Here is a 144,179-nt window from a genome sequence, read left to right on the forward strand (position 1 = left end):
TGGACCAAGAGCTGGAAACTCAAACCCAAGGTCTGCTCCCTCCTGAGAAGCAAGACGCTGAAACAGCTTGCGGACTCTGCAACCAAACCTTCTCCAGTTCCAACAATCTTCCTCTCCAAGCCTTATTCAAGGACCCTCAAGGTACATGCCAGAAACAATCCTAAAGACAAGTTCCTAAGTGCTCCGCTAACTAAACTGTCCTCCACAGACTCCGGTGTACCAGTCTCCCAGGGCCAGAACCAGAACTCGTTTCATTGTGCTTGATATAAATAAACTCTGTTAAACCTTTCAACCTGTTTCCGTCTAGTGGTGTTCTGCATCATTGGGTCACTATAGAGAACCAATCATGACAGAACACTGCGGCCAAACACAAGGCCCAGCAGATCACATCTGCCGTCGTTTGGAGGAGCAAGAAGCCCAAATCCAAGGACAAACCCAGACACTCCGTGAGTTGTTTTGTCTTGTTGACACTCACAATCAAATGCTTCAGAGCTATGCTAATGCCACGCCAGCAGCGCAACCATTTCCGGGTCCGGTTCCCCCTCCGAGGTCACCAGCCGTGACGTCACCTGAGTTCCGCCCATGCCTTCCTGAGAGATTCTCCGGTAATATGAAGGATTCCAAGGGATTTTTATTTCAGTGCCGGTTACTTTTTCAAAATTCTCCCAACAGTTTTTCCACGGACTATAAAAGAGTAACCTTTATTCTTTCTCAACTTACAGGAAGAGCCTTGGAGTGGGCTCAGGCCAGATTCCCCAATGATGAAAGTCTCAACTGCCGATATTCTGACTTTATTTCTGAATTTTCCCAGGTTTTTAACCAGGAGACGGATCAAACAATTGACTCTCGTGCCCTTTTCAGTATAAAACAGGGAAATTCTTCTGTGGCTGATTTCTCAATCAACTTCCGGGTTAAGGCAGCAGCTTCCGGATGGAACCAAAGCGCTCTGAAGGGGGCTTATTTTATGGCCTTAAATGAAAATATTAAGGACGAACTTGCTACTCTCGACGAACCAGCCTCCCTCGAAGAATTAATCAAACTGACAATAAGATTGGACAACCGAATCCGAGCTAGAAGCAGTTCCAAGCCAGGAAATCTAGGATCTCATTCATCTGCTCCTGATTCAAATAATGTGTCTGTTATTTCTCCTCCCACAGAACAATGGCCTAAGTTGAGACCTAAGGTTCAGTCTCTCCCTCTGCCTGTTCAGGCTTCTCATTCTGGTGACATGGAAGAGGAACCTATGCAGGTTGGACACACTAGGCTCACTCCTGAAGAAAGACAAAGACGTTTTCTGAGTAAACTGCATTTATTGTGGTGAGAGTGGACACTTCATCGCTTCCTGCCCGGCTAAGTCAAAAGCCTTGGCCCGCCAGAGGATCTGAGGAGTCTGGCGGGCCGAACTAATTCTAAGAAATCTCCTCGATTGTTTCTTCCAGCCACCCTGTTTTTTGACAATCAGAACCTCTCCTTCTCTGCATTTATTGATTCAGGCTGTGAACGGAACCTCATTGATTCCAACCTCGTCCAACAGTTAAAGATTGAAACTATTCCACTTTCCAACCTCTTCGTGTCTCAGCTATTGATGGGAAGAAACTCCACCAAGTTACCCATCAAACTCAACCCCTCGAGCTACTACTCTCAGGTAACCATCGTGAAATCATCACATTTTTTGTTTTTCCCTCTGCATGTTCGCCTCTGGTGCTCGGCTTCGAATGGTTGGAGAAGCACAATCCACGTATTAACTGGTCCGACCGTCACGTGGAATCCTGGTCTACGTTATGTCATGAAACATGCCTTCGTGCGGCAGCCCCTATGGTGGGGCCTCCTAGAGGTGGGGGGGAGATGGACTCTCCTGACCTTTCTACAGTTCCCTCTGAGTACCATGACTTGGCTCCGGTCTTCAGTAAGGTCAGTGCTACGTCCCTTCCTCCACACAGACCATATGACTGTGCTATTGAATTACTACCTGGAGCACCATTACCCAGCAGCCGTCTATACAACATCTCCAAGCCCCAACGAGAAACCATGGAGAAGTATATTAACGAGTCTTTAGCTGCTGGAATTATTCGCCCATCTTCTTCTCCTCTGGGTGCAGGGTTCTTTTTTGTTGGCAAGAAGGATGGTTCTCTAAGACCTTGCATTGATTACAGAGGTTTGAACCAAATAACAGTTAAGAACAAGTACCCTCTGCCTCTCCTAGCCTCTGCCTTTGAGCCTGTCCAGGGGGCTACAGTCTTTACCAAGTTGGATTTAAGAAATGCATATCATCTCCTCAGAATCAGAGAGGGAGACGAATGGAAGACTGCCTTCAAAACCCCCTTAGGTCAGTTCGAATATTTGGTGATGCCCTTTGGATTAACTAATGCCCCCGCCTGCTTCCAAGCTCTAGTGAATGACGTCCTCAGAGACTTTCTAAATGTGTTTGTGTTCGTTTATATAGACGACATACTCATTTATTCAAGGAACCTATCTGAGCATAAAAGACATGTCCGCCTGGTGTTACAGAGGTTATTGGAGAACAAGTTGTTCGTCAAGGCTGAAAAATGTGAGTTCCATCAATCTTCAGTGACCTTTTTGGGGTTTGTGCTCGAGGGCGGGCAGGTTAAGCCTTCTGAAGACAAAATAAAGGCGGTTTTGGAGTGGCCGGTTCCTGAAAATCGCAAACAGCTACAGAGATTTTTGGGGTTCGCCAATTTTTACCGCCGGTTCATCAGGAACTATAGCCAAACAGCTCTACCCTTAACCTCATTAACGTCTGTTAAAAGAACTTTCCAATGGTCTCCCGAAGCTCAAACTGCTTTTGAAAAGCTGAAATCTTTGTTTTCCAGAGCACCCGTGTTAATTCAGCCTGACCCTTCTAAGCAGTTCATCCTGGAGGTTGACGCTTCTGATTCTGGCGTTGGAGCCGTTCTGTCCCAGAGACTCGACACAGACCAAAAGATCCATCCATGTGCCTTTTTTTCTTGTAGGCTCTCTCCAGCAGAACAGAACTACGGCGTCGGAGATCGTGAGTTACTGGCCATTAAGTTGGCATTGGAAGAATGGAGACACTGGCTAGAGGGGGCTGAGCACCTGGTTCTAGTTTGGACAGATCACAAGAACCTTGCTAGCATCCAGTCAGCCAAACAGGCCAACCCTCGTCAATCCAGGTGGTCCATTTTCTTCTCAAGATTTAATCTCATTATCTCCTACAGACCCGGATCTAAGAATGTGAAACCAGACTCCCTCTCGCGTCTTTACTCCGTCGATCAACCTGAGACACCTGAGCCAGTCCTTCCGGCATCATGCACTGTTGGAGTTGTGAACTGGGAGATCACTGATCTCATTAACTCCGCCCTGGCCTCGGAACCCGACCCAGGTAACGGTCCGGCTAACAGAACCTATGTTCCATCTTCCGTCAGGTCCCGATTGATACAATGGATGCATGCTGCCAAATTTTCCGCCCATCCGGGAGTCAGTAGAACCATCGCTCTCATTACAAATTGCAAAACTCAATCTCGCCTAGGGCAACCAAAGGGCTAGAACCGGCCCTGGCTACAAGGCTTGGTTAACTGCATGCAACAATGCTAACACTTTATTCTTCTTTCCCTACTTCCTTTTTCAAATGTCAGAATCTGACCCAGCATGAATAAAGACAGATAGGAGTGATTTAAAGCACTTTTTAGAAAAGGCAAAGGAGATTAACAATCTGGAATTTACATGGAAAATAATACAATACTGTGTACTTTTTCTAGATGTTTGTTAATTTTGATAGTTGCTCGCAATAACACATTCTCAGGAAATAAATAATTTTTATATATAAAAAAATATAAAGCTGTCTCATAGCTTCTCCATTATCAAACTGGTACATTATTCTTCTAGGTTTGTAACACAACATTGGACCATGCAAACACACAGATTTACCTTCACAAAGCCTCAGAAGGGCAACATTTATGTACAAAAAATAAACCTGTACATGAAATTATGTTTTGTTTTTATAAAGTGTTTTATAATGTTTTTTGATGTCTGCATTTATATATTAATATACTGGTGTGATAACTTAGTATACGGTACATTTTATTGCTTTTTGGTATACGCCTATTTTGAATTTATAGCCCCCCCCTGGAGGTAGGGTTACCTTTATTCAATTCAAACACATTTATGTATTTGAAATAAATACACTCATTAGTAGTAATTTTCAGTAAGTATACTTTATTAATACTAATAAAATGAATTCTAAATTAGTTTTCTACTGATTTAAATTATTTTAAGAGCTCTTTAAATCCTTTATTGGGATTATGAGGTGTTTAAATATTTGATATGAAGGACTCAGACAACTTCCCTAATTGTTTTATTCACCTCTGTCTGATGTTAATACAGGGCAAACCTTCAAATATGCTGATGGATATGAGTAATCCACAAGTAAGCTGGATTCAGAGATCAAGTGAAAATTCAGTAAATAGTAGAAAAAATGTTGCCTCAAGTTCTTTGTCCTTTCCCAACATCTGCATTGCCATCTTTTAGGATTGGTTTTACAAGCTGATGTTAAATAATTGTTTTAAAAAGTGTTTTACCTGCACAAATTTGCTATTTTGTTATGTCATTTATTTATGTTTTAATTTGTTTATGTTATACTTCAAAATGACAGAATTTGCAAAAAAATTTAAACATTAAATCAGATGTTAATAGCAAACAATTACTCAGTACTTGAGTTGCCAATTTGCCAAGTACTTTCTTGCTCTTCCTTGAGAAAGTTCTTGCCTGATTACTTTCTACTTTTACTTGAGTAAAAAAAATATTGTGCTACTCTTACTGTAGTAATTAATTTGGGTACTTTAGCCACCTCTGGATATATCTAAATACTTAGTAAAAACAATACGCTTCTCACATTTCTTTAACGACAGTAAATAGGTTTATGATTGAGAGTTATAACAAACTGACTGAGAAGATGAAGAAAAATCAGAAACGTCTTTTAGGATGGGAACAAAGCAAAACAGACCCACTGCACTGCACACGCACTGCAAAAGTTCCACATTTTCATCACTGCAGGAATCAAAATGACACACTTTTACTGAACTACCACATAAAGGTTCTTGACCCATTTTCTGGCACTTAAGTGAAGTCATCAACACCAGCCCAAGTGGTATTCCACTAACTTCACAGAATCATTCTTTATGGTAGCTCTCCAAGGAGTTATCTTAACACTCACATCAGCTCCAGGTCACCAAGAGGCCGGCCAATCAAAGGGCTTGTATTCTAGTGCTCGCCAGAACCCCCTGGCAGCACTGCGCAGCATAACAGTGTATCATCTTAATCAGACATCTGCACACTGAATCTGCAGCTCCTGCACTTATCCATCAGACCTCTGGGGTTTTATGACTACTAGTAGTATCTGTTACAGAAGCCCTAATCACAGATACAGCACATTTTTTTAACTGAAATATCAAACAATCAAGAAAGCCTCCCTTAAAGATGATTGGAAGAAACAAGTAGCACTGCACCCTGGAGTCAGACGTCTGGATGTGTCTTCTCAGCCATGTCTGTGCGTATGAATGAATGCATAATGCTGTTGGAAGCAGTGCAGCAGCCACCTGCTGGGGCACTTTTTACGGGCCTGACCTCACAAACACACTCTCGCTGTGCCCCAGGTTTAAAGCATTCATTGGGTGGTAGTGAAATATCCCATGTTGCCTCAAACAGTGCATTTTAGGTTATTTGTGCAAACAGTTTTTCTTATTCACTCTTAGAGATTGTGGGGGGTTTGGGGCTTTCATCTATTTTCATTACATCAGTTCTGACTCAGTATAATAAATGAGAAGGGAGCTTGATTTTAATAAGTTTTGTTTTAGTTTGCTCTCCTTTATTAGTATATATATGTGTTTAAAATAATCTTCTAAAAACAAAACACAGTAGCACAAAAAAAAACACAATGCCATATATCAATACATTCAAAATTATCTAGTTGAAAATGTACCCATGTCATCAGATATTAGTTCAGATCGTTTTTTTTGTTTGTGTGTTTTGATTTGTGGTCAATAGGAGAAGTTATGAACACTCATTGTCTTACGTTCCATAAATAGTTAGCTGTACAAACCCAATTTATGGAAGCCAAGTTGGTCAGAGAGGATTTATTTTTACAGCAGAATACAAATGTAATGTGAAAAAAAAACAAATATAGAAATAGAGGTGTTTTTAAAACATCTGTATTAAATCATTGTTTGCAATGAAATGCACTGTTATTAACTTTGAAGACAGATGTCATGTGCATTATGATGACTGTTTATGGTTGATCTAAAAATTTTTTACTATTTCTCTAAGCGTAATGAATAACCTAGCAAAATACAGAAGATATTTGAAAGAAAAATGACATGGAAAAACTAAGACATTACAACTGTTGTAAGACTGTTTGAGTGTAAACGAAACACACATATAGGACACATATATGAAGGGAATTTTGTTCCATTATTGTTGCTGGCAAATCACATGTTTTGTAAACAGAAACAGAAAAAAACAGAATCGTGTTTTTAAAATTAAATTAAAAAAAACATGGGTAAATGGATATTTGAAAAAAAAAAAAAATATATATATATATATATATATATATACCGTATATATATATATATATATATATATATATATATATATATATATATATATATATATATATATATATATATATATATATATATATATATATATATATATATTGTTGAGCTCTGTATCCAGCCAGGGGCCAATCCATCTGGTCCATTAAGAGTCACTCTCATCTCATCATTCCAAAAAAATCAGTCCACAGATGTTTCTTGACATTTTGACTTCTGTCTCTGTTTACTGGTGGTCAGTTTCAGCCTTCCTTACTTTGGCGATATCTCTGAGCACCTCGTAATTCTGGGCTCTCCAGGCAGGTTGCTGCGGAAGATGACAGCTCTGGAGGATAATGGGATCCTTTGATTCTTCTCAAATCTGGGAGTTAACTTGTGTTTTTTTTTTTTTTTTTTTTTATCTCAGTGTGTGTCTTGCAACCCTGTTGACAATTTGCAGCAAAACGTTTAATGGTTCTGTGACAATGCCCCAATATCTGGGCAATTTAAGAGTGCTGGATCCCTCTGGAATTGTTTTAAACATTTTGGACTTTTCAGAGTAATTTACATCTCTTTTACGGCACATTTTTGTTCTGCCCTCCACCATTAGACAAATACATATCAGCTGATTTGCTTATCCAAACAGCATTCAAGCAGGTATATACAACTTGGTTTGAAAATGTGCAGAAAAGATGATTACATGTTCAAATAATTTTTTTTGCAAAACAATCATAAGTTGTCATTGCAAAAATGTTTTGTCCGTTGTGTTTTATTGTGAGTATCTCCAATATGTTCTTAAGGGGGGTTTAGATAGTGAAGCCACTTTTTCTACTCCGTCCACATATATCTAGGGTTTTTATATTCTTAAAGGGAATCCCCTCAAGTGATCGTTGCCGTGAGGTTCATCGTTTTCCACTTGTCTGGGACTGGGTCATGGTGGCAGCCCTCTCTGCAGAGTGTCTCAGACTTCCCCCTCCCCAGACATCTCCTCCAGCTGTGCTGGGGGAACCCCGAGGCGCTCCCAGGCCAGCCAAGGGACATAGTCCCTCCAGCGTTTCCTTTATCGTCCCCTGGGCCTCCTTCCAGTGAGACATGGCTGAAACACCTCCAGAGGGAGGCATTCAGAGGGCATTTGAAAAAAAATGTCCAAGCCACCAACCTCAATAGTTTGTCTGAGCAAAACAGAACTACTTAACTAAAGTAACTTTGTATAACTGTACAATTTCATTTCATCATGGAAAGATGGACTAAAACGGCAAAATTATTTGACTTTTCTGTCCATTACGACAGTATCTGTGGTAGAAATTTTTTTTTTGAAGGGATTCTAGATGAAATATTTACTATGGAGTGGTAAGCTATGTAGAATTAAAATATGGAGTAAACTTATTCAGATTCAACTGCTGCTAATACTCAAAACTACACGTATCCATCAGATTAGCTCATAAACCCCTGTGTAGAGAGCTTCCTGGAACGATGAAGCCTTACATCATCAGGTAAAGGAATGAAGCCGTGAAAGATGAACTGCTGTTAAAGTGAAGAGCTGCAAAGACATGTTCTCTAGAGTGACGAACCATATCTCTCTCTATCTGTCAGACCATTGGACATGTCTGTCTAGGTTTGGCAGCGGCCTGCAGAACAGCAGAGAGCTAACTGCATTTATTTGCTCCAATGTTTAGTGGAGATATGAATATGTTGTGGACCTTTCTTGCTTTAGTTGGACATGGTCTCTTAGTTTGAGATAGAGGGGAAGTCTTAATGCTTCAATGGCATTTTGGTTAAATTAAGTTAACTTTGAGGGAACACTTTTGGGATGTTCACTTTTAGATTCCACAAAACTTTGCAGCATACCATAGACATACTACTAAGCTTGTTTAGTGCTGAACTTGCTAGCCATGACTGTAACACCATATAACACCTTTTGAACTAATTAGAGAGGAGACTGTGAATTAGGCTTTCTTTCTCTGTAACAATTTCTTACGTTATGAATGCATTTTTGGAAGAATGAGTTAAAAAAAACTCCTTATCTTGGTGAAAATTATTTGCAGAAGAGTTTAATCTGTTACAGCTGCAAAGGGTGGATTTAAAAGATATTAAACAATGCGCATTAAGAATGGAATGTCATGTTTGTGAGAATGTTAAATTTGAAAATGTTTGATGAAAGGATAGCTTTGTAAAGCTTTCTCCAAATTCTTTTAATATAAAAACAAATGATAAAAGTTATACTTGTAACTTTTAGAATGAGATCAGACCAATTTCTTGTTAGTGAAAATTACATTAGAACATCTTCTTGTCTTATCTGTGTTTGAGAGTTATAGTGCCTTTGATCACGTTTGTGTTTTCTAGTGTGGAAAAAATGTTAATAAGAACATTTATCACAAGCGTATGCCCTGAAGCAATCACTTGGGACCAATTACTGCAATTAAAAATTCCATTAGGGGGATGAAAAAAATCAGTTTGTGCAAATTTAATGAGATTTTAATTAATTGCACATTTTCATTAAAGGAAGTCAGAAAGGCCACCAGATAAACTTTAAAATGAGGTTCAGTTTAAGAAAATGGCATCATCGCTCAATGCTTCGTGAAAAATGATTGAAGTTAAAGCCGCTGCAAACAAAAAAAATTAGTCTGAGGTTAATTTTTGGTTTACCAACAGTTTTTTTCTTTTGCATTTATGGTTTTAGCACATACATTTTTTTTTATTTGATATATATAGCTATTCTATATAACTATACACATGAAAAGCATGAAATACACAAAGATTTAGACACATTTCAGCAATGGGATAAAAACTGTTATTCACCCTTTAACTGAATCACTTCCTCACGAGAGGCAGACTTAAATGCGAACAATTTCCTGGTTGGAAAGTATCTACGCTTATTCTCTTTGCTGAGTTGACTTGAAGAGATCTTCCAGTGAAGGCAGAGGGCTTCTTTTTTCTGCAGTTCTGGTTAACCTTTGCATTTAATTTTCTTTCCTTTTCTGTTATTTTGTATGATTTCCTTTTTTGCTTTTTTATCCTTTACTTATTTTCTGTCTTATTTGTTTTCCTTTCCTTTCGTTTTGTTTTCTTTCCTTTCCTCTTCACTCCATCCTACTAATCCCCCATTTCTTTTCTTTTCCTTTCTTTCTTTTAATTGTTTTATTATTTTCATTGTTTATCTTATCTTAATAAATCTTATCCTTTATTTTTTCTTTTTTTCCCTCCTTAGGTTTTCCCATTCTTCACTGCCTTCCCGTCTCTAACTAAACTCTTTCAGCCTTTACTGCTCGCTTCCTCTATTTGAAAGCCTGAATGGAAACAAAGCACAGAATGGAAGATGGAGGGAGAAAGATAAAACAGCAAAAAGCCAAGTGAAGTCATACTTTCTGCCTTTGCTGTTTCATGCTCCTCCTCCCCTTTTCCTTAATGTTCAAAAAGGCTTTTATTCCATAAATTCTCTTTGCTCTCATGAATGAAACATGAGCATCTATGGCAAAAGTCTTCTCTTCACCCTATTCTGTCTCCTCTTATTGCTAAAACACAACGACACACACACGCACGCTTCCAATCACAGATGGCCTGGGCCGGGTCATTTCCTCTGTGGATGGAGGGTAACTGGATTTACCAGATCGTCTCGTACTGTTTTTCGGTCAGATCTGTTTATGGAGAGAAACAGAAAAAACATGATCAGACCATAAACTCCAAGTCAGAGCATGTCTCTGCAGGTGTATATGTTTAGAAACCCAGGAGGAATGTTACATCTGCAGTAACAGAGCTCCTATGGATGATCACTATGCCCCTGCAGCTCAGTAATAGTACCAGTTGTTAATAGTACATCAACCACATTGTGACAGTGTAATGTTTAGTTAATGTGTTTAGCAGATTATTCCATTATGGCGCTCTGTGTTCTGCTGAGAAAGCATAATGGTGTTGTTTCTCATTTCTGTCACAGCGTGCAGTTACTACTTCTGGCTGCACACAGACGTCTGTGAACATTACATTACTCTGCTACTGAAATAGCTACTTTACCCATCAAGCTTGATAGAGTTAGCAGAGATGTTGGGGTTATGGTTTAAATCTTAGATAAATTACTGAGAAAATGTGCCTCAAAATCTGATTGAAGAAAGAAAACAGTTTATTCTGCTGGAGGACACTAATCTGGCTGCTATAGATGTAATGTTTTTTGCAGACAGCCAATTTCCTACTGGCTTTGTTTTGATGGTGGCATTTCTAAAAAGCGCTGTACAGGTGCATCTCTTTAAGGCAGCACATTGTCCAAAATGTTATTTAATTTGAGCAATTCAGTTCAAAATTTAAAATATCATGTTTTACAATAAAAGCTATGTAAGCTATGTATTTTACTGTGCTTCTGCTGAGGTGTTTTCAGGGTGGCTGGCTTCTTGCCTCTCCCTGCTCTGCTAATTACTGCGAACAGATGCACCTGCTGTTCTCCCAATCACCCGCATTCCTCCCAGCTGTTACTCTGCCTATTTATACCTGCCTCTCAGTTATTCCTTGCCAGTTTGTCTCCTACTTGCCCATATAATAATCTTTTTAGTGTCTATGTGCGCTGCCTGCCTTCCTGTGTTCCTGTGCTCACCCTGCCATCACTGGATTCTCATCAGCTACTGAGTTGTTTAAATTGACTTATCTGTATTGCTTGTGCCTGTCATCAGTTTGTTAAACCTGCATCATCTGCTTAAAACCAAACCTGCTTTCAACCTGTCAGCCATCATCCAGTCTGATCAGCCAGCAGAGCCTCTCTCCAATCTGTTCAGTCATCATCTGCCTTCTTAGGTCTGAAATCAACCAGTTCATCCCATCACTAACTGTTACACTTGTCACCTATCAGCTCAAGCTTGCAACCATTCTGCCTGCCTGCATTTATAAATTTGTATTTTTCAATAAACCTTTGGAATGCACTCACTGTATGGCTGAATCCTGGGTTCTCAGTGGTTTACACCATCTGCTTTAAGATGCATCAATGCAGCCAGGGTTCAGCTTATCTGCATATATGTCTGTGCAGTCTCTGATATTCCTATTGATATTTCTCCAAGGTTTCTCTGTTGGTTTAAGTAATGCCAGTTGCATGTCAATCCAACATGGTGATAAGATGGTCATTAAAGTAGGTAGTGGCACCTTTGGCAGGTCTCAGTTTTGCTGTAAAACAAAATTAGCATCTCCACAATTTTTTTTCAATAGATGGGATAATAAAAGGCTATAAAATATATGGAGAGATGCCTACCCAGACTTTGGACTCAGTCAGACCAATATAAACAAAGAAGATGAATCCCCAAAACTACACTCTGTAAATTTAACACTGGATTTCGAACAGCTTGGACCATGTAGTTCTCAAGTCTACTTTAAGACTATGGGACATTGATTTCCAAATGAAATACAAAAATTCCCTTTCATCTCAAAAGTCGACATTGGAGGTTTAGAGAGCAGTGGCTTAACATAAGGAATGAGACAGTTGTAGCCTATGTCCTGGATGATCAAAGACATGGGCTCCATTATCATGGGCTCACATGTTTTTAAGTAGCATATGCAGTTTTCATTTTGCCATCATTCTTATGTTTCTGCTAATTCTCAGTGATCGTTTACATTTACCATATTTTTCCAATGTATTGATTTTCTGTCCCCCTTAGTTACATTGGTTCATGTCACCTCTGCAGTACTTTAGTTTAATTAATTTTATAGTACCTGTGTGGCGCCCCACCAATCACCTCCTTTCAGTTTTAAACTTCTTTAATTCTTCTCTCATATATTAGTCTGTTTCTCATGAAAGACCTGTTATGTCCCATGTTTTCCTCACTGGTGTTTTTTTAAGATTCTTCCTTCTCTCCTCCCATGCAACACGTTTTCCTTAAATCATCCAATAATAAGACCACTCACCTCTCTCTCTGAATCCTTCAGTAAATCAACATACAGGCTTGTTAGTCCTGTGTCCTGTGCATTGGACACAAAAGACTAAGAAGGCTTATATCTATACTCCTGTTGTTTGTGTTATTTTTTGTACCACACCTTTCTTCACCCACTGAAGTTTCTATTAATTTGCTTGACAAAACCCAACATTTTCAGCAATGTCATTTTAGGAGTCCCTAACTCATGTAACTTGTGTAGCTCACAGGCCAAAATGTCTGTAATAAATATTTTTGTATTTGTCCTAAATAGAATTTCTAATTTTCAAAAGAATGAAATTTTTGGTTTAACTTGCATAAATCATAATCCTTCAAACTATATCTGTAAATAAAATAACTTGGAAAGATTATCCTCCAAAATTACAATTTAATGAGGCACATCTGTGTTAGCAAGAGCTATTGGACTGAAAAAGTCTCCTCCTGAACTCCCCTTAAAGTTCTCATTATTTAGTTTATTGCCAACTTCTATATTATATTCTATATTATTATCTAGCAGATATTGACTCAATTCATATGTTTTGTGCTCAAATAAGCAAGGTAATGATTTAAAGGTATTGTGGAGGATTTTCTCAAATTTCTTAAAAGACCCAACCTCTCCACTACCAAGCAAAATCCTTGTGCTGTTTAAAAGTTGCTGTTCTCATTGCTCATACAAGCTTATTGTGTTTGAACATTGAACATCTGCCCTAACCACTAAATCTTCCAATTGCTATATACAGCAGGGACTTTATAGTGAACTCAATCAACTTACCGTTCAGACAGATGATCACTTCCCTGTTGGTCCACTGCACGGTGCCTGCGCCATCTCTGTTATTAGTCGCCGCTGTTGGGTAGCGGCAGCCTATGGCGACACCGGGTCGCTGTGACAGTAAATTCCATAATGCTTTACAAGGAAAGCGCAAAAGCATTCTGCCTCTTCTTAGGCCTTTCTTTTCTTCTCCTACACTTAATAGACATTTTTTCTAAGCTATTTTCAAAGAACCGCAGTGAGAAAGGTGAAGGTGCGCATGTGCAGAAAAACAGGACAAGCGCGTAAGATGGCCTTACGTAAACATATCACCAGAATGAATTAGAATGAATAAGGAGGACCACATATTCAGATGGGAAAAAAAATCCTTTATACCTTTAACTGTGTTTGAGTAAATCATCCCCAAAACTCTGTTTCAATTGTAATACAAAACACACACAGACCGATGCAGACATTTCCATGCCTCCAAAGCAAACAAATCATTAAAGTCAACAATCCTTTCCAGTGTGTCATCCAGAGTCACTGAAACTTAATGTATTTTATGTTTCTTTTTTTTTACTTAAGTTGTCAGTCACCTGTCAGCTTTTCCTGAAGGATTTATTATTCCACCCTTAGATCACAGATCAGCCAACGAGCACACTGGCCTGCGCTGCAACGGATTCACCTTCTCTGTTGTTCAGGCAGAGTTGACAAATGAAGACATCATAATGACATTGCTTAATCTCATTTAAGTGTGTAATTACAAGGATGGATGCACTGCTAACACATATCCCTTTTTTTGTGTGAATTTGTTAAAAACAAACCACTGTTCTATTTCCGATAGTCAATATGCTGCGTGGCAGGTGGAGAGAGGATGGGTCAAAATCGGACTGATTATTTCTTGTGCTTTGAACAGCTGCCTCTGAGCTTAACATGAAGGGGTGGGTGAATTCCCAATCCTGTGTTTGATCTACATTAGAAATGCATACATGGTGTTCACAGGTTTACGTAGCTCCTTTCATATGGAGATGCATCTAACGACTCAAGGCTTTGGCTTGCGATTGCCTATCTCTTAAAACGTTAAAACCACAGCTGCCCCTCACGCCTGTAATACGTTTCTATCATTCCTCTCCTCCTCCTCATGCAGGCTGTTCTTTCTTCTCAGTCTGTAATATGTATTTCACTAACCATCAATAATATTCATCTCGCTTAGATTTAGGTCTGACCTTTGGCTGAGCCATTCTAGATGTGCTTTGATCTAAAATATGTATTTCTATAGTTTAAGGTAAACTCTTAATTATATTTTATTTTGCTCTATTTGGCATATATATGTTGGCAATCTGCATGTCTTTCTCCTGTAAAGACCTGTTTTTTTATTTTTATGAAACAACTAACAGATGTTTAGATTCTCCTGATGTCTGGATCTCCTTCCTCTTGTCTGTTGACTAGCCTGTCAGTTTAGGTGGACAGCAATGTTTTGCTTGTTATACATTACTGTCACATTCCCTCCATTTTTTCAGCTGATGGATTGAAAAGTTCTCCATGAAGATTTAAAAGGTTGCAACATTGTTTTATAACCAGACCTCGACCTTGGCTTCTCCGCAATGTTTTCCCTGACCTGTCTGCTGGTCTTTGATCCTAATGTTTCTCTTTGTTCATTGTTCTCTTCACAAAAGCCTTCACAAAACAGCTGTATTCACTGAATATTGAGATTAAACTTTAGAAAATTGTTTGCAGTGGATTCTATTTAGGGACCTTGGAGTGAAGGTCGCTGTATGCATGACACACATCCCCTCCTCCTCTTCATCCTCCCCCTCTTAGTGTGGTTGCTCCATCCTCTTTATATATTTCAGGTTTTTCAATTTCCACTGATTATATGCATAACAAACTAAAGTAACAACTAAAAACATAGAAACTATTCCATTTCCTTTGTCTTTGATGTCTGGGAAAGTATAGAATCTCTAGGCATAAAAAAAGGTAAAGATATAAAAACATCAAGAATGATGAAGAACAACCTGTGCTTCCGCTTGCTGCTAAATTTGACTGAGACGAACGTCGTAAAGGTTTAGTTGTCTTGCCACTATGTGAGACTTCTTGCTGTGCATGTTGGTCTGTGTGTTTTTGTGTGTCTGCGTGCCAATTATATGCCTGCTCCAATCTCCGCTCCAATTGTCAGTCTGGCAAGTGCTCACCTTTGTCTGTTGTAGGAGGAAAAAGGAGGAGCACAGAAGGAGAGCAGCAGGAGCACGAAAAGAATGAGGATTTAGAGGAAGTTGAACAAAGAGCAGGAGGCTCTTATTCAGCCTTTGTTGGGAGATTTGTGAGCTTGTGTGTTCGAGGGAGAATGAGGGACAGAGGGAGGGAGATGCAACAAGAAATATCCGATGCAGAGCAGGTGCAGGTTGACTTGCCATAATCTTTTCTCTTTTCTGCAGCTCTTTGTTTTATATTTATTTATTCTTATTGCCAAGCAAATAAAATAATGTTTGTTTCCTCTTATGTCAAGCTAAACAAAGAAACAGGATGAAACGCTGGCTCAAAAAAGTTGCCTTTGAAGATGATGTCCCTCTGTTTTTAAATTTCCATCTTCAGTTTTGAGGGTTTTCTTCAGGACATAGCCTTTAGTCCTATAGCCTATAGGAGTATGGATAATACCCTAAAGCATCTTAAAAGTACAAATATATTTCCTACTGTAACTTTCACTTTGTTCTTGTGAGTGAAACCCACACAAACTGGCCTAAAGATCAGTCATTGATCTTCCCTTTCTCCCCTACCTTGGCCATTATCTACCTAATTATTCACAATCCATCTTTAGCTCAGCGTAGGCGATCAAGAAGGAGGGGGTTGCCCAATCGGTGAAAGTGTTTGTGTGTGGATATGTCACTGAAAGAGACAGAAATTGTGATCCTAATTGCTGTAAAAAAGACAGGTAGTCATCTCTGGAGCATATTTGCTTGCACCCTGCAAACAGGGGCCTGCTGAGTAAATCAGGTGCCGCTGTTCAGGTGCTGCTGCTCAACACTCACACAACACCAGCACCAGACAATTGCATGACAGCATGTCAACCCTGTCAAATTTAGAGGGCCATTAAACAAAAGTTAGCAACATGGCACTTATTAACGATGTCACTGTGGACAGTGTGTGGTATTCATGATGTCACAATGAGAAGCTGGACACGGCAGCAGGCATTCATCAACCTGTAGGGGGGGGGAGTGGACGGGAGTCAGGTAGAGCGGCGCTACAATGGAAATACGGTCCGACCTTGATGTCTGAGGATGAACAGTGGGGGAAGGGTAAGAGAGTTGCTGGAGGTGTAGGGGGACATCTCTTCTTTGTCATCACTCCTCAATGGTGTTTTTTCAAAAGGCCCTAGCACTGAAAGGGCTTACACCAACACAGCCTCACTTTTTTATGTGATTACATCCCAGCTGCTTTCCTTTGCTCTTTAAAGCAGTGTTCATACTCAGAGACCAGAACAATATTGAAGCATTCCTCTGGTCTGGATGGGATTTTAACATGCAGGGCCAGAGCATAATAAAGTAGAGGACATAGAAAATAGTTTAGAAGAGATTTTTATCAAGAAGGATTTATTTAGTTTCTAAATTTTGCCTATAAAGTAAGAACATTTGTGGTTGATTGATTCTTTTATTTCATAATGGCTTTTATGGGAATAAGCCCTCTATGAAAATGAGCATATACTGTATTTCTTTTAAATCATCTTGCATTATGAAGTGAAACGCAGTGTGGGTTGAGCAGCAGACTTAGACCCATGGATAAAGGGAACCTTGCCAAATTCTCGCTGGCAATGCCAAAATGCTTCCTTTGGGGAAGGTAATGTTATGTACTTCAGGCAGATCCTTCCCTACTGGAAAAACAACAATTCTCATCAATGGAGCCAGACTCAATTCAAGAAATGCCAACAAGTGGCAACCCACACCTCCTTTCTTATGGACTGATCTCTATCCTACTGCCAATAGGATTTTTACCCCTACAAAGTAAGGTTTATCTTAAATTAACTCCAGTGGAGTGGGGAGAATCCATTGAGCTGCCCACAGTCCCTATAGAAACACCAATAAACATATTTATGATTTTAACAGATTGGGTGGGCTGTTTGTGCCAGAGCAGCAAATACATCCACAATCACACCAAGCAAGAGACCAGCATCATAGGGAGATGCCAGACTTCTGTGGATTTATGAGGTCCTCCCAAGAAGTACTGAGGACCCTGAATGTTTAATTATTACAATAGTCAATTAGCAATATGTGGTGCATCTTGTTTGTCAATGGACCCTGTAGCCCCTGTACCAAAGCCTTACTTCTGCCCACATCTAATATTTGAAAAATGCAACTATAGGAGGCAGTGTTCGACAGACCAGGGAATGTTTATTGGGTAAGGACTGGGCTTGTTTTGGACTGGGTAAATAAATGCAATTAAGCTAACCAAATGCTAAAGGATTATATCACTATACTCAAAATTAATAACAAAGGACCCCAAAGGTCACCATTCCAATTCCAACTTGCTAGGGAGGCACGTTGAGCTGCTTTCCCATTAAAAATACCGGGTAACGTGTGTTTTTCAAACATGGGTCAACCCACTAAAAGTTGGCATTTAGTTCCTTTCCCACTGTCAAAAAAACCTGGGTCTTACCCCTGCTGGCAAGCTGCACTGCCTCTCTCCCCCCGCAGCTCCATGTCTGGTGACATCACCCATCACGCTGGGTTAGCATTGATGATGTCACCAGTGCGATAGAAATCAGGAGAGTAAATAATCTGAATCCCTCTTACGAGTACTGCCCCATGGTTATCGAATGTTCAGAGCTGTTTCGGCTTGTTACATCAGACGCGACTGCCGCTGTGTGATGACATCCGGACTTTGCACTCAATGGTATCATGTAATTTAATGTGTGTTCCCACAGCATGCCGATCAGAGCCGAGGCGATTTTAAAGCGGGTCGCTTGCCGAGTCGTTTGAGCTGGGTAGAGACGCATCAGTGAGCAGTTCCCACAGCCACTAAATAGACTGGTTATTTGATCAGTGGAAAAGGGGTATAAGAGACAGAGCTGCTTTGATCCCCCATTGTGGAACAGCTACTCATGGCTATCTAGGTGACGTTGAACACTGAATCAAAATTCTCAAGTACATTTGTTAAAGAGAGCTTCAGAAACAAAAGCAGGATTTGAACAAATGTGCAAAGAGACAAATATATCACGTTATAGGACTTACGTTTATGCAGTTTGTTTGCAAAAGAACCTGTTCTTTAAACTTCAATTAACAAAATCAAGAGCCAAACAGCATAAAAAATGAAAGTTAATCAGCGATCTCAGTTACAAGAGCTATGTGATTGGAACACAGCCAGTATTCCCTCAGCACATGGATCAATGAGCACGAGGAGCACATCAGCCTGTTTTTGTCATAACCTCAGAAACCAGGACCCAATAATTAGACAGACGGACCAGGACGATTTTCAACAGGTATTATTATTTAACAACAGGATTACAGCAAGCGGCTGGGCGTCAGCAGGACTCTGCAGAGATAGAAAAAACAGGTCGGTGACAGGGATGTTGGGTTGATCATGACTTGGAGCAAAAGTCATTGACTTGATTCAAAGTTTAGTCTATTGTTTGCTGCCGTGGCCGAGTTAAGCTAAGCTGACGCAAGCCGACCCGGAGGGAGCAACAGTGTTGAATCCAAGCCGAGGTTGGTGACACAGTCCAGGATTGGTAACCTGGAAAAGCAGTAAAAAGCCAAAAACATACAGAGCAAACAAGGGAAAGGCAAAAACTTGAATATACAAAGCAGAAAACAGGTCAGAATCAGAATCACAGAAAAACTCACTTGATCACTAGAGTTACTCTCACAACAGCTTGAATAATCTGCCGCTGATGGCAGGAAATAGCTGTGGGGACCAATGGCGTAATGACACAACAATAGGCACATAAGGGTGGGCCCCATACAAAGTAACACCCCCCCCCCCCACCCTCTTCTGTTCTTTGAAATAACGTGTTTAATTTGGGAAGTTTTTTTCCATTCTTCCAGCAGCACTTAAGTACCTCATTTTGGTATCCATCGTTGCAGACACATTGCAAGTAACCGTTATGGTTTTAATCTACGCTCTGGATTACCCATAATTCCAAGTCATATTGTAAAAACGAAAATACTCAAATACATCGTTCTTTTCAGATCTTTATTGCGGTTTGAAAATTATTATGTGAGTGTTTTTTTACCGACTGTCTAATGAACTATACACAGTTATTAACATATTAACTAAAAGTACCACTGTCTGCTTTGCTATTCGTGTCATGTTTAAAAGGCTCACCATCATATTGAAATCTGGCATGCTGCACATTCTTTTGGTGAATTGAAGGCTTTTCTTTGGGTAATCTTGTTCGCTCCAACCTTCTAAACCATGAATGTTGAGTTAACTGACCACTTTAAAAGGCACATGCATATATGTGTTTGGTTGTATGTACTGTGTTTGTTTGTGTTAACCTGTCCAGGATACAGGCCACCTTTTACGATCAGTTGATCAGTAGAGATAGATCCCAGCCTGCACCTTCTTCTGAGGGTTTAAAATAATTTGATGATAGAAAGAGGGATGAATGTTAAAAACAACATAAAGGATTCACATTTTCGTTTGTCCATGTTTCGGTTAGTGACTTTGTTCACTGAAAAGTGCTGACTTCATAGTTTCTGGCCACAACAAGGCTAAATTAATTTGAACAAACACAATTTACAGTGATTTATGCCTTGGTCCATAGGGAGAAGGTCACAGACTCCGTCCTACATTGTGGATTTGTATCAGATGTCTATTTAATTTTTTTTACTCCCTTTGTTCTTCTGTGGCTGGTCACCTTGAATATTTTCTTAAAGCTTTGTTAATCAAATAAATAAATTTTTAGGTAAAGGTATTCCAGTGGGTTTATATTTGTTAGGAAGAACTGATTCATTTCTCTCTGTGTTGTTTTTAGTCTCACAATCACCCTTTAATGTCCAAACGTAAGCTCTTACCAAAAGGTTACGTTATTTAACTACCCTCATAGACTGAGGATGTATTTGAGTTGTTCCTTTTGAAAAAGGAAAATTAAATGCTCATATGTGTGTTACAGTTTTCCAGCTCTAAACACCATTGGATTCTCCTTTAAAAAACGATTACCAAAACTCCCTCAATTATCGTTTAAAAGACTAATTGACCTGCCGGGATATCCTTGATTCTTTGGATGATATTATTCATTTGGCCATCAAAAATGAGATTAGAATCCAAGAAGAATCTCCCAGTAAAGAGACATTTTTGCATGTTGCCCCTATCCAGAGATTACCAGGTCCCTGAGAGGCAACCCCGTCTACTGTTTGCCCAAACCCAAGCTAATGCAGATTGGCCGTGCCTGATTAACCTCTGAAAAAAGACATCGGCTAGATATCAGGTGTTGTCTATATTGTGGCTCACCCCTTCATTATATAACTTATTACCCAATCTATACCCAAAAGCACAGGCTTGTCAGTGAACTTAGTGATACTGATGGATAAGACATCTTTTTCATCATCTTCTAGGGTTACCCTTCTGTCCAACTACTCTCACTCTGTTATACGTCTTTGATTCAGGATCAGAATGCAAATCCATCCATTAAGAACTGGTTAAAGAACTTGTGATCCCATTTCAGTCCCTTCCTAATTCCATCCAAGTTTTAACCTGGATGGTAACCCCATGACAACCATAACCCATCAAACTTCCCCTCCATCTAACCCTTTCAGGAAATTACCATGAGCCCATTCAAATTGCTCGTGTTACCCATCAAAGACGCCCTTCTCGTGTTCAAGCTTGAAATGTTTCTAGAAGACATCCCAGAGGCTTCCTCAGTTCTAACTGATGGTGCTGGGCACGGAGATTAATTTACAGCAGGTGTAAGAGAGATTTAGGGGAAAAGCAAGATAGATAGATAGATAGATAGATAGATAGATAGATAGATAGATAGATAGATAGATAGATAGATAGATAGATAGATAGATAGATAGATAGATAGATAGATAGATAGATAGATAGATAGATAGATAGAGAAATCTAAGTAGTCCCCAACATCAGCTAGAACTGAGGAAAACCTTGGATGAGAGGCGAAATGTCTTCTAGAAAACTACTCAAAATGTGCAGGGTCATTTTTGAGCACACAGTTTCACCAATAAACCACCAACATCAAACTCAAGCCCAAGTAGATGCCAGCCTCACCAGCTTCCTCCCAAACCCATCTGAAAAAGTAAGATGCAAAACCTTTACTCGCATCATTTAGCTTATATCAAGACCATCTTCTTTTCCGTTCTCTTTCTTAAAAAAAACAACTTTTTGGAAATCTTCTCTGGTTTCTCCAAAATTGTCCCTTACTTCAGACTCAAACACTAGATCATGTCAAAACTATTTTAATTCTGTTGATCTGCCATAGTTACTAATGGATATTGCAGCCTGAATATGGAGCAATGGGCTCATCTGCCAGGGTTCATGGTCTAACTCCATAGTGCTAAAAATGTAGGTTAAAGCATGGGTGGACAGTTTTAAACATGTTATGTACAGCAGCCTTAATATGGATTTCCATTTTTATTTATTTGATAATAATTAATATTTTTTATTTGTATTTATATAGTTAAATTTAAGGTATTTCATCAAAGCGCTGTAAATGTGGGTAGAACAAACAATAATTGGAAACAATTCAATACAATTTATTTGCTAAAACTAAAGGGCTTAATAATATATAAAATAATAGTATATTATTGTGTACTAACAAAAAGCACTTTATTAATGCTGAATGTTATGGTGAAGATCATAGAATATTATTTTTATTTATTTTAGAGAAATATAACACACATAACTATATATATAAATATATAGTTAGTATAGTTATATGTAATGTGCTGAGTGATCCATTTTTATCAAAGGAGCCCAATTCATAAAATCAAGCAGCATATACATCAACTCAAACACTTGAAAAGGTTTTCTTTGTTTTATGTATAAACTTTTTAAACTATAGGGCAGAAAAGCATGGAGATAACTAATAATCTTATCGCTCTAAAGAGTTTCGCCCTGGCAAATACACAACCACACTTTGTAAATATTATTCCAGGATTGCCCCTTTACACATTTGACAAAAGAACAAAAAAAAAAAAAATAAAAAAATCTTATTTGCAGCCAAGCCAAACTGATGTGATTTTTCTATTTTTACATATCAAAAAAGATCCCCCAACTTGACAGACAGAACTTCAAGACGTCATACTTACTTCACACACACAAATCCCTGTTGTGAAATGTAAACAGGTGCTAATTAAATGCAAAGACCAATTATCATTAAACAATATATGATGCTCTGTCTGCACATATCTAATAATTTTCACATGCTGACTGCTAAAAATGGCTCTAACTGATGGAAGCAATATATTCTTAGGATTTTTAACAGTTTTTTGACAATTTAATGTAATTTATAGAGAAAAAATTTTTTTCGCTTGATACATGGATATGGAAAGGTTAACTATCATGTTGTGACGCAGGTGGAAGGATAATGTGAATTTCACACTCTTCTTCCCAAATGGTTTAAAGTAGTAGATTTGTGTGATTACACATGTAGCATGAAAGATATGAAGGTGTTTAATCATAAATTACTCAAACATTTGTAATCTTTTGCTGCTTTTCCATTCCAAATTGCAGGTCTGCATGGTTCCGCTTTTCCAGGTCTCTCTCTATTACCCACAGAACTTGTGCTTTCAAGGACCCACTCTAAGTGTCATGATCCAGTTAAGTTTCCCTTGTGTTTTTGCTGCTTGACTTCTTCCTTCTCCGTTCCAGTCTCTGCTATGCTAATTAAACTAAGGAGATGCACATGCTACTCTCCCAATTAACCTCAACCTACAGCGTTTATCATGTTATCATGCTCATTTATGCCATCCCTCTTCTGGTAGAATATTTGCTCCTAACTTGCATATGACTCATTCAAGTGTAAATCTTCACCGACAGCCTTCCTGTGTTCCTGTGCTCGGTTTACCCTCATTGAATTCTCACCAGCTTCACACTCTGGTCATGTTCTGGGTTGTTTCTGCCTGTCACTGATTTATTCTGCCTCTGTCCAGTTTGCTCAAGACCTGCTTCCATTCTGTCAGTCATCATCCAGTTTGTTGAAAGTCTACCTCCACGCTGTTCAATCATCCTCTGCCTTCTCAGGTCTGTGGTCAATTCACCCTGCCTCTTCAAGCCTGCTACCAGTGTTCCTGCCTGCATTCATTAACGGTCATGACAAACTACTTTCGATGCTTTTGTTTCTTAACACAAGTCTTGTGTGGCTGAATACAAGCTTCACAGAGGTCCTCCTGTAAACAGTAAGGTGGGAAAGTGGCTCTAAGCCTCTTGCCTGACCAGCTGGACTGACTTACACAGTAAAACTTGAACATCAGTCTGGAAAGGAGCGTAGAGCCTGATTTCAAAGCTGGGACTAAAAGAGTTGTAACTTCTGTCAAAACTGGTTAGAACCTCTGAGATGACTACAGATATGATACAGTAATTATTATTATCATTTTATTTTATTTTTGTATAAAACCTCTTACAGCAGCCAGTTGTTGAAATTTGAAAGCTATATCCAAATCCTTTTTTGGGAATAGTAAAGGGAATCGTTAAAACATTGCACTGTTGTAGCTCCAGTCTTAGCTGTTATGATTACAGAAAAGGGCTTTTGCATTATCAGTCAGGCTCTTGCACTGTGACTGTTTTGGTCTGTTTTGGACCAGAGAGTCTGAGCCTTACCAGACAGTCTGGTATGGCTCAGACTCTCCGAACTTAAACCAGGATATTGAGCTTTATCTACAGTACAACAGTCAGTGGTGTGCACAACGTTGAACCTCATTATGTGACACTAACACATTAAAGAAATCTTTGTAAATTAGACAAAAGCATTCAAAGTAACATAAGTAAATAGTTAAAAACAACAGTTGAAGTTTTCATTATCATATGTGTAGGAATATTGACCTGTCTTAACATTTTTTTTTGTGTAAATGATCCCCACTAAGAAAGTACATTTGTCCACCCTGATGACTAAATGAATGTTTTTAGCACAGAAAATATTCTGTTATGGATATTTGGGAATAATTGAAAAAATATGCGATTAATCATGAGTTAAACATGGATCTTCATGTAGATAATTGCAATAAAATTTTAGAAATGGTGGACAGGTTTACAAATTACAAGAGTTTATCAAATATGCAAACATTTGTGAAAAGTGCAGAAATGTGAAGGGTGGGTTGGTGGAATCACAAAGCCTCTACGCACGGGGCAACCAAAAGGCTGGCACCGCCTCTGTTAGCATTACTTATGTTTGCAGAGGCTTTTGTAATGGCAGCGTTTCTCTTTTGAAGCATTTTCTTTTGCATCTTTTGTGTGTTAGTCTAATTTTAGTGTTTGCAATACTTGTTGTATTGGCTTGGTGATTATGTATTTGCATTGAGAAAGAGTTACAGAATCTACAGAGCAGAATAATTACCCCCAGAGACCGATTTAAAAGATTTAGGTTGATAAATGCAGTGCACTCCCTGTGTGCAATTCAGATAGATATGTCCTTTTTATATTCTCATTTTTCCTTCAGATATGGTTTACGGTTAGTAAATTAAAGTGTTTATTTAGTCACTCTGCAGTCATTTCTTTTTTCTCCAAGTCCCATGGCCAATCTGTTTAAGCCACATTTCAGCCTTGCTCAGCTCTTCTCATACCACCTCCTGAGCAGGTTAGAAAGAACCCAATCTGGTAAGAAGAAAAACATTGTGGAAATGTTTGCGAAGTGGGCTCTGGAGTGGAGCAGCCACCTCAAGTAGAGCCTGTTGAAAAGGAGCATAATTGAGCAGAAATAATGGCATCTTTGATAAAGATAGTAAAAAGTTCATAGTTGAGCTTAGGTTTTTAACATTGGGAAATTCCTGGTAAGAGGATTTCTCTAGACCTGCTGCTCTTCTTTTTTTCTGTTTATGTTACAATCCTCACCCTTTTATATTCATAAAAGGTCACTCAATTCCTAGTTTTGGAGACCTGGGGTTCATTCCTAGGTTTAGCATTGTAGTCGGACAAAAATTTGTTAGACACCGCTCCTTATGAGTACGCACACAATACATACTTGTTCATGGACGGCTCTTTTAGTGAGTGTATTATGCAGGTTTTGCATTTGGCAGCTGCTTCCCTGTTGAGAACACTTCATTAAAAATGCTCTGAAATTACTTTCAGCCTCTGAAGCAGAATGTTAAAAAGCTCCAAACCCTTCACACCTCTCTTCAGCTTTAGCATAAGTGTTTTTTTCTCTCCCTGATTGGACATTGTGTATTTGTGTGTCAATGGATAAAATTAATCGGAGACCTACTCTCCATAAGAGATCATTTGCAAGTGCAGACATATTTTGAGGCAATTTTGTCTATTGCTCTATGTCACACACAAACCTCAATGAAAATGAATGGTGGAATAAGTGCTTTGATTTATGTGGCATTGTGCTTACAAACCTAAGATAAGCAATACTCGTTTTTGAACTCCCCCAGCTTATTCATACTTTCATGTTGAAACAGCCAAAAACACAAGATACACTTATAATTATTTACTTTCCTACATAAGTATTCAAGGTTTAGGTTTTCAAAAAAGGGAGTTAATTGTTTCTGAATTCCTTTGCTTGTGTACAGATGAAAACAAGCCTTTTGTTTTTTGCCAACAACAGCTTACATTGAGAAGTAGACGACACTTAAATGGAATCAGGAAATTTACTTGCTCTGGTTTTTCCAGTTTGCAATCCTAATACTGAAACAACTGATTCAGACACAGTTTTAAGTAAGCATCTATCTTTTTTACTCTCACACAGTCTACTCCCTGTCAAATAAGACCATATGGATCAATTTAGGGCACAACAAGACAAAGACAACATAAAAAAAATACCACCTGCTAAAAGCTGGCTGCTGGTTTGATGTTTGTTTTACAAAACAGGGCAGAAATATCAAGAAAAGTAGAATTCATTGTTTTCGTTGCTGAAGAGACAATTGTGATCTGATGCAAACATAAAGGCAAATTGCTCCCATCTGCTGGACTTATTGGGTGTTTGTATCTGTATGCATTTAATGCAATCTGTTTTCAAAGCACATGCCAACAGTTGCTAACAATGCTGCAGTTTGTGCTTATGTGTGCAATTGCTGCTGATTCTGAGGGATAGTAGATGTTCAGGTTGAAGCGTAAGATGGAAGCACTTTCAAGTATATACCTCATAAAAAATAATTACCAAGACAGGAAGCAGACTTGTCATTGGTCTTGAGTCAATAACACTGGGCGTGTTTGTAATTTTATTTGTCTCTATTTTATTGGCTCCATTAGCTCCATTAAAGCTGACAGCTCATGCTTAGAATTTTGTGAGTCCCTCCATCCGTTTGCGTGTTTGTTTTGTCTAAAAAGTAAAGGCAAGCCAGGGGGCTTGCAACTTATTAACAACAGTTGTAGTACTGTTAGGGATGAAAGGTGAATAACTATTGATGGCCTGTTTAAAAACCTGCTACATACACTGAGTGAGTAAGGGAAGATGACCCTTATAACCTTTGACAAGAATGACAACAACAGAGAGGAAAAAGAACTCATCTGAATAAACTCACAGTGAGGCACATAAAACACAATTTAAATTAAGTAAACCCATAAAATAGCTGTCTATAAATTCTGCAATTAATTATGGCTTCTAAGATCAAATTTAATGCACCAACAAACGTGCTCCGTAATTCACTAATTGTTCCTTAATGGACTGGATTTAAGCATATCCATCTGCAAGACTGGCCCAACCAAAATTCACACCTTAGTCCAAATAATAACCTGTGGCAAAAATCTTATATTTAGCAGACATAATGTTAATTTTGCATTGAAGAATGTGGATAAATTACAGTATGTAGAAGGTAAAGCCCTATTTTAAAAGCTCTACTGTTGGAAAAAGGTTGTACATTGAAATGTTATTGTGCAAAGTGCTAACTTAAATAACTGCAACTCAAAAAATGAATATTGAACTTACTAGCTTTTTTTTTTTAGCATTTTGCACAGTTTTTTATGAAAAATCCATATAAAACACATTTGGTTATGTGGTTAAAAGAAAAGTTTGAGATGCAACAAAAACATTTTAAGGCATTGCAGATATGTGAATGAGAATACAAATGAGAGAAAGAAAAACAGTAATACTACCAGGAAATTTTGTTTACATTCAGGCAGTGCTTCTTAACACAGGGGTAATTTGGTTGCACTTATGTTTTACTTGCAAAATAAAACAAATTAATATAATTCCCAAAATCTATCTTCTCAACAGTCTATGATTTCACTGCTGGTACTCCAGGTACTGGCTCGGGGAGCTTTATTTAGCTGATTGTAGATCTACTGATTTCAATCAATAGGCCTACCATGAACCTAAAACATAGTTGAAAAAAAATCATGACTTATATGCAAAGGTTGAAAACCACAATGCACTCGGGTCTGAGAATCAATGGGAAAAAAATTGTAGGTCAAACAACTCTTCAAAGTCTTTTTGAACTGCACATCTAAAAGGTCCTGAGCTTTACTGTGAACATCACTCACATCATTAAAATGGACATGCAACATTTTTTTCCCTCAAAATGCTCAGGAGGAACAAACTCCCTCCACCTGAAAAACTTTTATTGCTGCACAACAGTGTGTCATGGATCCACAGTGTGGCATGCTGACTGCACTGCATCCATAAGAGCTGCAGCTGGTCATCAAGACTGCTCAGTGGATCATTGGCTCTCCCCTCCACGCCCGGAGGAGACCTAGCGGAGCTGTCTCCTCCGATGAGCCACAGGACACTCTCATTTTGAGCAGATCCAGAATCATGCAAGTCTGCACCAACAAATTAAAACATAGCTTTATCTCCAAGGCTCTAAAGGGACTACTTCTGTAGGAACACACCTACGCACATTATTAATGTTTAGTTCAATAAATAATCCACTGCACAACCATCTTTATACAGTTGTTAAAAGGATTATTAAAAGTTAGATTTCAATAACATGTTAAAGGTATAACGGAGCATGTTCTTTTTCTGGGTGGATCATCAAAAAAAGTGGTCCTCCTAATCGTCAATCATTCTGGTGACATGTTTACATAAGGCCGTCTTACAGTATGTGCTCACCATTTTCACTTACAGGTAATGATACTGACATAGTGGAAAAATTGCAAATCTTTTTTTGGAAAGTAAGCTTGAATGAGCTATGCAAACAGCACCTTTTAAACAGAGCGTGCACAAGGAGAAATGGGCTTGTGCAAACTCTCACACGTGTTTAATAGGCGTTCCCTCTCGGGAGCGGGTACAGGACTGTGCATATGCATACTTTTTAAAGTGGAGAGGGCCGGTCTTTTCCAAAAGTGGCAAACATCCCCCACTATACCTTTAACTGACATTTTAGCTGCTAAGAGATTATGTTAGAAAAAGACTGATATGTATTATTAATACATATTAATAATAATATTATTAATAATGATAATAATAAACTATTATTATATAACTTTTTTAGCAGAGTCATCAGGTCAATGTTTCAACTTGTTCTTTGTGTTCTTTGTAGTAACTCAAATTTAGCCTTAAAGAGGCATTATGGAGTTTTCTAATGATAGTGCCACCTGTGGCCAAAACACGGAACTGCAGGCCTCTTCTGCTCGTTCTCGTAGCTCACGCTTGTACATGACAAGCTTTTTTATAATTTTTTCACCTTGCATGGAATTGCAAATGGTGTTTGACTTGAGCTGGAGGCCAGTAACTTCTGAGTTTCCACAAAATCCATCTTGAGTATAACGCTTCGATTGTTTGCTAGGTTGGACTCATTTAAAATGGACGTGCTTGAAGTTACATTCAACGTAAATCATCCAAAGTAAATTCAGGTAAAGATGCACTGGCCCTGAACTACTGAGGAATGAATTTGCTCATTAAATCATGTTAAAGTCGCAAAGGGTCATATATAATAAGGCTATTATATAGATATTTTGCTAAAAACTTAGATAATGTCTCTTTAAATGTGATAGATTTGCCCTTTACCTTTTATAAACAGAGCATGCCTAACCATTAGAAAGGCTGAAGTGGAGAGCATTGAGGAAAGTGTTCATGAGAATCCCACCTGGTCGCATATTATCCAAGGAAGCTCAGCAACATCTCTTCTTTCTTCCAAGTCCTTATCAACAACTACAGCTGGACTAATAACAAGATCCAGACCAACTCCATCATTGTGTGATATATTTTCAGGACCCATAAAGACCAGTAGCATCTGGCTTGAGAGTCGCAATTTGTTTGATCACCAGGGAACACTTTCAAACCCGGTAAAAATCCCATGCAGGATTTGATTCTTAATAAACCAGATTGGAAACAGTTATCAGCTTAGTTTAGATTGGCTAAATTCACATCTCACTGGCCGTTATAGAACTAAGGGATATTACTTGCAAAATTAAATGTAAATATTTAGGTGTGTCTTATGTTCTCTTAGCATGCTAGCATAGAAGCTCCAACTCAGGCTGATTGCCATAACTAATCAGGGCTTGCAAAAACAAGCAGCAAGCATAAAGGAATGAACACCAGAGCTGTCAGCTGCTCAGTCAGCTCAATCCTGCTGTTGCCTCCAAAAAAGTTGTTCTGTATTTCTGTCTATAATTCTCCTCCTTACTATCTTTAAAGCCTCTAATCCTGTCATTTTTACAGCGGTACTGCACCTAGCTGCTTTGCACTCCATTGATAACCTCCGGCAAATGCTCTTTTATTTTTGCATCCTTGTCTGATTTTTGTTTATTTATTTTTATGGTTTTTCTAAACAAGTGCAACAACTATATAGCCACAAATCTTATACTTTTACCAGAAACATGACATCTAAAAGAGGTACGTATTTGTTAGATAAGGTCTTTAAGGATCAGAGTGCAACTCGCCATCTGGGACTGAAGATAACGGCAAACTAGTGTTTGTAGCAGTGTGCGAATGTTTGTGTGCTTTATCTTCAGTTCCTCCTTTTTTTTTTTCTTTTATCAGAGGACAAAATGTGTTGCTGAGCGCCGGACTCCAGCATCTGTTCAGAAATGTGTGAGTAAGAGAGACTGCGTGCATTCAGGGATGGCTATGGGAAAGGATTAGGGCAGCTTTAAAAAGGCTTTGTTTAATATGCAACGCAGCCACTGCTCCGGATGGGAAACTACCTTCCTACAAAAACACACATACGAAAACCTATCAAAACAACATGAGCCATAGAGGTGATACAAATAGGCTAAAACAGCTTTGACCTTTGGTGTTATTATGGTAAGGAAAGAGGACACACGTTTTGCACATTCTATTCATGTGTTTGTTTGCGTGCACATCTGTGCCAGAGTGTGTTGGAGTAGTATTCCGGGGATCGGGGTCCTTGGCTGTGGTAATTGGGACCGATGGAGCTGAAAGCACAGGATAAACCAGGGGATAAAGAATGGATAAAGAAAGGATGGTACTGTGCACATTGCCCAAGGAGCCCAGCGATTGGTCTAGGGTTATTGCACGTGTACGTAATTGTGTGTGCATGCGTGTGTATTGTATCTCAGCAGATGTGAAATACTTAGCCATTTCCTCAGCAGACCAATTAGATGAAGGGAGTTTTGTCCCCAGGTGTGAAAGCCTCCTTCTGCTAATGGGAGCCTGATTAGGGGGTGTATTAACCATGTTTTACCCTATATATGTGTGGGTGTGTGTTTGCAAGCAACATTTTCTTCACATAAGAAGATTAAATTTGCCTTTCAGTTATTTGTGCTTGTGTGAGTATTTGCATGCGGCTGAGTCCAGTCGGTGAAGTGGTGCTAATTAAGCTTACGTTGCTTCAAAGAGGAAGAGCTAAAACCCAACCTTCTACTTAATCTATGCAGCTGGACATCTCTGTTTTTCAACCAGCTCAACAGAACAAGACACGTAGAGATAAGAAGTTATACCACAATATGGAGCATTTAAGAAAAAAAAAACATGGCGAACATAAACATTATGCTGGCATCAACAACTAAAGCAATAAGGAGGATGATGAGAGTGTGAAAGAGGTGAATGGGAGATGTGAAAGAAACTGTAAGAGCTGGAAGATAGAGGTGAGGCCTCCTTCTGAGCTCTACTCCTGGGAGCCTAAATGCTTCTTCATCTGTAAGCAGTGAATAATTCATATTGTTACCATAGAGAGGACACTCAGACCCATTTGCATGCACGCACAGACACTTACACACATGCAGGAAAAATCATATTCATGTCACAGACAAGCCATTCTTACAACAGATAGACAGCCCAGCCCAATGTGCAGCTTTTATTATTCACTAGCTTATGAACTCCACAGGACCCCTCACTTTTTGACTGTCTGCATGTGTGGATGTGGTGTGTACACTTTTCACTTGTGTCTGTGGCATGTAAGGTCTTCATTTTTCAACATCTTTGAGGGTGAAATAGAGGACAAAGGAGAGAGACACGCAACATTCCTAGTCTGTTACCCCAAGGCACAGATAGATATTAACCCTAACTTTATGAATACTTACTTCTTTAAAGTTACTACAAATTCTAAGAGTAGTTTCATTTTGTTTGTAACCATGTGGTGCTCTTATACTTTCTGTCTTGACCTTAATGCCAGTGTTTGCCCATCAGTTATACAATTTTAAAGAAGTCCTTTCATATCTTTAAAAGGTGTGCCGCTTTTGTTTATTAAAAGCTTTGCGTACTGGAGATCAGTTCAATATAATTCACAGTGTTTTGTGGCCTGATATGGCCAGGTGAAATACTTATATTATATTATTCAGTCTTTCTTGTTAAAACATCCACACATCATGAAGGAAGTGTATTTCAAAATGAACAATTGGTTACTTATACTTGGGTTTTATAAATCAGACAGTAAGAGGTGCCTTGGGTTTCATTTTGCAGCTTGGGGAATACAGCCATCCCTAGTGAGTAAAACCTCCTGTAACAAAAAGGATTTAGCAATAAAAATGTTGCATGAATACTCTGATGTTGGAGTCACAGTTATCTAGTTCTATTTATAGTTTATTACCAGTTGTGCACATTTGTGGCTTACAATGTGCATGATACAGTAGCTGCTTTGTCTTCACTGGTAAAAATTCACTGACATAGCCTTACTTGAAGTGGCTCAAACAGTAGAATTATACATTATATAGACTATCTATAGTGCTCTCAACCTTAACTCTGAAATGAACTGGTGATCATTTATTGCATTTCACTGTTGACCTGGTAATTATCTCTGGATTAATAGATGCTAATGAGTTTATTTCCCCTTTCTTGCTGTTTTGTTTTTAGAGATGTTTTGGTCCACTTATTACTTTGGTTCTTTAAAACAAACCTATTGATTTCACAGATCAGGTAGAAACTAGCTTAAAAATTACATTTACCGGTATATACAATTTATACAAGCTACATATATACAATTATATATGTAGCGTTAAAAATAGAACGAACCAAGTCTGAAAAGGCAGCCAAATCTATAAAGTAAAGAAACATGGCAGTTTTATATTTTATAAAACCCCAGAAATGTTTTTTTCCCTTAATTAATTAAACATTTAAGAAGAGTTTCTGTTTTGTATTATTTCACTCGCATCTATACTCTAGTTGGTTCGCAGTGATTTAGGACACTGTATCTGTTTGCTGCTCCAACTGTAAAGACAGAATATGCCTTTGGAGAATGCTGATTAAAAATCAGAAACTCAGTCATCTGCGCGCTGAAGCAGCAGTATTGGTTGAAGATAATGTCTTTTCTATGAAGTATATTTGCTTTTCTCCTTTCCTTTCTCTTAGTGTCTGTTTTACTCGACCACCCGTAGAGTAAACAGAAAGATGTTGTTCGAACCACAGTTACTGTCCCCTTTGAAATATGACGATATCTAAAACGAAGCCAATCGTGATAAACCCAGCCTTAGAGTCTGAATAAACAATATATATACGGTTTTGGTGTGAAATATCCTTTTCTTATTGTATTTTACAACTTTCATGAAAAATTTAAGATCTAGTTAATCTAATCCAAATATAAAAGCACAAGCACTCTTTGAGCATTTGCATGATTCTCCTTAAACACCAAAGCGACGGTGTCATAAAAGTGACTATTTGGAAACTCAGGGACTTGATTTTGCCTGTAATTCACAATTTGTCGTATATAATATCTCTATGTGTTCCTACAATCCTTCTGTGAGCTCTTCAATGAAAGAACAATATTTGATTTCCTCTTCATAACTTTAGTCACTGAGTTATTACTATGGTAATGTTGTCGGAAGGTACATTGAGAGAGCTGTCTGTCTTCTTTATGATTTGAGCAGAAAACATAGTGAGAGACAATAAGCTTCAGAATAATGAGAGATAAACTGTTTATTAAAGTAACCGCCTTTTGTTCCCATTGTTTGATCTCTATGGTGTTTTGCTTTTAAAAGGAAAGCAAATATTGAGCCCAGAGCTATTACATTGTAATGAGGTACCGCAGGTGGAAATTGTTTTTTCTGGGTAATTTCAGCTTCACCTTGTGTGTGTATGTGTGTCCTGTGTAGGATAGGTTGTGCCTGAAAATAACCTCTGTCCCTCGGTACTGTGGACAACTGTCTTCCCACTCAGGATCCTCCGGGACTCTGGTGTTCAATGCAGGCCTGATTTACTTGACCCCAAGGGTTTGCCCTCTCTTTCTTTTCCTTTTTGCTTTATCCTCTCATTCCTCCTCTCTGTCACTTCCTGACACGGACTCCTCCACACGTCTCCTCTTGAAGGGCTGCAGTAAGAAAGAGAGAGAAATGGCTCCTGTCATTTTTTTTGGCTCTTTAAAGTGGGACTCTGCAGCTTTTTCTGTCACAGAGCCCCTGAGGGGAGGACATCCAACAAAGGAAGAATCTTCCACACCTTATTGTATTTTGCAACGGAGAGCTCATATCTCTATATTCATGCTCTCAATCTGTCTTCCTACTTCTTTTTACACTTCCCTCATATCCTCACGATTTATCTTCTCCTCCTCCCACGTTGCCGTCCTTACTTCTATTCCTGGTTCCCATATTTTATGAAGTTTGAAGGCTTGGCAGTGCCCTTTGAGCATGCTAGCTCGTCAAAAACACAGCAAGGCCAAAGGGAAGAAAGAGAATGTGCAAAGCAACAGAGAGAGGAGATGGATGGCTGTCTGAAACCCAAGCAGGAATCTGTCAGATCAGACAGATTCTTGAGAAGCTCAGGTGGAGCAGGAAGCTGCACCTGGATGCGGAGAGTGATAAAACCTCACATATGGACAACATTCTTGAACAAACTTGAACTTTTTTCAGGTGTTTCTTTTTTCAATTATGTTCTCCTTACTTATGTCCAAGTGTTTTTACAGTTTGATTGCCAATCCCCTGTAAAGCCCTGAAGCTTCCGTTGAACCGCCATTTGCACAACTCTCAACTCTGACTGCTTTTGAGTGTAAATGCAAAAGCATAAATAATCATCATTAAAGACGTCATAACTGCCTTTTTATATTCATCTGCAGTATTAATACCAGCAAACAGCATGTTCTTTATTCTGTACACAATTTGTTATGATAATGTTCCTGATGAGTCCTTCTTCTGCAAATATATATACAGAGTATATATAATATCTGTCAGAGACTTTTATGCCTTTACTAGATTATTTGTGTGGCTTTAAGATGTGAATGAAATATAAATGAATCATACAAAATATAATTGCATTCTAGTTAAATTTCAGTTGGTAATAACATATAATTGCGCCCCTACTCCTTTTTTATTTTTTTGTCCAGCATACTTTTTGGAAGTTAAAGATAGCGAACTGAAAAAAAAATAAAATAAAAAAATACAAACAGGGTGTGAATGATCAGTAGAATTTCAATTTTGTTTTGAACTTTAAAAAAAATATTCAGATTGTATAGAGGTGATGAATCCTCACATTGAAGGAAAGCTAAATAGAGCAGCTCATTATTATTTGTTTTTGAAGTAACAGTAAAGCAAATTAAGATGCTTTTCAATACTATTTTATGCTGTGGCTTCAACTTGTAGCTCCGCTTGAAAATTTACTTCCATTCTACTTGAACTGATCACAAAAATGCTCTGTTCTGTTCTTTTGTAAAACAATGAAGAAAAACTAAAGAGGAGTTAACACTAAGAAGACACAATGGTTCGTTATTACAGTATGTATTGCACTAAAGCCCTATAGCACATACACACTACAGGCAGGACAGAGGGCAGAGGTTAAAAAGAGCTTAGAGCGACCTTCCTTAGTGGTCTCCCTGTGGACTTCCTGCCCTTTTGCAGCCTGCAGAATTTCTCTGAAAGAAGAGGCTTGCGGCATCATTATTTTCATCTTCCTCTCAGGAGGGGGACTCTCCAGGAACCAAATGGCTCGACACAGCTGGTATCTTCTGGTCTGAGTTGGGGGTTGGCTGATCAATACCACAGAGGGAGATCAATCCTGCTGTGTGTCTCTTGGAGGTTTTCAAGTTGAGTGTGTGTATATGTCATTCCCCATGTGGCCATGGTGTTTTAGCTTTTATAACACCTAGTGGGAGACCACCTGAAGACAGCTGTTCTGAGAAGTAAAAAAAATAAAAAATCTGTCTGGTTCTTAATCAACAAGGTGGAATAGTTTGAGTGTAAAGGTATACCTTTACTTCTTTTTATATTGAGGGGGTGAATGTCTGTATCTATGTGTCTTTGCGTGTGTGAGTTGTTCCCAGGTGCATTGCCTGAAGGTTGGAAGGGTGTGAGGGGAGTGTGAGTGAGCTACGAGATGACAGGGTGTGTCAGGAGGATTCTTTTCCCAAAATCCCAGAACAAGAAATGAGGTCAAATTCCTAATATTGAGCCAGAAGAAGAAAAAAAACAATAGCGCTCGTGGGTATTACATTAAAATGAGAAACACCTCCTCTCCGCTCCAGGCTTAAAATATTCTTATAACTTCCTCCAGTTAAATACCTCTTTATCGACTTTAAAACTCTTTGGGGATGCCTAGGCCACAGCGGGAAAAAGATTTCCCAATTTTCTCTTCGCCCGGTTCTTCCACCAAGAAGAAAACCGCCTCGAAGGAGCTAAGTCAGGCTGAAGCCAATGCTAGCGTCTCAGAGCTAACTAGCCAAATAACTATGGAGCAGATCTTATCTGAGGTAAAGTCGCTATCCTCCCGGATGAAAGATATGGACGCATCTATCGGCACCCGACTCGATATTATTGATGTCGCACTGGGCGATTTAAAAGTTTCTGTCGGCTCGGTGGAGAGCTCCCTATCGCTGCTCTCCAATAGAGCGGCGGACCTGGAGAAACGCATGGAGGAGGCCGAGGGGAGGATCTCCGAGACGGAGGACAGTCTCGGGACCCACGGGACAAGCATAGCCGCCGTGGAGAAGCTAATTGAACAGCTGCAGTTAAAAATAGACGACCTGGAGAACCGTGGTCGGCGTAAAAACTTAAAAATCATTAACTTACCAGAGAAAGCAGAGGGCGACACCCCGCTTGTGGATTTTCTCCAAAACATATTACCGACCTTGGTCGGTCTACCAGCTGATCATCCGCCGTTGGAGATCGAGCGGGCTCACAGGGCTCTAGCCCCTGCTCCAGCCCCGAATAAGCCACCGCGAAGTATCCTGGTTCGTTTCCTACGATACCCGCACAGAGAGGCTGTGCTTAATGCAGCTAAGAAGAAGCGAGACATTCGTTTTGGCGGCTCTCAACTGAGATTCTACCCTGATCTGTCTGCGGAGGTCCTGAGGAGGAGACGAGAGTTCGGCATGGCGACAAAGGAGCTGATCCGCTGCGATAAGTACCGTGGTTTTGCCTATCCTGCTCGCCTCCGGTGCCTTCATAAGGGGCGAATCCAGTTTTTTGATACACCTGAGGCGGCCATTGCATTTTTGGACTCTCTTAAATGAGGTATTATTCTTTATTATTCTTTCCTCTTCCTTGCTTTGTTTAGAAATATGGAGGAGGATGGACTTTATATACATGCTGGGACCCAAAGAACATTATTTTTCTTTTTTTTCTTTCTTTCTTAACTTACTACGTTGGGACACTTCTCAGCATGGCTCATTATTTTGGCCTGGACCACGGATGGTGGCGTTTTGAGCGTCCGGTTGTTGCTGTGATCGAACTGTAAAAATTAGGAGTTGCATGTTGCTTGGAAATAACAGTGACATCTTTTTGGGGTTTTCTTTTCTGTCGTTTGGGGACAGGATTCGGGAGGGTGAACGCTGCTGTTTGCAGATTATGCACTTTATTTTTTTATTGTTTTCTTCTTTTTTGTGTGTTAAACGTCAGGAGCCTAAATGTGTCTTTTCTTTTTTTTATACATACATAAATGCCTATGGACAGACTAGTCTATTCAAATATGACACCTGGTGTCTAATTTGTTTTATGCCTTACAGTTTGTATGTCTGATTGTTACCTGGAATGTACAGGGACTGGGTCATGTGATCAAAAGGAAAAAGGTTTTGACTTATTTGAAAAAAAATAAACTTGATATTGCACTATTACAGGAAACCAGGTTATCTGCTACAGAACATTTGAAACTTAAAAGGGACTGGGTAGGTAAGGTATATTTTTCCTCCCATTCACAAAGTAAAAGGGGTACAGCCATTCTTATACACAAGAATCTTCCTTTTGTTTTGGAACATGAGGAGAGGGACCCGGAGGGGAGATTTATTTTAATTAAGGGCTTGATCCATGGAAAATATATAACTATTCTCAATGTATATGCTCCTAATGATGATTCGCCTCAATTTATGTCACAAATGATCTTATTGTTTAACCACCATTGTAAAGAAATTGGTTTCCTGGCTGGTGACTTTAACTGTACAATGAACGCATCTCTGGATAGGTCGTCTTCTGCAAAATTGCCAAACCCAAAAGCTTCAGCTGTTCTAAAAAACTTATGTACGGACACTGGTTTGATTGATATTTGGCGACATTTAAATCCTAAAATAAGGGATTATACTTTCTATTCACATCCCCATAATACTTATTCCAGATTGGATTATATCTTTATCCCTAAGTCACTTTTACATTCAGTTCGAAGCTGTAACATAGACTCCATACTTTTGTCAGATCATGCACCAGTATTTTTAGGTGTTGATCTATTGTTTCGTATGCCTAGAACATTTACTTGGAAATTCAATACATCCTTTCTGGATAATGAATCCTTTTGTAACTTTGTCCGGAGTAATATTACGCAGTTCTGGCTCGATAACAAAAAGTCCCCTGTGTCTTCTGGTATAATCTGGGATGCAGCAAAAGCTACTCTGCGTGGTTACCTTATTTCCTACTGCTCCCACCAAAAAGCGGTTTTAGCAGAGAAGAGAAACAGTCTCGAAAAAGAGATGATTAGATTGGAACAAATACATAAACAATCACCAACTTTGCCAAACTTTAAGGCACTATTGGCTGTTAAATCTGAGCTTAACATAGACTACAACCGCCAGGTTCAGAAACTATTACTTTATACCAAACAGAAACACTATGAATTTGGTAATAAATCCAGTCGCATGCTTTCCCATTTATTAAAAAAGCAAGATAACAGTCGCTTAATTAGTATAATAGGAACGCAGAACGAGGAAGTCACCCATGACCCCATAATTATTAATAATACTTTCCGGGATTTTTATACATCTCTCTACAATACAGATATGGCTGACCCGGATGATATCTCCACTTATTTGAGCAGTATATCTTTACCTTCTGTCTCGGGAGAGGATCGCGCCTTTTTAGATGCTGCTATTACTCCAGAGGAAGTTTGGGCTGCAATTAAATCCATGCCAAACAGAAAATGTCCGGGACCTGATGGGTTTCCATTGGAATTTTTTAAGTTATTTTGGCCAGAGATTCAACCAATATTCATGCCCGCTATTAATGACATTTTGAGAAATGGTATCCCTCCCTCGTGGAGACACGCCTCTATTAGTCTTCTTTTAAAAGAAGGTAAAAATCCTCTGGATTGTTCCTCCTTTAGACCTATTAGTTTGCTTAACGTTGATTATAAAATTGTGGCAAAAGTATTGGCTCGGAGATTGGAAAACATCCTACCTAAAATAATAAACCCAGACCAGGCAGGGTTTATAAAAATGAGATATGGCACAGACAATATCCGACGTGTTCTTAATGTTGTTCAGTACCTTAATACTCACAAAGAGCCAGCAGTAATTGTTTCCCTTGATGCTGAGAAGGCTTTTGACCGAGTTGAATGGCAGTTTCTTTTTCAGGTGTTACATAAATTCGGTCTGGGCCCAAACTTTATCAAGCTGGTTAAAAGCTTTTATTCAGACCCAACAGCCTCAGTTAACACAAATGGCTTGATGTCTGAGCCCTTCGAGATCCATAGGGGCTGTAGGCAGGGATGCCCCCTTTCACCCTTATTGTTTACATTGTTTATTGAACCTTTGGCCGAGATTATCAGGACTAATCCAGATGTATCTGGAATAAATATAGACGGTAGAAACCACGTAATCTCATTATTTGCAGATGATGTACTATTGTATATGTGTAACCCTGAGAAATCAATTCCAGCTACTCTGGAATCTATGACTACATTCAGTGCATTGTCAGGATATAAAATCAATTTAGGAAAGTCTGTCGCCACCCCTTTCAGCATGCCCCCAGAAAGTCTCACGCAATCTCCCTTTCAAATGTCTACAAAAGGTTTCAAGTATCTGGGTATTTTTGTTACACCTGATCTGAATAATCTTTTTGGGACTAATTACTCTCCTTTAATACAAAAGATAAAAAATGATTTGATAAAATGGGCTCCCCTGCCAACTTCTCTTTTAGGGAGAATCAACACTATAAAAATAAACATTCTTCCACGACTGAACTATTTATATCAAAACCTTCCCTGCTATCTATCTCCTGCACACTTCAAATCACTAAATTCTCATTTATCTCGTTTTGTCTGGAACAACAAACATCCAAGAGTCAAGTTCTCTATATTAACTAAGCCAAAACACCTTGGAGGTTTGTCATTACCTTCCCTGCAGCTTTATTATTGGTCAGCACAACTTAAAATCGTTTCTAATTGGTTTATGAACAGAGGGAACTCTTTGTGGCTGGATTTGGAATCCCAATCTTGTTTCCCTAGCAAACTTAACTCTCTTTTCTTTATAAATGGCATAGATCAAATACCCCATCTCAAAAGTAATTTTATTGTTTATAATACTTTACTGGCCTGGCGAGATGTGAAGAAATACTTTAATATCTCTTCCACCCTCTCCTCTTGGTCATCGTTGACTTTGAATCCTGATTTACCAGCAGAAATTAGAAGCATTGGATTGTCTGAATGGTCATCGAAGGGATTGTCAAATATTTTGGACATATTGAATTCTGACTCTGTTAAACCCTTTGAACAAATTAAAGCTAATTTCAATATTTCTAATAGAGATTTTTATAAATACTTACAGATTCGTCATTTTGTGAACTCTCTCAGGAGGACAGGAAAACTACGTACAAAATTGTCTGAGTTAGAGAATACAATTGTTTTGACCAAATCTTCTAAGGGACTTATATCTAAGATATATAGTTTGTTATCTGGCTCTGACTCCTCAGGTTATGATGCCATGAAGCTGGTGTGGGAGTATGATCTGGGGTTGACGTTCAATCCAGCAGATTGGGAGGAAATCTGTGATGGGGTTTTCCCTAATTGCACTTCGCTTTCTATACACGAGCAGAATTTTAAACTCTTCTATCGAACATATTACACACCTGTTCGCCTTCGGAAAATGTTTCCTGATGCTTCAGATCTCTGTCATAAATGCAGAATACATAAGGGCACATTTATTCATTTATTTTGGTCTTGTGACTATATTCAAGTCTTCTGGAAGGCAGTTCATCTGGTGATACAAGAGATTATTGGTAAACAGTTCTCACTAACTTCCTCCTTCTGTCTTTTTAATCACACTTCAGGGATTTTCTTTAATGCAGATACCAAACATCTGCTTGCAATTCTCTTATTTCTGGCTAAGAAATGTATACTACTGAGGTGGTCAGCATTACTAGCCCCTACAGTCGATATGTGGTTATCACAAATGTCTGCTATTGTCGCAGTTGAAAAACTGACTTGTGACCTTCATCAAGAGTCGGACAAATTCCGAAGGATATGGGACCCGGTACAATCTTTTTTACAGAAACTGTAAATTCAGTTTTTTTTTTTTTTTTTCTTTTTTTTTTTTTAGATTTTTTCTCTCTATTTTTCTTTCTTTCTTTTTTTTTTTTTTTTTTTTTTTTTTTTTTATTCAATATACCATACATTTGGTTGTCCGACAGTGTGGACCACTTTGAACCATGTCTGTTTGTATTTTGTGTATGTGGGCTGTATGTATGTATGATTCTTTTTTTCTCTTTTTTTTTTTCTCTTTTATGTGAACACCGCAGTGCTCCTTGTTGATTTGGGGTGGGTTGTTTTTGTTTGTTTGTTTATTTATTTGTTTGTTTGTTTTTGTTGATGTTTATATAAAGCTGTGAAAACTTAAAAAAGATAATAAAAAAAAAAAAAAAAATGAGAAACACCACCAATAAATTGGAGGAACAGACCTGACTTCAGAAATTTAGCTACAAGGTTATGAGCTTTTTTTTTGCGCACAGACATGGACACATGTTGCGACGCTTACAGCTCGTTGAACTATAGCTTTAATTTTGCTAGAAAAGTGATACAGCTGAAAGCAACTGTCAAGTATTGACTCCTTTTTTGACCTTATGAGAAACACTTGCTTTGTTGCTAGTTAAAAAAAAAAAATTTGCCAACCATAAGGTCGTCTCTTAATTCACCAAGACATCTAGATATGGTAAAAACAAATTATCAAGCAAGAACCTGGAGAAGATGGGGGTGCTTTGGTGGTGCAGTGGTTAGCGCACATGACACGTGTATGGAGGCCTTAGTACTCGACGTGGACAACCCATGTTTGAATCAGGCCTGTGGTCCTTTCCTGCATGTCTCTCCTCCTCTCTCATACCCCTTTTCCTGTCAGCCTACTGTCCAAAGAAAATGAGCCACTAGTGCCTTAAACACTAAAAAAAGAACATGGAGAACAGACAGATAGATTGTTGTTTATTACACAAACTTTAGGTTTAGTTCAGTCATTTTGCTATTTTTCATGTGTTTAAGTTATTTCATGTGTTTTAGTTACTAGTAGTATTGACTCATGTTCTATTAGGACCTTTTTCTCAGTGTATCAGCTACATGCTCTATCTCAACTTCATCTGTATAGCATTCCAGTTACCAGCATCCTCACTAATCATAATTCTCTGTTTTTTCAGATTATCTTTTTTTTCTGAGATTATTAATATTTAAAGCGCCATAATTCTTCCTTGTGTCTGCATTGGGGTCAGTTGCAACCCCATAATTCTCAACTATTTATTCTGTTGTTTTGGGTATACAGAGAATTGTATGAGAAAGAAAAAGCCACTGATCAACATTAGTGTTGATGAAAAATCCTTGTATTTGCCACTGGAGAATATACAGATTTGTTATGAAATACTCTAAAAAGGCAATGTAAGCTCAAAAAAACATTTAACTAAATGAACAGCTTGTCAAATTTTGAAGCAGATGGGCTACAGCAAGATAAATCCATTCTTGTTGCCACTGCTTTCAGCCAAGAGGGGGAATCTGAGGCAACAATTTACAAAGACTTGTGATAATTGGACAGTAACAGACTGGAACAATTGCTTGGCCCAATAAGACTTGATTTCAGTGATGACATTTGGATAGTACAATCTAAATATTGCATAAACCACAGGAAAACAGGGATCTATCTAGCCTTCTTCCAATAGATGAGGCTGGTAATGAGGAGATAATTTGCCGAATGCATTATGCTGCACTGCTCAAACCCAATACATATGCTATCCAATACTTGACAATAAGTTCTATGCCAATGAACTCTGACATTATAAGATCTCTGTGTCATGACAGGAACAGATGGACCCAGTATTCAAGGTGAGACAGACAGTGGGACAGTTAAAAGCGTTAATTAACACAAAACAAAGCATAACAGATGCAGAGCTGTAGATGTGTGGACCGCAGTGGCTGCAGGAGGAAGGCGGGGCACTGCCCAATCACTGACACTATGGAGAGAGAAACATAGGTAAGTGACCACAATCATCTGTTGGGAGATGATTATCTGTGAGAGTCACTTACATGGTTTAACGGTTCAGTCCATCGTCTCCAAGGAAGGCTGGATCCAGCCGATGGACTGCCAAACAAGCTGCGGTGCAGAGCCTCACAGAGTGTCCCAGATGCAGCAACCTCAATGAGCAGGCAGGAATCTGATCCAGGTCAGAGAAAACAGATCAAACAGGACAATCGTGGAATCCAGGAATCCTCAGCCCAGTCAGGGGTTCCAGTCCACGCAGGAACACTTAGATCCAGGGTTCCATGAATCCAGCAGAGAACTCAGACAGACAGGCAGGCTCAACAGTTGAGGGACAAAACAAGAAATGGTACCAGGATTACTGCATAACTTTAAACTGGTCTCCACCTAGGAGCCAGGATTACGGAACTTTAAAATAGCATCTCCAACGCCGAGCCAAAGCAGGAACAGAGAGCGCTCAGTGCCAAAGAGCCAGGACACAATCAGAAGACAACAAAACAAACACTAAATCCTCTCAAACTGCTGGCGTCGGAGAACGGGAACATGAACATAGGAATCCCTCAAACAAAAAACAAAGAACAAAAATAAAACAAACATCAAACAATGATCTGGCCCCTATAGCTGTGCAGATCATGACCCTCTGAGCAGAATCTATTAGGATTGTTTCTGACACATTTTTAATCTACAGAAAATCAATGCACTTCCTAAGGCTATAAAAAGTTCAACTGAGTACTAACCAAGTGTATATGCAAGGAGCTAGGCTATTACTAATACATGATCAGGAGAAAAATATAAAAACCTTATTGCCGAAATACTCTGTTGAAGATAGAAGTAAGAGACCCCTTTAATCTCTGCAGCCACGAGAGAATCACAGTGGTTAGAGATCTCCTCTTAAAAGATTACTCTTAAAGAAATGGTGCAACAATTACAATTAAAGACAGTTATCTCCTGTCTTTCTGTGGCTCAATGATTCCTAATGGGAATTATAGACATGGGAAGGAAATCTGGCAGGTGAGTAGGCCTGAGAAAGAAAATGATGGAAAAAGGGCCAACAAAGTTTAAGAAAGTGATGGAGAAGCGATATTTGCTTGGGTTATGAGAGTTCTGACAAGACGAGTCAATGGGGATTTATACAGTAAGTAGGAGACGAGAGCAGGTTGATTTTAACAGATTAAGATCCAAAAAACATTCCAATGCATGCAACTGTGTAAGAATAAAATAAGACATAACTCTGTATCCTATTCAAAGCTTTTGTCAACAGATAAAGTCCTCAGATTACAGGTTGAGAGCAGGAATGGAGGCAGGTAAAAACTTAATCATCCTCTTGGTACTAATACATGAATTAATGCCATAAGGGATGAGAGGTGAATGTAAAAGAAGACAGGATGAAAAAACACAGAGCTGGAATACTGAGACCACAGGCAAAAATTATCTGATGAGGAGCAGGGAGAGTATATGAAGGTTAGCTGGTGCAGGCAATTAGTTAATCAACTAAAGACTACCAAGGCTGCAGCTTCAACTTGCAGTAATTGATGCAAAGTATGAAGTATAAACTTGACCGTCTAAAAACATGCCTGGTAAATATTCCTGCTGCTAACGAGAGCTGAGGGAACTATTCTAATCCTTTCAATGTTGACAAGACCTACAGGTTTTGGGGGACACTGTTAGAACTGATGAGACACAATGTTCATTTCTGACCAACAATATAATGTCGATATTTACACAAGAAAAACAAAACCTGAAGAGAAAGTAAAACCACTGTTAAAGTTCAACTCAGTTTAGTTGTGTTGCTTCCTTACCGCATCAGGGAACCTTGAATGTTTGGCATAGACAGCAATGTCTGAAGGTTACCTGGGGTGAAACACTGCCCAGTGTCAGACAGCTCATCCTCAGCCAAAGATCAGTCACTTTTTCACAAGGTATATTGACTCAAAACATACAGCTAGAGTCCTCAAATATCGCTGCCAAACACTGGACTCCGGCTGTCAGGGGCACATTTCGTAATCCCTTTAAAACATAAGGTTTGATCTAAAAGTTGCAGTGCAAAGACACCACCCTTCAGAGCTGAGACCGCATGGGCAGTTTGCTCAGGATGAAATATCTGATGGAACATTTCTATGAAAAAAATATAAAACATGCACAAAGGGGAAAAAAACGCAAGGTTTGGCTCTAGTGATTAATGTTTGCATAAATGTGGCAGACACTTAAAATATGTGATGTGAATAAGTAAAATACAAACTCTATATGTGGTGCTAAAAACATAAAAAATAATGAAAAAGGAATTTGAATATGTATAAGACGTTGTTTGATATTCGTGAGGGTCTTTCCCTAACCTGCCATGTTATCCAGTTCAGTTCTCTGGTGACTGGGTGTGGGTGTATATGTATGCGTGTGTGACAGCTTGTAAAATTTTGGGAAAGCATGCTCAACCACATGCATGCACACATACAGCTCCACACCCACCCACACACACACACACACACACACACACACATTAATTCATGCAGACACAATGATGTCTGAGTATTTTCCAACAACAGAGCATGAATTATGTGTGCAAATATTTGGTTCCATATGAACAAGTCATCACCAGGAGCTGTAAGTGTTGTGGTCTCATGTATAACTCTTCCTTAACATTTTTCTTTTTTTGGAAGAATAAAAAAACAGTTCATTAATACTGAGTTATCTTAATTCTGATGCTCGTTTGCATTATTTATGCGATGATGATCGTTAATGATTAAGAGGAACAAAAATTGGAGAAATAAGTTATCCTAAATCGGCTATATAATTTTCATAATCTGCTTTTTTTTCCTAAAATCTCAGTAAAAATCTCTTCATTATTCAAACAAACATATAATTTGCTTAATGCATGATGCTTGATGCAAGCTGATAAATGGTTACTCACTGTTGGTCATTTAATTGCCATCATTTTAAATGGAGAAAAATGTAACATTCAAACATGAGGATTAATTTTGATTGATGGTTTCTTTTGAATTTCGATCAGAAGCCATGTGTCTCTTTCACTTATCAGGTCCTCCATCATCTGTCTTGCCTTAAACACCACACAAACAAGGCTGACATTTAATTACTGGAAATTCTTCTTTTATGTGCTGTTCTCTTTGTATGTGCGAACTATTTACAAATTCTTCATTAACATTTAAAATCAGAAGGGACTGGAATATTGTTAGTGAGGAGAAAGCTCTCTTTTCTCTCGCTCTAACATCATTGTTAAACGTCTTTCTCCGTCCTTCGCCCAGCCTAGGTGGCCTTGTCTGCAGGGTACCACGGATGGTGTGGGTGAATGATGATATGAATTGACATGCTGTTTAAAAAGGGATCTGTCTAAATTATTCAGTCTGTTATTTTAGCGTAACCAGTCGGGGTTGATGTCTGGTTGTCACGGAAACATAGTCCCATGATCCCCGAGCCACAGCTGAGTTCCCTGGAAGAAGGAAGAGAGAGAGAGAAATGTCCTGATGCCAGCCAGATCATTTTGAAGAAGGGTGAGGTGAAAGTAATAACTGTGCTGCCACTGTGCTCGTGTAGAAATTTCCCACTTAATCTGACTATAATGGGCCTTTAGTGGGAAACTGCAGTCTGTTATGCAAACGTTATACATAATGCTTTACCATTATCCCTCTATGGTAAAGTAAAGTGTTTGTTTCTAAATCCACACAGTTTTAAAAACCTTTAAAATAAAATCTGACTCAGTTTGTTCATTGTAACACATGACATATGTAAAAAAATGTATTATCTGCCATGATTTGCACCTATTTTGTGTTTGTTAATTACATCCACCAGTGCTCTGTGTAGTTTTCTTTCTTCTCAGCTGCATTTAAAATATACAATTATATATATATATATATATATTTTTTTTTTTTTTACAAATATACCAATCAACATGTGCCTGCTATTGTTCCGCTCCTTCAGTCCAGCGCCACCTCAATTAATGACGAGTGGGATTATTTACTGTTGTCTGCTGTCGTCCCTATGGTGCTCTGAATATATGCCCTTTGTGTTGAGTTTCTTTGTTTTGCACCTCCTTTTGTTTGTTTTTAATATCCTCACTAGTTCCCTGTCTTTTTGTTAGTTACGTTCCCTCAGTTCGCTGCTTAGATTCTTCTCCAGCTGTCATACATTCTCCTTAGCCATCACACCTGATTCAAGTGCCACTCATTAACCCTTCCAGTAGTTGAAAGCCTTTTAGTTCCTCATCTGCTACTGTGGCTACATTCTTCCATTCCCAGTGGTCCTCCATACTGTTTATCCTTACCTCCCGTCTTCCTTGTTTGCTATTAATGTCTCTGATTCACCTGTTATGTTTGTGTCTGTTAATCTACTTTGTAAATTTCAATTAGAATAAATCATCCTGGCAACAGCATCAGGTCTTTTGCAGCCACCAAAGCCCAACACATGCCCTACTATTGCCAAAGTTGTACTGGACTTTAACAATTCAATGGCTGCAAGCTTCATATCATAAAACCCTAATGATAAACTGCGTGTGATGAAAGATGCCAGATTGCAAGACTTGTTGCTGCAGCAAAAATAAATTCAAACAGATACAACACACATTTCAGTCCAATACTAAATGGATGCTAAAATGAGGAAAAGAGACTTTAGTTTTTAAACTGAAAACACGTTATCCTTCCTATGAAAGGCTTTATCTATTTGTGAGGGAAAAGTTTTAAGCTCTTAAGCCGCTCTTAAGTGTTCTGCAGATCAAAACTTACATGCATGCTGGACTCCACTCCACTAGGGCTACATTAATGCTCTTTTTGGCCTTGCAGACCGAGAGATTTTTTGTCACATGCAAGATGTTGAGAAGTGGTTTGAAACTGTAAGGGCATTGATGCTGAGTTGTAATACTACTTCAGGCATCCCCAAAGTTGGTCCTTGAGGGCCGCTGTCCTGCAGGTTTTAGAGGTTCCCTTGCTCCAGCAAAGCTGATTTTAATTGAAAGCTGATTAACAGGCTTTTGCTCAACTGCAGTCATCATAATCAGCTGTGCTAAAGCAGGGAAACCTCTAAAACCTGAAGGACAGCGGCCCCCGAGGACCGACTTTGAGAATGCCCTACATACACACACACCCTGTTCTCTTCTTTCACAAATATAGTATGTACTACTTGTGTTCATCTATCAAATACTATATTTTGTCATTATCATTAAATTAGAATATGTGTTCTGATGAGACTTGTTGTTCTGATTTTATCTTTTAAGTCCTCATAGTGGCTTCTTCTGCATAAGGAATGGTAATTTCATTTCACTTTTATTAGTTTTGAGGGTTAAATCATAATAATTAGGAGAAATAAATACATTAAAACATGAGTTTGTGAGTAATTATTCTCTGATGTGTTTCATGTATTGTATATGGTAAATGGTCTATATTGCTTTTTCAAGCCAGGAGGCTTGACCAAAGCGCTTTACACTACATTCAGTGATGCACACACTCACACACTGATGGTGGCAAACTACATTGTAGCCACAGCTGCCCTGGGGCGCACTGACAGAAGCGAGGCTGCTGTACACTGGCACTACCGGACTCTCTGACCACCATCAGTAAGCAATGTAGGTGAAGTCACACAACAACTCTAAAAGCCAGAATTTTTAATGTTTTAGGCTAGAACCGTCAACCCTTCAATTTCAGGGCAAACTCCTACATCCCACGCCACTGTCCCCCAGTAACTATAGGTAACTAGTTAATTAGTTAGTTGAGTCATTGAAACTAATCCACTTTGCAATAATAATCTGTACTGTACTGACTGTATTGCATATGCGCCAAGATAATCTGTATGCCTTATGTACAAAGCAGAAGGAGGATAGGAGGAAATGCAATAGAATTATGTGTTTATGCACACTGTCCTCTGTTATTTTCTGGCTTTGTCAGAGTACTCAAACGGACACACACACAATGCTCCCCTTGCTTTCATGGTCAAACTTTATGGATCTCCTGTGAGACATGAACACATGGAACAGTCATCAACCTCCAGCTGCTGATATGGAGCTTCTCTCTATCCTGCTCTGAGATGCTTTCCGGGATGAGAGGCAGCATCTGGGGGCTGCCTCTTCACACTCTGGCCTTTCCTTGTAAAGAAAGCCTCCTATTCATCACTAAAAAGCTCTCTGTGTGCTCGTTTCTCTGCTATAGAGTCTCCATGTGTCCTTGTGTGTGCAAAGCAAGCTTGTCTTTGTGAGCGGGAAGGCAGAGACAGAGCTGTGAGAACAGCTGTGGAATCAGACGGTGATTCCGTCTGCCTTCTAAACACTGGGATTTGCACACCACCCAGAGCCCAGACACAGCTCTCCATGCCAAGGCGAACATGCATATGCATGCAATCATGTGCACACATTTAGACAAAGAACTCTCCTGCTTGCAAAGCTTGCATCATACATTTCAGATTGTTTCATCATCTGTTAGTCATTTTTCATCCTAAGCTTTTCACCTTAAACTAACAAACACATGACCTGCACTGATATATTCAGTGGATTAGAATAACCAGTGTGTCTTGTCCACATTTTTTTTCTCTAGTTCAAGCTTTTACTTGTGTTATAAAACATTGTTTGTTATTAAAGCTTATCAAACATTGTTTTAGGCGTCTTTTAACCCATTCAGAACTGTTTTTCATCTACAACGGAGGAACTCTCTGGCATTCCAGTTCGCCCAGTGCACATTATAACTGTCATGATGTGTGAGATTGTTGCAGCACCACAACACAGACAGGAATGTGGAATGAGCATAGTGAGAATTTAATGACAATAACAGAAAACCTACAAAAACTCAGGAAAACTGGACATGAAGCATGAGGAGGTACAGGCATTGAATAATGGAGAATACCAGGGACGATCTAGTGGAGAATGACAGGAACCAGCGAGTGTATGCAGGGGGTAAGGTGGAGGGTGTCACTGAATGCAGGTTAGAGTAATCGGAGTAAAATGTTGAGGCAGAGTAAATGTGGGGAGCTGACAGAGGGAGACTAATTACCATGAAAGAGTTGAGCAGTGATTAAGCCACAAACAAAGAACGAGAATTTTAATTAAGACTTTGCAAAATGAAGATAAAATACATTGAGAACAGAAAGCAAAACAAACTTTAGCCAAGAAACAATGCAAAAAAATTAATTGATGAAGAAACTGCTTGAGGACAAAAACAACAAGGAGCACTGGGGAATGATGTGAATAACGCAAGTCCTTTAGAAATCTACACACTTGGGTATCAGGAACATTAGCTGATAATGAAACACATTTTTTATATATATATATATTTGAACTTTCTTAAAACAAATATTTTCGGGTAAACTACATATACGTGTTTTTCACAAACAAAGTAGTTTAAACAGTTCACACATCACAAACCATGTTAGAATGCACTATTTAAATTCACATTCCACTTTGGCCAAATAGCACTGAAATGTTTTCTGTAGAATTAAAGTTCCTTGATTGAAAAAGTTTAACGATTCTGTTGAGCTTTAAGAAATCTGATTTATGCAGATTGATCCATTTCCAAGTTTACTATTAAAAATAAATATGTCAAATTTAAATACTACTAAAAATATTTCAATTTGACATAATCAAATAGACAGCAATTCACACTCAGCTGTACACAAATCCATGCATTATATCGATTTTACCACATAAAAATTGTTTTTTATATCATATAATTCCAAAGCAATAATATCTGTTATGATGCTTAAAAAGTCTAAAAGAAAAACTGGCAGTGATATTTAGACAAGATTAATATTTAATTCAAGTCTTGAGATGCAGTGTTCCGCTAAGCACATGACTAAATGCTGATCTGAACACATTAAGTCCTGTGGAAGCTGTTTGGAGACATGCCAAATGCTGTCTTCACAGTGTGATTCCAAATCCCTCTGTCCCGACTGAGCTACCTGTCAGCAGAACGAGCTCCTCACACCTGCAGCAATTCACTCTAAAGTCTGTTTGTGTATGTTTATGTATGTCTGCGTGTCCTCACGAAGGAGCTGTGCAAGCATATTCACAGGCAGCATTTCTGACAAGCCTAATGAATCTCCAGAGAGCAACTACCTGCCAGCTTTCTCATGTTCTGTCTTGTCTTCATTGTTCTCACACTCTGTTCTCGGCTCTATGTCAGGCAATGCAGCTCATCTCAACGCAAGGTTTTCTTCCTCCATCACCACGTCAGCTTCTGGTTAAACTGTCAGCACTATAATTCCCCAGCATTTGTGTAGATGATGGGATAAGTCACAAACTTCTTCTGAGTGTTTCTTTGAAGAGTAAATATTGTCATATTGGTTCCTGTGACTAATACCACAAACCCATTAAACACTGGTGTTGTTTGTTAATTAGGTCTAAATCTAAATAAGTATAGTCTCCAGGTCCCTCAACAAAATATTACCTTGGAAAAGAATCTCCACCCAAGGTTTTCCTCAAATAGCTGTACGGCTTATAGTTGGGTGAATATGTCGACATGTGCTTTGAATATGCAAATGCAGTTTTGAATTATTCATTTGAATCTTGTAGTGTGACAGAAATAGCAATTTTTACACAAAAAAGCATAACTTAAGCCTGTTGAAGACTAAGATCTTCTGGAGATTCCTAATTGTTGACGTCTTTTCTTTGGCTTTATTTTGACATCCGGTCTCTTTAATAAGCAAGTCTTTTTTGTGGATTAGAATATAGCCTTTTTAAAGCAGATTTCTGGTAAAAAAAAAAAAAAAAAAAACAGCAAACAAACTGCCTTACAGGGTATGATTATGTATGACACAAGCATGCTGTGATATATAGCAGGGTATTGTTTAGTGTATGCAAATGTTTTGTGTCATAGGGTAATCTTTCTCAATTCCTCCTGCAATTAAATCCAATACAATTCAGTCTTTACTCGATTGCTCTCTTATTTGCATTGAAATAATTAGATGTCTTATGACATAAAATTTTTTATTGCGGCTGTGAAGTAAAGACCTCCAAGTCATTACTTGGTTTTACTATTGTCCAATGCTGTAACAGGGTCACTCTCCCAGCTATGACTCATGTTGAGTTTCAGTTCTAATGCCCTCAGAAATTCACTCCTATTAAAAACTTCGATCACTGATGATTTATGAAAAATCAATGCTGCTGCTTTAAGATTTTTCTATAGCTCTTTGAACATATGTATCTATATTAAAACTACTGCTGCTGAATATTTGCTATCTTAAACATGTTCAAAATTAATATATCATAAAATAGCACAACTGATTGAATGTCAGTTTCAAAGCCCAAGAAGAGTAAAATGCCTGCAACCATTTCCAAAGTGTATACCAGCTTGACCCCCCAAAATAATTTTTATTTTGTACATTGATTAAAAGAATGGAAAAATTGTGATTTTAAATTTTAAACCAGAGACATTTACATTATGCTAAAACTGTGATGGGCAGAAACATGAAACGCCAGCATATCATAGCAGCAACTCTGCTTCTGAGATAGAAAATCTCCTTCTGTGAGTCCTCAATTATACTTACCCGTTTTAAATTAGTCATGCCTCAGCTCAGCTTGTCTTTCCTAAAATCCATTACCTATGCCTGAGGAGGCCTTGTTAGGTTACAATGGATTGCTAATTGCACAGCATTATGATACATTGCAGTAATGGGAGTAATTAGGGAAATAATTTCTACATGAGGTCTGCATGACCGAGGTACCAGAACTAGCACGTCTGACTAGAACAAAAGAATCAACTCTAGATGATCTGAAATTTGACTTTTCTTTCAACCTTTCCTCATGAATGACAAACGTCTACACACAAAAAAAAATCTCAAAGTCAATTTATTTACATGAGGTTTCAGAGTTATGACAGAAAGAAGAAAGCCTGAGTAATGAAATGCTTCACACTTATCTGGGTGGTGCACTTCAAATGAGATTGACACGGTGCAGCATCTAAAACACAAGCATTAGATCTATAATGACTGTAGCCTAGTCCCAACAGACTAACAACACATACACACACACACAAGTCAGTGTTTTATCATATTTATGAGAACTTTGCATTGATTCCCAGTAATTCATTTTACCTATAAATTACCATAACCTAAAGACCACCCATTACCAGAACATACCTAACCCTAAAATTAACCAACACTCAATTCAAGCCTAGGTTTCAAACCTAACCCCAGAACAGTAGAAGAACGTGAGGAACAGGACAATGTCCTCACTTTCCCAAAAGGACCTCACTTTGTTGGTGAAACACAAAAAAATTGGTTCTCTCCAAGGCAAGTGCTTTACCCCATACACACACTAACACACACAGATCCTCCCAGCCCCCCAAAATCGTCTATGTATTATGCATTCCACCCATCTGCCTCTCTGTAAGCTCTCTATCCCAAGGGGAAGAGATGGGAGAAGAGGGGGAGGAAAAAAAAAAGAGGAGGGCACTCACATCTGTATTTGGGAAGTATAGGGGGAGAGTAATGTTCTCCCCCTCTCCCTGTTTGTTTCCCAATCTGCATTTCTGTCAGTTTCATAAGTTAAAAGAATGCAAGGTTCTCACCTGTGTTTGGGCTTCCACCTTATAAAGAGGTATGAGCATATGGCTCTGCAGTATGAGTGATTTATGGATGCCTATAGCTTCTGTGAGTTTGTGTGCTGACAAGCATATGCGTTTGCTTCTTTAGATGTAATATGACCATCTGTAGATTCAAAATACCCGTGAGGCTTTAGTGTGTGCAGATGTGTATGCTTACTTAAATAAATAAGTACGACAAAACATGCATTTTTTTGTGCATAGGGGCAATTGAGATTTGTACTGCTGGAAGAAAGTAGAGATCCAAACAAAGCAGAATCTCAATGTTCCTAAAATGGTCTTCCCATATAAAAGATGTTTTTCTCATCACTAAATGATTGTTGATAAAATCACAAGACTTGGGTTTCTTCAAGCTGCCTGAGTGAGTGACAAATAAGTTTCAGTACAGAGCAAGCTGGAGGCGAGAAGGGAGCAGTTTTAATAGCACGTCTTTTGTCTCACAGCTGCCAAACATTCAGCCTGACCCAAACCAAACTGCAACCCCATGATCCTCATCTGCCCTATTACATCCCTCAGCTGTTTCCTTCTTACAGATCCATGTGTGCAAATGTGGATGTGTGTGTGTGTGTTTGTTCAAGAACAACAAAGGCCTCGTTGTGACTGCGCCGTCAGATGCAGCTGTGTACGCTTCAGATGTTTTCACACAAAGGATGAAGTGAAAGACGAGTAAAATCCAAATAGTACAAAACAAGCTGATGCAAAGTTTAATAAAATAACTGTCAAAAAACTTTAATTTATCTAGCTAGTAAATCCTATAATAAAATAGAAAGTGTCCCTGGGGATCTTATTTTATATTGTCTATGATGCTCCCTCATAATTTTAGCAAAAACAGAGACTGTAGCTTTAATTTAATAGATACCTAAAAATAAAAAGTCTGTTTAAAATGCTAAAAGAAATTCCAATATATAGTATGAGCAAAGTGAAGAAATTAGTTAATAACACTGGACTTTTCTCTTTTAAAATGCCTCATATTTAATTGCTGGCATATTAGAAATTTTTGTTTTAACTTATATCACAACATTCCTCGGCTGCTGGTTTGTTTGCTGCACATCCAGGATTTGAATGTTCAAAAATACACACAGTTACTGCATATCTTTTCATGGTTAATAATAGGTATGTAGAAACATGTAAGCATTATTTTGTATTTGGTGTCTAGTTGAAGTAAACTCTGATCAGCTGCTAAACATGGTAGCTGCTAAACATTTTCAAGCTGCCAAAAAGATTTTTGATCTGATGGGCCATTAAACCCCTTTATATCCTGTGGTTTTTAGCACCAGGATGTTGAAAAAGGATCCTATCGCCTCACTGTGAATTAGGTTTGTTCAAACGCATCCCACTGATGCTTGATAGGATTCACATCTGGGAAGGTCAGAGGTCGAGTCCAGGCATCCTGCTCTTGTTCCATCAGCGAATCTTGATGAGTTTCATGCAGGTGGGATCTGACATATATTGTCTTTTGTTCCTTTGCACTGCAACAATAAAATCAATACTATCATTTTTTTTTTTTTTTTTTTTTTTTTAGAATTTCTCTCAGAGGAACATACGCTACAAATTAAAAAGTAATGCTGACCACATTGTGAACAATTGAGCTGAGGTGTCAGTATTGTATTGTTGTTTTAGGCCACTGTCATCAATCAGTGCACATTGACATGCAGGTCAGAGTAGATTGAAACAGGGCTTATAGAGTGAGAGAGAAAGATCAATGTGATAATCTCCCTTTCTCACACTGATCTAGGTTTTCTGAAAAGATCTCCACATTTTTTTCAGTCCTTTCTTTTTCTTTTTCTGGAACAAATAAAACATCAATCAAACCCTTCTCTTTTTAAAAGTGGAGTAAATGTACAAGGACACAAGTGGGCCCCGATAAGATTCACTCTGGTAAAACTATGCAAGTTCGTCTATGCAGAATCCTTGCTTTCAAACAGGCTATTAAAGGACATTGTTTCCACTCGCATTACTGCAGGCTTTGATTCCTGGATTTTATCTGTTCAACTATCGTCTCACATCAGGAATTTAACCCCATACACCTGCAGTGCCTCATTTTACATTCATCACTCAGTACTCAGGTGGCTGAATACTAAGCACACATGAACACATGTTTAACAGGATATAATATGTGAAGTTGTGCTAAATAGACGTGTGAGTTGCTGAAAAAGATCGGTGCACTTAAGAGCACAGTGTTTAAATGTTTAATCCATACTTATGGAATATCATTTGCAATGCACTAAAAAGTATCTTTGTTATTCCACAGCTTCTCTCACTGCTAAGCACAACTTGACAACTTCAGTTAGTGGTACTGGGCTTCTAAAAGAAGCTGGAAATGACTTATCATTGAAATATCAAACTTAAAACTATATTGATCCAATTACATGCTTTAATATAATGGATCTGAAAACTACTAAAACATGACGGTATTTTGAGCTTTGATAGAGCTTGTTCTGATTAAAAGTGCATAGTCACGCCTAAATAAAAAAGATCAAAAACCATTTGCCAATGATAGTGTTTAGATAGTCATTTTTGAGCCTAAATAGAACTCCTCTAATAGGTGCGCTGCATAGACATAAACTGACATGTACGCCATCTGCTGGTAGCAACGTGGAGCTATCAGAAAGAAAAATGGCGAAAATTGATGCAGCTACTTAATAGAGCCCGGCCGTCCTGAGATACCTTGGGGTAAAGTCGCAGCTCAGCCCAGTCCAAGATCAACCCGAGCAACTCCAAGTTCTAATGAATCCAGCGCCTCCTATCAGAACACAGAGGGAAAAGAGATGTACCATTCCTGAAACAAGTGAAAAAAGCAAGGAATATCTGAATTGAATAAATACAATAAATCACCAGTTAAAACATATTCTTTGGAACAAATTAAATGAAACACATGAAAATGTTATTTGGAAAAGTCTCCACTTGTTATCTAGATTCTGTTAAACAAACTATGTATCTGGTATTGAAAGAAAGAATCACTCCACCTTGTCCAAACTCAGCCTTTGATGTGTTTGCAACAATTCAAGCTTTTAACACTTGCGCACCCACCACAAATACTTCAGCAACACACCCATACACGCAGGTGCTGTGTGAAATTGTGCAAGCTGTTGAGCGATGGTCTGTTTGGAGTTTGGGCGGGGTGTGGGGGTGAATAGAGGTAGAAGTGGAGAAAGGAGGCAGAGGTGTGGAGGTGAAGACAAGCTCAACCTTCAGAAACAGACTGTCTTTGTGCCTGTGGGGCAGCAGAGCAGCCCATGGGGAGGTGTGTGTCTGTGTGGAGGGATGGGGGGGTTTGTTGGCTACCTCTGCTCCCTTGTCTCAGCTGTGGTGTAATTGATTAGATGAATCTTTATAGAGTATCGTATTAATCTTTATGAAAAGGGTATTGTGCGTTGTGCATGTGTCTGTCTTTTTAATCAGATGTGTGATTAGAATTAAATATGAAATTAGTGCTGATTAATAACGCCATATGTATGCATATAATTGAATAAGCCCCTCTACGTTTGTTGTTTTACATTGAATGAAATGTTCACCTGTTTCTGTAGTGAGATATTCTACCTGCTGACAGGCCGGAGAGGGAAGCTGTCAAACTGTCAGATCAGTGTAGCTTAATACAAGCCCCAATATTTGGTATCCAGGATGTACAACTGGGTGGCAAATTAAAGTTAAACAGCATTAAGTGTCTAAGCAGGGTGCTGGACTGGACCACCAGGAAGCTCAGACTGCTTTTACTCCACTGGCAAGATGAACACATCTCTATTATATGGTACCCTTTTAGACCATTTATAGCTTTTATTTGCTGTTTCTGAAAGTAATGGATACTTAGTCATATCTAAAATGCTCCTGTGCTTGGTGGGATGAAAACACTTGTAATCACCCCTGACATATTTGAAAAGTGACATGATAAAGCACAATGACTAGATTTTCCTATATTACAAGGTTTGGGGCTTAATATGAGTTTCAACATTTTTGGGAGCTTCTTACAAGACATTAATGCAGCAGCGGTGTTATTTCTTTAGCACAAAAGGGATTTAGCTACTAACACCACACGGATACCCAGATTGATCCCATATTCAGAAAGGCTTTACAGCTAATCAAAAACAAAAGCAGAGACTTGTCCTATTTAATATACATCTTGCAGCTGTAAAGCTGTAAATTGTATATTTTGTTAGTTATGGGATGAATATCAGTGTGAAAGGTTGAACAATACATGTGATATTTTGAAAAATCACCTTAGCATATTAAGTAGAAAATTGAGCGGATTATAATAGGTAAGTTATAATCTAAGCCACTCCTAGCTTGAAGCTTTGCTTCCAGGCCTTCCTCGGCTGTTTGCTGCTCAGCCACTCCTCTGGAAGTCCACAATCTTATCCAAATCGACACCATTTATTATATTTATTTATTATAAAGGAAAATAAACCCTGACTTTCCAAGAAAAAAAAAGTAGTGGCTACAAAGTTGCAAACTTGATACCAGTGCAAAAATAAGACATGTTCCAGTACTTACTATACAGGGTTTGTTGCACATTTAACAGTGAGAGGAAGTCTTGACTGACTATACATCTGGCATGCTGATCATAGAGCCCAGAGTAATACCTACAAATGACCCAGGCCAGAAGAAACTGTTATCTGTGATGGTTTCACTGAAAAAAAGCATATATATATTTATATATTTACAGAGAAAGAAAGAGAGAGAATGTTTTTCTTGTTTACAGAGATAGAGTTAAGGTTTCTCCAATTTATAACGGATCCTAAATTAATGTATTTGGTTCACAACTTACCAGTGACCAAAGTTTATTTCCATTCTGATGCTTGTTTCAATCTGTGCTGTTCCAAATGTCAAAGAATAACATTCAAATGGGTTTTTGTGTATAGCAAACATGTAGAGCTTAAGTTTTGTTCAAACTAATCTCATTATTTAGAATATTCAAGGCCAGGAAACGATATGTTGCATGGTGAAATATTTATGTTAAAACAACAGATGGCTAATCAGCGAACATATAATGTGTGAATCACACCAGTCTGTTTTTGTTGGCTATACACATATTTTCCATATTTCCCATCACTTCCTATTAGGTTGCTGTTCCTGCTTTGTTTATTAGTGGTTCAGTACCGTCCTATTGGTGTTTAAGTTCCTTTAATGTCTGCAAATTTTATATTCTTTACTTAAAATATATCCCTCTAAATTTAGAAGTAAAATTCTTAGTAAGAAACTATGAATAATTGATTCAGCAAGGGTTGATGTCCCATCAAAATATGTAAATTTGAGGGTTAAATCATACAGAGATCCGCATGCCCGTGATGTTCTTATTAGCTTAGTCAAAATAAAAGCTGTTTTCTTAATAGAGTGTAACATAAAGCATGATGTTGTGCGTAGAACATTTTGTGTATGCCATTTGAGAGGTCAACAAGTTTTATTTTCTTTTTGATTCATTTGATTAATTTTTTTTTTTATTTGTGGTTATAGTTATTAGTAATCCCACCAATTTAATCTCTCTAAAATGTTTTTTTGAAGCCTTTTGACCTGTTTCAGACTTGTTTGGAAAAACGCATCAACAACGATACCATACTAGACATGATTTCCTTGTAGACACACATAGCCTCGTTCACTGGTGAGATCAGAGGCTCCTGCTGCAAACAGGGAGCAAACATAATCTAATTGAAGAGCCTGTTTAGGTTGTACACAACGTCTCCTCTGGCTATTCTCTTACTGTGAAATTTCCATGCATTTTAAAGTGACTCTGTGTGGGTTTATCTATACTGTCACATTTAGGATGAAACAAGTAACCGATCCTTTGCCACCAGTGATTCCAGTCAAAAAGCTGGTTATGAGTCACGTCAGAGTGAAAGAAGTTGGATTTGACTCATATGGAAGCTCATAAACTATCAACGACAGAGTTTCTTTATTAACTGCAGAGACACACGTTGAGCCAGGAAGATAAGACCAGAAACAACACTGTTCACATACAAAGAACCAACACAGATATGCACCATATAGGGTGTGTAAAAGATTATCTAGGACTTTAGAGGTTTGGTGTTCCCTTTGATCCCTGACCTACTTAATATTCTTTAGTTGGACAAGTTTTGGCTCAGGGCCAAACCTTTGCAATAAAGTCGTGATCCATCCTGAAACAGAGTGGGAAGTTATCCATTTATCCGTTAAACTGGGAACAATTGTAACGTAGAAGTTGTTTTGCATATATTTAGTACCTGAGATAACCGCTGAATGGTATTTAGTCCGCCTTGTGAACCTTGCGGCGCTTCTCTTGATTTGACTTTAAGATTTACGAGGTTTGGGCATGTTTACTCCTTACTGTCTGTCTTCAATGCACTGTCTTTATCTCACATAACTTGTCTCATAGTGTGTGAAGAACAATACATTTTCTTTCTGATTAAACAAATAATGCTCAGAAATAAAGCCTATAATAGTTCAAAAAAACGAACTGACATTGCATCACTGAGCTTATTTAACTCCATAAATACACTTTGACGTCACAAGGCAGACATACTGCACAATATTTTCCAGACTATATGGAGCACCACACTATAAGTCTCTTTAAGTCTTTTTTTTTAAACTGGAAATGTACAAATTTAAACCACAATGGGCTATAATCTGCTGATATTTACTGAACTGTCCCCTGCCAAACCTGTAGGGGGAGCTCTACATATGACCCATAGGTTAGGGACAAACAGAATTCTAGCTCTCGTTAGCTTTTTGGCTTGCAGCAGTAAGATTTTCTTTATTTCAGCTCTGCAGAAGTTGTGTATAATCTCTTCATTGGTTCGACAGCTTTAATGTGGCAAACAAATTTCAAAATGTGTGAATTCGAGAAATTTGTTCTCAGTTGTGGCTGCTGCTAGCATGTGCTTGTGCTAAATGAAAATTAGCCCCTATCTTCTTTGATTTCCAACTTTGACTTCTTCCCCCTGGTGGTCCAGACAAAAGCTGCACCTTCGTATAAGCCGCATGGTTCAAAGCATGGGGGAAACGTAACGGCTTATAGTCCGGAAAGTGCAGTATGTAAAAAAGGGAAGAATTATTATACCTTATATTTAATCATAGCTGACCAGAGTTCACATTTTTAGCACTTATACTTTATGTATCTATTTTTTGTTATTAATATCAGTAGCTATTTCTAAAACATCAATATCATCAGGTTAATTTTATCGATGAATGTGCATTCCTACTGTTTCAGATGGCCTTTTGGTTCTTCTTTCGTTGAAATCTTGTGAAAACATATATTGTGGTATGATGAAGCTATAGTGAAAGTGTTTATCAGCTTCACCTGAACCACCTGTGATGTTTTTCATTCAACTCAGCCAATCATCTCCTCCGTAGCCAATCATCTTTTCTCCCGCTCGCCAACACACCTTCCTCCCCCCCATGTCTTATCTCACTCACCCTCTGGCTTATTCAACAAACCAGTATCCGTGCCCTGAGGGAAGACTAATCCTTTTCCTAACCCCTTGAACCCTACGGACCCACCGGCGGGTCCAGCTGCTACGTGACCTCGTAATTTTACCAAACCCCCAGTATTGATGTAAAAAACATATTTGGCACAGTTTGGTGACATTTATGGATAAATGTGCCAAAATGGCCTCTCCGCCTAAGAAATTTCTCACTAATACCATTCTAAAATAAATATAATTCATCTGATTGAGTCCAAATTTGGTATATTTTTACACAACATTTAGATTTAAAAGTCTGTACTACTTTTTTGTGCTATAAATAATATTTTGGTAGTGTTTTGCAATGTTTATTTCAAAGAAAATTTTGGCGAGGTTCAGAAAATGCAAAATATTTTGTATTTTGTCCCTAATATTTCAGGCAGGGTCAAAGCTACAATGGTGCTGACACCAGAAAACCATTCTATGACATCTTACCTTTACAGACGTACCAAAAGTTTCTTCTTAAATCTAATAGCTTTGAGGCTATAAGTTATTTACTTTTGTGTGTTTTTGTCAGGCAGAAATTTATTTATACCCCCTTAGGGTGTAAGAGGCTAAGTTACTCATCCAAGCGAACGCCAATCCTCTGCATCTAAAGGACAGATTAGACTTCTCCAACGTCACACATCAAATGTCGCTTGGGTCTGTTCACGAATCAGCTTTGCTGGTCTGCTTCTGCACCGTCGTTCTGGAATTTCTAGGGACACACAGCGGTTTTCCTCCAAAGCATAAAGGGGTAGCCTATTCGAGAACTCACGAGAACTTCGACGAATGGTCACGAGAACTTCGGCAGCGCCAACGGGAGTGTTTATCTTCCAAAACAACAATGGCGCATCCGCAAGATATCACAATCACAGAAATGGATCTAGAGTTGCTAGAAATTAAACAGGAACAGGTTCAATTAATGGAATTGGCATAAAGACAGATTAACCTTTCGTCGTAGTTGTCCATTGTAGTTGTTCCTCGGTTTTTAAAAATGACGCGCCCCGGCACCGAATCCAGAGGGACTACCACACAGACAGAAAGGCAAACCAAGAACCAATCACAGCTGCTTTTTGTCTGTGCACTTCTGCTTGAAGTCTGCGCGGGTTTGCGACCGCCCGACGCATACTCAAGATTTTTTTGAGACAGATTTGACGATTGCAGAGACTATGCGTCAGAAGCAAAAACTGGCCTTAAGTCTTCAGCTTGTGGGCCGGGCGTCGAAGAACTTATTTCATTCATGTCAATATCTGCATATCGTCTTCTGTCTCCTTAAGCCCTGGTCATAATGATCTTGGTTCTGCCATAGATTTCTTCCTGTTAAAAGAGAGTTTTTCTCCCTACTGTTGCTGCACACATGATCGGTGTGAGGGATTGCTGAAGAGTCAATGATTCTATACAATCAGCTGGTTTTCCTCCGATAGAAACTTTTGAGCAATGATCTTGTTAGGTGGTCTCTGTGGAGTGCGGCATGTTGTGGAATGGCGCTCAATATACGTATAAAATGAATTGAACTGAATAAAACCTTTCTGTCACTCCAGGATGAAAAATGGGTTAATTTATAATTCCCTTTTTTTAAGTCAATGTATGTGAACATATGAATTTGATTTAGCAGACAGAAATTTGTATTTGGGATCATCCAGGCTGACAGAGAAAAAACAGTTTGTGTTTCTATTTATAGTGGATGCTATTTGGTTTCAGCAAAGCCTATTGAGTGAGCTGATGTTCATGTTGCTGGTTTAAAACAAATTAATAGATCACTTAGTGTAAAGAAAAATTATATTGAAAAATCACATTTTATTAAAAAGCATGGGGAAGATTCAGAAGATAAACAGCTTCTCTCCACACCCTGTCATAAACAGGACAACTGCTGCAGTGTTCACATTCCTTCTGTTATTTCACTCCTGAACTGGAGAAAACATCAAAGGTGTTTATGGGAAGAAAAGGATTAAACTGATGCTTAATTGTCCACAGCTATGTTTGCAGATCAAAGTCCAGCAATTCATTTGTAAGCAAGATGTTCAGCATGACATTCGTGGTGCTATATATTCTTTGGCAGGACATTTTAGAGCCCATTGTTTTCTCTGATAACAGGTTTTGAGATACATTGGAAAAAAATCAAAATCTAAATACGTAATTTGTTCTTGAATTGAGAAGGTAAAAGGGAGGTTTTGCCAATAGAACAAGAACATTTACATTTAAAATAATGTCCTATTTCAAATGCATTTTATCTAAATATCTTAATTTAAGAGTAAAAACACTCATTGCATTGGCAAATCCTCTCATTTTCCTACTCAAAATAAGGGTAAATACAAAATTTCTACTTATTTTTGGATAGTTTTTTACAGTGTATGGTGTGTTAATCTTAATCCCCCATTGTCAAAACAGTGATGATCATGGTATTATTGTGCTTTTAATTTTGCAAACTATTTACAGATGAAATATGAGATAAAATCAAAAGAAGGTGGGGAAAAATAGATTTTCATATTATGGACATGTTTTAACTCTTCCAAAATATTCCAGCTCTTCTCTGCACAGTAATCATTGCATGTGACTGTTTTACTACTTTTATTGCTGTCTTCACTGTTAAAGTCGTCTCCGGTTGTCTGAAGGCGGGTTTTTCCGCCAGCAGGGTTTGGTTGATTCGCTATTGATTTGTTGGAGAGCCAAAGGAGGAGGAGGAGAAAGTGAAAGGGGAGTGGAGAGAGTGGAGGAGAAATCCCTGTTTGATGAGGGGAGGGAGAGATGTGATTGTTGGAGAGGAGAGTGATCCTAATCAGAGTTAAAGTCGGAGCGCAGAGCCAGGGAGCGCTTCTAAAACACGTGGGACCTGGAAGAAAAGTAAAAGTGTCTTCGGAGTAAAGTGACTCTGGACTGTTTGACTGTTTTCTCTCCTCCTCCTCCTCCCTGCATTCCGCTGAGCAGCTGTGCTTTAATGCGCACCAGAGAAGGAGAGGACGGAGAGAAGAGTGAGGAAGAAGAGGCAGGAGAAGAGTTGAGGAGGCCTGGACACCACCCGTCCTCCCTCTGCGGGACTCCGTCCACTCTCCCCTCCTGGCCCTGCATGGACGGGGATGGGGAGAGCCGGATGCTGTTGCCGCGGGGCTGAGCGCCTCGCTTCACCGTCTGTGGTGCGCCGCTTCCGGCCGCTGCTGCTGCTTATCACCGCTCTCTGCTGCGCTGCTCACATAGGTAACTATCCCGCTGTCATTTAACACTTTGCCTTGATTTAGGTAACTTTAAACACTTCATTTCCCGTATGCACTTATTAGGGCTTTAGGTAATTAATAAGTAATTAAAGGTTTGTTTAGTGCCGGGGCCCAGCACCTCTCCTGTCTGACAATGGCTCTCTCCAAAGCGGCAGTGCAGCAGTCTGAGTCCGGATCGAGTTTCTCCTCCACTCTCCTGGGCCGTCATTCTCCTGTCTGCCCCTTAATGGCTCATGGAGGAGGGGAGGAGAAGGGAAAACAGGGCTGCTACCTCTCCCCATGTCCATAACAGATCTATTGAAATGCAAGTTCAGTCTGTGGTGTTGGAGAACATAAAACCACAGACTGGGATTTATTTCTGACTGGAGGCTTAAAAAGTAAAACATTGGAAGTAGTCAAAGATTCGCTTAAAATCATTTAATGTTTATAGATATTTTAGTGATGCAGGAAATTGCTTAATTGAAACTTATGTGAGGTTAGTGGTACATTTTCAGTTTATCTTTTGCAGATTGCTTTATGTTTTCCCAGCTTTGTATTTTCTGTTTGTGCAGACTGTTTGTTAGGCAGTCACACCTCCTGTAATTAGTTTAACACTGTTGGTCAGCAGGACCCCCCTTTTTTTCCTGCACACACACACAGCCCTGTGGAGCACACTGAACCCTGCTTGCTTTAAACCCCTCTCACTACCTCCTACCCCACATGCTTCAGCAGGAAAGAATGTGTATTTGGTTTTGGTGAGGCAAACACAGTGTTTTATTTGCTAAAAGGTGTGAATAATGTTTCGTTTTGTTGATGCATATGTACATGTGCTGTCAGCTCTGAGCATGTTTGCACAGAAAAGAAGGGAGCGTCTGGATTATCTGAAACTATTGTTGCTGGGGGTTTAGGTGATTGCTTGCTGGTGGAGAACGTGAGAGCGTGCACACAACATTGTGATCGATAAGCTCTTCACAAGCTGTTCCCTCAGCTGAGAGAGAGTTGCAGAAGTTTTATTTGTTTATTTTTTAGAATCTGATCTCCTGAGATTAAAAAAAAGACAAAGAACAGGTAGATAAACACCAGTCTGGGATATCTGGAGCTCTCTGATGGTGGAGAAGCTGCTTAGAGATGCTGTAGAACGGAAAACCGCTGCTTTAAAGCCTAAGCAAATGCAACGTGAGGAAAAATGTAAAATAATTAGAATATGGAGCTGTGGGTACCGGTACATTTTGCCAAAAAAAAACATCTGATTCCTATCTTGTCTTTAATAGAAACACTGGCTCCTGGGAATAATTCAAACAAATCCTCTGAACACATTAGTTTCTTACATAGAGATTTCTTTAATCTCCTCTTAATAGCATTTTTAAGCCTTTTCAGTATTCACCACCTTTACTTGCTTTACCATACGTCCCTTAATCATATGCATAGATTAGACTTTCTTCGAAAGAACAGCTATGAATACTTAATAAGATCACTAGAATCCCCTGAGAAAAAAAGATAAGATAATTCTCTTTAATAAGCAACCTTAGATAGTCAGAACATATTTAATTATAACATGAAAAGCTCCTTATGGAAGGCCAGAATCCAGCGATGGCTCTTTGGTTTTTTACTGGTGCAAACTTTTCTTCAAGGGCTTCTTGTTGGGTTTAATATTAGTAAGTCCACCGAGTTACTTGGATGTACAATAACCTTTTTTTTTTAACTTAAGTCTGTGCACTGTGATATTGTGGTTAAAAAAATGAAATGTGAACAGATAGGATCATGAAGACATCCATTGAGATCTATATGTGGTTTAAAGATGGTCCTGACTGAATGTCTTGCAGCAGTGTTTGAGTCTTGCAGGCCTGATAGGAGGGGGAAAAAAAAAGGGAAGCTCTGGGAGTGCTAGGGCAGCAGACACAATGCTCCCTCAGTGCTCAGACGGTCTGTGCAGCCTTTGCACATATGTGAAGACATATCTTTGGGCTGGTGTCAGTATTTAACAGCCAGGGGAGAGATTCTAAAGCTTGCTGTGAGTGGAGGGGGGGGGGGGGGGGGGTCCGATCCACATCTGCACTCTGATTTTTTTATTTATTTTTGAAACTCAGAGCAGCACTGCCCCCACATGGTTGGACACTAGTCCTTGGTAATTTTAGAAAGGGTAGAGCTTGTAGAAGGTTAAAGTGGTGGTAGTGGTCTAAGTAGACGTTACAATGATAAAGAGGGATCATTTTCTTTTCCTGTTTTGCTTGAACATAGGAGCCATACTGTACCACTGTTTTTTTTTTCTGATCACTGCCTGTGTTTCTGTGCAGCCTGTCCCTTTATGCAGAGCCTTCCTCTCCCTCTCTTTCCTTCTGGACTAATCTAATAGGAGCACGCTGTGACTGATGCATTAGGTCTGGTCTCTAATCTCTCTCTGCCTCTAACTCCCTCTGTACATCTGATGGTCAGTGATACAAAAGGCTCATTTTGACCCTCGTTCCACTTAGAAATGTGGAAACAGATACAAAATCAAAGATTAAATTTCACACCAAGGAATCAGTTCTAGAGGGGTGTGATGGTGAATTTGATTTTTGATCATGTGTTTGTTCTTTTCAATGCGAACAAACAAACCACTCATTCCAGTTTCCACATATAAAACATTTCATTCATTTTCCTTGAACCTTTTTCATAATTTTCCATGTTACAGCCACAAACTTGGGTGTTTTATTGGACATTTTATTGGACAGATGCACTTACTTGTGGAGTGGAAGGTAAATGATACGTCTTTAAACTGATATTTTATAAGCTTGTTTTAAGAGCACAGGTGCTTTGGAAAATTACATTTATGTTTTTGATTTTTGATTTTCTCTCTATCAACATGTGAAAACAACATAAACAGACATTTTGGCTCAAATATTACTTTTTGCAACTCCTTTAGGTCTCCAAGCAGAGAGACAAAGGGGGATAATTACCATCATATTGAATAATTTTGAGTTTTGCCAGAGATTCTTAGCTGGATTTATGTCTGGGCTTTGACTATGCCATTCTAACCTGCATATTGTTTATATTTATCCAGTTTTAAGCGGGTGAGGTGATCAGGGTTATTTACCATTTTGGGTGTCCTCCATAATTAGCATTTTGTATGTAGACTAAGAAGTTTAATTTCAGTTTTTAATTAGTTTAGAATATTTGCTGTTTCCTCTTTATGCCTTAAGTACAAACATGGCTGCTTAATGCTTTATTTTATTCTTTATTCTTCTTAAATCCATATTCACAGAAGAATCTAAGTTGTCCTGTCAACATATTCTCCCTCCTGAGCTATAGATTTCTGCAGCTCCTCTAGAGCTACTATGGGCTTCCCAGCCGCTTCTCAGATTATTGTGTTGCAGGTCAATCAGATGGAGAGCAGAAATTTGTTGTATTCTTAAAGACAAACTGCTCTTATTATATTATAATTAAATTAAATCCCAAATAAAAGCCTTATGATTTCTGGTTCTAACATGAAAAAACAGGATATATTTTTGTGTGTAGGAATTTTTTGCTGGACGCGTTGCCTCCCCCTGTGAATCTCCGTTTTGCAGGCTGTACAGACAGGATTATCTCACTATTGGAAGGGTGATGTTGCTTCATCGTTCTGTCTGGGTGCTCTTTGGTTTATTACACTTAAGGTTTATTGCACTTACAAAGCGGCACTGCTGATTGATCAAGTGTTTTAATCAGATGCTGGTTCTTTTGTCTACTTTTATTGGGTTGGGCTGTAACAGCATATACCTTTGTCAGTCTAAGATCAAAGGAAGTCTTCTCACACTTGTCCTTAACCTCTCCATGTTGGTGCATAGATTTTTTTGTAAAGATAAGGTTTTAACTCTTAATTACCACACATGTATATAATGTTATTATTTAAAGGTATCTCTGATCTTTTCCCGTACAGGTGACTGCCAGCTGGCTACCTCCCAGTGTCGCATCCAGAGGTGCACCACCGACTTCGTCTCGCTGACCTCCCACCTGACGCCCGTTGTGGATGGCTTCCACATTGAGTTTTGCAAAGCTCTGCGTGCGTACTCAGCCTGTACCCAGAGGACAGCTAAGGCCTGCCGGGGAGACCTGGTTTTCCACTCAGCCGTGCTTGGGATCTCAGACCTCATGAGTCAGAGAAACTGTTCCAGAGATGGCCCGACCCCCTCTGCCCACCCAGAGGTCCACCTTGAACCCTGCAACTATCACAGCCGCACCCAGCACACCCACACGCACTCCCACACCCACTCTCACAGCCACGGCCATGGGCGCTCTCGGCCTGGGTACTTGTTCTGCGGGTTGTTTGGGGACCCTCACCTGAGAACATTTAAGGACAGCTTCCAGACTTGCAAGGTGGAGGGGGCGTGGCCTCTTATCGATAATGACTATCTGTCAGTGCAGGTCACTAATGTCCCTGTGGTTCCCGGCTCAAGTGCAACCGCCACCAACAAGGTGAGAACTTCTGAAATGGTTAAAAAATAAAACGTTGCAGCCTTCCTGTTGTCAGTATTATCTATATCAGGAGCAGAGGCTGTCATACAGTGTGTTGGAGAGAACAGGGTTGTAAAAAAATAGGTTTAAAAAAAATAATAATAAAAGACAAAAAGTTGGTATTTTATACAGTTGTTAGCCTTTTCTAGCAGTGCTCTGGCTCTTTCCAAATCCAGTACATTCAAACAGACAGATTTTGGCGGCAATAGAAAGCAAAATATTAAACTGATTCAAATTGTTGTAATTCTCTCAGACTTCCTGTTCCCGTTATTCTTTCCCTCCCTCTGGCTCTCTGCAGCCTGACTGAGCAGACTTAGTGCTTAGTACACAACTTACATATCTGTGCTCTGTCACACTTGACCTTATAACGAATATAGTTTACTTAGAGTCATCTCCCTGTAGTAACTGAGTCCGCACTGAAGGGTGTTACATGAAGTTCATTCTGCAGAGTGAGTATGAAAGGTTGTATTTTGGATTTCAGGAGGAAACCAGGGTTCAGGGCTGAAAGTATGTCACTGAACATCTGTAACAGCCTACAACAAGGCTGACATAGTTTTTTTTAACCTTCCTGTGTGTGTGTGCTTCTTTTCTTTGCCACAAAAATAAGAAATCTTATCAGTGAGGAGACAGCAAACACTGTAGCTCTACTTGATTCTCTTCTAGGCTGCCTGTGTCGCTCTGGCTTCAACAAGCACACAGGTGCAAAGCAAGCGGCCTCGATCTTGTGACCACCTCTTGTGACTGCAGCAGTGCAGCAAACCTAACTCGGTTAACGGCTGCACATAACTTGACCGCTAATACGTTTAAACGAGATGCGTGAAAGAAGCCTCTGTTTACTTGCAAGCTCGTTTGGAAGTATTTGTGTGTCCATGTGAGGAAATATGGGTCCTATAAGTTGCAGTCAGCTTAAAGCACTAGGCATGTTAAAAGGCCCCTATGCAACAGCAAAGAAGCATGGCGCTACATGGAGCATATGAGCCACACAAGGTGATCTTTGTGGTGTTAAAGAAGCAATGTTGATGTTTCCCCTGATGATCTGCCCTCTCTAGCTTAGTGGATAGCTTTAATTATTAAGGCACATACACACACAGCTATTCACTAAGACCATGGCATTCCCAGAGAGAGTAGAAAGCAGGTTTTCTACACTTTGCAGCTGAAGGTTTGACCTTGTGTCAGAGGTGGGGCAAGTTATTAGTCACGACTATTAGATTCGAACACACACACATGCACACACACTTTCATATACACCCACATTAACAGCCCTCCAGGCTTAATGGGCTGCCAGGCCTCATTCCTCACGGCTGTCATGTGAACAAAGCAGCCATTCACCGGAACTATGATGCTGGAGCTAACCGTAATGCTCACCCACCACACCCTGCATCCACCGCTGCGTCTGCACACCCATGGAGCTGTGTGTGTGTGTGTTCATGTGTCAGCATGTTTTCTTAGCTGTGTCAAATTACAACTTGTTAAAAAGTCATCAAGTCCTTTGTTGAATATTGAGATGATTGTGTCTTCCTGTGCGTCTTTATTCACATTTATTAATTGTGTGAATATTCCTTTAGAGATGTTCACACATATTATTTAAAGTTTACACTATGACAGCATGAAAGTTAATGGCAATTGTTTCAGCTGTTGACAATCAATGCCAGACTACTTGTGTCACGCCCTTGGTGATTTCCGACCAATGCTTTGCTATTTTTTACTTGCATTTTGACCTGAACAAAATGGCAGACAATGTACACAATCGTCTCCCAATTGTCTGATGATGTAAAAAATGTCTATGCTGTTTCCCACTTTAGATCACCATCATCTTCAAGCCTTATGAGGGTTGCACAGACCAGCGGGTCTACCAGGCTGTCACAGACAGCCTTCCAGCTGCCTTTGATGATGGGACAGTGAGCAGCGGAGACCCTATCCACACCTTCTTCGGTGCTGGCGGTGCCTCCGGTAAAGTCCGGGCTCTGTGGATCTCTGAACGGAGCCCTGGGCGCCACGTGGAACTGCATGCTGGCTACATCGGTGTGACAGTAATCATCCGCCAGGTGGGGCGCTACCTGACGCTGGCTGTGCGGATCCCAGAAGAGCTGGCTCAGGCCTACGATGATACCCAGGACCTGCAGCTCTGCCTGAACGGCTGTCCCAGCAGCGAACGCATCGACCACTCGGGACACCTCCCTCTGCCGCTTTCCCCCCCTGCACTGGGCCTACAGCGACAGCAGCTGCGCCGGCCTAGCTACTCCTCACACACGCACGCATACCAATTTGGATCTTCACCTATTTTTGGCATGGAAGAGGCAAAGGAGCGCTGCAGCGAACAGCTGGAGGTCCTGGACATCTACTTCCACTCTTGTGTATTTGATCTCCTGACCACTGGAGATCCTAACTTCACACTGGCCGCACACAGTGCCCAGAAGGACATGGAGAACCTTCATCCACACCGGGATAGATGGAGGATATATCCCCGTGGCTCTGCAGCCTCCTTCTTCTACTCTGACTCTCAGCTTATCAAAAAGCTTGCTCTGCTCCTGCTGTGTACTCTAAGCATTGTATTCATGTGAGAACGGCCCCCAATGTCTGCCTGAATGCATGTAGGCCTGTATAAGTGCACTACAAAAGGAGTTTACAGAGGATTTGTTTAGCTGAGAAACGACACTGAGCACTGATGCAGAGCGAAAAAAAACCCAGAAGATCAGACATTTATTGGGAACTGGAAATGTTTTAGGATGCGGGGAGGTGGGCTGACCCTCCCCTGTGTGAACAGGAAGGCCTGCCAGCACTGACTGCATCTTACCTGGCATGGTCAGAATCATCAAATGCAACTGACAATGAGAGCATCTCCATGTGGGTGAATCATCTGTAAATAGTTATCTAGTTTCTTAAGTGCACAGCGTGATAGTATAAATATTGTTTTCTTTATGTGATTTTATGTGATTTTTTTTTCCAAATACCTCAAACAGAGGAATTTTGTTTTTTTTAAGAAAAGCACTTTATTTTAACTTTTTTTTTACACAATGCCAGTCAGTGTTTCTGCTCCTTTTTTTCACTAAACCAATAATTATTCAAGTATTTGTCCTGTTTTTTTTTTAGCTTTGATGCTAAAATGAACCATTTTTCCAGCAGCTGATCTGCGTGAGCATTTATTTTAAGGACAATTAATGTGAGCTTTTCTGTTGAATGTATTGGGTCTGTTGTCGCTGCAAATACCATCAGTACTACTCTGTTGTTATTGGATTCTACTTCTGTCTGTGTGTTTTCAGGGGTTTTCAATATTTTTGAAAAACAAATGAATGTTTGCTTTATTTTATGTGATTTACATCAGAACTATTTTATTGTTTTTGCCAACATTTAATGATCATAGTGATTTGTTTTCACTGCTTTGCTTACATATAGCTGGTAGTTTCCTGAATGCAAGAGCTTGCTTTTAGGACTTTTCTTGGTACCGGTACTTACCAAGCACTTTCCCCAAAACCTTAAAAGATACTTTCTGGAATTTACAAATTATTTCCCTGTCATTTTAATTCAAATTACTGATTACATCTGGGAATATTCTTTGAGCTTTCATTAAACCTACTGGTGATTTATCAAGATTTTACCAAGTACCTTCATTGAACTTAAGGCTCATTTTCTAAAACTTACCACACACTCTCCTGTACCTTCCATAGAAATAAGCACTTTCCTAGAAGCTGCTCTGAGGTACAGCTCTATATTATGAGGAAACTTTGCTCTTGATAAACTTGACAGAAGTTCCAGGAGAGTACCTGGCAATTTCCAGAAAGCAAGCTCTAAGATTCAGCGGAGTACCTGGTAGATCCCTGAAAAATAGTAAAAGTTCTAATAATGCATCTTGTTTGTGCCAAAATCTGACCTTAAAGTCAAAAGAAAGTACAGACTATGTTATGCTGTGCTACCTTTTTTTTGGTTTGATTTTAACCAAAGACAAATGGCATGTTCAGTGTACTCCCCACCAAACCAGCACCTTCATTCTGTCTCTTTTTAAACCTTGCTACTTTAAACCAGCTTAATTTTTGGCCCGGTGTTTCATACTGAGATAAAAGTGAAATATTGGAGGTTAAAAAGTATCTTATTGAAATGTGTCAGCATAAGCACTGTGATGTGGGAATCAATGCCTTGTAGAAATTTCTACCCTATGGAACATGTACCATTCTGTATATTTATTCCCAGTTGGTTCGATCTGCTTAAGTTTTAGCTATTGTGTGATCTTCTTTCATCATGTGAGTGTCGGTTTGGTGAAGAGTGACTGGTTAGTGATGAAATACCTTAACTTATTTATGAACGTAGTGTCCTTTAGGGGAAGTTAAGCTTCATATTCTTGTTGTTGGATAATTATTTAAATAAAAACGTCAGATGTGATTGTGCTGCCACCTAGTGGTGCTCCCTTGCTATGTTACTGTGTTACTAAAAGCGCTCAAAAGACTAAAAAAAAAACAAGAATGGAGGAATTAAAGTGTGTGCTGGTCTTTTATTTAAACAGAATGAAGTCCAAACACTCATGTATTATTTAACAGGTAATATACTAACAGTCATATAAGGCTGCTGAACTGGTCATGTGTTAAATGTCATGCTAAACTTAACCATTGCAGTCCATAAAAAAAATGTCACATTAAGCTTTGCAGAACAATTTTCTCTACAGTACTTCATAGTTGATGTAAAACAAGTTTTAAACTTTAAATCACAATAGATTAATTTCTAAAACAATAATGTATTAAAAATAAGTTACACTAAATGTAAAACAAAAAAAACATTTTCTCTTGTGTTTAGGAGAAGCCTTTTTTGTATTTAGGTAAGAGTAGCATTACTTTGGGACATTTTTACTAAAGTACAAGTAAAACATTAATTAACACAGTTATTCAAGTAGTAATAAAAATATATTTGGTTGAAAAAGTATGTAAATAATGATTAAATGGGTCATTACCTTATTACTGGTGAAAATGTAACTAACAGAAATATATAGCAAAGAAAAACAAATTAAGAATGAGTACAAAAAAAGTTTTATCAATTTAAAATGTCAAATATGCAGATGAAATAAATTCACAAATGCTCTTTTAGAGTCAGTGCAACAATTGACAACCCACTTGTTGATAAAATGGTTTAGAGGAAGACAAGTGAAATTTTAAACAATTAAACACTAGCATATATGGAACATTATTTCCTTAAAATAAACTGTTATGCTCAAATGACTGCAGTAGCGATATAAACTAGACATTTTATCTTGCATTATAAATTCTCTTTTTTGCATTATAAATTTTCTTTTTTGCATTTATATTTCAATGAATCTTACAGCTTGTGCCAATAAACACAGCAGTTTATAGTTTATAGAATTTTCAAACAATGTGAACTACTCTCAGTTTATCACGATGCAACCACAAAATCTATACATTTCATTGGAATTTTATATTCAAAATGATACATCTTATTGTTGAGGGAAAATGTATTTTAAAACAACTACTTATTTTATTTTATATTTGCCCCAGTTATTTCAATACTGCTTAACAAATTCTAGGGTTAAAAAAAAAAACCCATTCTGAATATAGATCATGGCCGTAGCATCAAACTGCAGCCCAGCGATGCATTCAGCAGAGATAAGAGACCTGGTCAGAGATCATGGGGTGTAAGAATCTCCAGTTATAGAAGAAAAGCTGTTAGACCATAAAAAAAAAAAAAATTGGGCTAGAGATGATTTTCAAACAGGACAATGACAGTAAAAACACAAGAGCTGAAAACAATAAAATAATTTGGTTCAAAGCATAATCATGTGTTGGGATGGCCCAGTCAAAGTCCACGCCTCAATCGCTGTTTGTGGGTATAAGTATAAAAAAATTAAAAAGCAGTGAATAATTGGTTATTTAAATGTCTGAAATGGAACTGGTAATTACCTTAAATTGTATTTTGCCATTTCCTACATGTTCTTTTAAAATAAATGTATCAAAACAAAATACAGTACCAGAGCTCCACAAGCATCTTTAAAAGTATGTGAAATTTACAAGCATTGATCCACCTGTGTGCCGTTATGTCTTGATCAGATACCATCAGACTTGGCCTCACAAACAGTCTTTTTCAACTGCCACAGTCGGCGACACCTGGAATTTGAAATAAAACACCCCAAAAAAGGCGCCACTACCAGTTCAGAGCGGTAAGTACTTGAGGATTATTTCTCTGGCTCCTTTAGCTTTTACCAAAGCTCTCTGCAAAACCAACTTCTAGAGGTCAACCATAAAGGATGGGAGAGCTCCTTTCATCTTCGGGAGTATAAGCCATCTCAGAGTTGACAAAAGAAGAAGCTTCAGTTGCTCAATATTCTTTATACCATCATGTTCAGCATCCAGAGCTCTTCCTTTCAAGAAATCTAAAAAAAAAAAAACATTTTGTTAAGATTTGTTCTTAATATATAAACGTATTTCCTCTTTTATTGACATATTAGGTTTTTTAGTTGCAGTTAGTGAATAAAAGTTCAGTTTCAGTAGTTAAAATTTAACCTGTTAACATCCACCTCATTTTGAAGAAATACTAGTTTTTGCTTTAATTTTTTTCATTTGCCTATTTGCTCAAATTTCCCATCTAATTATTTGGGATCTATTCCTATTTTCTAAGAAAAGTAAAACATATTCAAACTCAACCATAATGAACCTATAAAGTAGATATGTCCTAATGCTAAAATGGTTAAATGTACATACAGTACATAGAGACCCACTTTCTTTGGTTCTGGTATCTTGAAAAATGACTACTTGTTACTTAAATGTCAAGGCAAAATCACCTCCATCAGTAACCAGCTCCAGGACTCTGACCAGTTTTAATTTTATGGTATTGAATAAATTAAGAATACGTTTATTAAAGCAAAAAAGCTGGAATCTTCTATCTTCAACTGGGCGATCACTGATGAAATGTTCTGCTGTTTTCCATAAGATCTGATGTATTTTGTTGATTTTTTTTTGTTATAGCGTCCTATTTAATGAATCACTCTTACCATTTAATAACATAAACAGTCATTAGTGCATCAAAGACTATTATCTTCATTAGAAGGAGCCTCATACACATCACCAACACAATGTTCGTCCTCACTGCAAGAGCTGTAAATAAACACACGTTAGCAAGTAGAATCTGCTTTACAAACTGAACATTTTTCATTGAGGTCATTTAAAAATGCTATACCTTCTCTTTCTTCATTATCGTTGTTGCACATTTCAGCATCAGCTTTAAGAATAGTAGAAGGATTATCAGCTAACTTAAGTGCTGTTGAATCAAATTCCTGACAAATAAATTCAGACTCTGATCATTACCTGTAGAGGCGATGTTGTGCAATTTTTTGGCTCTTGAGTGTTTCCTTCGTCGCACTGAGCAGCTGTAAGATGGCCAGTTACTGGTGACTACGGTGATGATCGCCACAGCACTGTGACCACGATGCTTCCTGGTCACAGCACCGTTGTATGGACTGGCGTAGCTGTAGCCCTCATCAGAGGCTGACCTCCAGTTGATCTCCAGGTGGCCTCTCCTGAAGTCGCTCACCACACAGACCAGCAGTGTCAAGCCAAGCTTCTCCCCTGTTAGGTGGACCGGTGGAGCAAGAGAAGCCAGCAGATTACCCTCAACCGCTCCTGCAACAAGAACAGTAGAAAAAATCATATTAAAAAGTTTATAAGTAAACTTAGAAAAGTTGGACACTGAAAGAAACAGCAAGAATTGGTGGTATACATGCTCAAACACATTAGTAAGAAAATAAATGAGAGAATCAGTTATTTAATGAATTTCATAGAGCCAAACAGAGGAAAACAGAAACATGGTATGGCAAAAAAATCAGGAGCTTAACAAATAAACAACGACAATAAAAAAAGAGTTTTAGGAGAGGTGAAGGTTGTTTGCAAGACTGTAGAAAAACAAATGCATTGAGGATAAGACTGGGGACATTGAAGGTAGTCAAAAATATGATATTCATAGATGAAAGGTCATGAAAAGGGTGTCACAAATTAAAAAACAATTCTAATTATAAGTGGAATTTAAATAAATAATAGCAATAGAGGAAAATAAATACTTGATGTTAAAGTAGGAAAGTTTTGTTTGAAATGACTAAATGTAAAATTCCAAACAAATAAGTCTTAGGTTTTCTTTTTGAAGTCTTAGTCTATTTTGCTGTCAGATCTTCAGTAATGCTGTTCCCCCCCCCCAAAAAAAAGTAGCCTTAACCCTAATTTTCATTTAGAATTATTGATGTCTGATACTCTAAAAGAAAATCTGACATAATTGTACAGCTAATACAAATTAAGTTATTTCAAACATAACTCAGAGCACCTTAAAATCAATTCTACAATGAAAAATTAGGCAAAGCAGAGGCTATAAAATAGGAGCACTGTGATATCTCTAAGCATCGTTATGCATCAACTTTTTTTTTCTAAAAACAATAAAAATATTTAAAATGTTGGTAGTAAAGTACCATAAAGAGTGAAAATATAATAAACAAATCCAAGCAAATTGAGCAGAATCCAAATAGAGGCTTATTTTCCTGTAACAGAAATAATTTTGCATACTTTCCCTCTTTACAAAATAAGAAGGACAGTTAAAGCTCTCACCAGTCCATAGATAGATAATGGGAAGATAAATAAGTCCCCTGGGTGGCTCCGCCATTTCTACCCTGCAGTTACTCTGACTTTCACAAGCCCTGTTCAGTGTTTACTGTACGTGTGTGTGAGTTTTGTGCGTGTTTGTGTACCTTGTGTGTGATTGCATTAAAAAGAGGGCTTTGCCAGGAGCATTGCATTGTGGGGGATTGGCATGTCTCATTGTTGTGACCTTACTAACAATGGAAACCCCTTACACCCTCACAACACACAGGGAAACTCTAACACCCAGAAACACAGACAGAAGAGAGAGAGAAAGACAAAGTGTGAAACGTTTTATGGGATTCCTTAAAACTACAGGAAAGTAAGGAAGGCATTAGGAATAACACTGGCAACTGGAGACCCACCTGTGTTTGGCTGTTACACTGAGGTAAGATGATATCAGTAGCACCTGCACACAGAGACACACACACTTCTATAAAGTAATAAATATATGAATCAATTTGGACACGTTGCTCAAAATGTATTCTTCATTAAGTTATAATAAAAGATTCTTGTCTGTATCCTATCATCTTAAGTCACTATCTCACCTCTTTCTAGTGGACACACACCTACAAACTAATCTGAGCAGTTTTTTTTTAATCTTCAGTGGGCGGCATCTTAAAAGGGAAAGCGAAACTGAAAAGCAGGATGATCAAGGAAGCATGATGAAGCTAAAGTGATCGAGGTAATGCTTGTTTTGTAATAGTTGACATTTTCCACATCAGACATAGAGCTATAGTCTAGATAATCTCTAACAATGTTTTTAGGTTGTAGGGTATCTTAGATTCAGTAAATATGTGCATAAATAATATGTCTGGCACAGTGCAGCTTTAAGAATGTTCCTGGAGCCTGGTTTGAACTATAGCTGTGCTCCGGCAGCTGCTGTCACCTACAGTCCACTTCTTTCTTTCTGACCACATGATGAAGGCTGTCTTGTTTATGCTCACATGTTTGACTCCTCTAAAGAAATAGGTCTGCTGTGTGCCAGAATTAACTAAGCATGTGATTAACTAAGCATGTGCTCTGTATGGCTTAGTTATTCTTAGCAGGTTTACTCCACCTGCTCCATGGGAATAATTTAGCCTCTTTATTTTGGACACTGACTTGATAATTCATTCGATAGCTGCAGTTATATCAATATACAAAGAAAGTGTTTTATGTCCCAAACAATCTGTTTATTTTCTGGTAACAGAAACCAGTTATATGGCATAAAGTCTTATTTAGCTCCAACAGGTCAGTTTTAGAGTATAAAACCATTCTTAGCAAACATGTGGTGACAGTGGGAAGTAAAAACTCCCTGTTAACGGAAGGATTCAGACATGTTAAGGAGACAGAAACAAGATAAAAAAAACAGGGAACCACTGGCCATGAGTACGGTATGTTTTATGGAGGAGGTAGACTATTGTACAAGAAGCAGCACAGAAAAGAACAAATACCATATATCTGTTACTGGCTTTATCTAGGAACAACATGCTGCTAAACTAGTACAATTCACTGAAAGGAAGTTTACAGAAGATAACTGACTAAATATACTGACTCTGTCCAGGATAGAGCCACTGCTAAACATAAAGGTTTAGAGGCAGTTTTTCTTCCTGTGAGAAAAATAAAGCAATAATTACACTGCCATGAGTAGCAATATCTTTGTCAACGACTCCATTTGCAGATGCACACAAAATTCCTCCGTCAGAAAAAATTTTTTGAGAAAGAAAAAGGAGAGAAAATGTTTTAGCAGTGGCAGGAATAAAACAATGGTATAATAGTTAAAGTGAACAGGAGTCATTCAATTCTATTAAAAAGGCTTCTGTTTTCTACTTTACAAAAGTAGGATTTCATAAATGGATGTATAACTACATCAGAATAATTTAGCTGCCGTTCAAGTTCAGTTCCCAGACTGTCTTCTAGAATAGTTTGAGAAAAGAGGTTGCTTACATTCAAACCTGCAATAAAATTATTTTATGCAAAGAAACAATGAATACACAGATGTTTGACTTCTTATGCTTGATTTTATTTCATGTCTTTCAGGTTCAAAAGAAGAATCCCAGAAGAGTAGTCATTTTATTTTCATAATTAATGTTGAGTGGTTGCTGCAACTGACTTCAACATTCAGGTTATAGTTAAAAGAGCTGAGTGCTTAGAGTTGGTCATATACTGAGTCATTTTATTGAATCATTGCAAAGTCATTCCCTTTGCAATGATTCCAGTAGGGTTATTAGTGCTGTTGGCTGTCAAGGTGTTTCTGGTTGGGTCCCAGACCTCAGAGCAGGCAACAAACCCTCCTAGTTCTACTGGAGAACAGCCACCTCTGGCTGATGGTAATCTGTCTTTCCCCTGGAGTCGCCTTCGCCTGCCAAGGTACTGAACACATACGGTCAGATTAAAACAAAAAACGCAGATATCTGTGTTTTGACTCATTGATGAATTAACTGTCATGTTTCTGTGTTTCAGGTATATTGTTCCTCTTCACTACCACCTTCTCCTGCACCCTAACCTCACAACTCTCAGGTTCACGGGCTCAGTGCAGATTCAGATTGATGTCCACAACAATACAAACTGGGTTGTTTTACACAGCAAGGGTCTTCAAATCTCCAAGGCCACAATTTTAGATCCTGACCTTGCTCATGTATCTGATCAGGTAGTTACTAGTACAAGGGGGGCTTTTTCTGTCACTTATCAGCTTGACAATCCTTTTCTGTTTTAGGTTCTCCCAGTTCTTCACAACCCTTCCCACGAGCAAATAGGCATTTTTTCTCCCAGGGTTCTCAGCAGTGGGCAGAAGTATTTCTTGTATATAGAGTTTGAAGCAGAGCTGGCAGATGGATTTTATGGATTCTATAAGAGCACCTACAGAACCAGTGAAGGAGAGATCAGGTAAGAGCAAGTTTCCTGTTTTTTTTAGCAATCCTGTAAACATTATCCAACACACACCTTTTGCCACCACTGTGCTACTATCTATTTACAGAAACCTAGCTTCCACTCACTTTGAACCCACAAGCGCTCGAATGGCATTTCCTTGTTTCGACGAGCCAAGCTTCAAAGCCAATTTCTCTGTGCGGATCAGGAGGAGCCCAGAGTACATTTCTCTCTCCAACATGCCAGTAGTGAGTGCTGCATCTTTGAAAGGCGCTGCATACATTTCATACATTGATAAAAGAAAAATCCTCAGCGTTCCTCTGGGTTTCAGATCAAAACTACACCACTGAGCGGCAAGCTTTTTGAAGATCAGTTTGCCCCGAGCGTAACAATGAGCACGTACCTTGTAGCTTTCATCGTTTGTGACTTCAAGTCTGTGAGTGCAACAACATCATCAGGGGTCAAGGTGAGGTCCTTACGGTTTGCTAAACTGCCGTCACTTTTTTACTTGACTATAACTTTCTCAACCCTGAATTTTGGTTCATCACTGGTTTTGATTTTTCTATAGGTCTCCATATATGCTGCGCCTGAGAAGTGGAAGCAAACTCACTATGCTTTGGAGGTTGCAGTTAAAATGCTGGACTTCTATGAGGAGTACTTCAACATTCGCTATCCTTTACCCAAACAAGGTTACATTAATTTCCTTTCTTATGTCTTGTGTCTAGTCTTTACCCTCTACTCTTCATTACTTTTTCATCCTCTTGCAGATCTAATTGCCATCCCAGATTTTCAGGTTGGCGCAATGGAGAACTGGGGCCTGACTACCTATAGAGAGACCAGCCTTCTCTATGAGCCCCTCACGTCCTCCATCTCTGATAAACTCTGGGTTACAATGGTCATTGCTCATGAACTTGCCCATCAGGTAAAAAAAAAAGTTCAGCTCAATAAGGCATTCAGATCATTATCTCACAATTCTACTCTAAATGCCCTAGATTTAGACAAAGACTTAGAGCTAAAGTTCTTTTGTTTGCACTGTAGTGGTTTGGGAACTTGGTGACCATGGATTGGTGGAACGACATCTGGCTAAATGAAGGATTTGCTAGATACATGGAATACATTTCAGTGGAGGCCACTTACCCTGATCTCAAAGTGGTAAAGTGTTTTATCCAATAATTATTTATCACAGTTATTCCCTAAAGAGAGGACTGATATTAATTTAACTGTTCTGGCAGGAGGAGTATCTACTGCACACATGTTTTGCAGCAGTTGGTCTTGATTCATTGAACTCCTCCCGGCCTATATCCAGCCCTGCAGAGAGCACCACTCAGATTGAAGAGATGTTTGACACAGTTTCCTATGACAAGGTAGAAGCTCTCTATTTTGATCATAATTGATAGGCCCTAAATTGAGGTTGCAGACACAAAATTTACATAATAAGATATTTTTTACACACTAGGAGAAATCAGTACATCTTCATTACCTCTCATAGTTAACAGCTACAATTTTTTTCTAGGGAGCATGTGTCCTCCACATGCTAAGGCATTTTCTGACTGAAGAGGTGTTTCAGGGCGGGACTGTGCGATACCTACGCAAGTACAGCTACGGAAATGCTAACAATCAGGACCTGTGGGACAGCCTGTCAAATGTAAGACACTATGTTTTTTTCTCAGACCTTAGATTACATTAGGGAACATCTTAATAAAGAAGCATTGTAAAGCTGTGCAGTGCATCTTTCACATTTATAGTAACAAAAGGACAAAGTGAGTTTGTTGTTCTGCCTTAGCATTTGACACAAAAATGAAAAGAAAAAAATGAAAAAAATAGAACAATGTTAGTTAATATTGGACCAGTATATTTCATATCCAAGTTTAATATTTAATAAAAAAGAAGAATATATTTATTTAGACATGCTCAGAAGATGACTTCACCTCAGGAAAACATTGCTACAGCAGTGGCCAGGCCTCTAAGAATGCAGTGAGTAAAATATTTAAACCTCACTCGCTCTCCTGATGTCAAAACATTCAAACAATATGGTTTGCAAGTGCTGATGTTTAATGTCGTCCTGCAGTATCTGTTTGCAGGGGAACACCTGAACCTGACAGCCATGATGAACACTTGGACTCTACAGAAAGGGATTCCTTTGGTTACTGTGAGCAGAAAAGGGCCACGACTGCTGCTTAGGCAAAATCGGTTCTTGAGGACGGTTCTTCCCTCTGATCCTCAGTGGGCTGCTGTGCAACAAGGGTAAATTCACAAGTATTAGTAACTTAATGGTCCTTTCAAACTTTTGGTCCAATTTTTATAATGAACACATTTTTTTATTTTATACACACTTTTGTTTTTAAATAGTTTCCTTTGGCATATTCCTCTGACATATAAGACTGATACATCCAACACCATCCACAGACATCTGATGACTTCTCCCACAGGTAAGAGATTAAATATCATCCTGTGTGAAGGTCTACCATTTTCACCTTTGCTTTCTGATAATCCAACTGTTTTATGCTGTTTCGTTTTTTAGACAGCATACACATCGGAGAAGAAGTTAGTTGGGTGAAAGTAAACTCTGATATGACTGGTTATTATGTGGTTCATTATGCTGATGATGGCTGGGATGTGATAGTAAAATTACTGAGGGAAAACCACACTGCTCTGAGCTACAAGGACAGGACCCACTTGATACACAATGCATTTCAGCTGGTTACGTAAGTGATAATGTTGCATAAGAAAAGCTTCTATATGTCTGTAAAGAAAGTAAGGGTTACATTTTCTATCCATGTAAAGGGCGGGGCATCTCACACTTGACAAAGCCTTGGACTTGATTGGTTATCTACAAAAAGAGAAACACATTGTACCTCTCCTCCAAGGACTGGGTTATCTAGAGGTCTTCTACCACATTATCGAGAAGAGAGATGAACCTGTTTTAACTCAAGATCTGGGAGTAAGAGAGCAATATATCAAAGCATTTCCTAAAAGGTATTTTATTTTGACGTTGTCAGAATGTGACGTGCTGTTTCTCTGCCTCTGAGCAGAAGTACATCCTGCAGTTTTTCGGAGCTGTCATTGACCAGCAGACATGGAGTGACAGCGGCACTGTGTCTGAGCGACGTCTGAGGTCGGAGGTCCTGTCTCTGGCCTGTCACCTGGAATACCCGCCTTGTCTGGAGCGTGCAAATAAACTCTTTAAAGACTGGCTCCATTCCAATGGAACATTGAAGTCTGTTTGAATCACATTTTAATAAATATAATTTTACTTTTAATTTTCATTTTATGATACATTTTGATAGTACCTTCAGGAAAGTTCTAATTTATTAGATAGACTCAACAAGGTGTCAGAAACATTTCTTAGAGATTTTTGTCCATAATGATAGGATAGTTTTAAAAAGTAGTTATGGGATTTTTGTGATTCACTTGTTCCATTTAACCCCAAAGGGGCTTTGTTAGTGTGTGATAGTTTAATCTTAACTATGTTTAAATTGCTAATTGTATTGAGGTGAGGGAATATGATTGACTAATTCCCTGTTGATGTTACGTTTCCATATCATCTATCCTCTGAAAGAATGGGTTGCATACTTTATATGTCACTGAGTCTAACATCACGTCCTGTGTTTACTATAGTTTACCTACTGATGTGGCAGAGACCATTTTCTCTGTGGGAGCACAGGATGACCACGGCTGGATCTCGCTTCTGAACTTGTACAAGATTTCCCTCTCTGAAGCACAGAAAAAAATGATTCTTTTTGCTTTGGCAACCAGCAAAGACCCAGACAAGCTCAAAAGGTGCTGGAGGATAATTTATTCTAAGACATGGTATTACCATTATGTGGCAAAAATTATTATGTGTATCACAGTGCAGCTGCCTTGGTTTGTAAAAGACAAACTGTGAAATGAAAAAAACAAACAAACAGCACAATTGTGGACATAAATGGTAAAGAAAATCCGTTGTGTAAGTATGTGTTATTGTATGTATTAATTTTGCAGGCTGCTGGCGATTGGTCTGGAAGGGAAGGTGATCCGATCACAGGACCTATCCTACGTGGTTTGGATGGTTGCTCGGAACCCAAAGGGATACGATCTCGCCTGGAACTTTGTCAAAAAGAACTGGGACTCCCTGGTTGAAAAGTAAGAATGACTCATTTTTAAAATATCAGCATATTTAAGTCTATAAATATGAAAGCTTTTGAAGGTCTCTCTGATGAACGGCCTCTTACCATCAGAGCACCCTTAAGATTTCATCCGAAGATTTTTGGAGCAAATATTGGGTTTATTTCAACAGTCCTGGTTTTTGTATTTCTAAAAATTGTCCTCCATTTTTTCACACATGCAGGTTCCAGTTAGGCTCATCCTGCATCAGGAGCATGATTATTGGGACCACAGGGCAGTTTTCATCTCCTGAGGAGCTAACTGAAGTAAATTTATACTTTAATCATTGAAGATTTGTGTGTTTATTTTAAAGTTGACATCTGCCTCTATTTAACTTATTCAAACATTTTGAATAATTTACCTTAGCAATGAAAATATTACAATATTATAATAATACTTATTATGTAGTAATTTATTTTCTCTTTATGTCTGTGTTTTTCCTCAGGTGGAACATTTCTTTGAATCCATTAAAGAGCAAGCCTCCCAGCTTAGAGCAACGCAGCTTGCCCTAGACAATATGAAGAAAAACATCAGATGGATTCAGAGAAACTTGGAAACTTTGAGAAACTGGCTCAATGATCAGGTCAAATGACATACAGCAGAAACATGCCAGCCATCTGGGAAAACAAAAAAAATGTAACTCTGGGAAAGAGACTTTAATTATTTTTCGAGGATTTTGTACGTGCTGCCTTAATTTTTGAGATAATAAAAAGCTTTGTAAACGTAAAATATTCAAAATCTTGAATTTTCTCTGTTAGAGAAAAAATAGTTAATGAGGAAAATGGCAGATAGTGGGTATCATGAACAGTTTGTTGTTGTTTGTGTGAGAAAAAGAGAGCAAAGATTATCAATTTGTCTATAAATGGATTCATAGTGCCTCCTTGCTTCATTGTGTTGTATTAACTGTTTACTTTTACCCAACTCATACTACTGTGCATCTACATTACTTTTTGTTGTCATTTGTCCACATAGATAGAGAATATGTGGAACACCTCTATAATGACTTCACCACAGACATCCCCAAAGATCAGACTGTAGCATTATTTAATAAAGGAAAGCTATATAAGCACAATTCATGATTTCTGATAGAATAGTACGGTATCCAATTAGAATGACATGGTGTGTCGACCACAACAGCCTCAAAATATGTTAAGTGTCTGCCTATGGCTTCTTGTCACCAATATGAAATTTAACAACTTCAGTGACCTTTACCATTATAGACTTGCCACCTAATACTAAAAAACAAAGTGGTTCTTTTCCACAATTTCTAAAACACCTCCGACCAGCTTGCTTGCTGTTCCATCAGTCCAGATAGGAACATGTCCTGAAGGCCTTATTCAGAATGCCAATATATAATTTTTCAGTTTCCTGTGGCATTAGTGGTCTTTATTTACACTCAGTAGGTAGGGAGAAAAGAAATTCAGCAAAGGTCCTACAGTCAATAATTGGGCTAAGAACAGCTGCAGACCCACTCTACAGCTCCATCATGGGTAGCCCCAGCAAACAAAATTTACCCTACACATCAGATAATCTAAAATGCTTTCAAAGAAAAATCAAAGGTTCACAGACACTGGGAATACCTTAATTTAATGATAGTTGAGAGAAAACTTTAAGGTTTTTAAATCAGCCAAACATAAGTTAAATATAGGCACACTTGTGTGGATATGTCTCAAAAGCTGGGATTGACACCACACCTGAGCTTAGAGCATTATTTTTGGAAAAAAAAAGTAGAATTTCCTTTTTTGTGCAAACTTCAATTGATAAACAAGCTGATATTATTTTAGCTTTTTAACTGGTATCAGTCAAACATTCTGTTGCTTGATTTTGTACCATCTGGACACCTTACAGATTATTTTAATAAACCTGATAACAGAGCATTGTTATGATTAATTATTATAGATAAAGACATGAAACAGGTACTTAGCATCCTTAGAATATTTGTGGTCTAAGACAAAAATGTGTGAGAAATGGGCTTTGTAAAAAGGTAGTAAAGATAAATTAATTATACAAATAGGTGAAAACTATGTTTAAAAACTGTATTAAGAAAAGGTTAAACTAGATGTATTGTGTGACAATAATAACAGAAGGATTTTTTTTTTGTTTTTTTTAATGTAAAAATCTGTTTTCAAAAGCCCCAACTCCTTGAAACATTCCTGCTTGTAGTTACATTTCTGCTCTTTAAACTTGAGCATGTATTATATTAGCACATTTTAAGCTTTTGCAGAGGAGGACTAATGGGGTAATCTTAAAAAAAAAAAAAAAAAAAAAAAAAAAAATATATATATATATATATATATATATATATATATATATATATATATATATATATATATATATATATATATATATATATATATATATATATATATATTATATATATATATATTATATATATATATATATATATCAATAATATATATATATTATTGATCAGAACGCTAATTACATATTCAGGTAGGAATCTCCACTTTGCATTCTTACAAAAAAGAGAAAATAAAAAAAATCATCATATACAGGAGATCAACGTAACTTGTGCAAATCAAAGGAAATATGACCTATCATGTGCACTCCTAGAATGGGGTCTTCGCCCCGCCCCTAAATATCATCATCCAATCGGATGAGACCTTTCTAACTTGACGAAACGTTGTCAACAACTGGCTTGAAGAGGAAAGTGTCTTCTAATTTTGCTCTTCTGAGCCGGTGGGCTCAATTTTGTTTTTATCTGGGTTTATTTCCCCCTCGAATAGTTGGATATACAGATAATTATACCCAGTTTACACGTTTTTTACAAAGCCAACAATGAGGGTCGGAGTTGTCAGTGGCTAACATTAGCCGTCTGAATGCTGTTCAGGCTGATTTAAGTCAGGGGGGAGGCTGCTGATAATAACTGTGTGCTTGTGGGGTGAGGCCATCCTAAAACGTTACCTCAGCCGGACGTCTTTGAAGATTAAGTGTTGCTTCGCTTCATTTTGGATAAAAATAAAATCTTTGAGAGAAACTACTATGGATCTGTTTGACAGCAACGCCGCAGGTAAGAAAGGCAGACGGTGGATAGCAGCTAACAGCAGCAGGCCAGCTAATAACTGTCTGCTTAGTCTGAGCTGCAGTGACACTATGACATTCACTGCTATTATCACTGTCTCTTTTACTGGATGAAAAGTTGATTTCCTATATATAAGTTTGAAAACGTACATGTTGTTTGAAACTAGAAGTTGTTCTCAGGACATTTAAGACAGCAAAGATTGAGCCATTGCTAAACAGGAACTTGTTTTTTTCCGTTTAAAGTGAAACCACAGCAGCCCTGTCCATGTATGTTTAGTCAGTTTATAGCCTTTTAAACGTTTGTTAACGAGGTATAAGTCAGCTCTATTAACCATTGATTTAGTCCCCGCGTGTTATTAAAACAAACAGTCATTGTGAGCATTACAGAAGGCTATAAATAAAACAGAAGCAATCAAATCACGACGGTGCAACTTCCCTTTTCTGTTGTTTTTTTTCTTCAGAAATCTTAGTTGTTGGTTTTGCTCTTCTTTTTTTTTTTGCACACAATCGAAATTAAATTTCACGTTCAGATTTTTGATCAGATAGCCAAAGACAATGAAATCAAACCCAATGTACAGTATGTAATGTGGACTTAAGATCTTTGCAAAAGATTTATCACTTAAATGATCCACATGTTGTCATTTTAAAAGCCCCAAACTACTATTTTTCAAGTGGGGGTTTATAGTATAAACACAAATGTGTGTATCATTGAATAGTGACATAGATTTCTTTTCATTAAAAAAAAATCAAAATAAGTGAGATTACCTACTGAAAAAAATATCTAAACCTCCATCCGCTGTCTCATTTGAATCTAATCCGCTTCCTTATATGCTGAATATAACCTCTACATCATGATGCAGCCAACACCATCATCTCTTACTCTTTACCACTGAATAATTATGCAAATATGTATATTTGTATCACAGAAATGCTCCATAAAAAGCACTTTTTTGGTTATTCTGTGAGAAAATGTGAACAACCTAAATTTGCAAGGCACTTTAGAGGCTCCTGACTGTAATGCAAGGTGACTGTGTTTGGTAACAGGAAAACCGCAGTGAGCAGCCACCACTTATACATGTAAATTGTATCTGATTTCTTGATAACCAAGCCAATAAAATCTTCTCTTATTCAAATGTCTTTCTAGCTAGACACCCTGCATTACAGGAATACACCAAAGCTACCAAAAGTGACCCCATCCAAAGTGCAATGTGGCTGTACGGGTTTTATTTTTGTCATAAACTATTCTGGATATTACACAGGACCAAACTACTTAGCTCTTTGCCTATTAATAGACATCCATTCCAGAGCAGCGTGGTCCAGACAGAGAGACTGTTGAAGTCATGTTGGAAACACTGTAACCAAGCAGAGACAGACTCAGATAATACAGCCTTCACGTCTGGGCTTTTGACATGTTTTTGCAGGGGTTACTGTGTTTGTTGACATTATCTTAAAGTGAACAGCATGTCTTCAGTGGGTGTTTACAGTCTTGTACTTTCAGCTCACATCCATCAGATATGAGATAATGCATTGCTTAGTATCTGTAAAGGCATGAGTGGGTTTTGAGGACATAGTGCAGTGTCTTACTCCTATAGTTATTGAATTGAGAGGCTGCACGTGCTTCTGATTGTTTCACAAATCAGGGGTAAACAAAATAAAACGTCTGGCTGTCTGAAAATTGCCTGCATTTAGTAAAACAGAGCTTCATTCTTTTCCTTTTGCTAAAGATGCATTTTGGTTAAGAAAGTGAAAGCTTTTCTGTTCAGCAGTGGCATGCATGTGACCAGACAAAGGCTTTAAATGTGCATTGCTTATTTTACAGTTTCTATAGTTGGTCTCGTTCGTAGCAGCGGAAATTCAACCACCTAGATCAGATCTTATAATTGATAAGCACTTTAGATGAGAACTAAAATGTCTCTCTGTAGGCGAACAAACCTGTTTTATTTAGGACAGTTTGCTACAAAAGGGGGGAGGAAATAAACGACTGGGGATGTAATAACAGGAAACTGCAGAAACTCAGTCAGCCAAAGTGTTTGCGTCCTTACGAGACAAAAAGAAAACCTCAGTCTTCAGATATAAACCGATCAAAGTCATTTACTTTCACTGTAATTCAGCATGTATTCTGTCAAGTTACATGTTATCCCCCCATGCAACTCAGTTCACTGATTGAGAATCCTTTTTCTGTTTCCTTTTCCTTGTGCTTCACAGAGCGAGCTAACCTGCCGAGGAACATGATCGAGAACAGTATGTTTGAAGAAGAGCCTGATGTGGTGGATTTGGCCAAAGACTCAAGCGCATTTCCAGTATGCCAGTTTCCTATTTTGTTGATTAACAAAGGTCCAAATTGCACACATTGGCAGCCTTTTGCTAAATATGATGGTTGCTACAAAGGTTCACCAAACTGCTGTGGTTAATGAAGATGAAAAATAAACGTAACGGATTATTAATAAATAAAAATAATTGAACTTTATTTATCTCACAATGGAGAAATTTACTTCTGCATTTAACCCATCCCTTTGGGGAGCATTGGGCTGCCATTGTGTGGCATCGAACCAGATACTTCCAGCCCTCTCAGAGCAAAAGTGCACTGCTCTAACCACTAGGCCAACACGCCCCCAAGCTACCAATCAGAAACTCCATAATGGCTCCTCATATACAGACTGAATTACTGTGTTTTGTTTGAGTCCTATTTATACGAGATTGGAAAAGTATCCCTTTACCCTTGAATCGGGATGGTATGTTTGAGAAGAACAAAAATATGAACTACAAAGAAAATTATACATGATTTGTCAGATTCTTAGAAAGAATCTAAAAGGTTTTGCATGCTTTTTTTTTTTTTACCAATTAGTATTTGTAAAACCTATCATACAAGGCGAGACCTGCAAACTTTTAAGTTATCAGGATTTCACTTTTAAAATTGTTGCCCTTTCTCGTTTTGAAATAACTCAAGCTCAATTTGTTTAGACTGAAGGCATACACTCACCGGCCACTTTATTAGGTACCCCATGCTAGTAACGGGTTGGACCCCCTTTTGCCTTTAGAACTGCCTCAATTCTTCGTGGCATAGATTCAACAAGGTGCTGGAAGCATTCCTCAGGGAGTTTGGTCCATATTGACATGATGGCATCACACAGTTGCCGCAGATTTGTCGGCTGCACATCCGTGATGCGAATCTCCCGTTCCACCACATCCCAAAGATGCTCTATTGGATTGAGATGTGGTGACTGTGGAGGCCATTTGAGTACAGTGAACTCATTGTCATGTTCAAGAAACCAGTCTGAGATGATTCCAGCTTTATGACATGGCGCATTATCCTGCTGAAAGTAGCCATCAGAAGTTGGGTTCATTGTGGTCATAAAGGGATGGACATGGTCAGCAACAATACTCAGGTAGGCTGTGGCGTTGCAACGATGCTCAATTGGTACCAAGGGGCCCAAATAGTGCCAAGAAAATATTCCCCACACCATGACACCACCACCACCAGCCTGAACCGTTGATACAAGGCAGGATGGATCCATGCTTTCATGTTGTAGACGCCAAATTCTGACCCTACCATCCGAATGTCGCAGCAGAAATCGAGACTCATCAGACCAGGCAACGTTTTTTCAATCTTCTATTGTCCAATTTCGATGAGCTTGTGCAAATTGTAGCCTCAGTTTCCTGTTCTTAGCTGAAAGGAGTGGCACCCGGTGTGGTCTTCTGCTGCTGTAGCCCATCTGCCTCAAAGTTCGACGTACTGTGCGTTCAGAGATGCTCTTCTGCCCACCTTGGTTGTAACGGGTGATTATTTGAGTCACTGTTGCCCTTCTGTCAGCTCAAACCAGTCTGGCCATTCTCCTCTGACCTCTGGCATCAACAAGGCATTTCCGCCCACAGAACTGCCGCTCACTGGATGTTTTTTTCTTTTTCGGACCATTCTCTGTAAACCCTAGAGATGGTTGTGCGTGAAAATCCCAGTAGATCAGCAGTTTCTGAAATGCTCAGACCAGCCCTTCTGGCACCAACAATCATGCCACGTTCAAAGTCACTCAAATCACCTTTCTTCCCCATACTGATGCTCGGTTTGAACTGCAGGAGATTGTCTTGACCATGTCTACATGCCTAAATGCACTGAGTTGCCGCCATGTGATTGGCTGCTTAGAAATTAAGTGTTAACGAGCAGTTGGACAGGTGTACCTAATAAAGTGGCCGGTGAGTGTATGTGAACATTAATTTTTAGGCCAGGTCACTGAAATTGTATTAAGTTCTGTTCTTTGACTAGGCCATTCTAACACATGAATATGCTTTAATTGACATTATTGAAGTTTGTTTTATATCGTTGCTGCTGTAAGGTAAAGCTCGGCTATTTTTTAAAGCCTCGTGGAGAATGTAATAGGTCCTCTAGTCATCAACTTGAACCAACTTCTCTTTTTAATAAATTTCCAATGTAATTACATACAGGTGGAGTCGTTTACTAATGCCAGAATGCTGTGTATTTCACTGGAATTAGTTTGGTGCTACAGTAAAGGGGACAGAAAACAAATACATACCTTTAGAATTTTAGTTTTATTTTATTTCAAAAAGACAACATATTCATATTATTCCCTCATTTGTGTTGGTCCATCACATAATCTCAATACAATTCTTAAAAGTTTGTGGTTTTATTTTGACAAAATATGAAAAATTAAAGATTTTATAGAGAAGGAGTCCCTGTAAATTAGGGTTTGGTCCTTCTCTTCCTACTACACACTATCTTAGTAGTTTACCCACAATCTCTGCAGGCATTTCCCACACTGGACCCTGATGAAGTGGCATATGAGCCTCGAAGCTCACGGTTGCTGGTGCGTGGCCTGGGAGAAAACGACATGGACGACGATGAAGAGGACTGCGAATCTTCTGCGCGTCTCCTGGGAATGTCTTTCATGAACCGGAGCTCTTCTCACAGATCCAACTCATCTCCTTACATCAGGCAGTCTCCACCGAGGTAAAACTCAACAATGTCTTATGTTCCAATGAAAGAAATTTTAGAGCTCAACTTGCCAATAATCAATACCAGATTTTTTTCTCCCTTAGACATATATACAGACTGTGTTTTCTTCCTCCTGAAGCCATTCGGCTAATTATTTCTGAAACTTAAAAAAGAAAAACATCCACAGCACTGGTATTTTTACTTCAGCGTCTCTCTGGTTGCAGAGTCATGCATTTGATCTTATGGCACTGCAAGATTAAACCTCACTTTTGTCATAAAAACAGGGCTTTTTGTCTCACTCTCTGGACCCGCATATAGTGGATTGGCTGATGTTTGATATTTAGCCCATACCCGTCTGTACCATTAACATGCCGATTATATAGTACTGCTTATTTGTAATGTGTCCAACTTTCAATATGGTAGTTTTTAAGCTTTCTCTTCTCTTGAAGAACTATAATATAAGATGATAAAAGAAAAGCATTTGAAATATCTTTAACCTTTCTGCTGTGAGAAATTAATGTTAATACCAGGAGCACAGGTTATCGAACACCATGTGTGGATCAGGAATCAGTTTACTGTTCATTTAAAGGAGAGAGAATGATTTTGAAGTCCTCAATATCATTAATTAGAAATTATTGTGATTATATCCATCCCTGTGCGTGTTCTTTAGAGATTTTAAATCCTTTCTTTCTAATCTGAGAATTCCAAAAGATTGCCTACAGTTCTCAGTCCAGTTAATTAGAACATCAAGGCTGAAAGCTTAGTAAAGTAAAAATTAGACAACTGCTGCTAGGCTGCATTCATTCTTCTTGTTATCTGGTGAAACTCTTGCTTTCTTGCAATCTGAAGGAATCATTGACATTTCAGCATATCGTAGAAGATCGTTTCCTTTTAGCTTCTTGCATTAAATAAACTTTTCACCAATTAAGCTACAAATGACCATATTCTAGTCGAAAGACAATTTCTCTGTGTGTTTTTAGTGATGATATTTGATAATGAAGGAGTAGATTCTGATATTATTTGTAAAGTGCACATCTTTGTTTTGGAAACTATTTCCTTTAGATTGGTAAGAATAGCTGTTTTTTATCTTAAAAGCAGTTATAGATTTGTCCATTACTCGTTTAATTTCCATTGTATTCAACAAAAATTGTCAAATTTGCACGTATAATTGAAAATGTGATTTTAAAAAAAGTGTGTTTTGTTTTAGCAGTTGGCTGTTATGGGTGTTAACGTGCTGCGTTAACGCCAGAATAATCTATTCTCAAAATTGGGTTGGGAGCAGAATCTGTAATGATGACTTTCACCTTGATATAGTAGCGTGTTTGCCAGCAAGTTATTCACGCAGTAATAAAGGTATAGCGGTGACGATCTTTGTTTATACGATACATAAAACTGGAAATGCTTGTTCCTTTATATCCAACTGGGGAAACATTCTTCCAATGGTGCCAATGTTAACACCTACAGCGGAAACCTCCAGGACATAATGTTAGCTTAGGATGAACAGACTATCAACATAAACAACCCTCTTTAACACAAAACTAGGACACAATTATAATGTTTTCCCCATTTTGATATTACCCAGCAGCCCTTGTGACTACTCCAGCATCACAAGACTGCCTGAGTGAAAACACCAAAGAGTTGTACTTCTTAATAAGATGAGATATAAGATAAGATTATATGCTTTATTTGTCAAATATACATACAGGTTACATAAAACAAAATTATATAGATCAGATGAAGGTTTAGCCAGAGCCGCTGTGACTGAATGAGCTACTAATGGCTGACCTTCCCAGCTTGTCTTTTTTTTTTTATCTGGCTCCTTGGCATTTGTTTATTTAGAAACAGACATTCTGAAAGGGCCTTTATTTAATAAAGTTTGGTCTCAGAACAGGGGATTTAAGTTGGCTAAACCTTCATCAGTAGCTGTCAGGTTTGTAAGTGCACTGATCACGTGTTTCTTAGCTGAAGCATACCTGTCTGTTTAGTTTGTTTCTTTCAGGAAGCTCCAATAAATTGCATCACATTTTAAGCTGTTGTTCTACTCACCAGAAATGATGGGACTTCTTAGTTTTGAATCATTTATTCATTATTTTTCAACATTTGATATGTCAGTCATCAATCAGAGCTGCATGGATTTATTAATGAGTCTTTAGTGATGAAGCACAGTAGGTTTAATTTATAGTATAAATATTTAAAAGTGCTAAACGTTAGAACATAAAATATAAATGCAAAGGGAAATGTGAAAATGTGACAACCCTGCTGTCTGGTTCTCGTTCAGTCAAACCTGCTCTAAAAAAAAAGTATTGTTAGCTGTTTTTTATTTATTTATAGCGAATAAGTGCAGCATGAGGAAGGAGGTCCATGTTAGGTACATCTTGAAAATACCTCCCACCATTTGTTGAAAATGAGTCTGAGGTTCTGAGGGGTGATGAAGATGTAGAAGGTCATTAATCTATGCTGGAGCTAGACCACCCAAAGATGGAGAAGTGAGGAAAACACAGAAATGCATGAAATCTGGGAACCAGATTAAAAATGCTTAAACAAAGGCGTTATGTGTTCTATAAAGGAATTATCAATAAGCAGGTAAGTTATTAGCTTAACATTTATTTGTTGTATTTTACTTTAGTCCTAAACTAAATATTCTTAAAGTTCCCAAAAAATATTTTCTTCTTATAAATGAAACCCTGTTTTACTATGAAAAAAAAATTGTTTTGACATTCACTTAGATATTAGTTGATTTTTAAGACTAATTTTGACCTTTTTTTTTCGGTCTTAGGACTTGTTCACGACCTTCAGCTCGAACCATGGTTGTATGTGTGTTGGTTTTAGTGATAGTAGCCTCGTTGGCAATGGTGCTGTACTTCTTACCTGGCTGCACCTTTACCAGGGTAGGAAAAAAATGTTGATATTCTTTTTTTCTTTTATTTCTTGCTCCATCACTCTACACTTCTCTGGTTTACTCCCTAACCCTGTCTTTCTACAGGACGGCTGTCCTAAGGCCAATAAGACCGCACCTCTTGAGCCAGTCTACCCTAATTCCACCAACGGTGAACTGTTTCCATGGGCCGAACTCCGACTGCCTCGCAGCATCCGACCACTCAGTTATGAGCTCACCTTGACCCCCAACCTCGACAACATGACCTTTACTGGCATAGCTGTCATTGAAATGTCTGTATCTCACAACACAAAGCGAATTGTGCTCCATGCTGCTAATCTCAACATTACCAAAGCTACGTTTAAGGTCAGATGAAAGAAGATCAGCTAAATCATTATACCTTGCTCCATTTCTTGTTGCTTATTAGACCTGTCCTCTGTTCCAGCTCGGGGACGGGGGGGCCCAGGATGTGACTGTGTTGGAGTACAAACCCAGGCAGCAGATTGCTGTTAAGTTCTCAGAAGAGCTAAAAACAGGACAGCACTGTGTTTTAACCTTTGATTACTCAGCTAACCTCTCACACACCTATGATGGTTTCTACAACAGCTCGTACACTGATAAAGATGGAAACAAAAGGTACATTTTCATAAAATGTTTTTTCTTAACCCTGTGCACCGAAGGCAATTTGCAGCCAAATTTCCCGCCCCTTAATGGGGCCATAATGAAAGAAATAATGTGAAGAAAGCAATTAAAAACAAAATGTTTAACTATTTTTACTGATTTAAAAACATCTGCCTAATAACCCTCATCTTTTATCATAGAGTTCTGGCAGCAACACAGTTTGAACCACTGTCAGCCAGAAAGGCCTTCCCCTGTTTTGATGAGCCGTCTTTCAAAGCTACTTTCCTGATAAGAATCAATAGAAAACCAACCTACATGACTCTTTCCAACATGCCTCAGGTATTTTTTCTATTTTTGTTATAAACTATAATATAAAGTGCAGATATTATATTACATGTATGTGTGAAGTGGCAACCTAGTGGTCAGGGCAAAGAGCTTGGAATCCTGAGTTTCTGAGTTTGAGCACCACTCCCATGGACTGCCACTCTGGGTCCCTGAGCAAGACCCTTAACCCCACACTGCTCCCTGGGTGCCGCACAATGGCAGCCCACTGGTCCCAAAGGGGATGGGTTAAATGCAGAGTGTTCATTTCGTTGCTCTGTACTTGTGACAGTGTAATGACAATAAAGAAGCTGGAAAAAAATATGTACAATTGTTTCACACCTTAATGCTGGGGGGGGAAAAAAACAACTATAGGATTGTTTTTCTTTCAACGCTTATGAAGGTCACCGTCTTTGATTTGACAACCAAATTCTGGACGATCTGAGTCATAATTTCAAATACTTGTTCCCAACAGCCAATGAGAAGCAGAGGCTTTAACACTGTTAAAACTAAGCAATTTTTATTCTTTTGAAAAACCTTGTGTTAATAAAAATAATATACTCTTCGACATAACACAGTTTAACAAATTACATTACAGTCTGAGATAAGGAAGATTATATAGTGATAAAATGTGAAAAATAGAGAACACACTCAAAGATAAGTCTAAATAAATAGTGAAGAGCGTTATTAACATAAGCTTAACTAGAATGCACAGAAAGTCACATTCAATCAAATGTCTTTGAAATTTCAACCAAATTCTGGAGGATCTGGGTCATAATTTATGTTGAAATAAAATAAAGAGTGACATCTATGAACAAAGTATTTTCAATTAAATTTAGGTTGATTTGTGTTGTTTCCTCTGGCCACGTAGAAATGATAAAATGTTTAAGAACAAAGCAAAAACTTAAAATGATCTCTCATAACTGCCTCTGAAAACCTTAAAGCATATGAAGAAAAAAAACTATTAAAAATAAAATAATTTTCTCATATTTAATTGTGGAATAAAAGCAAGTCACTTATTTTAGACAGGAGTGGAAAAGAAAATAGTCTGAATCCTGATATTATGCTCTGTTACCGCCACCTGCTGGTATGTTTATGTACCCAGACTAACAGCCCATTGTTGTCTACGTTCTTTGTTTGTTTGACTAAACTTCTAAGAATCCCCTTTTAACCATTTGATTAAAAAATTTTGTCTTTTGTAATAATTAGAAACATATTATTTGCATCTAAAATTATTCACAGCTGGAAAATTTTCCATATTTAGTAATGAAACAGGCTTATTCTAAATGGTACTATGTTAATCTCTCTCCTAAAAGGTCAACACAGTATACCCCATTTTAACTGTATGAACATTTTTTAGACTGTTATAGCTTACACTATTTATTATGGTTACATTAACTAGACAGGTTCTATTTATGTTTATACTAAAGGACTTTGACCTAATGAGATCTGTGGCTTCTTATGCCGTCAAACTGTTTTTATTTGCTGTCTTCCGTATTTTTAAAGCCAACCTGTTTTTAACATGCAGGATGAGCTTGTAGGGATATAATTCCTGCTTTCTGTGTTTCAGGCCAAAACCACGCCTCTCCGCAATGGCCTTGTGCAGGATGAGTTTGAGAAGACCAATGTCAACATGAGCACTTATCTGGTGGCATTCGTCGTTGCTAACTTCACTTCTGTCAGCAGCACTGCTTCAGGAACAAAGGCATGTTTACAAAAAGACATTGTTTACTGTCAGTTCAGGCCGTAATAATTAATAATTTATAAACTGTGTAATTTATAAACATTTTGTTGGTTTGGGGATTTCAGTTTGTATTTATGATGTTTATACTCCTCTGTTGGTTTAAGGTTTCTGTATATGCTGTGCCAGAAAAGAAGGAGCAGACTGACTTTGCTTTGGCTGCAGCTTCCAAACTGCTGCAGTTTTATAATGAATTCTTTGAGATTAAATATCCGCTGAAGAAACTAGGTGAGCAGAACCACACACTTGCATAATGTGTCCCTTATTACGCCTCTCTTGGTTATTATCATGTCCCCTTTGCACACATTTATTCTTAATTTATCTTTTGTCAGATTTGGTGGCCATTCCTGACTTCCTGGCAGGAGCCATGGAGAACTGGGGGCTTGTCACTTTTAGGGAGACCACCTTACTGTTAGACAACAGTTCTTCCTCTCTCGAGAAACAAGTGGTAGCCTCTGTAATAGCTCATGAGCTGGCTCATCAGGTAGTTACTTTTATTTATGGACTCCTCTATGTAAGAAGGAGTGACTGTGATACTGTTCATTTTTCTGACCTATGTCTGTGTTGCAGTGGTTTGGAAACTTGGTAACCATGAGCTGGTGGAATGACCTGTGGCTCAACGAGGGCTTCGCCACCTACATGGAGTATATGTCACTGCAGGAAATAATGCCCGACCTCGACACTGTCAGTTTGAATCAGGATTTCTTTGATGGCAGATGCATTTTTGTTCCTTTTTAACATCTTGTTTGTATTTTCTTTTTCTTTCTTTTTTTTTGCAGGGCAATTTATTCCTTTCTATGCGATTCAGAGCCATGGACAAAGATGCACTAAACTCCTCCCACCCTGTGTCAGCAGAGGTTAACACACCTGAACAAGTGGAAGAAATGTTTGACTCCGTCTCCTACGAAAAGGTACTGTTTTAATTTTTATATACAATGCAATGCAAATGTATATGGCTGATCCTCTTTCTTTAGATTTTGATTAAAGGATAGTTTAACTTTCTGTTTTCCTGTACAACTGCCCTGATGGATAATTGCAGTTTTCGTTGCTTATTTACTTTAAACTGACGGAATTTGCACATATGCTCCATTCAGTACCTTATAATTTCCCAAGATACAAACTTTGTTAAGATTTCTGACTCTGACCTATGAATTTGGCATAAAATTGCTCTAATTAGAGCTGGTATTAAACTGTATTCAGGCAGATTCCTTTAAAATCAGACCATGAATAAGTCACAACTATTTACAACTGGCAGAAAAGCTCGTTCATAGGTACCATTATTGGCAGATAAACTCAGTCCTGGTGGGGTGCCGTCAACAACAAGAGCATCAACAGATGTGCTGATGTCTCTGTTACATAATAGATATACTCACCCACCTGAACTGTGTTATTATTTCAACTTTCAATACTTCAGATTTCTCTAAATTAAATATTTGGGATTCATTTGCTAGAGCGATCTTTATAAGCCAAATTATATGCCTAAAAAATATGTATGGAAGATTAGGAGGAAAGTAAATAATGTATTATGTCAGAAAACTTGGTGCAAACAAAACACAAATTATTTTAGCCCTTAAAGCTCTGCTGCTTGCTGGTTTTAACAGATTAAAACTGCCTTTCATGGAGGAAGAATTCAGCATGAAACTATTAAAAGCTTGGTACCAGAAAAAGAGTTTGTTTTCCCTAACTCCACATCAGCGTCTGGCCTATAGTGTGTTAGCACCATTAATCACCAGGCAGGACCATTGTGCACCAAGTGAGCTTAATGTGCTCATATTCATCTGAAATAGGTGTTTCAGAAAAGAACAATCCAAAATGTTGAATGAAATAAATGCATCGACAGAATTTGATACTTTTTAGACTCTGTGTTAGATCCATAGGAAGATATCGGATTTTGTTTTCTAGGATAAATGATTTGTGTTCTTTAGCCCTTTAGTCCATCCCTGAAAGTACTGCTTGTCTTTGGCTCTCCATTTAAAACATCTTGATAAACCTAACGATAGTAAAACAGTATCATGAGCTTATATTTACTTTTCAAGAAAGAGTTTTTAGCAGAATGTCTGGCACACTGTAAAAGACAGATTGATTGGCCATGCACCTACTGTACGCTGTACGTCTACTGGTTGTTAAGTGCACGTTGGTTAATAAAGCTGTGTTCGTCAAGCTGCAAACGTGGTCGTCAGGAAGATTCTTTATCAAATATTGCCGTTTATGACATGGTGTCAGGAGTGGCCGACAGGGCGCCTACTGAGTGAGTTATGGCAAAGTTCGGACCGCCGGAAACCTTTGATTTCTCCCGTCCGGAGGACTGGCTGATGTGGTCCCGCCGCTTCGACCGCTTCAGAGTAGCAGCGAAGCTGGACAAGGAGAGCGGGGAAGTACAAGTTAACACGCTCCTATACGCCCTGGGAAGAGAGGCAGAGGCTATTTATGACTCTTTCGTGTACGAGAGGCAAACTGATGAAGCGGTGGCAGACGAAGAAGCAGCAGAAGCTCATCCCGAGCTGGACTATATGACGGTAATGGCGAAATTCGGCGACCATTTCGTGCCTAAACGGAACGTCATCCATGACAGAGCTTGCTTCCACAAGAGAGTGCAGAAAGCCGGGGAACCTGTTGAAGCATTCGTCAGAAGCTTATATGAGCTTGCACAGTACTGTGAGTTTGGAAGCACCAAAGATGAACAAATTGGGGACAGGATTGTGATCGGCATATTGGACCGAGAGGTTTCCCAAAAGTTACAGCTGGAGGCGCATCTCACACTAGAACAAGCTATTCAGATAGCACGCCAAAGCGAACAAGTTAAACAGCAGAGCGCAAGCTTGCGTGTGGAACATGCTGTGGATGGAATGAGTCAAGGAAGACGGCGTTTCCACACTGAAAAGAGCAGTAATGATGCACATTGGAGGAGAAAATCGGAGCCGGGTGAGTCCAAATATCTCCCTACATGCTCTCGCTGTAATAGGCAACACGGGAAAACGCAGCCATGCCCAGCTAAGAACAAAAAGTCCCAAAAATGTAATAAAGTTGGACATTTTGAAGTAGTCTGTAAAACAAAAATGCTGAAGGAGGTCTCGGTGGCTTTTAATAACCCAGCTGAGAGGGATGACATGTTCTTTCTTGGAGCAGTAACTAATACTGAACCATCCATAATTGAGCAGTCAAATGCAGAAAATAAGTGGCTTGTACAGTTTCCTGTAAATGGCTTCCCTGTCAGATTTAAAATTGACACAGGTGCCGACATTACAGTGATGTCTGAGGCTACATTTAACAGACTGCCAAAGAGCCCTAGATTGGTCACAGCAAATAAAATGCCACTGGTTACCAGTCCTGGAGGTGAAGTCCATTGTGTGGGCAAGTTTCTGGCCACAAGTCAGTTCAAGGGCCAGAAATATTGTTTCTGGGTTACTGTCATAAAGGGACCCTATGCTCACAACTTGCTGGGAGGAGGTGTAGGTGGTGGGATGGGTCTGGTCAGGAGGATCAACAGCATAAATACAGACCTCCTAGGGGACGTTTTTGGAGAAATTGGTTTGCTTAATTGCGACCCTGTTAAAATAGAATTGAAAGCAGATGCACAGCCCTACAGCCTGACTACACCACGCCGTGTCCCATTTCCTCTCCTGGCTAAGGTTGAAACAGAACTAAAGCACATGCTAAATTTGGGCATCATAGAAGAGGTTACCGAGCCTACTGATTGGTGCGCTCTCGTGGTTCCTGTTGAAAAGAAAAACAGAGATCAAGTAAGAGTATGTGTGGATCTGAAACGTTTGAACAAAGCGGTGAAACAAGAGCATTACATCTTACCAACTCTGGAAGACATCGCTCTAAAGCTGGCGGGGGCTAAAGTGTTTTCAACCTTAGATGCCTCCTGTGGATTTTGGCAGATCCCTCTAGATGCCAAGAGCAGAAAACTGACAACATTTATAACCCTTATTGGTAGATTCTGCTTCAGACGACTGCCATTTGGAATCACGTCAGCTCCAGAAATTTTTCAAAGACAGTTATCCACACTGCTAAAGGACCATGAAGGTGTCGTGGTAGTCATGGATGACATTCTCATTTATGGAAAGACTAAGGAGGAAAACGACAACCACCTAAATGCTGTTCTGAAGACCATCAGGACCAGTGGATTAAAGCTGAACAAAGCAAAGTGTCATTTCAGCAAATCAGAAATTCGGTATTTCGGTCACATCATCAGTGCCAAGGGCATTAAACCGGACCCGACCAAGGTAGAAGCCATCACACGCATGCAGAGACCCACAAATGTGGAGGAGCTTCGTCAGGTTCTGGGTCTGATTAATTACGTGGGACGATTTTTACCAGATCTTTCCACCAAGTTACACCCAATCACCAGCTTGTTAAGAAGAGAGAACAAGTGGGTATGGGACGACACACAAGAACAGGCGTTCATCGCTGTTAAAGCCATGCTTGTGTCAGCCCCAGCTCTGGCATATTATGATGCAAATAAAAAGACTGTCATCAGCGCTGATGCAAGCAGTTACGGCTTAGGGGCAGCGCTATTGCAAGAACACAATGAAGTCTTAAACCAGTAGCGTTCTACTCCCGCACGCTGTCAGATGCCGTGAGAAGATACTCTGAAATCGAAAAAGAGTGCTTGGCAGGGGTATGGGCGTGTGAGTGGTTTGCACGCTATGTACAAGGAATGGACAGTTTCCTTCTGCAAACAGACCACAAACTGCTGGTACCACTTATAAACACCTATGATCTGGATAAGGCCCCTCCAAGGTGTCAGAGACTCCTGATGCGCCTTTTAAGGTTCAATGTGGAAGCACAACATGTTCCGGGCAAACAGTTGGTGGTGGCAGACACACTATCCAGGAGGCCCCAGGACAACGTGAGTGATGAGACCACAGACCATATAGTACAAGCATATGTTGAGTCGATTGTAGCAAATGCTCCTTTCTCATCTCCAAGACTGTTTAAGATCTGGGACGCTACTCAGCACGATCACGAGTTGCAGCAGATTACAAGATTCATCCGGAATGGATGGCCGCCCAAAACGGCGATGAATCCATCCCTTTGTTGTTATTATTCCGCAAGAGCAAATCTCTCTGAAACGGATGGATTGGTGTTATATCAGCGGGCTGAAGTGCTTTCAGAGCTACATAAAGGACACCAAGGACTAACTCGGTGCCGGGCACGCGCTAAGATGGCTGTGTGGTGGCCGAGCATCAGTGCTGAGATTAAACAGTTAGTGTCTACATATAAATTTTGCACTGAAAATAAACCAACCCAGAGGCACGAACCTCTCCTGACTTCGGTTCTGCCAGAAGGACCCTGGCAGCGAATTGCTTCTGACCTGTGTGAGTTTGAGAGATCAAATTATCTCATTGTGACTGACTATTATTCCAGAGATATCAAAATAGCTCGCCTGTCTTCTATATCCAGTCGTGATGTCATTAGTAGACTGAAGAGCATGTTTGTGAGGTGGGGGATTCCATTGGAGCTGGTCAGTGATAATGGCACACAATTAACGTCTACTGAATTCCAAGATTTCACTAGGGAGTATGGATTCATGCACACAACCACTAGTCCCCATTACCCTCAGGCGAACGGTGCCGCTGAACGAGCGGTTCAGACTGCAAAGAACATCTTGTAGCAGCCAGACCCCCATATGGCTCTGATATGCTACAGAGCAACCCCGAGTACTGCTAAAAGAGTGAGCCCTGCATTACTTATGACAGGAAGAGAGATTAGAACTACACTTCCGATGCTGGAGAACAAACTGCAAGCTGCTCCAGTGGATAAAGATCTGGTTTGTCAAAAAGACAGTCAGACAAAGTCAGCTTATCGGTTCTTCCATGATCGCCATCATTCTGCACATCCACTTCCTACACTACAACCAGGACAGAACGTCAAGATAAAGCTCGATGGGGAAAAAGGGTGGAGAACACCGGCTAGGATTGTTGCAAAATGCAAAGGAGCCACGGTCTTACTTGGTGGAAACAGAGAATGGAGCAGTGTTGCGACGGAATCGGAGACATCTGCAAGCCGTTCCATAGCTCGCCGATCAACCAGATCAGCCACAGTCTCCTGATTCCCCAGTGGAACTGACCGGGAGCTTACCATCTGAAGATAGCTCCGACCCCACAGCCGGAAGCCCTCTTCAGAAGAAGCTGCACCCAGAGGTGGAGCGTCCTGCTCCACCTGAAGGTTCACAGGTTACATCCAGAGGAAGAATAGTCAGAATTCCTCTGAGATATAGAGACATTTAGTGACTCAAAAAGGTTCTATTTCATGTTTGATTCTAATGTTGATAGGAACAGCAACTATTGAGGGCAGAATAATCCCTACGTTGCTGCGGACTGAGGGCAGTCTACCCCAATGTCCTAGTATTCAGAGTTGTTATTTTAACTAAGTGTTAAGGGTTTACATAAAGTGCAAAAGTGAGTTTAAGCATGTATGTTTGCTACTGAAAAGGGGAAAGATGTAGTGATATGGCACGTTTGGGCTTCTGTAGCCAGGAGCTGGGTGACGCATATACGCTGTACGTCTACTGGTTGTTAGGTGCACGTTGGTTAATAAAGCTGTGTTCGTCAAGCTGCAAACGTGGTCGTCAGGAAGATTCTTTATCAAATATTGCCGTTTATGACAACGGTGTACAGGGTCGGACACTTGTTTGGCAACTACTTTTACAAGAATTTTAGATAAGAAAGGAAGATTGAATAAAGGTCTATAGTTGACCAAATCTTTTGGGTCAACGAAATGATGAGAAATGATGAGTATGACCACGTAGTAAGATCTTTGCTGATTGGCTGGATATAAATAATGAGTTTCTGGAACTAAAAGGGGATTGGGTGTGATTCAATTTATTAGTGGTACGAAAGTTACCAAAAACTGTCACTTTCCCTATAAAGGTTTAAGCAGAGGTTCAATTACAGCAACCTTAAAAGCCTTTGGTACATATCCCTGTAACAGGGAGAGATTGATCACATATAAAATGGAGGATGAGATCAAAGAAAATACTTCCTTAAATAACCTGGTTGGAAGTGGATCGAAAATTTACAAGTTGAAGGCTTAGATGAAGACAACAGTTTTGCTAACTTTGAAAGTTCAACTGGATCAAAGCAGTCTAAACCCGGTGTTTTAATATCAATCTTATATATAAAGATAAATAAGATTAGACATAACTGCTAAGAGCAGGTGGGATGGACGGTTCAATAGAACTATGTCTCTGGGTGAGTTTGGCAACCTAATTAAAATGCGGAATTCTATGATGTCATCAGAGTCTATTAAAGCATGATTACATCACAGTCTAGTGGCAGAATTCTTTAGAAGCCAGTCAGAATAGGTCATTGTATCACAACAGCTTTGCAGTTCCATGGTACAGACCTTTTCACGTGCAGATTTTTTTCGCAGCTTAAAGCAACTTTCAGCTTTGTTTTAAAACACTGTTGAACATTTACATCAAGTTCTGAGTTCAGTTCTTATTGCTTTGCAAAAAAAAAGTGCTTATCTTAGTATTTAAACAATTGTACAATGACATCCAACCAGACTATGGAGATCCAGAAGGAGAATCTTTCAGCAAGTCAAACCTCAGAAAGCATTAAAGAAATTACTTTTCCTGCTTCTGAGCCACAAACCCCGAGTGATCAAATGGTTTCACAGCAGGTCACCGATAAACAAGGGGAGCAAAAGCCATCTATTAGGCGCAACAAAAAGAAAAAAGTACCATTCAAAGTTTGGATAGAAACATACGAACTTAAAGTACAAAGTCTTTGTGGGGAAAAAGTTGAAAAGGAAGATGTTTCAACGTTGGGAAAAACTCAAGTGGAGGCTTCAACAAAAGAAAATATGAACACCTCTCCTCCACCTGTCACCGAAAAAGAAGCCAGCGAGATGTTCAACATTAATCTTGAGCTAAGTAAGAAACTCAAACACCAGGAGCAGCCTGTCTCAGAACAAAGACAACTGCAGAAGCAAATGGTTTCCAACAAATCTCAGACAGATTTACAGGAAAGCCCAAAGCTGAAATCAGTCCATTATCAAGATGTTTTAACACAAAGTGAGACAGATGTACTGGAAATCAGTTTTGAATCACCTGTCCATCAGATGATTTCAACACAAACAGGAACAGATGTATTGGTAAATTGTGAAAAGGAAGAGGTCTCGGAAACACAACACAGTAGGGATCAACAATGGACCAGTCTATCTAAACAGTCTGAAAGTGAGATCAGAAAAGAAGCATTATTTGAAGGGGAAAACGTACAAGAAACCTCCTCTGACCAAAAAACCAATGACAGTCAAAAAGCGACTGAGGAAAATATTGAACAGCAACAAGTTTTAACACTGCAAATAGTTGAGGTTCAGACAGATTCCTCAAGAAATGATAATTCTACAAATGAAACCATGATTTCTGAACCACAGCTGGTCACTCAAGAAAAAGGAGTCTCTAAAACACAAAAAAATCAGGTCCGAAAGAGGGACAAGAAAAAGCAACCTAAGATAGCCAAACGTAAGTACAGGAAAAAAGCAGCATTGCTGAGAAAGGCAGCCGCCCAGCAAGAAACCGTCAATGACCAAAAGGTTTCTGAAGAATGTGTTGAACAGCAGGAAGTTTCAAAACCTGAAATGGTTGAGGATCAGACATCCTCCTCAACAAATGAGAGTCATACAAATGAAACATTGGTGTCTTTAACACAGATGGTTGCTGAGCACGAAAAGATCTCTGAAGCACAAGAAATAAATGAGCAGCATGTGGAGCCAAAACTATCAAAAAAAGCCAAACGTAAGAACAGGATAAGGGCAGCATTGCTGAGAAAGGCAGCCGCCCAGCAAGAAACCGTCAATGACCAAAAGGTTTCTGAAGAACGTGTTGAACAGCAGGAAGTTTCAAAACCTGAAATGGTTGAGGATCAGGAAGCCTCCTCAACAAATGAGAGTCATACAAATAAAACTGTGATGTTTCCACCAACAATGGTCCCCGAAGAGGAAAAGATCCCTGAAACACAAGAAAATGACGTCCAACAGGGCAAGACTCTGACACAGAACATTCTGGCAGTAACAGAAACAGAGTTATCTCAGACAGCTTTCGAGCATAAAGAGACAAAACTTTGCCATGTTTCAGAAACAAAAAATGATACGGAGCAGGCAAATTCTGCTGAAAGTGAGAGCTGTCAAAAGGAGAATCAAATCCGAAAAGCTAAGACACCACCAACCAAATCACCAAGAATCCATACATACCAACCAACATCCATCAAGAAATGTGAGGCATTGGAATCAGAAGAATCTTTGGATGGGAAGCCAGAAACAAAGACTGCTCTTGAGCTTCAAACTGTCAACAATGTAACAGTTCCTAGAGAAGTGGTGGTAGATAAAAGTAAAGCTGTCGCAATATCAAACCGAGCAACATCCCTTCCAGCTAATATACCACCACCCAAACCACCAAGAATCTTTACATACCAACCAACATCCATCAAGAAATGTGAGGCACTGGAATCAAAAGAATCTTTGGATGAGAAGCCAGAAACAAAGACTGCTCTTGAGCTTCAAACTGTCAACAATGTAACAGTTCCTAGAGAAGTGGTGGTAGATAAAAGTAAAGCTGTCGCAATATCAAACCGAGCAACATCGCTTCAAACTAATACACCACCACCCAAACCACCAAGAATCTTTACATACCAACCAACATCCATCAAGAAATGTGAGGCACTGGAATCAAAAGAATCGTTGGATGAGAAGCCAGAAACAAAGACTGCTCTTGAGCTTCAAACTGTCAACAATGTAACAGTTCCTAGAGAAGTGGTGGTAGATGAAAGTAAAGCTGTCGCAACATCGCTTCCAGCTAATATACCACCACCCAAACCACCAAGAATCTCCCCATACCAACCAATCATCATCCCCGAACCACCTCAGGGATTAGATACAGAGGCAGAAACTGAGTTGCCATTGCAGGACAGTAGTTCTGAAGAATTAGAGGTCCCAATCAAAAAGGTTTCATTGTGGAGGCGATTTAAAAAAGCTCTTACTCCATCACATAAGCGCCTATACAAAGATGGCAGCAGGAAAAAACAGACTGGATGCACCATTAGCGCAGACTCTGATGATTTAGAGTACCAGTGGTGGTGGGCTTGCATCACGTGGGGTTAGGAAGGTAGTCGGCGGTGGAGGGGGGCGGGGGGGTATGGGGGTTTAATGGTGGATGGTGGTGGGGGGGTTCAGAAAAATAGGATTTTTTTTTCAATTGAATTTAAAAAGCAAGGGCTGCACGGGGGGAAATGTCTTCCCGGGTATGCGTGGGTTCACTCCGGGTGCCCCGGCTTCCCCCACATAGTAAAAAAAAAAGACATGTTTGACAATGGTAAACATGTTAATTGGCCTCTCTGAACTCCCCTTGGGTCTAAGGACTTGGAGAGTCTTATTATAAACTAAACCAAGACAGTTCATTTAGTTCCTCTGGGAGAAGCTAGAGGTGTTTCAGCACCAACAAAGTGATGTAGTCCTCCTTGGCTCCTCTGCAGGGTGTTCAAGACACGACACCCTGATGAGGAAGCAATTCCTCCTTGAACCGCCACCTTAACATGGTGGAGGGGTTTCAGTGCTGGGATGATCCCAGTGGCTATGTTAGCGTCTCTGGGTGACAGGCCAGACTAAGAGCGGTTTAAAACTAGAGCTGAAAATATTTTTTCAACCAATATAGATCAATATGTTATGCCAGCTTTCCAGAAGATTATGAATATATAAAATAAATAGAACTGGGAGTTATAGTTAATTAATAGGCCATTCAAATCAAGGGTAAAACTCATTATTTATTATGAGTTGAATGATTATAACTGTAATTTGCTTACTTACGAGGGTTTTAGCCCCTTTCCAAGAAGTTTGGACTACTGTATCCGGCTGTTAAAAATACAGTTATCTTTCACCAATTTAGTAATTTAGGCTACGGCTGTTAGCAAATGTATGAACCACCAACTAAATAAATGTGTTTCTGTTCATTTGGATGCTACTGAAAGAAGAGGGAATCCAGCCTGCGTGATAAACTGGGTTAAAATACAATGGAACCTTTATTAGCTACAATCACACAGTATTATACCTAATAATTACACTGTAAAGTTTTATAAGTTGACCTTACTTAAAAAAATATGCAAACTTTCTGCCTCAAAAAATGTAATTACAGTCAACTTAGATGAATTACATTGGATTTATTTAATTACTGTGAGTTTGCAGGACTTAAATTATCTTATATGATTAGATTATAGTAACTTGTTTATTTTGAGTTTGCAGTACTCAAATTATCTTATATGATTAGATTATAGTAACTTGTTTATTTTGAGTTTGCAGTACTCAAATTATCTTATATGATTAGATTATAGTAACTTGTTTATTTTGAGTCAGAAGTACTTAAATTATCTTAAATACCTGGATTATAACTTCATTATTTTAAGTTTATAGTTCTCAAATTATCTTAAATTGATTAGAGTAACTTGTTTATTTTGAGGATGGAGTACTCAGTTTAACCTGAATGAATTAGATTACAGCAGCTGTGAGTTTTCAGAACTGATAATATATATATATATATATATATACACCCATAATATTCAGTTCAACCTTATGTAATCTAACTTTGTGAAACACACTTAGCCATTGCACTCAAAGAGCAGGGGAAGGATTATTGTAAAAAGTAAACACATGGGACGGATTTTGGTGTTGATGAAGCTAGTTTAGCTGGCTGAGGTCATAATAAAATAAAGAATATTGGGGACCACGTGATACACGCTGCGGAATAGTCGTGTGTTTTTTGTCTCCTGTCTAGGTCGAAGTAAATCTACAATTTAAGACAACAACCCACCGTGTGAACTGAAACAATAGTTGTGGTAAACGCCGACATGTCTCTAGATGATTTTTTTGTGCCTGCTGCATCGAGTAAAAAGAAGAAAGGAGGTCGGAAAGTTGGGGCTAATGCTAGCATACTGTATTACGTCCTACATCTTTATTGGATTATTTTCCAGTTAATAGTTTGTTACCTAATGATCCTTTTCTTTTCCTTCCTACATTTCATATTGTTAAGATTGCAGTGAACAATTTGCAATTGTTGAAATGATTCTGAGAAGTAATTGAGTAAATATGCTTGAAAATCAGCTTAAAGGAATAGTACACCCAAAACATGATTAGCCTTCATTTTCTACTCACCTCCATGCTGAACAACACTCTGGAGTACTTTTTTGATATCTCAAATGCATCTGGAGATCTGGGAGGCTTCTTGCTGTTTGCTGACATTCAAATAATGGAGGTCCATGGCGCCCGAGACAGAAAGGTCCATAAAAGTCCACAAAAACGTGTCAATATTCCTCCATACTGCTCGTCCAATGTAATCCAAGTGTCCTGAGTGGGTAGCATCCAGAATTTACTCGAAACGAAGTCATTTAGAATGTTTTTAGAGCATAAACAGTAGTGTATAGGATTTCCTAATAGCGCCCCCATGCGCGCTCACGATTCTACGGAAGCCGGCAGACCAAACCGGAAGAAAGTGCGCATTCAGCGTCTGGTCTGCCGATAATGCAAGCGTAGAAGAAGAAATGTGCTGTTTACCTGTGCAAAGAAAGAAACAACGAAAGAAAAATGTCTGAGGACTTCAGTGTTGAGGAAGAGCATGAGTTCTTTGCCGAGCTGAATGCGCTGGTTTGGTCTGCCGGCTTCCGTAGAATCGTGAGCGTGCATGGGGGCGCTATTTGGAAATCCTATACACTACTGTTTAGGCTCTAAAACGTTCTAAATCACTTCGTTTCGAGTAAATTCTGGATGCTACCCACTCAGGACACTTGGAATACATTGGACGAGCAGTATGGAGGAATATTGACACGTTTTTGTGGACTTTTGTGGACCTTTCTGTCTCGGGCGCCATAGACCTCCATTATTTGAATGTCAGCAGACAGCAAGAAGCCTCCCAGATCTCCAGATGCATTTGAGATATCAAAAAAGTACTCCAGAGTTTTGTTCAGCATGGGGGTGAGTAGAAAATGAAGGCTAATCATGTTTTGGGTGTACTATTCCTTTAAGTTAAAAGAAAAGCTTAAAAAAAAGAGTTTTAAAACGTCAGGTTGCTAGAAACCCTGTTTGTCCGATTCAAATATAAACATATGTTAAGGTTGTTTATGACCTATCTGGTCCACTAGAAATTCTTTATTTTCCTAAATCCTATATCCAATTATGCTCCAATGTGCCTCATACTCATCTAGTAAATTATCTGTTTGATTCTAACTGTGGATGTTTATTTCCCTCTGCTCTCCAGGGTGCATCGATTCTCCTGATGCTAAATGCGTCCTTGCCAAAGGAGCAGGAATTTAAAAAAGGGATAATTCAGTATCTGAAAACATTTAGTGGATTAAATACAGAAACTAATGACCTTTGGAACAGCCTTACACAGGTATGTGTCTACTTTAAAAATGGTTGATATTGTTTTCATACGTAATCACTAGGAATCAGTCAGTGAGACATTGATTCCATTCTCATTTGATTTGATCTTGTCCTTAATATGCAGTTAAAACACAGAAAAGTTGTAATTAATCTCATCTTCAGTAAAACGAATCATGGCTGAAAACCCCTTAATATTTTAGTCCCCAAACAAGCAATTGTTTTGCACATTGCTTTGAGTATGCAAAAAAAAATCAGGTGAAGATCAGAAAAAGTCCTTTCTTGGTTTAATTTTTACATAAGTACTAGATATTCTGCTGGATTCAAAATAGGCACTTTTGTTAGTTTGGCTGCAGAAATGTATATTTTATCAGTTTTGAATTTCATGGTAAAAAAAAAATTCTAACAAAATGAGTTTAAATATGTTCCAGTGAAAATCATGAAAGAAAAAACAGAAATCTGCACCGGCAGTTAAACTAATCAGTGCAATAATAGCCATAACCTGTTATCATTACTACTGTTTCTCGCAGCCTGAAAGCAAAATTCTGTTCCCACCCAACAGTGATCTTATTTCATTAGTTTTACAGTTCTATATACTTTGTTTAGGTCTTATGATCTTTATTTTAAATTAAAAAAAACTAAATGTGGATCATGTAAAAGATTTGGTAATGACTTTTGCACCATTTTTTAAACAGAAGCTTGACCTAAATGTTAGAATATATTTTCTTATATTCTCCATAAAGTTTTCATTATTTAGTTGTAAAACTACTTGTTTGCTTTCCTGTCTGGATGTGGAGGTTTCCACACAAAGTCAGAATATTTCCAAGATGATGAGTACATGGGCATCACAGAAAGGTTTCCCATTGGTCACCATGAGTCGTAAAGGAGATAAAGTGATCCTCTCTCAGGAACCCTTCCTGCTCACATCTGACAGCACCACAAAAGGATCCAGGTGGGTTTTTCATCATCAGGCCAGTCAGTTCCAGAAATGCAACATTAAACCCAACTCTGCTGCGATCTCTGTTTGTAGACTGTGGAACATTCCCATCACATACGTGAATGACAGCTGCAGTTTGGCCTCTGAGTGCAGACAGATGTTCACACTGAAAAGCAAGACAGGTAGAGTACAAAGCTTTAGTTTGATGTAGATGTCGTTGTTCAGGGTTTTGTGTTTAATGATGAATGTTTGTGTGTTTAAGAAAATCTCAAGGTGCCAGAAAGTGTGCAGTGGCTAAAACTGAACTACAAGAACACTGGTTTCTACATTGTCGACTATGGGAACGATGGTTGGAATGCTCTCACTGATGCCTTGTCCAACAACAGCACTATTCTCACGCCAGAAGACCGAGCCTCACTAATACATAACATCTTTGCTCTGTCCAGGTACACACAGCACATCTCAACATTGTTTTCAAACTTTGAGGGGACCCAAATAAATTATGTCATTTGAGAGTTAATTTACTTAATTGATTCAAATTTATCAAAGCACATTTTGACTGAATGAATGCATCGATCCAGTCTTAGGATGTAGGTGATGGCCGTTCGGCTATAAAAGGAAATTTAAGCTGATTTAAAATCACCCTTCAGTTAATCTGCACCCTCAGCTTAGGTGTATTTCATCTTTATCATGAAAGAAATTCCATTGATCGATAGATGGAGATTTGGTCAGACTAGTTCACACGGACCAATCAAGTAGGTCTTGAGTCTAGTGAGCTTGTGGAAGGGAAGGACTTTCAGGTACCAATTGAGTCCCCTTAGGTCTAAAATGGAGCGAAAAGAACCTGTCTTTTTTGCCACAAGGAATTATGTTGAGTAGTACTATCTGGGTTGCCGTAGAGGATCTACAGCCTCAATTGCCCCCTTGCCCAGGATGGAGGAAAGCTCCTTTTGACACGGCATGAGGGGGAGGCCTGTGTCAGAACTGGAGCCTGTAGCCATGGGTAATTAGTCACAGTAAAGGCAGAGCCCATAGCTATTTCTAGGAGGGAAACAGCACTAAACACTGAAAAACAGACCCAGTTCTATCATCTAAGATGAAAGATGTTGATTGCTGGGTTATTTAGGGCTTTATAGATAAGGACAATTTTAGCTTCAATTCTGGATTTAACATGAATCCAATGAAGGGAAGCAAAAAGGAGAAATGTTATCTCTCTTTTTAATTTTCACCATAATTCTACCTGAAGCTTCTTTTTTTCTCTATATTCTTTTATTAAAGATCAATTGTTAATTAATATTTCACTGTAACATTGCCTCTTTTCCTCACTGCGCTGGTTGATCATTAGACTGGGACGGGTACCATTTGAACAAGTCCTTAGCTTGCTAAACGCCATGTCCAACGAAACGGGGACTGCACCTGTAAAAGAAGCCCTGCTGCAGCTCAACCGCATCAACAGACTGCTCGATAAAAGACAGGAGTCTGGCTTGGTAGCTCGCATGAAGGTACTTGTTATTTAAATGTTTTGGAAAGTCAGTAAATATCAAAATAGAATCTAAATGTTAAAAATAACTATTTTATATTATCTGTAGGTCGTAATTTGAAAGCTGTAGCAATTCTTTATGTTGTATTAGTGAGATTGCAAAGGTTTGTTTTTTCCTCCGTTTATGGTGATAATGTATTCATGATTTTTTTTTTCCTTTTCATTCAATAGACATACATTCTGAATCATTTTGGTTCTTTAATGAAGACTCAATCATGGGAAGAGGAGCAGAGTCTATCAAAACAGGAACTGCGCTCAAGCCTTGTCTTCACAGCCTGCATTCTGAATGAAGAAAGTTGCATCGACAAAGCCAAAAGCCTGTTCAAACAATACAAGGACTCCAATTTCACCATGAAGTAAGTGCAATATCTGTGTGACCTTTGAGTTAATAATATAATCTAAGATCTTTTGCAAACTGTCTTGAAATGGATTAAAAGTTGACAGACTTTATTTTGTATTCCTTTAGGATCCCAGGTGATTTGCAGCAGGCTGTCTTTACAGTGGCAGCTCAGTCGGAAGATGACTGGAAAACATTGCTCACCTTGTACACAACTACCAGCAATGATGCTGAGAAGCGGAAGATACTGAAAGGCCTGGCTTCTACTCAGGACCCGCGTCGTATTGTATGGTGAGGGTCTAAATGCCTTTGAACAGATTTATTAAACTGAATTCCTTCCCAGTTCTTTCAGGTTGTTACAAAACATTGTTTATTTTGGGGATTTCATGTGATGAAAATCAAAGCAAAAAAAAAAAAACAATATGACAAACTTTAGTTTAATACCCCTAAATAAAACCTAGTGCAGTCATTTGTGTTCAGAATTCAACAAATTAGTAAATGTAGTCTGTCTATTAGTTGGTCAAACTTTTCACTTTGGAGACGTTGCTTTGTATGAATCTGTTCCCATAGTAGCTATTTTTCATGAACTGGACTTTATCTAAGATTTTTCAGAAGATTGTGAAATAAATTCTTAAAAAGGCTGTTTGCAGTTTGCCACCAGTCATGGATTGAAACATGATTACAGCAAACAGGAGGAAGAAGGTATTCTGGTCAGATAAGAGTGTCCAAAACAAGTACAAAACCGTATTTGTGATAAAAAAAAAACAATGCCTACCACCTTGAACACATCAAAACAGGGAGGGCGCCACAGCAAGCTGTGGAAATGCATCTCCTCAGCAGGGACGAGGAACCTGGTTTAAGTTATTTGCAAGTTGAAAGGAGCTGAATACAGGCAGTCTAAGAAAATAAGTTGTCAGAAGCTTAAGACCAGAGTCTTGGATGAGATTCCTCTTCCAGTACAACAATGAGCCTTAAAATAATGCCAAAGATTTAAAGAATTGCAAGTTTAGATCAAAACATTTACCATTGTCAGAATGACTAAGTAAAACTCCAGACCTTGATCCAGTTAAAAATCTGAGCTTTTTAAAAAAAAAAAAAAAACAATAGGCACAATTTCAGGCTCCAGATGTACAAAGTGGGTGGAAACAAACCTCCTAAAGTCTGGTAGCAGTAATCGCAGAAAAATTGTTTCTGAAATGTTTTTTCAATTTTCAAATGTACACCACAGTTTTCCTTGTTTTCTTATCTAAAAGAAAAACATATTCGAATTCTTTCAGTTCACAGTTATGTAGAATTCTTATGTAAAATGCAGCACTCCATAATACCAGCACCAGGTTGGATTCCCATTTAATTTCAAGCTGCTGTCTGAAAACGTCTCAGTGACATTTTCATGAAGGTTTACTATAGCTATGATATCACATGTGTTTACTACCCTGAACAACACAGCTTTTATTTCTATGCTCTGGATATAATTCACACTAAAATAAAAATAATGTCTAGTACTGACAGGACTTATTAATTGAAAATATATAATACTTTTTCTCTTTCTTTCTCCAAGCATTTAACACTTGTGACCTTGTGCATTATAAGCGACATTTGAACTTGTTGTTTCCATGTGTGCAGGATTCTGAAGGCCAGTCTGAATGGCGCTATCATCCAGACACAGGAACTGCCTCTGATCATCAACACCGTCTGTAACGGTTTTATTGGTCATTTGTTTGCTTGGGATTTTATTCAAATAAACTGGGACCGCCTCATAGAGAAGTAATTATCATAATATCAATTCCTTTTTAAGAACATTTAGGTCTTAATTTAACCTGCAATAAAAAGGTCAAAGATTCTGAGTGTCCTTAGAGCTTTCCCTTTGTCTGACTAGGTTTCCTGTGGGCTCTTTTGCCATCCAGACAATCATCAAATCCACCACCTCCCAGTTCTCCACACAGGCACATTTTGACCAGGTATTTATAAATATGACAGAAATATACCACATGATTGACCAACATGATGTAACGCATAATAATGAACTTAGTAGTAACACATATTCAACCCCCTCTGCTCAGATGTCTGCTCAGATAAAATCTAGTGTAAGCAGTTGCCTTAAGAAATTACGTAATTAGTACGTACAGTCCAGATAAGTATAATTTGATGTCAGTATAAATTCAGTTTTTCTGTAAAAGCCTGTTTTTCTTTATTGGGGTCAGGAAAGTTGGGCGGAGATTAAGGGTATCTCCAATGAGTAAAATATGGGGCAATTCTAAAATGTGTTGACAAACCAAAACTTATACAGAATTTCACTTTCGAGCAAGCAGTGAAATGATTTGGATAAAAGTATATCCTGGAAGTTGGGAATTTGTGGTACTTCATATCTTATAATCTGGTTGATGTTCCCAAGCTGTGAAGCACAGAAGTAGCGACAGAGAAGAAACCATCTTTAAAGCTGGTAAAGAAAATTCCCCCTAAAAACCTAAAGCAGGATTTATAAAATATTGAGGCTAACTATAGAATCAAGTTTTTTTTATTTTCAGGGTTTTTTATATTTTATACACATAGGGCCGGATTTATCAAAGGTTTGCGTGTATTAAAACGTGAGCTATTTCACTGCGCACGCTAAAAAATGTACAAACTGATCTATCTACAGCGTGCTAAAAGGATTTGGTCTTTAAAACGTGCTAAATAGCGTCTCTTATCCATTTAGTACTTTTTCTGCAATGAATATGCAATATGGGGCGTTTACACGCAAAAGTGCGTCTTGTGGGAGGAGAACATGTAAATATATTAATTTAGCACTCGCAAAGTGATTTATCAAACCTGAAAGCAATTTTGCTAACAGTATCTGACTCTATATTTAACACGTTTCAAAAGAAGGTGCAAATGGTCTGTATGCGTAATTGCGCACACATGGCAGCGGTTATTGTCGCAAGAAGGAGACATCGAAATGAAGCAAGGAGACGCAGAGAACGCATTTTTTCACTCTGTGTGAATATTTTTGGAATGACGGAGGAAACGATCATCAAAACATATCGTTTATCCAGCATTGCCATTTTGGAGCTGTTGGGGGAACTCCGAATGGATTTGGAGCCAGCCACAAGGAGGACCCACGCAATACCAGATATCACAAAACTCCTTGCAACATTGCACTTTTTTGCATCTGGGATCTCCCAATCTCGTTTTTCAGAAGTGCTGTCCGATGTTCTAAATGCCATGTCGCCCTGACGCCCTACCGGAGAACCCCAACACCCTGCGCCTGTGGAGCAACATGCCAATGCAGTCATCTTATCCACAGTCACTTCTTGTGAGCCATTTGGTATGTGCATTTTTCTACAGGCCGATACAAAACACCTGTTTTTTTTGTTTGTTTGTTTTTTTCTTACTGCGGTGAAGTAGAAATTCAGCAACATACCACCTTAGGGAATAAAGGTTGCCAAAGTTTATATATATATATATATATATATATATTTCTTTTTTTGGAGGGGGTGGTGTCACTGTAAGATTAAAATTTCTTAATGCACTAACTACAAACTACTTTGCCGCAAACCACAAAACGCGCAAAACCATCATTTAAATAGGGCGTCTCCAACAGTTTTGCACCTGCCACCAGTTACGCAATCGCTCTTGTTAAATCACCCGCAAACCATGGTTCAGCCCCTCGCGCAAAATTCCACTTTGCGCGCGCAAATTACTGCACGCAAAATTGGATCTTGATAAATCCGGCCCATAGAACTTAAAAATAAGATCCAAATGTACACTACTTGTGCTACCAGGTTATAAAAACCAAGAGAATACATAGATCTTCTAATGAAACATAAAGGGAATAATTTCAGAACAATAGTATATTAAAGCCTGTAAACCTGAGGGACTAGAGGTTCTTTGATCCTTTCTGTCTTGTTTAGGTCCAGGCTTTCTTCTCCAACCTGAAGCAGCGTGGCTCCCAGATGAGGAGCGTCCAAGAGGCTCTGGAAACCATCAGGCTGAACAAACGCTGGATGGAAAGCAACTTGCAAGCTTTGGGAAAATGGCTTTAAGAATGTTAATTCAACCTGAACCCACCTCAATAACAAGCAGGTGGGGTGCATCTTCAAGACGGCAGCAGCGTTTGCACTATTTTTGGACTCTGTCCCTTAACTCCCAGTATCTGGATTAGAGCACTAATTAAGAGCTCATTCTGGATTAAAAGTTTCTGAGATGAGTCCTGTCAGTTTTACTTGATAGCTCAGGGTGGTTCTGATTGTGAGTCTGACTCGCCGGTGTCAGACTCAACATACACTCCTCGTATTTTATGCTGTCGACCAAACCTCCTCCGCAGTTCTCATCTAAACCTTGTGCTTTATTAGACAATCATGCTTCAAAGAAAGAAACAAACCTCCTGTAGCTCCTGCTGCATCTCAGACACCAAGCTGTTTAAGCTATAAAATGTCCTCTTGATAAATCCAATTTAAGATTGATGTCAACATCCCTAATGTATGTGTGTGAAGACACGGCAGGAGAAACATGCAGTTGTTAAATAAACCCCTATCACTCCTTTTACTAGAGCACTTAGCAATGGGGATCATAGGTTAGATGATTGATTGCTTAAAATGCCAAACTGTTTTGGCATTAGTTGAATGTAGTAAGAAACCTTCCCACTGTGTGAAGTCAAGGATGGACTGAAAACCAGGGCAGATTTTAATCACCCAATGTGTCTTACAGCAGGTGAGAGCAGGCAGCAAACACTGGAGCCAAATGGTCTCTTTATTTTAGTTACTCCAACCCTAGCTCTGATCCATATGTTTTATTCTGCTTTTATTGCCTCTAACCTTTTTTATTTTGAGTATATACCTGTGTAAAGTGTAACTTTAATGTAAATATGGTCAGCAGTGAGCTTTTGAAAATGTACAATTTTAGACATTGAATTTGAATATTTCACAACCTGGTCTCTGTTGTCTGTGTACATTGTAAAGTCCAGGTTATCTTGAGTTAAGGTCAAAGCTTTTTTTGTTACTTCTGTATTTAGACAACCAAAAAGAAGGTTTTTTTCTCATGAATGTTGTGTTACAAGGGCTACTGTGCATATTAGAGGTACAAGACAGATGTTAGAGATACCAGGCAGATGTTAGATTCCAGGCAGATGTTATCTGTTCGTACATGTTGACCGTTTTGTTGTTGCTCTGGTGTTAAGCAGGAGTGTCACGCCTCAGAATTAGTTATTTATTGAAATGTTTTTTAAAAGACAAATCCACGTCCAGAGAGGTACTTTCACTTCCCTGTTGCTACCTTTATTAACGTTTCCATTAAAGTTTCTTCTGTTTCACATGTTTAAAGACTGTGTATTTACATAACAGCGAGTGCCACTCCTACCTATAAAGATGCTGTAAGAGATCTGAAGAAATGTTCCTCTAAATGGTACCTTGAAAAAGGACGGGTTGACAAAGCTCTTGTCATTGATGGAGACAGAGCTGGATTAAATAAATTATCTAAACTAGGCTGACTGTATTTTTTGGGCCCCTCTCCAGCGATGTTATTTATGAATTGTAATTTAAGTTACCAAAGTTAATAATAAAAGTTAATTCACATCTTACATCACTTAGTCTTTGGTTACGACGTGTTGGTTCTTTCTATGTCAAAATAATTCACATATATTAAACATTGTATGAGGCTTTTATTTACACTGCATTTATACATTACTGCAAGGCTCTACTAGATGCTATTAAATTATCCTTATCCGAATGTTATTTCATTAAATTGAATAGTCAAATGCAATATTTTATCAGAAAAGATTTAATATATTAAGTACTTATAACTAGAAGTTGGAGCTAATTAATTAACAAGTCATTCAAATCCAGGGTAAAACCAAGTAACTATTAGTCAGATGATTATAACTGTAATCTTCTTACCAGGGTCTTTCCCATAAAAGGTTGGACTCCTGGACTGGCTGTTAGAATCCAGTTCTCTTTCACCAATATAGTAATTTATTAGACTATTGCTATCAGCAGTTATTAATCACCAACCAAGAAATTTGAAACCTCAAATAAAGCTGCATCCGAATCTTTTTGGGAAGTATACTGCCTTACCAAAAATACATTTTTGACTCATAAGATAATCTTTGATTTTTATCAGAGCTTTAGATGCAATCATTTTGATAAAATAATGAATATTATGTATCCTAGTTCTGAGGTAGATTAATGGTCTATATATTAAATATTACATCCATTACAAAGTTGCAAGGCTGCACAAAAAGCCTTTATTGATGCATGGTAAAGATTTCTGTTGGCATTATTAGTTGATTTAGCAAATAATTAACTCTGTGGATTAACACAGTTTTATTGTCTTAGTCACCTATTTGGTGTATCATTAATCAATCGTCTGTTTATTTAAGATAATACTTCCTCTTTAGGATTAGATTCAGCCTGACAAAAGTATGCATTCATGTCGCTCTTAAACATAATACCCCTTCTTCTCTACGACATAAAATCACTGCAACTAAGTCTCATTGAAAACTACAGTTTTTTTTATGTCAAATACTGGTCATTCATTAATCGCGTAATTGTTTTTTTTTAAGCTCCTCATGTAGCTTAAACTGTTTTATTTCCCCTCCTTTCTTAACTCCCAGGTTTTACGAATTTCCTATTTTTCACCGTTTGTACAGTTGAATTTCAATCATTTTATTAGTTTTCAGCACACATCTGCATCAGCACAGACCATCTTTTGAAGAGAATTCAGTGTTCATAGCTGCCAAATGTGGTTAGAGGTAAATTATTTAACCTTCCTGTTTATTCACTTGCACTTGTAGCAAGAATACAGAGTTAGCGTTTACTTCTAGATAAAAATCTAAAAAAAAAAAAAGTTTCTAACCCTAAATGTTTTAACACTTGTAAATTAAAATATAAATCTTGAGAGAACAGCTCATCTGAAGACTACTTAAAGGGATTTCTACTTCAAAGCAACTCACTGACAATCAGAGTGTAAGTACATGTGTAAAAAGGTAATCAAAGAACCACAGCAGTGCTGTAAGGCATAATATAAGTGGCACTACTCTTACTTTCACTTTTAGGCCATTATATATCTTACCAGTAGATGGCAGTGAAGCTCTTAAAGTAAAAACGATTCTCAGGTTTTGCTTGCACCAATCAGTTTTGGTGGATTTGTACTTTTAGGCAGATAATTAACCTTTGAGTGAGAAGCTTTCAAATTAAAAGAGAAGGACAACAAGTATAAAGCCTTGTTGCTCCCCTTCTTGTGTATAGAATCATTACATAATGGTTAAAACTAAGGAGAACCATTATGGGGTTTTGGGGTTCTGTCATGATCTGGGCACTGAGGACCGGCTTAACTGCTCCTCTCATTCACCTGTCCAATTCTGTCCGGTTTTCTCATAACTGCTCATCTGATCCAACTGCCCCTGCCTCTAGTGCTTGCTCCCAGTCATCGGTGCCAGAATATTCAAGCTAGTGGTAAGAGTATTTTAGTGGAGATGATTGTTTGTGATGCTAAACTTTTCACTCTGTGGACCTCTAGGCCTGTCCATTCCCATTCTGATCTGTTTGCTTGACCTGTCTTCAGATTCTGTCTTATTCTAATGTGGACTGTACCTGGATCTTCCTCTTGACTTCGCCCTTTGAATATTCTGCCTTCTGTCATCTTCTCAGATCTGATCTCCTGTCAGTTCTGTGTCCGTCAAGGCTTCGGCATCTGGAATTCTCTGTTCGGCAACCACTGTGTCTTGTCACCTGACCGGCTGGTATCAACCTCGTTTTCTGGGCATGGACTGAATTCTAAACCAGATTAGTGACTCACACCTTCAGATCATCCTCCGTCAGGTTTTCGTGGTCACTAACCTGTGTTATCTCTTGCCAGAGATACATGCCCTGGATACCCTAGCCGCTGCTGCTGCTGCAGATCTGCAAACTCTTTGTTGTTGCTTTGATAAATGCTTTTAAGTTATCCAACTGTCTGTGGGACAACAGTGCCTGAATACTGAGTCCCTCTGTTCTTAGTCATCAGATAATATGTGAGCCACACCGTCTCTTTGAGCGTCCGGGGACAGGGTCAGAGAGACAGTTATTTGACAGCCACAGCTACACACAGAAACAAGAAGGGTTGAATTAACAAACATTTTCAAGTGTTTCACTAAGATCAAGTTATGCATTTTGAACATTCATATTATGAATGTAAATTGTGTGTTTAAAGAAAGATCCAACTACCTGAAATTACTGAGAAGTAAAAGACAACTTATACTGTACTGTGCATTCAATCTCCAACCCATCCAGAATTAAAATGGTTAGAGTATATGTTTGCTAATTTGTGTATTGGTATTGCCATCTTTAAATCACTGTTATTGCATAGATAAATTACTTATATACTCTTAATATTTAGATATAATAAAATTCTTCCATTATTGAATAAAGCAGGAATGAAGCAATTCTGACCTATGACCTCAATGCCAACTTTAAGAGATTTATCCACCCCCTGAGAGTAGCCATCCCTACCCTTATTGACTTTGCTGATTGGCTAGAATACGAAAAGTACTTCCTGAACAACTGTTCTAACTTTAAGACTTTGAGCAAAGAACAGAAGGTGACTTGGATTAAAACAAATACTAAGTGTTGTGGACGATATCACCAAGCGGCAAAGTGTACACTTGGAGCTCCCTGCAAAACCTGTGGTAAGAGACATCTGCTAGTGCTGCATGAGGTGAATGAGAAAGCAGAGGAGGAACAAGCATCAGTTTCACCTTCAGCAGAAAGCTGCCTTGTTAACACTGCAAACAAAATCATGTATGTTGACCGGCCAGTCTACAACTGCAAGGTGCTACTAAAGATCAGTACGGTACTCCTGAGAAATAGTGACAAGCCCCTTGAGATGTATACTGTTTTAGACAATGTATCAGAGCGGACAATACTGCTTCAGTCTGCTGCCAAACAGTTACCTGTAGGCCTTAAAGGAAATAAGGAGGTCCAGGGGTGTGTCTTTCACAATTTTCCCAGCAGCCAACCCGAACAAAGTGTATGGCATCCACAATTCCTTTACAGCCGAGCAACTGAGTTTAGCACAACATTCCCATCCAGTTGTCTCACTCCAGCAGAAGTATAAACATCTGTCAGGTGTGCCTCTGCTTCCTCTAAACAGAGTCCATCCCATGTTGCTGAGTGGTGCTGATTACGCACACCTCATTACACCTGTGGAGCCGGTCAGACTAGGACCACCTGGTGGGCCAGCAGCAGTGAAGACTCTCCTTGGGTGGACACTACAGGGACCAGCTCAAGCCATTAAATCCATCACAAAGGTTCACCTCCTCTCCTCTTCTATATTGTCACCCCCAGAGCTGTTCTCCTGTGTAGGGAAATTATGGCAGATGGATGTGCTCACTTATTGCAGTAAGAAGTTACTAGTTAGGTCTCGACAAGATCAAGAGACAGTTATGCTCCTAGAAGAACAAAAAAGAGAGTCATTGTCAGTGGTGTTGAGCATTATGCTACACCCCTTCTTTGTATCAAGAACATGCCTCTCCAGAATGCCACACCAGATACAGTGTTGCCTCTCCTGAGAGGCATAGAGAAGTGCCTAGCCTACTCCCAAGAACAAGCTGCTGCTAAGCAGAAGGAGATAGAAAAGTTGGAGATGTTGGTGGATCATCAATCTGAGACCAGTGATGAAGTTTGGTATATATGGTCTACATATATGGTCTACAACTGTTCATTCCAGCACCAAGGCTGCAACTTAAATCAACTCCTCTTACCAGGTCCCACTCTCGGTCCAGCCTTGCTAGCGGTGACCCTACGTTTCAGAGAATATACTATGGCTTTTAGCAGCAATATTTGTGGCTTGTTCCATCAATTGAGGCTCCTACCTGCAGATTGATCCCTGCTTCAGTTTCTGTAGCGGGACATGAACCGAGACAAGCTTCTCGATGTCTACGAGTGGCAGGTGCTTCCATTTGGAAACTGCTTGTAGCCTTTCTTGCATAACGTTAGTATTGCAAAAACACATCATTGACCATAGTAAACCTAAAGAAGATGTTAATGTTGCCATTAATAAGTCATCTTACATTGACAACTGCTTCCAGAGTCTCGCATGTCCAATAGGCACTTGTTGACAAACTGCGCCACCTCCTGGCTGATGAGGGCTTTGAGTTGAGGCAGTGGGCTAGTAACGATCCACATGTCATCCATGATATGCCTCCAGACCACGAGTCATCCAGCTGAGAGCTGTGGCTATAAAAATAATAATAATAAATTTTATTTGTAATGCACTTTACATTTAAGAAAAAATCTCAAAGTGCTACAGGTAAGATCATCATAGAAGGGTAAAATCAAAATTTAAAACTAAACATCGCTTTAAAACACTTAAGAATAAAATCAATAGCATAATTGCAAAATGTTAAAAGTCATACGTCCTTCTAAAAATAAATGTTTTTAATCCTTTTTTAAAAGTCTGAATAGTCTGTGGCTCCCTAAGATGATCAGGGAGGGCATTCTGATTCTGATTCCAGTTCCGAGGAGCGGCCAAGCTGAAGGCACGATCGCCCATGGCCCATGGCCCATGGTACTTAGCTTAGTCTTGGGGAGGAGGAGGTGGCTTGAGTCTTTTGAGTGGCGGGATCATGTTGTAGTCAGAGAGGTGAGCAGTTCCTTCAGGTATGGTGGGGCATTTCCATAGATGTACTGGTGGGTCAGAATTGAGACCTTGTATTCACCCTTGCGGAAACAGGAAGCAAGTGAAGGGAGTGAAGAATGGGTGTGATGTGGTTGTACTTTCGGACTCTCGTCAGGATCCTCGCAGCACTGTTCTGAATCCACTGTAGTTTCTGCAGAATCTTGTTAGGGAGCCCAATGAGAAGTGCATTACAGTAGTCCAGCCTGGAGGAGACAAAGGCATGGACCAGTTTTTCTGCATCAGCCAAGGTGAGTGTAGAACGGAGTTTTGAAAAATTTCTTAGATGATAAAAGGAGATTTTGCAGAGGTGTTTGATATGGGGTTCAAAGGTTAGTTGTGGGTCAAATCATACACCGAGGTTGGTGACTGTTGTGGAGAGGGGAATGTCCTGGCCAGAGATGGTTATACTGGTACTGGTTATACCGGTACTGGAGGATGACTAGACTTGGTGTGATGTGCCAACAAGGATGCCTCAGTTTTGGAGCTGTTGAACTGGAGAAAACCATGTTTTCCACGTCTTTATCTCCTCCAGGCAGGCAGTGAATTTTGAAGATGATGATGATGCTGTTGTTGAAGCTGCAGTCAAGGTCAGTCCAACATCCGAGAGCCAGCCTTTGACCTACACTGGAACTATAAGTCACCCTCACTTACAAACACAGACGCATTGATTGCTCATTGGCAACTATGCGGACCATCTATAAAGGTTTAGCCAGCCAGTATGATCTTCAGTTAGTGTTTTATACCACCCAAGCCAAAGTTATTGTAAACCACCTATGGAGAAACAAAGGGGTTGGGAAGACCCACAACTCCCTGAGGTCCTCCTGCAGAAGTGGTATGCATGGGAAGCAGAACTGGAATCACTGCCTAGGTGCTACACCAGTCATAGGCTAGACCAGCCCAACTGCATGAGAGATATCCATGTATTCTGTGAGGCCTCCGAACAGGTATATGGATCAGTGGCTTATCTCAGGACAGAGAGTCCTGAAGGAGAAGTTGAGGTTGCCTTCCGGTCAGCTCGGTCTAGTGTTACTCCAAAGACGCAACAATCTGTTCCTCGGTTAGAGTTGTGTGCTGCTCTAAAAGTGCTCAGCTCTACAAGGTCATTAGCTATGAGTTAACTCTTCCCATACGCAGCTGCATCTTGTTGTCCGACTTAGCCACAGTCCTAACCTCAGACTCCTGCAAATACAAGGTTTTCGTGGGTACTCGTGTGGAGGAAATACAAGAGATGAAGGAAACTTCCACATGGAGGTCTACTCATGGTTTCATTTTTCAAGACATCGGCAAAGGCAGTAGATTGACAAATTGACCTAAATTCCTAAAGCTAGCTACTGGCCTGATCTATCAACCCCAAGAGTGATCCTGAAGGAGAGCTGAAACAACAAGCTGTTTGTCTGACTGCGTCCAGCTCTAGTTTTCAAGATCCATTCCAGAGCCATACTTGGAACAGCTACTTAGAGGCTTGGAAGATATGCAGCAAAGGCCAACAGGCTGGGACTTGAACATGTGACGATATTTGAGGAGCAAGCCACTTTTGACGGGTTGAACCATTAATTCCTGTACCACCATCATATCCCATAAACCTCTGCTTTTAGACTTTCTACAGCCTTTAAATTTTTTTTTTATCCAGGATTCTCCTATTATGAGCTCTGTTTCTTGAATCTCATTCCTGGGATACAAGAATAAAAAATGCCAAATAAAAACGACGACAGACATTTCAAAAATGTTTTTTGTAAAAGCAAATGAGAAATTAGACTCAGACTTTGACAATTTTTATTGGGATTTTGTATTCAAAGAGTGTATAGAAAACACATTTTGTCTAGTAGAAGCCATACATATTACTTTTTTATGCTTAACAAGAGAAAATACCAAAAAGTTTATTAGGTATTACTGCTTTTTAGGGCACCTGACAGTCTACATTCAGTGACAATACTTACTAGAAGTATAGCAGTCATCCGAACAATGCAGCTCATCAAAAGGTCATGCTGACATTTTTATGATGATATTAGCACGGCTGCCAAGGACGGGTTGTTCTGTATGTTTATCAGCTCAGATCATACAGGACTAACCAGTATGATGAAATGTGACTGTAATGTGAAATGTAAGAGCACTTATGCTACGTTCAGACCACAAGCAGCAAGAGATGCAAAAATGCGTATGCTGCTTCATTTTTGGTGCTTGTACAAGTTTAGTTCTGATGCACGGCTGAAACAGCTTTGCTGCTCCAGCTGCGTGGTGGAAAAAAGTGAGTCTGATGCGCATTGGGAGGAGCTAACCTATCATCTCTCTGCCTGTAACAATCGCAACTATATATGCTCTGATCTGTGGGTGAAAAGTAGTTTTAATATGTTTTTCACTGAGAAAGTCCACCTGAAAACTTAATCTGTGCAGTCAGTTCATCCAGATTACCTTCGTGCATTCAAATATTATTTCACTGTTGGAGCCGCTCAGACCCCCACATACCGGCGGTGCGCTGTCAGTAGGAATTCCATTCAACAGCAGCCTATGGCCCGGTCGTCTCTTCGCGGTTTGCTGCAGCGCCTGGAAGGCAGTTTTCATGTACGTAATCCAAACTGCAGCCACCAGGATAATAAAAGTGAACATGTTTTGCCGACAGATTTCAGCATTTTAACTTAATAAACCATTTCAGAGGAGTGACCATAGTGATCTGTATCATCAGCGATGTGTCTCTCTCACTGCCAGCTCCCATGATGATGATGTGGCATGTCAGGCAGTAAAAGTAAAATTTTTCCAACTCCAGCAGCTGCTGCATTTGCAGCACGTTCCGGGCGCCAGATGCTCAGATTCTCATGACACGCTGCTTCAGCTGCTCAGACGCGTGCACCTGCTGCTCAAAATGTGATGCCAGCCATTTTGCTCTGCCTTGATGCACATCAACCATTGATTTTGCATGTAAAATTGCTGCTCCTGCTGCCTTTGCCTCTTTAGGTGTGAACGTAGTAATATGCTGGGGAAAGTGAGCATTTTAACACTGGATTAAGGAGATGAGCTAAAATACTGCTGAACTAGGGTTCAATGTTTTTTTTTTTTAAACATTCTACTGACTTTTAAGAAATTACCCTTTTTTTATTGCTTTTATTAGGAAATCCTATACACTACTGTTTATGCTCTAAAAACATTCTAAATGACTTCGTTTTGAGTAAATTATGGATACTACCCACTCAGGACACTTGGAATACATTGGACGAGCAGTATGGAGGAATATTGACACGTTTTTTGTGGGCTTTTATGGACCTTTCTGCCTCGGGCACCATAGACCTCCATTATTTGAATGTCAGCAGACAGCAAGAAGCCTTCCAGATCTCCAGATGCATTTGAGATATCAAAAAAGTACTCCAGAGTGTTGTTCAGCATGGGGGTGAGTAGAAAATGAAGGCTAATCATGTTTTGGGTGTACTATTCCTTTAAGATGAAATTAACCAAAAAATCTATTTCAATTGGATTTTTATACTATACAGAAAGTAGTGCAGCATTATGAGTTGAATAACTGTAGATGGGTTTACCTTCAGGTCCATCAGGGTCTAAACATGCTTTAAGGGGAAAATCATCCCTACAGCCTGATATTTCCACCTCATTATTTTAGCCAATGGATAGATTGTTGGCTGATGGATTGCTGGCTGATGAAAATTGTTTTCCACTAGACATAGTGTCTTAAATTAAAGTCAGAGGGTTAATATTTGGTCTAATCTGGCCAGGTCACCCTTTCCCTCCCCTGTATACACCACCCAAACAGCTCTTCTTTTTCCCCCGCCATTCTATGAACGCTTGATTTGTGTAATGCACAACCAACTGGAAACAGATTCTCCCACCTGAGCTGTTGATCCCTGATGCTCTTGCAGGATTTTGTATGTAAAAGAGTTTTCTGCAGAATCGCCTGGAAGTTTCTGCCAAGGTATGTTCATGTTTAAAACTTATGTCTTCCCACTTTCCACGTTTGGGTTGATGAAAGGGTTCGCAAGTTTCCATAAAGGTTGTTCTTACATATTTTCATTGGAGCAAAGCTTTTACTTAAATCCTCAAAGAAAAAAAAATGGAGTGAGACCGCTTTCATAACATTAACTAATGGGAAAATATTGTCATGAAGCGGGACAAATGGACCCAGTAAGGTGAGACAGTCAGCAGGAAAGTTGAAAACTTTTTTCAAAATAAAGATAACCAAACAGAACAGACGCGTGCTCCTGTGGATCTGCAGCTCACAGCTACTGCAGGAGGGGAGCGGGGAACCTCCCAATCACTGACACTCTGGTTAAAGAGAAACACAGGTAAGTGACCATGAGCGTCTGAACAGGAGACGATTATCAGAGTGAGTCACTTACCTGGTTTAAGAGTTCAGTCCACCCTCTCAATCATAGGCAAGATAAGCCGATGCACTGCCAAAGAGAAGCGGCTCTGAGCCGTCCAGATCCTCCCCAATGTAGTAGCCCCAGAGAGCAAGCAGGACTCCAGGACAGGAATTTAGATCAGACTTAAGTAGTTCTGGAATCCAGGAGCCCGCAGTCCGGTCAGGGGTTCCGATCCACACAGGAAGGTACAGATTCAGGTTCCAGGAATCCATTAGTGCGTGAAGGCAGGTTCAGAGTCCAGAGTCAGACAGGTGCAGAAGCGTGCCCACACAGACACGCACAGAAGCAGCCAGGCACAGATGCAGATGGGCAGGCTCAGTGATAGAGGAAAGCAGAGACGAGACGTGGAACCAGGATTTCAGCAGGACTTTAAATTAGTCTCCTCCTTGGAGCCAGGCCTACAGGAATAAAACTATCCTTCTCCGTGTTCTGAGCCAAAACCCTGAGGGCTCCGCGGAAAAGGACGAGGCCATGATCAGAGGACAAGTCAAACACTAAAACCCTCTCACTACACTGGCCGCCAGGAAACAGGACCTAAACCATAGAATAAACTAAACAGACAAACTAAAGGGCATAAACAAACAGACAGCAAACAAACACCAAACCATGATCTGGCCACTGTGGCTGGGCTGGACTGAATATAAGGCAGAACCTACAGGTGGATGAGATCAGAGATTATTAGGAACTGGGCAAAACTAGGCAGGTGAGTGAAATGAGCAATCAAGGCCAGCTATCAGAGCAGATCATGACAAATATATGCTGTGACTTTACAGGAATGCACCCATGTTAAGATATGTAAAAAAAAAGAAAAAAAAAAAAAAAAAAGAAGAAGGTTCTTATCCTTCGTTTGATTAAATTTTTCTTAACATTTAAAAAGTGAAAGTGGGAGGAGACCTTTAAAACCTACAATAACATTTGATCACTAGATTTGGAAACTTTATTTGAGATTTGGGTAATCTACATCTAACAAGCAACAGATTCTCCCACCTTAGCTGATCCTCCAAGGTCTGAATCTCTTGGCTGCTTCTCTGAATAATGTTTTCTCTGTTCTGTCTGGCAATGGATAGTGATTTATTGGTGGATCCATACTCTTTCCAGTTAAGCATGGTTGATACTGTAGATCAGTGCTTTGATTTTTTTCAAAACATTTTGTACATCCCATGTCCCTACAACTTTCCCCCTGACATTTCTGCTGTTTTTGATCTTTATATAACAGTTTAATTTAGAGGTGTGTCTATAACCCCAAATATGGTCTGTTTATGAATTAGATTGCAGTTAACTGGATGGATTGTATTTGTTTCTTATATACCGTAGCTTATGATGGGCTGAATGTAAAGGTATGATCACATGTTTAATGCGTGTGTTGTTATGGAGCAAAAAAACAGCCCTCTTCCTGGTTGGTTTCAAATTTCAATCCTTAAACAAGACTGTCAGTTAAAATTTCAAAACTATATATATATATAGGGGATTTTATTCAGTCATCCGTGCCCACAAACTAAATAAAAATCTATTCTGCTAAATGTGGTCCAATAATTTCCAAAAGAAAGCAAAGAGCTTTACATTGTTCACTCTGTATCACAAAAGCAAACCTGGATTGCTCATCATGAGAACAGGTAGACAGTTAGTCTATAGCAGTGGTTCCCAAAGATTTTGTTCTGGGCCCCCCTTTGGATTACAATTAAATTTCCACGCCCCCCCGACCCCCCCCCCTGTGCAAAATGGAGTGAAAACATTGAACAGCTCCCTGAGAGTTTTTTCTTTGTACTTTCATCCTCCCATCTTTTCAGTGGCTGTAGTGAGCCTGCTTGTTGCTGCAGATCTTCTCAAATCTGGGTTGCAGTATCACAACTGTCCATTATGCTCAGTCAAGCAAGCGCTGTTTTTTTTTTTTTTTTTTTCTTCATTCATCCATACCGCTTCCCGCGCCCCCCCTGCAATGGCATTGCGCCCCCCCTAGGGGGCGCGCCCCACACTTTGGGAACCACTGGTCTATAGTGACCTCAAAGGACATGATTCTTATGTGATGACAGTAAAGAACAGTCTGAGGCCTTGGTAATTTGCTGGCATTTCAACATTAAATTTAACAGAGGTTACCATATGTCTCCCATAAGCACTGGAGTAATTTCTGTAAAATAAACAGATGGAAGCATTCCCACCTTCTTTGCATTCTGATTAGGAAAAAAAAACATTATCAACAGCACTACCAAAACATCACAAAACCCTATTTAGATCAGGATAAAAGTCAACAAAACTTTCCACATATCTATGTTCCTAATAAACAGCTTTGCTATGAAAACTACTAATTTAGCAAAAGAATTTTGTTTGTAAGCATCAATTAACCAGAATCTTAATCTCACTTTTTTGTGCACTGGTAGCAGTTAAATTAACCCAAACCTTATAACCTGATGTTATATAACAAGAGAAGTAGCTGTCTATCAGCCTGCTGCGCTCTGCACAAAGCAGAACCAGTGAATTAAGTCCGTTTTTGGACTTGTAAACAAATTGGAAAATTTAAAATTTTAGGAGGAGCTGGTTTAAGGTTCTTTAAGACAGGGGTGTTCACGCTGGTCCTCAATGGCCCGTGTTTCGCATTTTTTAGATATCACAATGCATTTCTGATCTATATGTTTGCAGAGCAGAGACACTGCAAACAATTCTTGATGTCTTTCTCTAAATCAAATCTTAGAGGGCTTCTGTTCTGCTTCTTCTACATAGATGTGTCTCTGTATTAATGCACCAGACTCAGACACTGTAGACCATGTATGGAGCTCTGTAGAGTGTGACTGCATGATAGGGACGCGTTCTAAATTCAGATGTAGCCCAATAAACACATGCAGGAAACCAACCCTCTCAATTATTAGATGATTGCCATCAATAAAAAAGTACAAAAACATTAGTTGATAAACAATAAGTGGTATGAGCTTTCTGTGAGGCATGTGACTGCAAATGACAGATTTACAACCGAGATTTCTAAAGAAGTTTCTGGCATGCTCGGGGGTGTTATGTTGAGTTTTATCATCTCGTCTAACGTTTATCATGTCTTTCTATCTCCATACTTCTTCTTCCTGGATTGAGGAAGAAGTAGCATAGCAGGTTTCCATACAGGTTGCTGTTACATAATTTCATTAGAGCAAAGCTTTTACCTACCTTAAAAGCATGAAAGCAGTTGGGAAATAGACTACAAAAATGTCACCTAAATTATGCAAATAATTTCCATTAACTCAACAGGGAAAGCTGTGTTGTGATTGTACAGAAAGTCATCCCCCTGTCTAAAATACAACAATAAAAAAAAACAATGTTTTGTGTCCTTTGTTTCTTCTTTTCCTTTTTTTCTTTTTCAAGTCCTTAATAGTTGCAAGAGGGCACATGGATACATCTTTTTTTTTACATGCAGTCAATTGCGACTTGCCCCACTGGCCAGGTAGACAACCCCCTATCAGAAGGGACCCCGCCAGTAAGGTTCCCTAGGTGCTTAAACACCCCCCTTACAGGGCTTTTGGAATATTTATGTCTGTTTTAATAATTATGATCATGAAGCGGGTCTAAGCCTTAAAAAAGTTGCTGACCCCAGGCCTATGGCTATGTTTACACCACAGGTCTTGATACATAATTCTAATTTCTTGCTAGAATCCAATGTTTTTGGCATAGACTTTTATACTACAGTTTAAATGTATATAAATATCAAACTCCAGTATATCAGGATATTCAGGATACCAAAGCAACCCACACAAGCAAAAAAAGGAGTGTAGATGTCACTCAGCAACCCACCGTCTACAGAGGTAATGGTGAATCTTATGCTCTCTAGAGGCGTATACCGTAACAAAGCTTTATTAAAGGGGATGCCGGTGTCTCTTGGGCCATGGCAGCTGACGTAATGGCCCTATCATTAACAGAGGAGGAAAGTAAGAAAAGATGGCATATCTATTAAGAACGGTGGTTTGAAAAAGCAATCAGTGACTACTGCTGCAAAGAGTCTCTGTGTATGTGTAGTGGGAGCACTTGCAATGACGTAAGTCAGATGAAATGCAGCATGACCGTTTAGACATTGGCTACATTACCTCTACAGGACTTAATACTCAATTCCAATTATTTGTCAGATCTGATTTTTATTCTGTAGCTGTTCACATGACTGAAGTAGCTTGAATGTGCAGAAAAACAATAACATATCACATCCAACCATGCTTAGAGCATAAGTGACTGAGATGCAGAGAAGATCAATTACTGTACAAGAGGTGTCTAAGAGTCCTTTAGAGAGCAGCCTTTGAAGTCAGTGTCTATGGATGTTAAGCAGGGGAAATAGTCGGGTGATAATGCGGAAAAAGGATAGTGAGGAGGAAGAGAGCTGAACTATTCATGATGGCTTTAACTGTGATGTAACACCTTAGAATCAACTAAGGTATTTGACGGTTTTACCATTCCAGATTGGATCAAAAACGTCAGATTCCATGTGACTTAGCCTGGTCACACAGTTATGAAAGAATCTCACCTGAGTCACTTCAGGTCAAAAGAATCAGACTGCACCACATTTGTCTGCAGAGATGGGAAGTAAATACTTCGTTACTGTACTCAAGTAGATTTTTCTGATATTTTTACTTTACTTTACTACTTATTTTTATGGCGACTTTTTACTTCTACTCCTTACATTTTTACACAAATATCTGTACTTTCTACTCCTTACATTTAAAAAAAATTGGCCCATTACTTTAGTTTTGTATCATTTCAATGGAGTTATTTTTCACGTCATCAATACCAACTTCAATCTAATTGGATGGGAATCTACGTTGCATTTGAAGCACGATGAATCGACAGATTCTGCGGTATTCATTCGCGGCAAATCATTGCAGCTTGGTGGTGGTGGCGTTAGCATAGACGTGCATGGACGACGAGATGATTGAAAATGAAAACAACGGAGATCTAGTCCTATTGGCAGACATCCATTTAAAATGTAGGCAACGGCATGAAAAATGTGGTTTCTATTTTTACTTTTATACTTTAAGTACATTTACAAGCCTGTACTTTGTTACCTTTACTTTAGTAAAGAAGTTTAATCAGTACTTCCACTTTTACCAGAGTATGTTTTAACACAAGTATCTGGACTTTTATTCAAGTACGGAAAGTTAGTACTTTTGCCATCTCTGTTTGTCTGTGGTGTAGCAACTGATAATTATTAGATCCATTTCTGATCTAGGACCACTATAGAATGGGCTCCATTCAAATTTTGGAGGAGGTAAAAAAATTGGAATTGGGCGATTTAGACTGCTGTGAAAAAGTCAAATACCAGTGACATAGGGACAAAAGGATTGGATCTTGATTGTATTTGCCCGGAGTGTGAACTTAGCCTTTGAGACAGGGGGGCAAACAAAAGCAAGGTAAAACTGTCGTGTTTTGTGCCAGGCGAACAGCTAACCCATACAGACCAGCTCTACTCATTATGATCCTTGCCAACATTAAATCACTCGACAACCAACTGGAAAATATTTAACTGTGGATCATCACACAATAGATGGACGGGTGTTTTTTTTTTTGGTTTTTTTTGCCTTTTTCTGCTGGTATAAACATGGTGGAGTACCTCCATGAGGCCAGGGCATCCAGACCTCATCTCTACATTCCGGCAAGGGAGAAATGATCTCACAGTGCCTCTGTCACCACTGCTGGACAGCCATTGCACCATGTTACACTGCTTCCAGCCATCAATGTTTGCTTTAAGGCATTTTTTATCTTACACATTAAATACCCAAAGCAGTGTGAATATGTTTGGGAATTCCTACAGAGAGCAGTCTATGAAAAGCCAGGAGGAGAGTCTGAACTTGTAGTTTCTTCAAACTAAAACACTTGGTAGCTAATGGAGCCAACAGCCTCAAGTACAGCTTGTTGTAAAGTTTGACAGCTGGCCTGTTGCTCTTCTCAGTTGTTATTTTTGTGCATTGTTTTAATGACACAAATTTAAATTATTCCCTGTTTAACTTGACTGCTTGCTTTTTGTAATGTGAGTATTAAGTATTGATACATTTTAAAACGGTGCCATGTAAAGATTCCAGTATGGTGTTTCTTACATATAACATGTTTGCATGAGCATATTTAGCATGTATCTTTTTTAAAGATATGATAAGTCTATTGCAATTTATATTCCTAATAAATGTGCTGTAATATCTTAGAATCTGGTAAGGTATTTCAAAATTTTGCCAAGCATTTAAAAAGATTACTAAACAAATTTATGTAGCTTTTGAAACAATCTAAAACTTTGGTTAATTTCACCCAGCATTTGGCTAGAAGAAATAAATTATAAAAGTTAAAACAACCAACAATTGTTATTATTTCAACCAAACATTTGCTTAAAGACTTGTTATAAAATATGTGTGGTTGGAGTTATCCAAATTTGCAGTTAGTTCAACCCATAATAATTTGGAATATTATAGCCCATTTGTTGGGTTCTAATGAACCAGCCCATCTTGCCGGGTCAAATCGACCAATACTGGGCCAGTGCTATAATAGCCCTGCAGCTTGGCTGGAAATAACCAAGTTTGGCTTATTTCTGACCCACTTGTTTGTTTGATTCATAATAATTTCAGAACCACCTGGTATTTCATGCTGCATGATTTTATTTCAAAATGATATGAAATCAATATCACATCAACACTTGATTGTTTCGTAGCCCTCGTGGACTTGTTGGACACAATCAAATAAAATATATTACAATAGTGCTGACATAAGAGCCCATGAATATTTTTCACATACATAGATAAAAGTTCATCAAATAAAATACAAAACATTTAGCGACAGATACCAGGCCTTTTCACAGATTTTGCCAGATCAAAAACACCCTGAACTGTGTCGTCTTCATCAGCTTTGTTTTAAGGCAAGCTTTTAAAACCCTCTATAAAACCATCGGATATCAGTCTTTTCATGGTATGGTTAAAATGAATTTATTTACAAGTACATGTTTTTACATTCACACATTACAGTGACACCACACATTTTTAGTTCTTCTGTATTGTTTCAGACATAATCAGCAAAAACAACCTGCGTGAAATTATTTTTTCTGTTTCTTTCTTCTGTATTGACCCTGTCATCACCTTCACCTGTCCCGTCATTTTCAACATTGCATACCCTCCTCCATCCTACTAAGCTCCTGTTGTAGTTGTTCTTTCTCATCCAGTATCCTCTCCTCATTAATAGCATTCAGCTGCTCTTCTATCGTCTTCTTTTCTTTCTCTGTTTTTTCTGCCTTCTCTTCCTTCTTCATCCTCCAGTAGAAGGCCAGGTTTTTTTCAGGGTAAGTTACTTTGGCCAGCGGCAGTTTAAATATCCTCTTGGTCCCCATTGTCAAGAGAAGGAATGTCAGAGCAGAGAGGCAGAAAGGCCAAGTGCATGCCGGCAGACCAAACTGGAATATATGGATACAGAATGAGATACAAACAGATGGAAAATTATAGTGTAAGGTTTTCTGTGTGCTTACCCTGGACATGATATTAGCTATGGCTGAGCCGAGGTATGCACAGAAAAAAGCTGCAGAGAAGAAGAGGTCTTTCAAATAAAGTAATAAAACTAGCATGACTGCATAGCAGAAATACCAGATGTATGTTTGACTCAGCTGCTTACAGCTAACATTTTTTAGATGGAGGTTTTTATCTGTGCATATCTACTCACCGCATGTGATGGCAAGCAGGTGCACCTGCCAAGTCAGGGCGTAAAACATTCCTCCGATAGCGATGCAGGCTAACACACAATTATATCCCCACAAACCAAAATAAATGTCCTCGAAAGGAGCCGACAGAGCCAGACCTGTGAGAAAAAGAAATTAATTTATAAGCACATAAACATCAAATGTCAAGGAAACAGAGGCAGCACAGTGTTCTGTTGAACTCAATATTTGTGCTTTTTTTGTGCTACTTCATAATATAAACCTTAACAGTTATGTAGTGGTTTGCAGAATATCCATACCCATTGAACATTTTCACCAATTACATTAAACTTATTTTATTTGTATTTGTGTATCTGACAAAGAAATGTCACATATTTGTAAAGTACAGTAAGAAAACATTCAGGGTCTAGTGGGGCGGTGAATAAATGAAAACTCCACTTTGAGATGTTTGTTTGAAAAATTACTCTGAAAAATTATTTATGCTTTTTCTTCCGCTCCACATATCTACTCTATTTTGAATATAAAAATTTGCTGAAATGTGAGAGCCTGCAGTCAGTACAGTTTGCCAAATTGTGCACTTTTAAACCTTGTTTATTCTTTAATGACATCACAACTTCTTGAATCTGTAAATACATAAGGTATCACATATAAAGTGTAATTTATTGTTGTTCTATCATCTGCATGCAAAGCCTTAGTTTAGATCCCTCACCTGACACCATGCCTGCAGCAGATCCTAGGATGGCGTGCGCACAAGTGATGGGTGAAGAGATGAAGAGGGAGATGATGAAGATCCCTCCGGTCCAAGGGTTGTCACAGCCATACACCTGGCCTATTCCCACTGGTACTGACCTGAACAGCTAAAAGAATTTTTAAAAAGATTAAAAAATGCAATCAATTATAATCTTAAAAAAACTTTTTAAGGCTTTTAAGACGGATATAACTTAAAAGGTCCTCTATAGCATATTAGTACATCAACATTTTATCTTGTTAGAAGTGAAGCAGCAAAATGAAAAACAAGGAAAATGTGGTCTATTGCTGACCTTAGCCAGGTCAATTTCAGACCAGGTGATGTTGGGGAGCTCTGAGCGTGGCTGAATGAGGACTTGAGGGAAGTGGTGGTTATAGTGGCCGGTTGCAACCATGTGGAGACACACCAGGATGTTGAATGGAAGAGTGAACACTGGCAGATCCCAGCGGCTGTTAATGGATGCCAGGGCACTGGACACAATTGGGCTAAAACACAACAAACAGAATATTACTTATTGAATGAGTTCAGGAAAATGAAGTGCATCTTTTTCTAATATGAACACCCAAACCACTGATTTCCCTTTGACTGAATGAAACAGGATTGAATGCACAACTCTGAGATATATGATGAGTGGCACTTATTTCTGAAATAACCAAATACCTATGATGTTTTCATAGTCAATGGTTCAGACTGGGTAAGGACTTGAGCCTAGTGATATGAAAGATAGATGGAGTGCATGCCAGCACAAATTATATCTAAATGTAAATTTAGGTAGTTTCACCAGATATTTACTTTGAAACTTCATCTAATATACATTGTTTGTTTTTCTGAAAATGAAAGCTCAAAATCATGATATTCTTATCTTGAAAATTGAGAAACAAGCAGGAAAATGTTTTTAAAATAAAATAAACATACTGATTTGGCTTAGAAAATAGGTACCACGAGGGAAAAAAAAAATCCCTTCATCAAAAAGTTGAAGCCTGGTTTGACAATGGATAAATCTTGTTTCTTGCTCCCTTATTATAGCTACTTACCACATCATAGACATAAAGATGTTAGGCAGCAGAAGCCACCAGTACCAGTCTCCTGCATTGGAGAACACAGCCATCAGGAGACCCACCAGGATGCCGTTGTACCCGTAAAGTCCTGCAGCTATTGCACCCCTAAGAGAAAGCAATGGCAACTGATCAGTGCAGCCTAATTTTATTTAGGAAATTATTTTTTTAATCTATCGAATTGATTTATTCAAATTATGTACTTTTCTTACCGGCTTTGTTGCAGAATGAGAGCAGAAATGGTTGCAAAGAGAGTCCCAACAAAACCATTGAGAGCCCACCAATAGTTTTGTAAAATGAGGCCAGCAAAAATGATAAGGCCACTCAGAGGGTTGTTAACAAACATCACCTGGGACGCTCCACGCAGAACCCAGTCCAGCAGTTGCAGCAAGATAAACTGTTCTGGAAAGAGCAGGGAAAAAATATTACCTCGAGGAACAGTTGACAAAATACAAGATGAAGGGTTGGAAATGTTTATAGGTTGCAGCCAATTTTAAGGACAGGGTGTTCTCTATTTTGTACATCAGCACTGTTTTGTTATTAAAACATAGGAAGATGTAGTAAGTTGAACTTACTCTCCATCCATTTTCCAAACACCTCCATGTCTCCTGAGAAGTAGGAGACACCTTTGAGAAAGCGCGCCCAGGCCTTGTGTAGACATGATTCCTCTGTGGGCTGTGATTTGCCCTCAATCCCGTCTTCCTGGGAGGGGTTGCACTCAGGAAAGGCCATGAGGGGATGGAGCTCCTGCATTCAAAAGTGTGATATTAATTAAACTGGATCCTTTTACTTAATTCAATTCAGTTTATTTATATAGTGCCAATTTACAACACATGTAATCTCAAGGCACTTTTCAGAGACAGTACAGATTAGTTAAAATTTTCTAACAAAAAAAACAGTTGAGTGCATTGAGTCATTGAACTGCTACACATGCTCCTTCAATGTAGATGAGCTTAAATTACATAATGCACACAAACTTACGAAAAGGACTGGAGCAGCGTAGCTGTTTGGTGAAGAAGTGGATCTGCTGATATTCTTGTGAATATCCTAAGAAAAGAGAAGAGAATTTTAAAAGTGCTAAGTAGATGTAGAGTTACTCCTTTATCACTTAATGCGTTCAATCTAAATTACCATTTTGATTTTTAAAGAAGAATGACAGCCCCTAATTATCTAAAGGATGTGTTTTTTTATTTTCATTTATTTATGTCTTACATATGAGGACTCTTGTACAAAAGATACTCATTAAGTCTTACCAACTTTCAAGTGGTGCATGTATCACAGGAATGAAAACTGATAGGATTAATAATAATGATCCCTTATTGTCCTAGAAATGAAAACCAAACAGAGCAAGTTTCTTATCTGCAGAAAAGGAGAGAGAGAACAGACAGAGGATGAGAATCCTTGAAAAGTCTGTACTCAACTCTGCCAGAACCTCTCTTTTCTGCTGCTTTTATTACCGCAAGGGCGTAGGTTTGATTTGAACTTTGGTAGGGACACAATTGGCCAGGTGTCATTGGTGCTATGTAATATGCATGCCTTTTTTTATGCTCGATGTGAGCATCCGTACTGATAAGAGCAATTCATTGTTAAAAGAGAAAAGCATAATTTTGCTACATTAATAAAAATGTTATAAGCACTACTCTCATTAGATGCTGTTTATCAATGTTTGAAGTATCACTGGCTCTGATGAATGTGGAATTAGGACTGTTTTCCACTTTGAAAATGGTTTTATTTGAATGACTAAGAGAGAAGGGAAATACAGTATTTTCCTTTGAAGATATAGAATTATGCAGAGTTAAACCCCACTCTTATATTTTTACCTACTATGCTCTCTTTATATCAAGCAAAATAATACATTCATTAAAATATTAACTTCACTATAAAAGTGGAACATCTGGGCTGTAGTTACTCTGTGTCGCCCATTTCATGTATTTTATCTGGGGCTGAAAAAATGAATTATATTAATTGATTATTTCAATAATTGTCAACTAATTTAGTAAGTGATTCATCATTAACTGAAGAATGGAGACTATAAAACATAATCTAAATGTAAAATGTGCCTTTCCCTGACAGAGCAACCCACTTAAATCAGTAATTATACCAAAATTGTAAAAATAATATATATATATATATATATATATATATATATATATATATATATATATATATATATATATATATATATATATATATATATATATATATATATATATATATATATATATATATATATATATATATATATATATATATATATATATATATATATATATATATATATGAAATATAAAAAAAAAAAAAAAATTTTTGTCTGTCAATATTCTCTATCCAGAACTCCTCATGTGGAAATATTTTAGTTTCACCTGGTTTATTTAGACCTTAAGCACTGAATGGCAGCTGCTTCACCTACTGTACAAGCTGCCCTGCATCATTATTACTGGATATCTGTGTTTCCTATAATCATATAATGTATAAGTGCATTTTTAATAGTAAAGAATTAAATGTAAACCCATCCTATATTGCTACTGTCTGACTGTTTAAATAGCTCCTCGTGTCTATTTTCTTTTTCAGTGGCATCATCTACAAACACAACACTAAGAATGAGCCTAAGTGTATTAAAATATAAAATCACTTTTAACAATTATAAAAGACAATATAACACTATCTTATCTGTAATTTAATAATATCAAAAATAAACAGCCATATTCAAGCATTTTTACCAGACATTAATGTTTGTACTAATTTACTTATAGACTGTGTGGAAATCTATGTAAGATAAAATGAATGTTGATATTCTTCATCTGTTTGTTCTTGTCTTTATCCTATTTCTAGAAGTATAAATAGTCAATTAAATTACTATTATTATGTGGAACCCTAATTATGCTTTTTAAACGATAAACAGCAGATGTTTAGCCACCATTTCTTGTTGTTATAGGCTACTTTATAAGAGAAATAACACCTGCTAATAATTATACCTGAACTTAGGTAAAAAGGAAACCCTCACATTTTCTTTCTTAGTTGGCTGTGGCTAAGAATCAGAAATGTTGATACCTTACAGCCTTTATTTGCCCATTTTTCCAGCAGCCAGAACTCCTGGCTGACTCAGAATATTTTGTTTTATAAAGGAAAAAAAAAGGTTTTTGTTTTTTAGTGTACATGATATTAAATTTTTTTTTTTTATTATTGGGACTTGTTTTGTAGCCTAATATTAACCGCAGCATTCTAATGTGAATACATTTTTAATGTTGTGCTCCAAGCTTACGCGGACTAGAAAACAGCCAATCAGAGAGAGAGAAGGCGGAACCTAAGGCAGAACAACCAATGAGAGTTGAGTTAAACAGCGCAGCACAGTTCCATGCGCTGCTACATGAAAGGGATAGGAGAGAGCAGGCAGAGGAGCTGCGAGAGGAAAAGAAGCCACTGCTGCAACAACTACTGCTGTAAATTATAAACATGTTGCTCACATCCAGTTATTGGTCGGGACAATTAGTTCGGTTCAAAATTTTGGTAGGGACATGTCCCTATGGTCCCTATGCAAACCTACGCCCATGCATTACCGGACTTCAAAGGAATAAGAAGAGTGGTCAAAAGTTACCAGGAGGGGTCAGAAGTTATCAGAGGTGTCAAAAGTACCCCTATTTGGAACTTAAGTAGAAGTATAGATACTGCAGCTTAAATACACTCTGGTAAAAGTATCAACTTGACCTCTTTACTGAAGTAAAAGTGAAAAAGTATGTGCTCCAAAAACTACTTAAATTTTAAAAGTATAAAGTAACCTTTAAAAGAAACAGCCAGATGCCACTATATGAATTGAAAGCTCTATTTTTCGGCTATTTCGAAAAATTCTTTGAGATACGGCCAAGGATGAGGGAGGTCTTGTTGGTCTCCATCTCCATCTCCCGATACGCTCTCGCCTGTGTCCGACCTTTCAGACATTTCTTTTTCTGAATCCAACATTGTAGCATAGCATATACAATTCGCATTTGCAGTTTGAAGAACACCTGCTTGCTTCTGATGATTTCCTTTAGCTAACCAATGAGTGTTTGCGTTATATGACTCATCAATTAAACTAGTTTTCACTAGATGTGGATGGCACCAATGACGTGAAATAAGTATTTATAAATATTAGGCTTTGCTTTGCGCAGGCTGTCTGGAGCTCTGCAGAGTGGGGCAGAGTGGAGACAGAGGATTGGGGATTTAGGGGTAACAGGAGAAGTGGGGCAAGTGTCGTTTAGACACTGTCATCAGACAACATGCGATAATTTATAATTGTTTTAAATCAGGTTGGGTCCGGATTAGCCAGCAGGTGGGTCTGGATCCGGACCGTGGTCTGCTAATCCCTGACCTCTGCATTAAACAGAAGCCAAGAGTAACGAGTAACCTTTGAATTAAAAATGTGAGGAATAGAAAGTACAGATACTTGTGTGAAAATGTAATGAGTAGAAGTCAGAAGTAGGAAGCAAATAATTAATGGAGTAAAGTATAGATACCTAAAAAGTGTACTTAAGTACAGTAACGAAGTAATTGTACTTCGTTACTTGACACCTCTGGAAGTTATTAGTCACCTACGGCAGCATAGCTGGATAATACCAGGCCCTGAGAGAAATATTTGCTCTCCTCTTTTAGAACAACACTTAACATCCCTGGGCCAGATGTTTGTAACTTGAAATAAAATTAAAGCTGCGAGCGGCATTGGGATGCCCTTGCAGCTCAGCAAGGACTATCACAACCATGGGAGCCAAGCAACTACCCCCTCCTTTCCCCTTCCCAGCCAGCAAAAAAAGTTCAACACTTCACCTCTGGACCAGCTGAAGACAACCACAGCTTTGGTCAGGAAGAGTTAAACTAGGGATAAAATATAATATCTGGGACAAATCTCATCTGTCGGATAGATGCCATGGCCATCTCAGTTGGTGGGTCTAAAGTGATGTCACCACATGACAATGTAAGCTTTCGTTGTGTCTACACATTGACTGCATATTTGCTTAGAGACATCAAGTGAGATGATGTTTGGGACTTCAATCTTTCGGGATATAGTTGCATCTATGTCTTATATCTTATTCTTGTTTCTACACAGTCATAAAAAAGCAAAGCTTTAAGTTAAACTTGAACTGAAATATCATTAGTATAAGTTTGTGGTCAAACAGTTCTATTTGCTTTACTGCCTGCTTCTATGATGTCTTTACCCCCTAATAGTTTATATTCCATTACTAGTCACTTGTATTTTATTGTTTAATTAATGTAAAGCATTTTGAATTGGCTCCCATCCACTGCCACCTCCTTGCTTCTTCCAGTAAGCCAATAAGTTCCAGACTTCACCATTAGATGAACAGTGGACATCCAAAGCTTTAGTCAGCAAGGTTTAAACTGTAGTTAAAAGACATTACCTGGCACAAAGTACTCTGAATTGTTTTTGCACTGATTTGTGGTAAAACACTAAGTTATTCTCAATGTGAACATCAACAGTATGTTCTTATAAAAACGTTTTTATTATGCCTATTATAGAGGAGAAAACACATTAATTCCAGATATCCAGCATCTTTGAGCTGTAT

General features: G+C 38.8%; 4 protein-coding genes and 1 long non-coding RNA gene across 6 annotated transcripts in view; 3 read left to right on the top strand and 2 right to left on the bottom strand.

Annotated features, from left to right (window-relative positions):
• Positions 1-42,441: 42,441 nt before the first annotated feature.
• On the bottom strand, positions 42,442-53,778 carry LOC119786561. Its single transcript, XR_005281202.1, has 3 exons — positions 53,752-53,778; positions 43,306-43,433; positions 42,442-43,232 (listed from the first exon to the last, which is right to left on the bottom strand). It is a non-coding gene; the product is annotated as an uncharacterized LOC119786561 (long non-coding RNA).
• Positions 53,779-63,907: 10,129 nt separating this feature from the next.
• Positions 63,908-73,310, top strand: rgmb (repulsive guidance molecule BMP co-receptor b). Its single transcript, XM_038290013.1, has 3 exons — positions 63,908-64,388; positions 68,280-68,815; positions 70,657-73,310. Exons 1-3 carry the CDS (start codon positions 64,271-64,273, stop codon positions 71,413-71,415), a joined length of 1,413 nt encoding a protein of 470 aa, XP_038145941.1. The 5' UTR covers positions 63,908-64,270; the 3' UTR covers positions 71,416-73,310.
• Positions 73,311-77,186: 3,876 nt separating this feature from the next.
• On the top strand, positions 77,187-85,339 carry erap2 (endoplasmic reticulum aminopeptidase 2). Of its 2 annotated transcripts, XM_038290012.1 has the most exons (22): positions 77,190-77,854; positions 78,074-78,151; positions 79,489-79,818; positions 79,912-80,098; positions 80,165-80,334; positions 80,426-80,564; positions 80,648-80,782; positions 80,885-81,005; positions 81,084-81,238; positions 81,355-81,468; positions 81,549-81,680; positions 81,830-81,961; positions 82,222-82,290; positions 82,385-82,560; positions 82,666-82,745; positions 82,838-83,021; positions 83,101-83,257; positions 83,349-83,533; positions 83,935-84,096; positions 84,298-84,438; positions 84,644-84,725; positions 84,905-85,337. In XM_038290012.1, the coding sequence occupies exons 3-22, from the start codon at positions 79,658-79,660 to the stop codon at positions 85,049-85,051; spliced, it is 2,829 nt and encodes a 942-aa protein (XP_038145940.1). In that variant the 5' UTR covers positions 77,190-77,854; positions 78,074-78,151; positions 79,489-79,657; the 3' UTR covers positions 85,052-85,337. The 2 variants fall into 2 exon arrangements, with proteins under 2 accessions (XP_038145939.1, XP_038145940.1); XM_038290011.1 differs by having other exon boundaries at positions 77,187-77,854; positions 80,885-81,238; positions 84,905-85,339.
• Positions 85,340-87,091: 1,752 nt separating this feature from the next.
• Positions 87,092-119,746, top strand: LOC119786572 (leucyl/cystinyl aminopeptidase). The gene is made up of 22 exons (XM_038290034.1): positions 87,092-87,490; positions 89,707-89,801; positions 92,259-92,461; positions 95,223-95,334; positions 95,430-95,687; positions 95,767-95,957; positions 96,143-96,281; positions 97,834-97,968; positions 98,112-98,232; positions 98,337-98,488; positions 98,575-98,688; positions 98,784-98,915; positions 111,254-111,388; positions 112,173-112,327; positions 112,406-112,494; positions 112,575-112,758; positions 113,658-113,814; positions 114,024-114,208; positions 114,319-114,480; positions 115,813-115,953; positions 116,066-116,147; positions 118,080-119,746. The coding sequence occupies exons 1-22, from the start codon at positions 87,463-87,465 to the stop codon at positions 118,209-118,211; spliced, it is 3,102 nt and encodes a 1,033-aa protein (XP_038145962.1). The 5' UTR covers positions 87,092-87,462; the 3' UTR covers positions 118,212-119,746.
• A 16,017-nt stretch (positions 119,747-135,763) lies between these two features.
• Positions 135,764-144,179, bottom strand: part of slc14a2 (solute carrier family 14 member 2) — an 11,319-nt gene continuing 2,903 nt past the window's right edge. The window contains exons 2-10 of the mRNA XM_038290001.1: positions 139,609-139,674; positions 139,203-139,374; positions 138,840-139,029; positions 138,607-138,735; positions 137,865-138,057; positions 137,534-137,681; positions 136,830-136,964; positions 136,639-136,688; positions 135,764-136,566 (exon numbers count right to left, since the gene is read on the bottom strand). Coding sequence (XP_038145929.1) covers positions 136,276-136,566; positions 136,639-136,688; positions 136,830-136,964; positions 137,534-137,681; positions 137,865-138,057; positions 138,607-138,735; positions 138,840-139,029; positions 139,203-139,374; positions 139,609-139,674 — 1,374 coding nt within the window. The 3' untranslated portion in view covers positions 135,764-136,275. The remainder of the gene's footprint in view (positions 136,567-136,638; positions 136,689-136,829; positions 136,965-137,533; positions 137,682-137,864; positions 138,058-138,606; positions 138,736-138,839; positions 139,030-139,202; positions 139,375-139,608; positions 139,675-144,179) is intronic.

Source organism: Cyprinodon tularosa, unplaced genomic scaffold, assembly GCF_016077235.1.
Source record: "Cyprinodon tularosa strain WSP-4 unplaced genomic scaffold, ASM1607723v1 ctg275, whole genome shotgun sequence".
NCBI classification, from domain to species: domain Eukaryota; kingdom Metazoa; phylum Chordata; class Actinopteri; order Cyprinodontiformes; family Cyprinodontidae; genus Cyprinodon; species Cyprinodon tularosa.

What these genes read in the sequence shown, in the direction of transcription:
- rgmb (XM_038290013.1), top strand. Translation starts at nt 64,271, where the DNA reads ATGGGGAGAGCCGGATGCTGTTGCCGCGGGGCTGAGCGCCTCGCTTCA. An exon ending in CTGCTGCGCTGCTCACATAG is followed by an intron (nt 64,389 to 68,279) that starts GTAACTATCCCG and finishes TTTCCCGTACAG; the next exon opens with GTGACTGCCAGCTGGCTACC. An exon ending in GTGCAACCGCCACCAACAAG is followed by an intron (nt 68,816 to 70,656) that starts GTGAGAACTTCT and finishes TTCCCACTTTAG; the next exon opens with ATCACCATCATCTTCAAGCC.
- erap2 (XM_038290011.1), top strand. Translation starts at nt 79,658, where the DNA reads ATGATTCCAGTAGGGTTATTAGTGCTGTTGGCTGTCAAGGTGTTTCTG. An exon ending in TTGCTCATGTATCTGATCAG is followed by an intron (nt 80,099 to 80,164) that starts GTAGTTACTAGT and finishes TTTCTGTTTTAG; the next exon opens with GTTCTCCCAGTTCTTCACAA. An exon ending in GCCAGGCCTCTAAGAATGCA is followed by an intron (nt 82,291 to 82,384) that starts GTGAGTAAAATA and finishes GTCGTCCTGCAG; the next exon opens with TATCTGTTTGCAGGGGAACA.
- LOC119786572 (XM_038290034.1), top strand. Translation starts at nt 87,463, where the DNA reads ATGGATCTGTTTGACAGCAACGCCGCAG. An exon ending in GTTTGACAGCAACGCCGCAG is followed by an intron (nt 87,491 to 89,706) that starts GTAAGAAAGGCA and finishes TGTGCTTCACAG; the next exon opens with AGCGAGCTAACCTGCCGAGG. An exon ending in TGGGACCGCCTCATAGAGAA is followed by an intron (nt 115,954 to 116,065) that starts GTAATTATCATA and finishes TTGTCTGACTAG; the next exon opens with GTTTCCTGTGGGCTCTTTTG.